The sequence below is a fragment of the Passer domesticus genome, chromosome 4 (genome assembly GCF_036417665.1).
Source record: "Passer domesticus isolate bPasDom1 chromosome 4, bPasDom1.hap1, whole genome shotgun sequence".
Classification (NCBI taxonomy): Eukaryota; Metazoa; Chordata; class Aves; order Passeriformes; family Passeridae; genus Passer; species Passer domesticus.
The window spans coordinates 29,008,944-29,153,122 of NC_087477.1; the positions used below are offsets into that span (position 1 = coordinate 29,008,944).

Consider the following 144,179-nt stretch of genomic DNA (forward strand, 5'->3'; position numbering starts at 1 on the left):
CATGAGCAGGAGCTTGCCTGAGTGTGGATGCACAAAACCCGGCTGCAGTGCCATCTACTTGCTAGAAGTTAAGAGAAAAGGGCAAGGGATGGTTGCCCTCTGAAACCAGAGCTAGCTGCAAGAATGAAAATGTGTCAGGAGACCAGGGAAATAAAGTTCAGAGGTGTCCTGCTCACCTGGAGTGGCATCTAAAGAAACTGAAACAGGAAAGGCTCAGTAAAAAAAAAAAAAAGTGTGAGTCTATAAAATCCCCCCTGACTTTTGCTGGAGGTAACAACAATCTGTCACCAATGTGAGTTATACATGACCTCTTTGGACTGGCAGCAAGGATTCAAAATCTCCTAAGGGTCTCAGAGTTCACGTGGGTACACTGAACGAGCTGAGGCAGGAGCAGTCTGAGCAGTCTGGGAGAAGGGGAAGATGTTTAGTGAAACACATTCCAAGGAATTATGGGTTTTATCCATTGTGGATTTATTTTTTTCCCTGTCTGAGCTGAACACAAGCCAGAAAGACTGGAAAGATCTGATTCCAAATAAAATATTTTAGAATGGTATAGAATGGAGTGGAATGAAATTTTGTAGAATTGAACAGGATGGAGTGGAGTGGAATTGAATGGAATGAAATGAAACCTCATAGAATGGCATTCAATGGCGTTGAATGGCATGACATAGAATGAAATGGAATGAAATGAAATCTCACAGAAGGGCATGGAATGGCATGTTACCTCATAGAGCAGCATGGAATGGCATGGAATTGAATTTCATAGAATAAAATGGAATGAAACCTCATACAATGGCATAGAATGCAATGGAATTAAACAAAATTAAGGACTGGAATGAAAAGGAAAGGAAAGGAAAAGAAAGGAAAGGAAAGGAAAGGAAAGGAAAGGAAAGGAAAGGAAAGGAAAGGAAAGGAAAGGAAAGGAAAGGAAAGGAAAGGAAAGGAAAGGAAAGGAAAGGAAAGGAAAGGAAAGGAAAGGAAAGGAAAGGAAAGGAAAGGAAAGGAAAGGAAAGGAAAGGAAAGGAAAGGAAAGGAAAGGAAAGGAAAGGAAAGGAGTTCTTGCTCATGATCTGCACTCTTTGCAGAAATCTCTTCACTGATGCCTCTTGAAGTAATACGAAACCCAAATACTTGTCTTCTCTGTTACTCCTGTCAGAACACTAGGCAGTATTAGCATATTTGTTCCATGTACTGCAACAAGATTTTGGAGAAGAAATGCTACAGTCCTGCTCCCAAGGATAAAATGGAAGAGCTTCCAGTGACTGTTCCTGAATAACTCTCACAAAAAATAAATATAAGTAATAAGTAAGTGTCTGTATTATGAAGTCGTGATTCTCACTCTGGCATTAAGAGCTGTAGGAAAGGAAGGGCAGCAGAGTAACACCTCCTGTGGGGAAAGACATTTGAGAATTTGGAACAAATTATGGTACTTAACAGAGTTTGTGTGCCATTTATTTTTACATCATGTGATTTACAAAGCCTCAGGATTCATTTTCCAAGTAGTAAATATTTTTGCCTTGAAACCTTTCCATTTAACCATTGACATGACTCTTCTGCCTTTATATCTTATTGAAACTGAATGAATATTTGTGGGTAGCAAGAATTTCCTTTCATTAAAAAAATAAGTAGTATTTGAGGAGGTATAGTGAAAAATCTTTTGCAAAAATTGCCTCTGATTTTGTAAAGGCCTTCACATTATGTCCTTGTTGGATATTAAAGCGGTGCAATGCTCTGATAGGCAGTAGACTTTAGCTTAAAAAACAGCCTTGAAGGTATAAAGCCTAGAGGATGTTTGTATTTCCATAAGAGAAAAATGTCTCAGGCTTTTAACAAATTAACAGTGTCTCACAGTCACTGGGCTGAAGCTGCTCAACAGAGAAATAAGTCTGTTTGGGCTAGTTGATGAGGGTGTCAAGACTAGGATTACAGCAATAAAAACTATTTGAAATACACATCCATTTTGCAGAAAAGTCAAAGAGTTCAGGAAGTGAATACTTTCATAAATAAAGAAATCTGCAAAGAGTGGAGGAAGGACTCAGGTTCTCAAGGATAACTTTCTAAAAAATTGTGGCACAATGTGATAGAAGAGAAAAATATCTCTAATTTTGTGGGTTGAGGTGAAGCAGGGATTGTACTTCATTTTGTTTTGCTTAGAGAGCCTGTTATGCAGATAAATTGGAGATTGTATCCACTGAAACACATTTACAGGGGCAACAGCTGAAGCAGCATGTTTGAGTTGTTTGGAAGGAGAACCAGGAACAGACCTTGAGGGAGATGGGTTTTACTCAGCTCCAGCTGCCTAGTAGTTAGTATCTTGTGTAAATCTCACTTTGTTTACAGAAAAAACGCCCAAAAGATCATTACTTCGCAGGCATAACTTCTTCCTACATTTTTTGTTAGAAATCTGAAGATCAGGTATTGTTTTGTGAAGTACCTATCCCCGCTCCAGTGACTAGTGGGATACTATATCACCAGTAAAAATTGGCTTGGGTTAGGTGAATCCATCTGCAGATAAATAGATAACAAAGACAGCAAATTTTCCTGCTGTCTAGTACAACCTGATAAAGAGATGCATTTTTTTTTTTTTTTAAAAAGGTTAGATTAATGTGAGACTGGAGATGCAGGCAGGAGAGAAGACTATATCAAGGAATTGTCTTCATGCAAGCTGGGGTGCTTTACAGCAAACACAACAGATGGCAAACAGTCCCTTGCAACTGGCAACATTTTCCAGTTTGCTTTATGTAGACCTGCAAATCAACACCTGAACCCATGAATATATAAATAATAGAAATGTGCCATGAAGGTTACAGCCCTCCCGTACTGGCTCACACTCTCAGGTAGCACCTTGTGCAAGCTGCCCCCTTTGACTGTCCTCCTTCCCGTGTCTTTGACACAAAGGCAGCAGGAAGGAAGGCAGCAGATCCTACAGCTGTCTTTGCTATTTGCAAAAGCCTAAACATGCACAAAATTCTTCTTCTAGTTTATTTCCAAAATGTAAGAAGACATGACTCCTTATAAACATTTCTGCTGGCAGTCTGTTTGCTCTCTTATTGGCACCATCACTGATGGAGGAATATCATGCCTTGAAATGTTTAAATCAAAAGTTAGGACTAGTTTAATCTGGCCTTGTTTGTAAGAATTTATGTGGATTTTTTTTTTTTTTACCAGCTCCAGTTCTTTCCAGAAACATTTGGCAGCAAGTAGTGTCTAAATATCACAGAATTCTCAGACACAATTCATAGGCAGTGTTTTTTTGCTCTGTTGGAGACACTTCAGACAAGATGCACGACAAACTCAATATTTTGCTGTGAGGATCCCCTCCAGACAGGCTGCAGATGACCAACCAGCATTTATAAGAAAATGACAGTGACTCAAATTTTTCTGGTAAAGGGAAGGGCAGATTTCTACTGACAAATGTGATGGGCCACTTGGAAGGGCAATCTCTAACTCAGGTCAAACCTCAGTTGGATCCAAATGGTGACCTAAATTTTGGGAAACTCTGTGGTAAGCGTTTTTCACAACAGACAATCATAAAGCAAGGGCCTTTATCTGAACCTGATTTCTGGATGTTTGGTAAGCATGACAAAAGTCTTTCCTTCCGTGGCAATGAGCCTGTATCAGTCCCCATGTCTCATGCCACGATCCTGTGATAAAGGTTTTACATGGTGGTAAACTTCCAAACCAGTGTGACTGATGCCAAATGCTGCTCTGACAGTTTCCTTTTAATACAGTAAATCACTTCCAGAATTGTGGTGGGCCTTGAAAGTCATTTATTCAAAATCTGGCAGCAGCCAAGTAGAATCAAGTGATTTTCATAATGAATTTTAAATGAAAGTCATAAAGAAAAATCACTTTTATTAAGTGCTTGAAGAGTGCTCCTTCCCAATGCCAATTCCTTTGAAAATGTATATGCTGACTGTATGACAATACCTTTTCCTGAGGAAGTGCTGTCATCTACTATGAGATAAATTTATTTTTTGTGGTTGTGGAGTAGAGTTGGTTACATTGCTTGTTTCAAGAAAATTATCCAATTCATCTTTTTTTATGACTACATTATTTCTGACTGGGATCTATCATTACTTGACTGCTTGTACAGAACTCAAGTATTTTCTGGTGAATCATTTTGTTTTTCCACATTCTCCCTCTCTATTTGTCCTTCATCAGTTGTCATAAAAAATTAGCTGGCATATTGTATGAGGCTATTTACTTCTGTTGTTTAAGTAACTTTCAGAAAATCATCAGTTCAAAGCAGAGCTTATCAGAAATTCCCTGAAATGCTTTTGCTTTCCAAATCAAATATATTCCCTCAGGAATTAATGTATGTTGATGAAATTTTCATCTGATACCTGTCATGGGGAGAAACTGCAAAAAATAGCCTGGTGCATGTGTATCTGCCATACCAGGTCAGGTCTCTGGGCTGTAAAGTCACAGATTTTACTTCAGAGGGTTTTTTTTTTTGTTTTTGTTTGTTTGTTTTGCTTTGGTTTGATTGGTTGGTTTATTGTTAGGAGAGAAAGTTTACATAATTGCAGGCTGCATTTGCTCTCCAACCTATGTTCCCCGAGTCAGAAATACCAAAAACTGCACAGATGCAGACAGGACTGCCACATAGCAGACACGTCAACCAAACAGCCTAGAGCAAACCTAGAAGCCAAGAAGAAACAGCTACCAGAGGGCCTTCCTGGATGGCTGCAGTTAGCACATGGATTCATTTGCTGAGGCAGTTCCCACCCTGAGCAATAAATCACCCAACTGAAAAAACAAATGGGTGTTTAATACCCAGCCTGTCTGCACAGCAATGTGTTAGACACCTGAGCTAGCTACAAGCATTTCTGTGCAGTGCAGGGACAAGCAGGAACACCAGCTCCAGCGCCAGGGAGTGGCATAACAGGCATGTGTGACCAGCAAGCCAGATCTCAGCAAGGTCTGTCACCCTGAGACTGCTTCTGCTTGCAGAGCTGGGGATTTTAGCACTTGTCCCACAATCACATCTCTGTGCATGACACCATTGCCTACCTACCATGGCTCTTGAAGCCTGAGAGAGTAAGGGCCATAGCTGCTCCTTCTCACGAGTCTTGATTGGTGTCCTACTTTTCAAAGTATTATCTCCTCCTCCATCTTCCCTGAATTGTTCTTGTTACATGGACAGCAAAGCACCCTGTGTTTGCCCCTCCAGGCAGCCATACTCTTCTGTCTACCAAGGCAGCAGTTCTCTGGCCAGGGGACATCTCACTTTCCCTCTCACTTTTATGGAAACCCAGAGCACTGGGAATATTTCTCTGTCTGCCTTGGGGTGTCTGACTTTGACCCTCATTCATGGAGAAAGCTTCCTAGATTTCAAGATAGACTAGAATCCACAAAAGTGTGAAATAGATTTTAGAGAGTAGTGTAGGTGTATCATTTGGTGAGAAATTTGGGTTTTGGGATTTTTAGTATGTTGTGGATGGAAGCAAGATGGAGGGCACAGGGTGTCATCCTGGGTTTCTTCTTCATGCTTCTTCTTCCTTCTTCTTCATGGGTTTGGGTGGCATTTTGTAATTGGGCAGAAAAGCCCACATTGGGGGTTCTTTGGGATCAGTTATTGGGTTAAAAGGGAAAATAATCTAGGTGTCAGTTCTTAATTGGATAGTTTAGTCTTAAAAGATCTTGTAACAAGAGATTGTTAGCCATTTTGTGCCTTCTAATGAAAAGCTGCTGAACTCACATCAGTGAGACTGTTTTGAAATAATAAACACCTGAGTCCAAACATGAACTACTGTCTCAAGTGCCTTCAATCCAGACTAACAACTGGAGAGAAACTAACAACTGGAACACCCACACACTTGGACATACGCCCAATTCCCCAAGCCTTTTGGTGTTTATGAGGCATTTGGATGATGCTTCAAATGACGTGCTTTATCTTTTGGTCAGCCCTGAGGTGATCAAGCATTTGGACTGGATGATCTCTTTAGGTTCCTTCCAAATGATAATGATGTAATCTAGTCTTGCTACACAGAGATGTTTAAGCCATTTGAGCTCAGAAATTTTCAGTGCAATTGAATAGCTGGATGCAAGTCAGTTGGACACTGAAGAAAACCATTAAAAGGACCAAATTTGGTTATACTGGATGATGTTTTAAGCAAATATATGCATTCTAATGAAAATTGGTGTCCCTTGAACAGTGCTGTTCTATGTTTGCCTAGAAACATTACCTTTAATTCTTCCTCTTAAAATTGGGCTAGTTCTATGGACCCAAACATAACACATTATTTCTGCTTTTTATTCACTTTCTTCATCCATGCATTGAGTTAATCCTATTTCTGGGCTTCTCCAGTAACTGTTTACATTTAACATCCCTTTTTTACTGAATAATTCCATTGACTACTGTGTTGAAGACTCTGCTTCTTGCCTGAGATAAACTACTGAATAATCACTGTCTGAAAGTGAATGGGGCATGAAAGGGCAGGGATACAGTCCTTTTAAAAAATGCCAAGGAATTGCTATTCCCCAGGCTTACCCTGCTGCTACTGTTTCTCTCATTTGTTTGCCAAGAGAGTACTTCACTCTTATTTACTCTTTCTTTGTGGAAAGTGGTCACATCAGCCTGGGTATTTTATAAGTCCACCCTCTCCTAAGTAAAGTACAACAGCTTTCAGTGCTCCTTATGTTCTGATTTTAATCTCTGATGTTCCCAAATGCAGGAATATAAATTCCTGTACAAAAGGATAGCTGTCAGGACAAAGTCCTTTAATCTAGTAGATAAAAGTCTAACAAGATCCACTGGCTGGAGGTTAAAGCTAAATTGTAGCTAATCTGAAATTAAAGGCCCAGCTTTTTGCCTTTTTCTTTATTTTAGCAATATAGTTAATAATTTGAACATCTCCTGGTGGTGGCACATAGTGAATTTGTCATCACTTCAAACCCTCAGCAAGGCAAAGCAAGGGGGAGTGATTCAGCCAGCTTTTTTTTAGCCATGTAATTCAATGCCTAAATTAAGAGATCAGTCTCTCTAGTCCTTCTAAAGTCTAGAGAGAAAGGGGAATACAAGACAAAGGGGATGCAGAGAATAAGCCTAACAGCTGATCTAAACATCTCTGTTCGGTGAATGCAGGTTATAAAGAACAGAATAGAACAGAGCAGTTGAAAGGGATCTCAAATGACCATCTAGTCCAACTGCTTGATCACTGCAGGGCTGACCAAGAGATAAATCATAATGCTAAGGGCATTGTCCAAATGCTTTTAAAAACATGGTTGAGGCATTCAGCACCTCTCAAGGCAGCCTTGCTGTGCTATGGATTAGCACTAGGCAGCTCTTCTACACATTGGTGGGACAGATGCAGGGACAGTGAGGCATTCCAGTTTGATCAGGCCTTGACAAAAATGTGCTCCCCCATCCCTCAGGCGTCGCACAAGGACTGTGGGAGAGCTGGGGATATGCCTGCCTGCCCCTGCCTGATCTGTAACATTACTCTGCACAGTCGAGGCTGCAGGGGCACAGATGGAGAAGGTGCTGCAGAAAGAAGGGACAGATGTGGGCCTGCTGCAAACCATGTTTTCCTTGAGTAGTACCCAGGCTGTCCAACACTGCTTTCCCAGCCCAGGCTGAGTCAATGTCAATGCTGACACCACAGAAACCTACTCACTACAGCCAACTTCTTAAATACCACGTCCTTATGTCTGCTTGCACACCAGTCTCCTTTCCAAATCTATGACAAATAATGAGGAGGTCTCCTTCTCCTCTTTTCTCTATGCCTCCACACAGGACCAAATCCCACTTCTGTTCCTTGTTAAACATCAAAGCTGAGAGCAAATAGGGAAAATCTGCTTGGTTGGACTCTGAGGACTGTAAAAGAAATTATATCTTCCTTTTTTTTTTTCTTCTTTTTTTTTTCTTTCCTGCCTCACGGAAATCAGCCTTCTATTTTGCATACAGCCCATATCCACTCTCTTAGCACTATGCCGTGGCTGATGCCAGCCAGAGCTTGTCCTCTGGTGAAGGACCTTCAGCTGAGCCTTCCACCACATGTAAAATACTTGTGGGTAAAAATGTAACTGGGCATTTCTTTTGGTTTTTTTTAGGCTCTAAAGGTTGAATTTTCAAGCTGAGAATTAAATAATATGTGAAAAATGTTTCCCTCAAGAGTGAGGAAAAAGTCAACACACGATCTAAACTTCTAATAGTTCCATGTGACAGCCTAAATGTGGGGGAGAGTCTTAAGGAGTGTGAAACAGCCTCGATGTCTTGCCTGGTACAGAGCAGCTGAAGACAGGCAATGATGATATACACATAACAGATCTGTATTTTGCCCTGAGCAAAGCTGTTCCTGGCTTACCAGAGAGTAGTAGGAATATAACTTCTGCCTTCTTTACATTTCAGAGATTGGAAAGGCAATGTATTAACAAAACAAAACCAAAAAGATACAGAAAAGGAGAGAGACAAGAGCACAGAGGAGGCCCGGAGGGAAAGAAAAATATTCAAATAATGGAGTGAGGGTGAGGCTGGCAAACTTTGTGGCAGTGAAACAACAGATGGACTGTAGTTTTAGTGATTCATCACACAGATGGTTCAACAGATGGATTCTGTTGGGTTCATACAGCTTAGGTGGAAATATCAGCTGCTGATTTTGACAGGCAGGGCAGCTTCAGCAGAGGCAGTATCCTTGCTTTGCCTTCCCTTGTACCTGTCCTGCTCTCCCACAGACTGGCAGTGCAGGGACAATGCTGAGTGCCACAGCTTTGGCCAGCCTTTGCACTCCTCATGTACCACATAGCTCAAGATTTTCTCTGTTGGTTTTAGGAAAGAAAAAGTTTGCTATGAGTGGATTCACTACCTCATTTCTGCCACCCAGTCAAATGACAAATGCTGTTTCTTGGGAAACAAAAATGTCTACAGATTGTTATGATTTCTATCTATAAAAATTCTGTCAGACTGGATGGCATTTCAGACAGAGTACAGCTTCTCCAAGGGATGAAACAACTTCCCAGTTTCACTGTGGGGGTCTAGATTCCCAAATAGCCTATGAGTATTAGTGCAATAAAGAGGAATTAAAGCACAATAAAATTGCTAAGATACAACAAAACACCTCCACTTGAATGCTTTATTTGTGGATGTTCATGGGACTTGTGGATATGTAGGCAGGAAATTTTGGACCATCTTTACCCTAAAATACAGCTCGCCAGTTAATGAGAAAGACAGGCATATAAACAAAATTAATTGGTTTACATACAGAGGTCATATTGCATGCACTCTTCTCAACAGTCTGTCTTGGCCTCAGATTTCAGTTTCTTGATAACAAAGCTCACAGGAGTAAGAAAATCTTTAAGCAGATGTGCAGTAGATTGTACGTAAAAACTCTTCATATCTGGTCTTAAAATACAGCTAGAGAAAATGTAAGCAGCTGAAGGAAGGCAATGAATAAAGTAATGTCAAAGCGGGGGTTGGGGAGAAATAACACAAGTGATTTGGGTCAAGATCACTTCTAGAGAAGGGCAGTGGAACAGATCCTGTTAGGGGTCCATAGGGCGTACTGTAGGTTTTGGATTTGGATAGAAGCTGTCAGTGCTATTATGACAGAAATATTATCATTGACATCAGAGAGAGTCCAGATTATGAGATACAAACTGAGGGAAAAATGCTATTAATGAGGTAAGACCCAGATATGCCTGGAGATAACAGCTGACCGACTTTGTCACTCTACTTTCTCCAAAGCAGCAGGAGATGAGATTTTTTTCTTGGTAAATAATAAGGCCTTTGTAAAATTAGTTGAATGTGGGTAAGATTTGGAATGTACTGTTTTCTTTTTAAGCCAGAAGAGAAAGAAGAAATTAAAGGAAATAACAACCTTCTAAAAAATATTCTCAGCATTTATTAAAAGAATTCTTTCTGTAGGAAAAAAGTGCACTTTTCAGCAAGGATATCTATGTCTAGAGTTGAGGGCACATAGTAAGAAAATAGGAATTGCTGAAAAAAACCCAAACTCATAAAACAGCTAAGCAAGCAAATAATAGCAAGAGCACATTTCAGCCTGCTGTTTCACTTTCCACATCACCTTTGTCCCCACGACTTTTCCTGGAACATCCACATATCACTGTGGAAAATTAGAGGAGGCTTCCAGAGGCACTGAATTACAGTGCTGCCCAAAGTTAAAGACACACTTTGGCAGAGTGTATAAGAACCACCTTTTCACTCTTTTTCTGCTCCATTCCATCTTTTTCCTTGATGACAGACCTCAGAAGATGTCCAAGGCTTCCAGATAAGGAATGTTGCCATTCTTCTTCATCCGCTGATGAACAGGATCACTGTGTTAGGAATGTCATCTGAATTCCTGACAATTTCATATTCCCAGCAACATAGTTTACAAATGCCTATTACCATTCCCTGCAAGGAGACATGTACTCAGTGTGTGGAGTTCAACTGGGAAAGAAAATAATGTGTCTGCTCTCAAATCCAGTGACAGTGAAGGCAGCCTAGAAAGTTCTTGCCTCCCAGTCCTGAGGCCAAGTTTTCCACCTTAATATTGCCTTGCATTTTGCCAAACTCAGTTTTCTTTTCCTCTCTTCTTTCTCCTGTCCTACTCTAAACAGCATTAAAATGGAACTTTTGAACATTGTTTCAAATAGCAGCAAATCAAGAAGAGGCACAACTGATTGCCAATAAAAATTTTTGTTTTGCTTCTGAGCTTTCAACCCTCTCTCCATTGAGCTGCTTTTTTCTGCTCTTCCTGCAAAAGAAAAATCTCTTGCCCTGTCCTCCAAACTCTCTCCAAATACATATATATTGCTATTTTACAGTTCATTATTGAAGAGTCTTAATTATGCAAACATTCTGAGAAAGAAAACTGGAGAACACATAAGTGGCTAAGAAAAGTTTTCCAGTTTTTGATATATCCTTACCCCTATTAGCTAGCAATCAAGCTTTTTAAAGTCCCATGTTTTTAGAGAATTGACTGGTTATAAGGTGAGATGAAGGGGAAAATAAATATTTAATTTAGAAATGTCAAATCTAGTCAGGCTCCATAGAAGCAAATGTGACATCAGTCCACAGAGGGAACTTTCCTTGGTATCTGAGTTGGCTAAGAAAGAGGGCTGCTCAAACTGACCCTAAATAAACACACCTTGTTCAACAAGCTAGAAAACACAAAATGTCTCTCTGCCCTTAACTGGATATTTACTTTAACAAAAGTGAGGGGATAGGACAAAGTACAAATCTTCCCACTAGAAGCCAAAGTTTTTGACAAAAGAAGTTTTCTCCATGATGATATTTTTGCATCTTGGGCATATAACATCTTTTGAACTTTTTAATGACACTGTACCATTCTCCTTCCTTCTTTTCAGATTATCTCACTGCACCATAGCAGTAGAGACTTCATGTTTCACAGGAAGAAAAGTACTCTCATATTTAGCATGTGAAGGAATGTTTCCTTTCATTCCCTCCAGTAGGAAATACGGAGAAGTGCTGTGCTCTTTTTTCAAATATTAACACTTTCATTTTCATTTGGGTAAGAAGTGGCCTCCACATCAAGTGCTCAAGTGGTGAATTTTCAAAGGCATGGTGACTTTGTTTCAGCAACCCAAGCAGTGAGAATGTTGTCACAGCATTTTAACCAGCCAGGGCTGTGAACTGCTGAGATGGGGACAGAAGCTGTTGCAGTTTTGAAGCAGAGCCTCAAGACTTATATTTAAAGTGCTTGCCAGCTGAAATATTTTTATTGAAACATAAAACTACTGAGAAACAGTGCAAGGCACAATGCACCACCAAGAAAAACTGTTCAACTAAATCTTACTGCTGTTACAAAACCCCTTAAATTTTGGGAAACTTTTGTTCTACGTGTGCCAAACAGAAGAAAATGAACCTGAAAACTAACAGAACCCTGAGAGTGTCCCTCCCAAACCTGCAAAATAACACAGAAATTTGGTGTATTTGTGTGCAGGGAGAGCATGCCTGGGAGTACAGGACTGGACAAATTCAGCCTTTCACGGATCTACACTTAGTGAAACAAGCAGGCAGAAATATTCTGCAAATGTCTGAGGCATAGATGAGAAAAGCAGCTCTCTCTGGTCTTTTATATCAGAAAGGAGATGAAAAAGACTCTGAAAGTGGCCTCCAGATGACAAGTCTTCTAGCACAAAAGCTCCTTAGAGATGCATAGCATATCCTTCAGCTGAGCCTTTTAGTGAGTTCAGTCTCCTGATGGCCTTTACAAGTGTCAGAAATTGTGACCATCTTTTTTTCCTCTAGGTCTTAGCAATGATAGTTCAGCAAGTTTCCTGGGGGAAGGTTCTTTCCTGACTATTTGTGATTAGCAGCTAGAGCACTTTCTTTTTTTTTTTTTCAATCCCATAATTTTCCCCAAAGATGTTAACTCCAAGGCTGAACCTGCTTCTTTTTTATATAAAGGGGCATTGAATATTTTGCCATAATGTATTGTAATTTTCCCTTGAAAGGATATTTCATTGTACAGCTCAGCACATAAAAGTTTGAGAATTCAAGAATTAACATTTATCTTTGATACCTTAGTTTGCCTTCCCATGGCTCAAACTTTAGGACATTATCTATTAATAGTTAGTATTTTGGCTCCTCCTGGATCTCTGTTTCACTCATTGAATGGCTAGTTCCTCATTTTTCTTTCCTTTTCATTTCTGCTGAGGCCTGATTTAATGCATACCAACTCTTATTTACTGCAATGCTTCCAAATCCTCCCCTCAGGACAGAAGTAGCAATTTTGCAATGTATCACTACTGAGTTGGACATGTGCACACAATGAATATTCATTAATCCTCTCTGACAGAACACTTTGTGAAAGATTGTGCTTTTTCTGCTTGAACTTTCATCCAAACTGCATGGATGGCAATGTTGGGGATTTGTTCATTGGAGGTACTGCCAGTCAGCACATAATAGGAACTTTGATTTTTCACAGTAATTACTAATTAGTAAAAACTAATTTTTTTATTGTGATGGAGATATGAGCAATCTGATCTTGTGAAAGGTGTCCCTGTCCACAGCAGGGGGCTTGGAACTAGATCATCTTGAAAGTCCCTTCCAAGCCAAGCCATTCTATGATTCTATGATTGCATGACCCTATGACTCTATGGTTGTATGATTCTAAGATTCTGTATTTCTATGATTCTATGATCTTATGATTGACATCCTGGTCTAATCCATGTGGCTTACAAACTTGGGTCCATTTGCAGATGGGATTTCAGCAGGGCTGGGTATGACCTACCTCTCCTACCAAAGCAAAAATGCAATCAGAATGGAAAAAAGTCACATTTAAGTGACAAAAAATGCAATCCTGCAAGAAGATTAAACATACTGCTCACATCTGTAGTGTCTTGGGATATAGAAGGAAAACATGATATTGGATCACAAACACAGCAGAAAAGAATGAGAGTGAGGTGAGCTGACCTGGGCACAGAACAGAGATGTTAAAGCCTTCAGGGGATCCTTCTGCTCTACATATTTATTCTGTGTGTGTGTGTTCTCTTTCTCTCCCCTTTTCCTGGAGGCAAAATGATATGAGCAATGTTTTCTTATGCTCTGTGTTAGCTAGGCTGCATGTTTCATTATTGATAATAGAGTCTATGAAGTATACATTATATCTAGGATGGCTTGGGGTTTATTGGGTTTTTGTTTAGTTCGTTGTTTTTTTTAAATTCCAGGTCTGGGCTCTCAACCATTTTTTAAAGTATCTCATATCATAACTATGTCTTTCTCCCAAGCTATCTGCAGTACTTCCTGCAGCTAAGAGATGGGTTAGAAAAATGAACTCACTGTGCAAGTTGCCAGATGCACATCTGATGATCTAATTGTTTCCAGTTGAGAACAGACTCATAAATCAGGCTACCAGCATTTCAGAAACTTGTCCAAACCAAGGGCAAATGACAAAGCAGTCACTTATCTCCCCACTATGTCCCTTATATTGGTAATGACAACGGATACATGACAGGAAAGGCATGACTCTCTTCCTGTTGATGATGGGCTCCTTAAACCCCAGAGATATTTTGCCACTTACCTGTTGTACCATTCCAAATTGTGGTTATTCTATACCTTGGTGTTGTGTGTTGCCTTTCCAACTGGAAGAACTTTGGGGTAAGACTGTGAATTTCTTTGTATATTTTAACTCCTGTAATTTGATGCTCTGAATTCATTACATTTGGATACCATCTGAGTGATGCCACAGCTTGTGACTGTGGATACAAGCACAACCAGGCCCCATAAGTACTATACCTGCATTGTACAGAAAAAAAACACCAAAACAAAACCATAAATTGAGGCTTTGTGTAATTCTGGGAGTCCAGGTGCCTGGGAGGAGGAAGGTTTGCAGCTAAATTGCTTTGGATTTGTTCAATTCTAGAATGCTGCCATCTTGGCCAATACTGTCAAGAACAACTTTATGGTAAATACTGCAGGTTCTGGTCAGGTATAGTCAAAGTAATGCCTATACCAGAGATTAAGGCACGTCTCCATAAAACCAGCAAATTTATGACTGTTTTGTATGGAGACTAAACTCCCCAGGATCTTTGAAGGAAACAAGTCAAGTATGTCAAGATCCCTGGATCTCAGGGACAGGAGTTGGACTTGTGGATCCTTCTGAGTCCCTTCCAATTTAAGATATTCTAGTCTAGTCCAGTCTAGTCTGTAAAAATGTCAGCAAGAAAAGAGAGACTTGACCATCAAGACAGCACAACATTATCTGTGTAAAATGCAGCTCCTGAATAAAGAATTTATTTGGGATGTGAACATATTAAACATCAATGTAAGTTATCACACTACTAAAAGCCTCTTGTATTTGCTGTATCTTTGCAATATAATGTATATGTTTAGCAAAGAGCTGTAGTGTGGTCTCCACAACCATATTTGATGCTGTAATTTATTAAATCAGTCATAACAGTGCAAAATCTGAAGGTCCATACTCCACCCAGTGATATTTAGAGTATTGAAGGGGAGCTCAGTCAGAGACCTTCATGTAGGTGCTGGAGAGGGATATAAAGATGTTAGATATTTACAACACATTTTTTAACTGACCTTTTCGTTTGGGAAACTGTGGCCAATCTCATCTCTGTCAACTCTGAAGGGCTCATATATAATATGAGAACTCCAAAGCCTCATTTCCTTCCAGAAATGGTCCTTTTCACCCAGCAATTGTGCCACCCAGAATGCAAATGCCACAGCTTGTTTATTTGCACAAATAGAAATACACACCTTCCCCAATTTTCCTTCAGTTTTTGCTGACACTTGCTTTGATTGCTCAATTAATTTTGCATTGTTTTTTCATGCTCTTTTGTTTAAAAAAAAAACACCCTCCCCTTTTAATATGATCAGTCCTATGAATTCTGAGTTTATTATAAGAGAAAAAAAATTAATAAAACCAGAACTTAAAAAAGACTGGGACTGTCACTGTAAAACTGCAAATCTCTCACAAAAAATACCTTTCCAGAGGTTATATTGCAATTTCTTTATTTTACCACCATGTTACAATTAATCAGCTTTTTATTTCCAGCCCACCTCAGAGTTTTACTACAGGAATTGATTTTGAGATGTGAATTATAAAGAAATAGCTCCCATGACTTTATTAAAATCCACGTAGATTGGATGCTCTCCCTGCAGTCATTTATCCTGGTACCTGCTCAGAAAAGCAACTGCATTCAGCTTTTTGTTTGTACAACTTTTGAAGATTACCTTCATTTTCCTTTCCTTTTCCTGATTTCCACTAAATACTTAACAGCCTGTGTTTAATGCCAGAACTCCCACATTATACCTGATCATCTCAGATCTGATGGCTTTAATTCCAAGTTATTGGAATTAATTGACACTGCATGTATTTCAGCTTTCATTTAGAACAGAGTCAGCTTGGAAGGCTGCTGCAAGTAACCATTAACCAGTGGATAAAATGGTTTAAACTGCCAACACAGCATACGAACTTGTATCCTGTCCAAAAACTAAAGTTTATTTCTGAGCTGTTTTGGTGTTTTTGAAATACTAATGATAGTCACTCAATTGTTGCCTGCAACTTCACACCAGGTGATATAAATCAGAAAACTGTGTTCTTCAGATGTAGCTGTAGCACAGTCATTTTCATACCTTCAAAATGCTGATCAAAAGGAGAAACAAATATATGCTACAGCTGGCACCCTGAATTATGCTATGTGAAGTAAATACTTGCATTTGAACACAGTTACTTTGAACCCAGTCAGCTGGAGTGAGAGAGGTTGAATGTGTTAGGGACAGAGAATTGTATTTTATTTGCAGCAAATAATTATTTAAGCCTGACAGAATTTATTTTCATCCCTATGCTTTTCATATTGCCCTCTGCCCTTAAAAATGTACTCGCAGACTACTGTCTCTGCTGAGATGAAAAATAACTTGTATCAGATGACTTTATTTACTTGTGGCACCATGAAGCTGTTCTTGAGTTATTCTCATTTTTAATGGCAATGAGTAGACACTGTTGACTTCAGGCATTGAACTAAATAATTTAACCATGATAGCAGCACTAAACTTAATATAATTATGTCATGTTAAAAATGCAAGGTTGTAGTCTGTTGTCATTGTATTGTAATTAAGGCTGTAAGGACTCCTCTGCCCTGCACAGAGTAAAAGCAAAATAAAAATTAAAAAATAGAACTACAAAATCTTCATAGCAACTAGGGCACATCACTAACAGCTCTGACTTTATATCTTTCCAAAATGAGAGTTTAAAATGAGAACCTGCAGCAGATCTAGAGACATTGCTACAGCAACAAGGCAGTAATGGAGAAGTGCATGGCTTCAGTGGCAACACAGTCTGTCTTGTACACTGTGTGTCAGGGGAGAAAAGGCTTTGTATCTTCCTCTGCCACCCCAAGGATAAATTCATTTTACCTGATTCATAAAAAGTGATCCAATCTTACCAGTCTTCCCTGCTTGGGAATCCAGCAAGAAACAAAACAGATGACTCAGGGGAGAGAATGGAGTTATTCATTATAAACACCTTCCTCTTTCTCCCCAGTATTTGCAGTCCAAATGTTTAAGAAAACAAGCATCTTAGTGCTGCTTGTGGGGTAACATTAGTGACACTACTTGGGGAGGGGCACAAGAGCTGCCTTCCTCTCTAACCAAAAGTTTGCCATTCCTCAGTACAGCATGACAGCATCTTACCACTTACACACTGTGAGGAAGAGTGTAATGGTTGACTACAAGTAGTATATGTATATGACTATACATTTTGCAAATGCAGTGGTTGACTATAAGTAATGTAATGAGTAAAGAAAGATATAGAAGCAAAATCCTGGTACATCTTCCTGCATATTTGCTCAAAATGTCACTACAGTGTTCCTATTAGGTTTAGCATCTGTGGCAAAGGGAACAAAAATGTTCTCTCCACTTCAAACACAAGATTGAAAGACATGGACAAGGTGTACAGGACTATAAAATCTTTTGGTGAAGCTGGGCTGCACTGACGGGTGTCGTGGGCCCAAAACAGGGGGAAATATTTATGGCAGGCTATGCCAATTCACACAGACCATACTCAGGTCCCAGAGCCCATTGCTGACTCTTTCCTTCTCTCTTCTATGAATAAACAGACTTGCTCTTCCTTACAGCATGTGGCCAAAACACTGGCACATGCTGGCATGATTTCCACTGGACAATGTTCACATCTCGAAGTACTCTAAAGGGTAATTCTTTTGGACAACTTCTGGACTCTATATGGTCAGGAGAAGGCATTCACAATGAAGCTGTGTGTGGCTTTTAGAACTTTATGAAAAGACTTTCAGCACCTGGTAGGTTCAGGCTGTTGGTGAGTGAAATTCTACTTCTGACATGTCACAAAACAATTGAAAGATTTATAGAGACATGGCTAAAGGGTTGTACTTGTGAAGAAAGGAGAATAATTTTTTTATTGCTTCAAGGAAACATTTTCACTGGAATGAATTACTGTCATGAGAATCAGAGTGATTTAGCTAAGAATTTGAGTACTCCACTAATGATCTTTTCTTACAGTATTAAGAATAAATGTTCCATGGCCTCTGGCTCCAGATGAGATGACTGTGACACAGGAGCTGCACAGGGCAATGCAGAGAAGGAACGTGAGCAGGTGCCACTATGAAGCTCTGTCCCTGGGTGGACACCAGCTTTTGTACCCCACTCTCTACACCCTCCTGTAGCTGAGACATGTTCTTCCTGCAGAACAGTAAATCTCAAAGTAAGCCATCAGTATGCACAAGAGAATTGTCTCCTGTGTGCTCTTGGACACCTATTATGGGAAGAAAAAAAAAAAGATTAAAAGGAAAAAAACAACAAACCAACATTCCCAACAATTTACTGCTCCACAGAGCTGGTTGGAAGATTTCCCCTTTGCACACAACCATTTCCTCATCCAGTGTGGTCTTGCCACACCTGAAGAGTCCACTAGAAATTATTGGATACAAATGATCTGAGGAGTTCTCTAGAGCACATCTGCTTCAGATGCATCCCAGAAAACAGGATGTTTGGCACATAACTGTCTAGTGTCCTGTATGGAAGTCCTGCCTTTTGTCCCTCATGTCTCTCATGGACCAGGCTGCTAACTCATTCATGGTGGCTGTTTGAAGAGCTCATGTTCCACAGTGTTTGAAAACAGCACAGGTCAAGGTTGGTAACATGATTTGATGGAGCTTGATAGGTTTGTTCTGCAAATCTTGTGCAGTGTGTCTTGTTGGGGCTTTTTAAGATGATGTCAAGCAGACAGCACATTAGGTTTTGAATGCCACGCTCACCAAAATGTATCCAGCTTCAAAACTGTATCTAACTCTTAGAAGTACTATCAACATGCAGACAGCATGTTTCCTGGTATGAAATGATATATTTCCTTGCCTCTTAAATGAAGCATAATCCAGAAGGTATAATTGCAATAGATGTGAAGTAAACTTGGAGCTGTGGGTCATAAATCAATAAATAACTCAGCCTGCAGCCTCATGGTTTATTGATTCACAAGCTGTTTATCCCCCACCACCCACAATATATTCTACATAAGATGCAATTATTGCTGAATTACCCTTTTTTTTGTATGTACATAGACTTTGACATCTCATCAGAACAAATACATATTGCAAAGATAAAAGGATCCTAGCAAGATGGCTTTGTTGTCTTTGTTAGTTTTAAAGGTGTATTAAATTCATTTGAGCCTTATACAATTCTCACCCTGCATATTCATTTGGTGATCACAATCACACCATTATTGTCATTACTTTGGTCATTAAGGACTCATCAATCTGGGTGAAATAGATTGTGCTTGGCTTTTTCTACCTGGGGAAGTGATGCAGCTCTGAGCAAACTGCAGGCTGAAGCAAAATTGTTGATGTTCCTGAAGTCAGTCTAAGTACAGTTTTCAGAAAGGGCTATCACTAAGGGAAATTCAGATTGTGCTACATGTGGGTGCAGAATCTTTTGAGTCATTTGGGAAAGAACAGTAGACTTGGTTCCATGTTTGCTTTGAATGTCTGGTCTCAAATATCAAGAAAATCTGCAGGACTGAGGAGCTGAGTATACCTAGGAAGGAATACAGTTCCCTAAAAGTGTCAGCCCAGCAGATTGCAAGAGCCACTGCAGCAGTCAGAGCAGCAGAGGCAAAAAGCAGCAGCAAGAGGACACATGAGGAAACTCATGGACAAGTAGAGACTTAAGAAAACAGGGAAATGACTCCCTGAAAAACAGAGACACATGGATGGGTAGAAACAGCAAGAGGCAGAGCCTTCACTGGCAGTGCAGGATATTTAAGCAGGTAAAACCCATCAGCCCAGGAGACTGCCACAGCAAACATTTCTGTTTTGCAGTGGGCAGGTGCCCAGCAGTGGAAAGTAGTTGGCAGCATTGTGACCACCCAGGAAAATGCAGTGTCCTTTGCTTTTCCTGAGCTTTTTAGCACCCAGTAGAAACAAAGCAGCTACACAGACAGAGCTGCTGCTCAAACGTGTGACCACCCGGGCTTCTTATTGTGGGATGTATGAAGGGATATTCTGAGGTGGAAGGTGATTCCAAGCAAGCCTGTGGGAAAGTGTGACCAGATGATGACCTGCTCTGCTTGGTGGCTGAGCCACAGGAGGAGGTGGCAAACCAAGCAGAATTCCAGAATCTGCCAGAGAGAGATTGGTCAGCGGAGCTGTACTCTGCCATCTCTGATGCATGGAAGCCAACTCAGCGTGGCCACTGTGGAAAAAGTGTCAGGATCTGCTTTGTGCCGGGAGAAAGGCAGCTCTACAAGAGAGGTGGAAGAAGGCTATAGCACAGGGCAGAAAGGGAAATCTCTCCTCACCCTCTAGGATACTGTTACAGAGTAGGTTTGGCACTCTGGGTACTTTAGACAAAGCACATGAGGTAGAGGAGGAACATATGCAAGAAATGTTGCCGAGGTCAGGGAGACCAACCCCTTGCAACAAAGCCTGCAACAAACCAGCTCCCCGAAGAAACAACAACGAGTTTTGGTCATTGGTGGTTTTCTCATGAGGAGCAGAAGCACAGTTTTGCAGACAGGGGCCTATTTTCAGGGACATTTGCTGCCTTCCTTGGGCACAGACTAGGTGTTTTATCACAAGACTGAAGAGCCTATCACAACCTTCAGACTATTACTCATGTCTACTCTTTCACATGAGCACTAACAATGGTGCTGAGGGAGGCACCCACCTGGTGGATGAAGGGAAGGTGGTGGATAAAGATTTTCTGTATTTTAGTGACTAGTTGATTTTGCAATTAGTTACAGTAGACTGATTTATGAAGAGTGTTAGGCAGAAAAAATCCTACTTTAGCTCCAAAATTTGCAGTGTCATTCCCTTTTCTTTTAATTAAATGGTAACGATATGTTTTATAACCAATATGGCACTATTTCATTGACAAATAGTACAATTTTTATTTTTTACCTCTAGGAAGAGATAAAGACCTCATTACTTATCAGGAGAAGGCCTTATAGTGCTAGCAATTACAGAAGTCTACATGGCAATGGGTCAGGAATGCTTAAATCATTATGTGTGTCTGATAGTAACATTCCTGAATTGTTACAGATGCTGAAAATTTTCAACTCCCAGAGTTAACTCAGCTCTCAGCATCAGACAATCTATGCTTTCCTAGTTCAAGGCAACAGGATAATGTTGAGGGAAGGCATAAAATTTGTCACATGTCCTGTTTTGTCTAATCTTAAAATGGGGGCATGGAAAATTGTATGCAGAACAGTGCATAAAAAAATTTCACATATCACTGATAAACTAAAGGAATAGAGATTTCTTGTCTGACTGGTATATAAACTTTCAGGTACTCATCCTATGTACTATGTACTCAGCCTACTGAATGAGAGTCTGATTCTTTCGTATATACATCCAAATGTGTAAAGATCACCAGGGAGAGTGTCTGTCATAGCAAAATACTTACTATTTCTCATAATGAGTTTTGAGATCATCAAGGAAAAATATAAGTTATGTATTTACATGAGATGTTTTGATTTATTCATTTAAAATAAGTTTATCTTATCTGAAAATTGAAAAAAATGGCTCCACTGCACCATCCCTTCTCCAGATATCCAATATATGAATTTCTGCATTCTTACAGTCTTATCTGTAGAAAAATTCTTTGGTGTCACAGAAAAGATGCTGAAACCTAAAATAAATGTAAGCCCAACGACTGACATCAGATCAAGCACTGAGAACACCCCCACTCCTGGCCATATTTCATTTTGTGTTTGAATTGCATCCAGTAATGATAACGAGGACTAACAGATTGACAGATGAGATTGTGTGATAGATAACTTGCAGTTTGTCATCTTGACAATGCACAGCAGTGAAACCAGCTGCTATTGCACTATAATGCATTGCTTGCTCTATCTTATATATTATAAGCCATGCACAAACCATGCACATTTTTTACAGATATAAACATTTCTACTTATGAAGCTTGTAGGACAGCCCAGAGCAGTGGGCCAAGCCCAAGAAGCACCAGGTGCTTTAGCTGTTGATGGATTTCTGAAATCCATCATGGAATGAAAGAGCAGTTGGCAGAAGAGTAATTCTCTGTGTTTGGTTGGGTAGCAGGAACAACCTGAGACTGAGGACAGAACCACTTGAGATAATGTGTAAACAGTTTGTAACAGTGACAGGGTAATCAATAGCCTTGGGGTGGATTCACACAGCTGGTTACCCTGCATCTGCTCAGAGCATGGAGTAAATGATGCAGGCTTCTCCCAACATTCTTATCCATTCACACATCTCCATTATGGCTGGACAGCATGTGCAAAAGTTATTTTATGGGAAGCTGAAAATAAAAAGAGGGGAAATAACTACAAACACCAGCTACAAAAGAAATCAAATTAGGTAGGTGTCACCTTGTGAAGTAAAGCTGTCACTCACACAGGTTGAATTCAGGAAAGCTGCCACTCATCGTGCTGTATCACAGGGATAAAAGACAGTCCAGACACCAAGTCATGCATATGCTAAGCATGGCAGAGTGAGTGGAAGAAAGGAGTGGAAAGTGTGAGACCCCACTACTGCATGACCCAGTAGAGCCATTGTTTCACATTACAAACTGCTATCAAAGCATAAAACCTACAACTGAATCATGCTAAATATGTATTGAGGTCAGTGTACTTTATTAAAAAATTGATTATGCTTGCTATTTTCTCAATTAGTTGCTATGCACTTTAAACCTTGCTTTTGTGTTTATTTTTTTCTTAGAGCGTAGTATTCCATGCAACCAAATTAAAACCTCTTGGGCAGACCTGTGATATTGGCTTATTTTATAAACCCCTTTGGAGCTCAAGTATTGATTGTTGTGCCTCGTTCAAAATATTGACTTTGTATATTCAATGTCATCTGTACCATAAAACGATCAAATATTTTAATAGGCACGTTACTGCTAAAACTGTGATGTGTTCCTCCAAGCTTAAAAGTGAATATTTGTCAGTGCTCAGAGCCTATTTCTACATAGAAACAGCCACAGCATTGGGGAAAGGCTTAGTGAGATTGATCTGTAACCAGCAGAAGTTTTACATCTTCACACTGTGGGAGTGGAAGCAAAGGGCATGTATGGAAATAAATATGAAATGGATGTGCAATTTTAATTCCACAGTTTCATTTGAAACTGAGATAGATTTTCACCCAAGTTGCAGTCATTAGAAATTTTATATCCAGTAAGATATATTTTTTTTAAATATATTCACACTGTCTAGAAAAATTGCTTCCAAATCCTCCCACTGGAAAAGATCACCACTACAAGCCTAAGGTCATTCCGTCGCAGTGAGATTTATGACACATTTTTCTCCCCAAGAACAATTCCACTGCACTGGAACAGATTATGAAGAGGAAGGATGATGATTTAAACCACTGAAACCTTCAGTTCAGGGCTGGGTTCCCTTTTGTGAAGGTGTTCCAGTAAGTCAGGGGACTGCATTCAACAGCAGTTTGATCGGGTCCTCAGGATCTAGCACAGTCCTCCTATGTCATCTCTTCTGCCAAGGGAAAATACCGCTCTCCATTTACACTTCATTCACTGGAAGTACAGAGCTCCCAATGCTTTTAAACCAAGCTCACACACACTGTTTGAAGCTTATTAGAGCCACACTGCAGCTGTGCTATGTTGATCCATGCAAAGGCACAATAACAGCAGACCAAAACAAATCAGTGCCCAGGCTTTTAATTTTCTCTCTATGATGAAATGAGATGGTTTCCCATGGAGAAACACTTACTAATCAAAGGTTTTCTTGTCTTGTAAGGTCAACAAGGCCTGCAGAGGTGACACCATTATTCTTTTCCTGGAGGAAAAACCCTCTTCTAAGGCTCCAGTTGGGACAGGTTCTCTGATAGAGCAGTATTCAAACTCTATTCAAATGTTAGTGCTAGCACAAAAGCTGGAACAGTGCCAGACTGATCAGCTAAGCTATAGAACAAGGCCTTCATGTTACAGAAATACTAGACTGTGACTCAAACTGTGTGACAGAGGAGTATCTCGTCTTCAGAAATCTGCCCACTGAGAAACTAGACATAGACACTAAGGGAATGTGACAAAAGTCCTTGCTTGAGGTGAAATGTTGGTGCACTGAATTCCAGCTATGTTGAATGCCACAACCATCCCTGTGTCAGCTGGTACTTTGTGGGGGTCTTTCCCATCTGAATTTACGGTCATTATTTATATGATCATGGAGAGGAGAGAAGTATGAACAAGATCCAGAGAGATTATACTCACAAAACTACCATGGTAGTGCAGGTTATCAAAAATTCAAGAGAAGTGGCAGATATGTTAGCCATGGAGATTGGCTTGGCTTTTTTTACTAACTGTGTCATTTTGAGTCATTGAAAGGATTTAAACAATAATTGCAAGTATGAATCACAATGCAAACTCAATTTCCTATGAAGAGAAGCAGTTTTATGCAGTGGAATATTGTATGGGTAAGATAATCACCTAAGAACCAGTAAAACAATAATCTGCAAACTGTACAGCTAGGGAGGCATAAAGATTGAATACCATTTTATGTGCTTTAGCAAATGATGACTCAATGTCTGGCATATATCATGTGATTAAAACAAACACAGAGAATGCTACGGAGAATTTGTGGGTGCTGCTTGAAAAGTGCTGGTTTGTGTTACAGGGAAAGTCAATATAAGTTATTTCACTGACATAGCCCTGGGAAATTTGCAGAATTCACACAGTTCTGCAACTCCAAGTCATGGCAAGTAAGCCTTCCAAAACATGTCTTCCACCTGTCACCATCACTTACTCTTTCCTTAATTGTTTATATGCAGGAAATGAAGTAAGAGGTCAAGAGAATACCCAAACCTGTGCTCTAAAACTATTGTTGTTATTAATAACAAACACACTGCATATAAATATTACATGGTGCTTTTATAAGACTATGCTGACATTATTTGAGCAAAGGAAAAAAAAAGGAGATCTTTAGCCTAGAGAAAAGAGGGCTGTGGGGGATAGCATCTTATAGCAACCTTCCAGCCTTCAAGGGGGCCTTACAGGAAACATGAGGAGGGAGGTTCTATTAGGGAATATAGTGATGAGGAGTAACAGATTTAAACTGAAAAAAGGGGTAAATTTACATTGGGAAGAAATTTTTTACTATGAACATGGTGAGACAGTGGGACAGGCTGCCCACAGAAATTGTGGATGCTCCATGCCTGGAAGTGCTCAAGGCCAAATTGGATAGGGCTTTGAGCAACCTGGTTTAGTGGAAGATGTCCCTGCCCATGCCAGGGGATTTGGAACTAGTTGATCTTTAAAGTCCCTTCCACTCAAAATGGTTGGAAGTGATTTCCAACCAAACATGGCGCAGTGGCTCTATGGCATGAGTTAATCTGTGAAGTACAGATTGCCAAAGAATGTCGCAGAAGCTAAAAATGTATGTGGATTCAGGAAGCAATCAGATATACCCAGGGAAGCAAAGCCCATAAAAGACATTAAATGCAAAGACATAATTTCCTACAGGATGCACCTCAGACACTGACAAGGATGCAGAAGAGAGTTTCGGGGACATGTGACATTTCACACCTTTGTCCTCTCCTTTCCCTGGTATCTGTCACTGGTCACAGTTAGCAACTTCCAATATGATAATCTATTCTTTTGCCTCTAAGTCCCGTTACTTCAGTCAAAACATATGAAGAAATTATTTATTCCCTGTTTCTCCCCTGAATTGCCATTAGTCTTGTGCTGGTGCTGGTCATGTCTTTGCCTGGTGCTGACTTGAGGCTGGAGTCAGCTGCAGCAGAGGTGGCTGGGGGCTGCAGAACATCACAGAGCACTTCTGCACTGTGCTGTGCTAAGGCAGCACAGTGGGAATCTTTTCTTGCTGGAGAGTCTGCCCTGAAGACCATTCTGTTTCATGGAGAGCATCATGTAATTTTTTTCTCCAGCCTGTAACCTGTATTTATGGTAGTGACTTAGATATCCCTGGAATTATTTGGAACTGCAGTTTTAGTTGTTGCTAGGAGAGAAATCATCTTGTAGTCCTTTTGAGAAGGAAGGACACCAAGCCATGCAGGTCTGGGGCAGCTGGGACTTGGAAGCAGGGTCAAGCCTCCTGTTAGAGAGGGGGACTCTCTGCAGATGCACCACACCTGCTGCACAGAATGGATTTTGGGAAGGGGATCATGGATCTCTGACACCCAGGGTTTGCAGGGCGAGGGTGAGGTTTGTTCACAGATTATTTGTACAAGACTAACTTTTAGTTATGGCAAGTCAAGGATCTAATGAAAAGTGTCCTCCAAAATCACCAGTACATCATATGGGCATGGCTTTCTGCAAATTGTCTCCAGTCAGATGCTGGTACAGTCAAAACAGAAGGGCTATGTGGTAATAGGGACAACACAAATATAACCCTCCAAAGCACACAGCCAAAGCACTGGGATAAGAGAGACAAAGGCCTTACAGCAACCTGGTTAATCTGTATCTTTCTTTCCAAGACAGTATATCAAACTTAAGAATAAAATGATCCAACTACCACTGATTGTTTCTACCACAGGCCTTTAGAATGAATAAGTTAAATACTCTGTTATCCCACACATTCGCAAGGATTGCCCTCAATTATATTTGTCCAAATAAAATATAAATGGTACTGATTGTACAATCAGGTGTCATGTTGAGGACATATACAGGAATGATTTGGCAGTTCTTGTTTAAAAGAAGGTCTAAAAGCAGAAATTAAAGGAAGGGACTCTCTAGAGAGACACAGCCTGTCCTCCAGGCAGCAGCACCAAGGTCATATCCAGGCTTGACAAATAAAGAAGTGGCCATTCCTGCAAAGTTGTTCCTCTTTTTCTGAAATTACTGCCTGAAGTTACTTCATCATTATGCAAAGAATAGGAGTGTGCTGTTGCTGCTGTCAATTCTCCCCACTTCTTGCAGCATGCATTAATACCAAAATCTTTCCTACAAACAAGTGCAGAGATACAAAATAATAGGAAATGTTCCCCAGAAACTTTATTCTAAATCAAACACGTGGGTCCCTACCAGCAGCAAATATGACAGTCCTCAATTCCTCAATAAAATGCCACAAGAAATCTGTTACAGACCAGGGATCTGAATCTACAGTCTTCTTTATGTGTAAAATGTGTCTTTTTTGCATATCTTCCTTTATCCCATAGAAGCAAGGATAAAAAGGATGGAAAATATGTCATTAAAATTTACACAGATCTTGAATTATTATTTAAAAAAATCCAAACAGAAGTACAACTGTCATCTGTTAGTGTTGAACATCTCAGTGTTGAGCAGATGGCTACAGCACAAGAAACTCATCACACTATTTATTAGTAAATTGAAAAGCATTTGGGTAGCAATCACCATAATCATCATTTTCATAAGCTCTAGAAATTATAATAAGCTTTTAGAGAGCAGTTGACTTTACAACATAATTGAGAATGGGTATCTTTAGCTTATCCACCCAAAAGCTAGAATGTCACAGCATCTTTAACAGGGAGTTTGACTACAGATAAACAGATAATTCAAAACAGACACTTGTTTAGAGAAAATTCCCCTTGCATTCCTTCCAAAAGTTAGTAATACTTCTGGAAGAATTTCACTCAACATTATGAGGAAAAATCACTTCTCTTTCTTTCCTTTCTTTTTATTTATTTGTTCTTATGTAAATTTTGTGTCCAGAATGCCTGCTTTCTCACCCCAAAGAACAGAATTTTTACCTGCTCTCATTTTTGTTTAAATTTAAATTGCATGCTGCGGAATTTTCCCTGGAAAACATCAGCTTGGCCTGCAACCAGCCTGAAACCAGCAGGTGGAGCCAAATCTGCTCCCTGTGCACTAAAATTAGCACTTGTTCTGAGTGATGAAGGTGTCTCCATCATGTAGGTATTTTTCAGCTGGACAAAAACCACCTGGCTTTTCCTGCAGAGCCTTCAATCATATCTCCCCATTATCACTGCCACTGTATTTAACTGCAGCAGGAGTGTATTTCTGCAGCAAACAGGCTGAGCATTTCACAGCAACAAATATGTCAAATGCCTCTGCAAGGACTCAGCTAAGAACTCAGTGCCAGGACTGTATACCAGGCTGCTGATATGCATAGGGCCCCAAATCACACAGGCAGCCTGGCAGGATTTAAAAGCCTTGGAGAGATGAGGTTTTATGCACCCTGCTGCTCTGCACCAGCACCCAGCTCTGTACCAATGCACACACAGAGGCAAGATCCATGGCATACATGCAGCAGTAGGTTTTGAGGTGGAGGGCAAAAATCCCTGTCACAGTAATATTTTCTGGAAAAATCCCTTTGCCCAGGATTCTTCTCCTGGGAAGCTGAGAAGCCTCAGAAAAAAAGGAAAACAATATTATCACTTTGCTTTTCCTGTGTTTTGCTGCTTTGGAATGTGGTTGGAGATTGTTTATCCAACAGGTGATTGTTTCATTGGTTTCTGCTGTGAGTTGTTTTGACTTATTGGCCAACTGGGGCCAAGCTGCCTCAGACTCTAGAGAGAGAGTCACGAGATTCATTAGTATCTTTTAGCCTTCTGTCTGTATCCTTCCTGTAGTCTTTAGTATAGTTTAGTATTCTTTAGTATTACATAGTAGCATAAAATAATAAATTAGCCTTCTAAGAACATGGAGTCAGATTCATCATTCCTTCCTTCATCTGGGAACCCTGCAAATACAATAAATCCCTTCCTATGTCTCATTTATTTTGGCCTTCCCTGCTCAGAACCTATCTCCCCAAAGGCCTTGTTATTGTTTGTCACCTCCAGCTGAAGCAGCTGCATTTACAAGTGCTCCCTTCACTGCCTTAAGCAGGAACAGACTCACAGTGATCTGCTCTTCTGAAAAGCAGCATGAGTCATGTTCAGATGCAGAGAAGCAGGGGGACTTGCCCATGCTGTCTCTTGACACACTGAGACCAGGGACAGGGCATTCTGAGCTTTACAATGGAAATTGAGGGTGGATTCTCAATGCCAGCAAAGCAGTGGGGATCAAGATTCAGAGCTGAGCCTAATAAAACCCAGAGCCCTTGAAGCTTTGCACAAGGAAACAATGAAAGAGGGACAGAGGGACAGAGGATCCTGAGGCTGAGGTGGTGACATCTCTGCTAGAAGTGGCATCTCCCCTCTGTTCCCATAAGAGTTTATGTTATGGGACAAAAATGGAGAGGTGATTGCTTCAGCTCTTCCAAAGGAATAGAAGATCTGATAGGGAGCACTTGGGGTTTTGGTCACCATTCCACAAATTCAGCCCTTGGGCAATATCCAGACACGAGCAGGCAGTGCAGAAAGATGTGGGTAATGGGTGATGGGCTGCCATTCCTCAGAGGAGTTGGAGTGAGACCACAAGCTTGTTCCTGGAATTAGTTCTTAAATTGTGATTGCTTCTGCTTTGGCCTCAAGTCTATCTGTGTGTCCCACTAACCCAGCTTTGACATCCCAGTCCAACTCCACTCATGTCCCTGGAACTCACAGAAATTTATCTAAATTCAGTTGTGGAGCAGAAGCATCTCACTGTACAATGAGACAAGCAAGTCTCTGAATTCCAGATTCTGAATTCCAGATTCAAAAAGAAGACAGAACTTTCAAAGCTACCTGAGTTAGAGCCTTTGATACCACACAGAGTTTGGGAAGGGGCAGCAAAATTTGGTTTAAGGCATAAACTATTCCCTCAGTGCAGCAATGATGTGAGCTCTCTAAGAATATAGACAGGGTTTATTTAAACAACCTTTGAAGTGGATGAAATTAGCTGTCAGGCAGTTGGACTAGAAATTCTATTATTCCATTCCATTCCATTCCATTCCATTCCATTCCATTCCATTCCATTCCATTCCATTCCATTCCATTGTGCTGGTTAGCCTGGATGAAATTCAAGACCCAGGTAAGGCATTATCCTAGCTAGACAACATGTCCAAATACAGCAATATGTTATTCTTAGGCACTTTAATTTAAAATTCCAATCTGAAATAAAGATAAGACGTGAACAATAAAAAAGTAGAGGGAAAATAGCAACCCAAATCTTTGGCTCTGGACCATCTATGTAATCAGGAAGGATAAAGAAAATTAATAGGAGCTGCTCTATCCATCGTAACAGGTTATTTGGAAAAATATGGTAAAATATCAGCCCCCCCCCCAACAATAGCTGCATTTTCAGCAGAGTTTGGAGTTATAATCTGTGCTGTATGTAAAGTATATGGGTAGACTTTGAGATCAGATGGCTTTGTAAGTAGTAGCTGCTGCTATTTTTGTAGCTTGGATAAACCATCATAACCTCACTTATTTAATTCCATTAACAACCAGGTTTTTTGAACAATCCCAGAAGTTTATCTTCAGTACCAGAAGTTGCCTACCATTGTATCTGGCTTTACTTGAATGTGCATAAGTCAGGGCATGGCTGAGCATATGAAAGTCACCTGAGGTTTCACCTGAGTGCCAGATACTCACAAACAGACTGCTCACAGACTAACAGGCATTCTGAATTGCTGGCAGTATCCCCCTGCTTTGCTAGCAGCTGATGTTTGTTTCCGTGCTGGAGAACTATACAACTTTCTTCTGCAAGTTCCAGCTTCCCTGGGAGGCCTGGGCTGATCAGTTCAGCTGCCTTCCCTTGGTTAAATGAACCAGAAAGGAAGCTGGAATGCTCCAGAGGGCCATGTGGCACAGCTAAACCCAGTCCACACTGCCTGAGCATTATCTATACCAGCGTTCCAGCAGTTTCAGTATTAGCTGAATCAGTGGGGATGAATCCAGTAATTTCCTTGGGCTCTGTGTGAACTGTAGAACTAAAAATAGGGACTGAAGTACCAATGGTATTGTAGACTTTCTGCATCTGTTGGGTGCAGGCTGAAAAAAATTCGTTTAACTGTGAAACTCTATTGCTATCTACCAGAGAATTTCTTTTGTGTAGTAGCAAATAAGGGGCATATCACTGTTGTCTTTAAGACCACCCACCAATTTCAGGAGAGGAGGATCAGGCCTAGTTAATATCTCTGTGGTTATGTTCTGAGTAGAGTTAAGTAGTCTTCATATCTCACTTGAGCTGAAGCAATCCCACTTAATTCCTAAGAAGATCCTCCAACATGTAAACAACAAAGAAAATGCTAGATGGATATGCTAATTCATTTGTCCACACGGATTAGACCACACATAGGAGTAAACTTTCTGGAGAGACCATAGAGAGGGAGTGTTTAGTCTTAAGATAATTATTTGAGTATTCTGCAATTATCAGGGATTTCAGGTTCCTGCTCCCATCATACCTGTGAATAATAATAAAGAACATATTTTCAATTATCTTCCCATGGCTTTGCTATACAAGAAGAATTGCAGATATTCTCACCATTCAACAGCAGAGCCAGAATTGGTGAAAAACTGAGAGGCAAGACTGAGGAAGAAGTTTATTGTCCACTTATGATCCATCTGTGCATTGTGCATCCTCTCCACTGTCAGCTGAACCTGAGGTACAACCCAAGCAGTGTTCTTCTCTGTTTCAGAGGGATCCTGCTTCACTTACAATGTCACTCCTGTGGATTTCAATCACGCCTAGAAGTAATATAACATTAATCAGGAAGGTCTTACAAAATTACTTTAGTACATTACTGCCTAAGCCATGTCCTACTCTATTTTGTCTCTAAGAGCTAGTTCCTAGTGCAAGCATAAAGTATGCAGCAGTGCTATTTTTTTCCATTTTCTTGCTCTCCCTGAACAGCATTCACCAACCCACTACACACTTTGTGTGATCAATACCATGTGTAAAGGAATATCATGAATAAATTTTTCCATAAGAGATAAGAGGTTATATGCTTAAGCATGCAGAATTCACGTGCACACAGTTATTTGACCTCATGTAAGACACAGAGCTGTAAAACCCAATTCCATATCATGGCTGATGTGATTTGACAATGTTCTGGTTCATTATAAAGATCAGCCTTTCAAATTCACTTCTCCAGCTCTGCTCAAACCGTGACATTCTCATTAAATAAATGCAGAGCCTTCTCTCCTAGTTCTCATTAAGGATAACAAAAATGAAGAGCATTCCCCTTAGAATTAACTCCAGAGACAGCACTGGGCATGACACTGAAACTAAGTGACCAAACTCTCATCAATATCTCCAGCACAGGTAATTAGGTGGGTTGGTGGGATAGAACAGCCATTCATAGGCATACTAATCCAACACAAGCTATTTCTGGATGAAAAGTCTGTATCACATTTAATATAAGGAGATCTCAGATAAAAACAACATATTAGGAATGGCAGAAGTTTATCTACCCATTAAACACCAACTCACACTACTACCCAGCCTTTTTCACTTGATGGTAATGCAGATTTTATAATTTAGAAAGATCAAAGCACAGTATTTCCTAAGGGGCTTACTTTTGCTTGTAAATTTTATCCTAGTTATACAAAAATTAGGAAATATATCTGGTAATATTTGACATTTGAAACGGATAACCATTTTTAGTAATCTTTAAATATAATATCATAAGAAACAGGAACTAGAAGAGACAAAAAAAGGTAGGCTAGAAAAATTAGATTAACCAAAAAATGAAAAATAGATTAACCAAAAAATATAAAATAGTATTTTCCCAGGGTTAAAAGCAAATGATGTAAGCCATAAATTTAATCACAGAGTTTATTATTGATACCTAACTGATGGAGGAAATGAATATTAAAGGCAGACATTTAATAAGGAAGAAGTTCTTTCAGCATGATAAATAGTCAGGTATTTGTAAATCTCCGGTCACAAGTTACACAATAAACAAAAATAACAAAAGAGAAAAGGATATTAGTTACCATCTGGGAGAAAAGGAGACACTGTAGCTCACCCTTGAAAGTGTATATGAAAAATGTAATAAGCATCTGCTTTTCTAGCTATCTGCATTTTAAACAAATCTAAAAAAATATAGGCATGGATGCATATTTTTGCATACATAAAATATTTGGATGTTAATGTGGTTGCTGAAAAAACAGTAATACTTTCTGTCTTTGTTTCTCTTTATTACTGGGTCCTTTGATTTTAGAGGGCTTTCTCTGAAAAATTTCAAATGTTCTTCATGATGCGAACTCAGGAAAGCTGGAATTTTAAAACACAGGTCAAGTGTGTGATGGCAAAATTGCAAGATTATTGATGGGTTTTTGTGCCTGTTTGCTGGCATGTGAAGTTCTAGCGTAAAAGCCAGTAAGTGTAATGATATTCAGCTCCTCATGCATTTCAAATACTGTAAGGAAGACTGATATTATTTTCAAATAGGGGTACTGAGACACAGAAAGAGAAAAACAATTCTCTAAGGTTTCCTGTCAGCTTGTACAGAGGGGGGAACAAAAGGATGGCAGGCTTCCTGAATCTCCAATTATCCTCAACCTACGCTCCTTCCCAAATTCCCAAATCTGTTTATTTGTTGAGCTGCAACTTTTCTCCAGTAGAAACCCAGCAGAGAGTAGCTGGGATTGGCTTTGATGGTATGCTCTGCACATGTGTAGAGTCTTTTAACCTGATGGCTTTTGTCCTGACAGGAGCAGCTATGCTCACTCCCATGATTTAACAGAGATCTCTATGACTTTTTAAAATTAAGGAGATCTGACCCGATATCTAATTTTAGCTTAGCACAGAATTAGGACCCAAAAGCAAGGGTAGTGCTGGCCAGAGGAAAGCCCAGGGTAGGATACCTGGCTTAAATGAAACATGATAAAGTCAGGCTGCACATCACAGAATCACAGCATGGTTTGGGTTGGAAGGGATCTGAAAGACCCAAAGCTGGTTTCATCCCTCACCACCACGGGCAGGGACACCTCCCCACCGGATCAATTTGCTCAAAGTGCCATCCAACCTGGCCTTGAACGCTCCTGGGAAAGAGACATCCACAACTTCTCTGGGCAGTTCCAGGGTGTCACCTCTGCCACAGTAAATAATTTCTTCCTAATATCTAATCTAAACCTAATTTCTTGTGGCCTCTCTGCTCTCCACCACTAAAACCACACCTGCCTCAGCAAAGCCTGGCTGGCTCCCACCTCATGCTTATCTAGCCTGGCCAGCCTAGAGATGTAAGTCCTATTGAAAATCTTCTGCTGTCAGACTGTGTAAACTTGTCCTTTGACTTTGAAACAATGGAAACAAATGATATTTTTCACAGAGAGAACCATCCATTAAGGTTTCATTGTTCCTTGATCTCCACAGCGCTCCAGACTTACTGGAGAGCTCGCATTTGACAGAAAAGCCTCTGAAGATATAGAAGCTATTGACCACTGTTCATCATGGACAAGCAAGCTGAACAACTTGGCAAGTTATTAGTTGTAATGATGGTGATTCCAATTAGGCAAAAGGTAATCACTGTTACAAATTCCCTGCCAATTTCTGTCATTTCTGTCACTGTGGCAAATAGGCCTCAAAGAAGACTTTTACCTCTTCAGTTGGATGCACAGAGCTAAATCCAGCAGAAGGCAGTTGCAATGCTCTGCTGCAAAACTCAGACAAGAGGGAAAGCAGAGGAATTGATCCTTCTCAGCAGAGAGGAGTGATTAATCTAATGAGGGATGCAGAGCTGTGGGTATCAGATACAAGTAATGGCCTCCCTCTGACATGGAAAGTGTGCCTCAGGAACTGCAATTCTTTCCATCTCCTGGTATAAAAAGGTCCTACAGGGAATGACACTGGGATAATTGAGCAGCAGACAATCTTCCAGTCCTATTTTCACCCACAACCCCCTCCCCGCCCCCCAACTATTTAACTCTGTTGCAGATTTGGCCCTTTTTGCTAGGAACTGTAGTGAAAGCAGTGTGAGACTTTATCACCCCAAAAACATGCAGCTTAAAAAAAGAGAAAAATATGAGAAAAGACAGGCACAATAGATAAAAGAGGGTATAAATGTGGACAGAGAAAGGGAAACTTTGGTAAAATGTGAAATGAGTCCAGTGGGTGTCATCTTGTAGATTGGTTGGAATAGTTCTTACTCTTCACAATAATTCTGCAGAATACTGAGTACAAGTGGTGATGTAGCTATCCAAGCTGTAAAGTTAATACCACTATTAATGAAATTAAATTATATTAATATCACTATTAATAAAATTTGTAAAGAATCTCTAAAAATAGAAGACTATATAGTAACCCCAGCGGGTTACATGGTAATTTTTATATTTTGGCTAGTGTACAGCCCAAGGATTCAGCCAGTTCCACAAGCCACTGACTTTTTCTGTAGCTTTTCAAAAACTATTTTCAGAGGCATACAGAGCATTTAGCTGGCAGCGTTTATGAGAATGTGGAGCTTTCTGCTGCAAATTTTCTATGAAGTGCTCCAGCAGTTGGCCAATATGGCCCTGTATGAATGTTTGAGGAGAAGTGATGAACAGAGAAAATACAATTTTTGCTCAGTACTGAGAGATATTTAATGAACTACATTGTGTCTTAGAAAGGCTAGTTCTGGCTGCTTTAAAGACAGGAGTCTTTATATCTTTATTTATAAAATTCATGAAGTACCTTGTCTATAAAGTGATGTTGCCTTCTGTCTCCAGATTACTTATAGATGATTTAAACTCTTTTAAGCATATTGAAGTCTACTTGTTATTTTTGTATTCTATCTGCAATCATTGTGGATATATTAAACTTTCCCAAAACATCAAATCCTAATGTTATTGGTTCAATAATTTCTTGTTCCTCTAGTTGCCTTTCTGAAGTTCAAATCGTTCAAGTAGCTCTAAATGAATGGGTCTTCAATTTATTTTTTCTGGTGGTTTAAAAAGGGCAAGTTTAAGTGTCTGGTCCCTTTTTCTAAGACAGTATTTTATAAATTTCTAATACATCTTTTCTGATTTATCTCGAACTGAAATATCTTGATTTCTATTTGCATTCCCAGTACTTTTTCACCTGTACATTTCCCAGTTTCCAAGTCAACTTGGTTCATCAGTTTCAAAAGGAAGTAACATCTGAAGTTTGCTTTTTATAGCCCTCAAAAATTACCTGTTACAGCAGATAATCAGGAAAGGACACAGCTGCCATGTGGGTATGGAATCACCAACATACACATACTTTCTCAAGTATAACCACCACCTCAGGTGTTCCACACAAAGTCAGGAAAGGCAAATGGCAGTGGCCATGAAGAGGGAAATTTGAGTCAACAGAAATAAATAGTGAGAGAAGGCTCAGAAGTAAACTTCTCACTATATTGCATTCATATATAAATGATCTACAGAGTTATTGAACAAAAGGATTGGGTTTTTCTTCTTTGTCTCCATAATATACAAAACTGAATTACAGTAGTATTTGTTCCTGTCAATCTGCTGTGGTACTTTAGGAATATACCTGTCATCACTCCCCAGTCTGATTCATGTGCCCATCTCCATGCAGCTTTGATTTAAATTAATTTTAACTGTACACAGTCATTGAGTTATATATTCTTAGGTAGACGAAAATTCTTTTGTAAAGTTGACAGTCACTCTGCATGTTTTCGATATGAACTTTCCCATGAAGCCATTAAAATTGAGCTGACTGCCACAGGATGTGGCACGGACTACATGACCTTCCATCTCTGAGAGGTGAAATCTCCATTTTGCTGAAATTGGTGTCAAATGAAAACAAGAGCTGGTCCATTGAGCTCAGCTCTTTCCTGACTCTCTTCAACAAGTATTTCATATAGGCTCTGTTTTCATTTTTTCTCAGTAAATATTAACCTTTCTCCTTCTTAAAGAAAGCTGAGGCTTTCAGAATACGGAAGACTGGATCTTCCCCTCTGATTTCAACAAACACTAACTTTGACCTGCTAAGTGTGGTTTACTTCTCCATGAGATCTGTGGCCATGTCAAATTCACCTGCAATACTTGAAAGTGTTATGTTTGTATACTGGAAGTAGCATTCTTCCGTTGAGCTCTTTTTTCCTAACTTCTGAGAATATCAGATATGGGAGATCTTTCCCTTAGTGGAAGAAAAGGACAAAGGAATGAGATAAACAGCAAGCCAAAGGGAGAGACAGTGTACTTAAATAAATGAAAGAAATATTCTGCAACAGACTGCAGCCCCCTGCTTCACAAACTCACTACTGAGTGAGATTAGTGGGATTCACTAATTTGACATAGCCTGGGGGAAGCAGAAGGGTCTCATTCAGCACAACATGCTAGAGGAAGGGCAGATTAAATTGCTGAAAAACTCGAGTGAATAGTTTCCATTCTCCCTGTGCTGGAATCCCTGAGTCAGGTTGTATTCTCCAGTAAAACCATTCATCTGTATGTCGTGCTCCGTCTGGACCAAGGCAGGAATGGGTCTCTAATACTGAATGGAGATCCAAGGCATGACTGCAAAAATTACCACTTGCTCCTGACATAAGGCCATGCATTGGGCTCTCTCTTTTGCAGAGTCCTGTAACTCAGCAGATCCTAGCAGCCTGACTCCTGAGCTAGCTGGGATCAAGGACAAAATCATGTCCATAATACTTTTCTTTTTGATTTTATCCTTTGTAATGAACTTCAGGGATTCTGTTCCAATAGTGCTTGAGACTGTCTTGGGGCACACAGAAAGGATGTTTGCAGTGAAAGGAATTTAAATCTAAAATTACTTTCCATTGAAAGCTGACAGAGTTGAAATCTGTTGGTTTGGGAGATATTCCAAAAGCCATTCTTTTGCAGGAACACTTGTAAGAGATTGGTATTTGAGGGAGATAAAGCTATTTTCTCATATGTGGCTCAGCTTTGTTAGCATGACAGTAAAGCCAGAAGACGCAAAATCCAAGAGAAAAATACAGTTATGTTAATAGTCTTAAAAAAAATCACATGCACAATCTTACAGTTTATTCCTTAGTATTCATGGGATAAATCACTACAGATTTATTTGATGGGAGCAGACAGGATGATAGTTACAGTTTGTATAGTCCTATATAAACTGTTATTAAAAGAAAACTGCAGGAGAAAGAAATCAAAATCTCATAAACTAATTGAATAGATTTATTCAAGGAGAAGGAAAGGGCCTTGATCTCAAAAATATTTAAGGATGCAGTTCCATTCTTAAGCCTGCTGAGCATTCAGCCACAGAAAGCTGCTCTAAATACTCCTCTATTGATTCTTAAACAATACATTCAAATTTTAATGACCTTGCCAGCAAAGGACTTTCTATCTCAGATGTCATTGACATAAGTACTGAACTAAGAGTGTTTGAAAAGGAGTGAGACCAAAATATGCTGGTTACCAAGGAAATGCCAGTACTCCTCATTTCCCACTGTTTGTCCAGGATGAACTGGAAAAAAGACTGACAACCACCTCACTACAATCTCCTTTCAGGTAGATGTAGAGAGCAATAAGGTTTCTCCTATAACTTTGCAGAAAAAAAATCCAAAACCAAAAAACACCACCAAAAAAAAAAAGTTTAAATGCTCTAAAAGGTGAGAAAGCAACATCTTGGATAGAAGAATTGAAAAAAAACCACAGAAAGTTAACCTTAAGATCAGGCAAATAATGCTTTCTGTCATTAAAGATGTATCCTTGTAAGCAGCTCAATTATCTCCTGCTTTAGTGCAGTTTTGCATGGCTGTAACTCAGATCTGTGGAAATCAATGGAATCACAGAAATAGAAAAGCTGAGAAGTACAATGACTGATGCTACTGGAGTTTTAGAAAACTCTTCTCAGCAGTCATCAAATGCTCTGACCTTGGAGATTCAGCATGGAAAGGAAAGATTCCAATTCCAGGATGTAAAAGGCAGCATCACCTTTCTAAAATTTATGGTCTCATATTGCTGTTGCATTGTTCTAAATATAAAAAAGGGAAAATTCAGATAAAGTTACAGAAGCAAACCTGCTGTATTGAACAGACTGGTAAATGCCTTGTATTTCACCACTGAAATCTATATTTCCAGCCCTGGAAAGAACTCCTATTGATTCCTTTGGCTGACACACTGTGTATGTTGTTGTGGGTGGTTAGTATGTGGAAAGCCAGGTACGCACAACACAGTGAAATGGGTATTTTGTCCATTTTGCAAAAAGTGCCCTCTCCTCAATGGTCTCTCTGGCTGTGTGAGTTGACACCGTCAGGCAGCTGGAACAACCCAGACTCATGGCTCAAATGCAAAGAGGAAATTTATTTTCATTACTTTGCTAATTGCGGGATCCCCAAAGAATGCCTGGGCAGAGGTACAAAATCAGAGATGCAGACACCATTAAACTCAGTCCATGCTAGAGGATTACTGGTCTGTATTCACACAGGCTTATCAAGAATTATTCCCAGGTGCAAGGTCACCTGAACAATGTACAATCCTCCTCACCAGCCCTCTGCTTTTTAATCCAGCTCCCCAGTACTGTCCATGTTATAATGGAAAGGACCACAGAAATCCCCACATCATAACTTGAACAGGTACTTTTCTTCCCTCCTTATCAGCAATTTCACCACTATTTGTCAGGGAATAATTAAAAAAAACCAACTGAGTCTGTGTATTTCATACCTGAATATATAAGCCTTAAATCTCATTCATGGGTTTATTGTAAATTTCAAAAGAAAACACAAGTAAGTTGCAATGAGGAACTTATTTTAGGAGGTGTTTAGGGATGCATGTCTCCTTTATAAGGTGCCCAGTACACCTACACTTCTGATTGTTAAGAATAAAGTACAGGCTCATTTGTCTCAATAATTCCCTAACTTAATCTGTTACTTTTGCTTTTTTGATTGCTTTTTATTGCCTAATTCCTTTGCTCCATAAGTGTAGGAGGTGCACGGTTAATGTGAATGGCAAGCACCAAGCCTAATATGAAAGAGCTGTAATGAAAAAAACTGTGATGAATCTATCCCTTGAAATCAGACTTTTCAATATATGTGACTTCAGACCTTGTGCTGCAGGGCTCCAAACCCCTGTGCCTGAATCCGCCCCTCTTGTTTCTCCGGTTGTGTTGAGTAAACTCAGCTCCTGGCTTCCCTTTCCAGCCTTCTGTGAAGCAGCTCTGCTGCTGTCATGAATTATTTCTTACTGCCCTGAGTGCCTGGGAAAAAAGGACTGATTCACCGCAGTGCATTAGAGGAGTAATTAGACACAACCCAATACTTGGCTCTGGGGAGCATCTGCACTGGCAAAATATCCCCCAGCAACTCTGCTTAAAGGACAGAGTGAAACAACAGAGACAGTGAGTGAACAAGAGGAAAGGGAAGATGTAGACTTTAAGAGAGTGCTGGGAAGAGGGTCAAGTATCACTCTAATCAATAGCTACATAGAGCAGGAGACTAATGGAACAGCAGGAGGAAACCAAGGCAGTTGAGTCAGCATGAGGATTAAATGTGCTGGGCTGAACATCTCTGGTGCCTGTGCCATGGCTTGTCCCAAGGCAGAAAGGTAACAGCCAGCCTAGAGCTGACCACGCAGAAGGAAGGGCCTGACTTCCCAGTGTGACAGCGTGGGGTCAGGGCCACCTGCCTGGCACTTCCTGGCAATTTGGAAAAATAATTCAACTGAGTCAGAGAAAGGAATGCCAAGCTGAGAAAGTATTTTCTGCTCCCCCTTCCTTTCTGGTGTGTCCACTGCTTTGAAGAAAATATAGCACAGAGCTGAGGGAAAACCAAAGGTTTTGTTAGCAGAGGTTGCTACAGTTTGTGGATTTCTAATTACTCTATTCCCCCTCCCCCCCTTTTTAAAATGTAACTCTCAGAAGTGCATACAACGTTAAAAACAGAGCCTTCAATGAAGTTCATCATCTTTTCTCTGAAAACTGAAATGTACCCTTTTCAGCAAACAAGAAAGACTTGAATATTTTAATACAATAATACAAACCCCAATGTGTTTCACAAATACAGACCAAACAGCATGGTGAGCCAGCTAAAATTTTACACAACTGCCTAAAACTGTGTTACTTCACAGTCATGTCTGCTAGTCCTGCCTACTCCTTAGTTAACCTCATCCTTCCTTAGTTAACCTCATCCTGGGACCCTTATTCACATCTCTGACACACTAAAGGATCTGACAAAGAATGAGGGAAAATATCAAGCTCTGATTAACCCTTGGATCAGCCTCTGTAACATGTTCTTGCTCAGTGCCCTCTTATGTCTCAGTCTGTGGAAGTCATAAATTGAGATATCAGTGACATTTGATAAGGGGTTAAATTCCAAAACACTGTACAGCTTTATCTTTGCCTACTTATTCAAAGTAAGTACATGGAATGTCCACAAAGCAATCAAACAAAGATTTTTTTTGCATAGTCTTCTTGAATATTCAAGATGCAAGAAAATATATCTTATTTTTGCCTTTCCTTCAATAGACTTCACATCTTACTGAGCATTTAAATCTTACTTTCTCCTGGCAGGGCAGAGATTTTTCACTTGGAGTGGATCACACAGATCTTTACTTCCATTGTTTCCTTTCCATGCTTCAATGGACAGGTAAGCAGTTAATGGTGACATTTGGAAGCCATCAGTGGTGTCTAAGTTAAAGCTGAAAGGAGCTGTTCTTGTTTTTAGTGTTTCAAGCTCTTAAGCTTGGCATACTTGAGCATATATAACTGCATTGAATACCTTCAGATCATATTTTCAAGGATTTGTTTACAATTACAGCAGCTACAGAGAGTTCATGTCAAACAAAAACAGAACACAACTAAATATTTGAAAAACCAAGGAACTGACTTTTTAAACATACATGTTCCCTTTACAAGCCATATAAAAGGCAGTTTCCACCAAAATTCAAGTACAAGAACCACCCAACCATGTACAGCTATTTCATTATGTATACGTTTCTTTTTTTCTTTTTTCTTTTATTATGTTTTCTTTTTCTAAATGAGATACAAAGCTTTTAATTGTGTGGGATAGTTCTCTCCTCATCTCTTTTGGAAAGGTCTCAGTCTGGAAAATTTTTATTCAAACCATATGAGAACTCTTTGACACAGAGTCAAGGCACAACAATGATAAGTCATATTAAAGCATCACTACTCATTTCAGAAGAGTACTGAAACTTTAATCTGATACTTTAACAGATACTTTAATCTGAAAGTATTCCATGATCTTGTAAGTGACTAAATTCTACACAGAGAGCTTCTTTTAGTTAACTTTACTTGTTTAGAAGGAATAATCAAGGTGGCTAAAATAAAAATATAAGTCCTAAGGCAAGTTTTATGTTGTGTCCATCAGATTGCTTTAAACCAACAGATTACAAAATTCCTTCTCTGTGTGAGGTCTTACTTTAAAGAAAATCAATTATAAAAAATAAATTGACTTGATTTGAAGCATTAAAAGATATTGATTTTTCCTTTTTTACATTCATCAAGTTTAGAAATCATACCATATAAAAATGTGGCAAATAGGTCTAGACTAAAAGTCTTGTTTTCCAATGAGAGGCTCCTTTTCATGCTTATAATCACAGAATGCATCCCCCTTAGAATAGGCTTCACAGAGAATCCCAAATGACATCACAGATCCTCACTATTTCTTGACCTATCCAGAGGGGTCACAGCCCTGGAAGGAGCACTGTGGGAAGCACACTACTGTGTCTCTGAAGCATCCTAGTTATGAGGTGGAATTAAACTTGAATTTTCAGCAGGGCTGCACACATGGAAGAACATGCTTCAGGGACTTGAGCAAGTTTTCTTGCCTTCATTTCACAGCCTGTGTAATGTTTTAACTGAATCACATTTTGACCCTGTATTCCAAGGCCATCCTAAGTAGGACGTTTCCCCTTTTGGTTAAAATTTGAGTAAGAGGTTGATACATTGCATTTCACTGCTTCAAAATTTTGGCTCTGGAGATCTTAAGCCTTCTGCCCTCACCATTTGACTCTAGGAATTCTGCTTTTATGCAGGGCCTGTTTTATAAAATTTTCAATTATCTAATTTGAGCACCACCCAGCATCTCTGGTACAAAGCAGAACACAACATCAGTGTACTGGACAGAATTTAAAAAAGTCATTTTATCATCTCCCTTTTTATGAAAAATATCAAACAGAAGTGATACTGAATGCAGAGATCTCTTTTTCATTTGCAGCAGCTCTTAGGCATCCATTTGAAAAGCCCTTTACAAGCTTTTATAGGAGAGAGTTTCAAAAAGGACCTGGCAGACCAGGACAGAACTGCAGACAGGAAAAACTGCAGAAATGCTTGAATTTCTGAGTCTTCTAAATGGAAGTTTGAGAGTTCAATTGCATTACAGAAGTGAATGGAGGCTGTACTGTCACTCGAAAGCTTTGGAGTTGGGATGGCGTTTTCCTTGCTATCCATGTGTCCTGGGACTGCTGGGAAAGTCCTCTTCCCCAGGCTGGTGTGCACCACCATGATGGGCTGAATGAGGACCAGCGCTGCAAGTCCTTTCTAGGTTCTACTTGTGCAATTTTTCAAACCATTTCAAACAAGGGAAAATTTATTCTCCCTCTTTTCAGCCACGTGGAAAATGAAGCATCTCATCTAAGCTGCTACTCTGACTTCTCCACACAGTCCATGATAAGAGACAATCACCTCTGCTGAGCTTCCCCACCTGTTTTGGCATCTTGGAGCACATTTTTCCTGGCTTCAGCCTGCTCTTCCTGCTGCCAGCCAGAACCAACAGCAATGAAGTATCATAACATGGGTGTCAATCCCTCCTCAATGTCTCTGTGCAACCTGAAAGGTTGATCAACAATGGTAGCAGACTTCCCTGTATTAGTCTTTGCTTGTTTGCTGGCTTGCTCATTTTCCTGTAAACTCATTAAACCTGACATTCTACAGAAAAAAAAAAAGGTTATGAGATCACATTGCATGTGGAACTGTGTCATCCATTTTTGAGCTTAATAACCCTTAAACCATAAAATAATCATGTGCACTCCTGCATTCTGTCACTGCCTTTGCTGCTGGATACATAAAACTTATCATGGTTTTCAGATGCTTTCAGTTTTATGACACAGAAGTGCAAATTAGCAGTAAAAGCCTATGAGACATAAACTTTTTTCCTTTTATTTTTCCCTTACATATCTGAGGTATTCTCCCACTCAAGAATTTCAGTGGAAGAAATAGATGAGACATGAATCTGGCAACAAGACCCAATACTAATTCTCACAGAGAGGGTGCTTCATTTTTTTTCTTTCTGCTGTGCTCAAGAGGCAACAAAATAACAATGTACTCTTTAGTAAAAAACATTACTTTCCCATCTAAACTTCCACTATTTTTTCCAGAAAAAAAGAGGAATTACAGAACTCTGCCAAGCCCTCAGCCAGAAACCAAACTTGTGCTTGCAGATTCTCAGAGCATGACCTGCACTTAGAGCTGTATTTGCTGCACATCCCCAGTTGGAGATGCAATAGTCAGATATTTATGAAAAGCAAATGTGGCAATAAATATTTCAGGTAGAGAAAAGTGCAAGGGCATTCCCTTGTCTCATTCTTGGCTTATAACTGCCCACAGTATCACAGACTACAATGCTGAGCTTGCCCCTAATGCTTGCATATTAGCACCATAAAAATATCTGGATAAAGTGTTTGTAGGTTTATTTGAAACATTAATGCTGATGCCTGACAGCATTATCTCTACTGTTTATATGACTATAAAATAGCTTTATAGTGATACAATTAGTAAGGCTGAAGTGAGGTAGCATAAATGGTAGTACTGATCGTACCACTATAAACTTATCTTTATAGTGACATAAATGAGCAATATTGGTGTCATCATGTTTTATGACATCAGGTAATCTCAGGCCTAAGAGTATAACACAAGGTCTTGCACACTTTAGTTTCACATCTAAAGTACAATACAAAAGAACATTCTCATTCACTCTTAGAACATAAGCCCTACACTAATTTTCATTTACTTTAAGCTGCAGGCACAAGTTTTCTTCTCCATCTATAAAACAATTGCAAGCACCCCATTTCCAAAACTGTGGTCCTACAGCATTGCTGGACTATGAGTAGTCCCAGTAGATGAAGGCTGATGGATGTCACAAGCTAGGCCAGACTCTATGCTTAGACTATTTTAATTGTCTCCCTCCTTTGCTATTTCGCTCCATGCCTTTTATCCCAAAGAGAGACATGATAAATGAAAGACTGATCAGCTGCAAAACAAGTTTTAATTAATTTCACAGTTTTGCCTCATTCAATTCATAGCTGACATAAAAATGACTTGGAAAGACTGCTTGCCTGCCATTCCCAAAGTAGCCCTTGCTAGCAGAAGGCAGGAAAAAAGATCTCTGATGTTGCATTGTTTTCTTTGAAAAATGATCTGTGACCACCCATTACTAGAGTGGATATCTGTCATGAGTGAAGGTTTTATGCACACTGGTTAACTATGCAGTGGAAACATCCTCTTTTGGGCTTTTTATATAAATTCCATTACTATTTGTAAGATATAATTGATAATCCACAGAATTCATGACACTAGCTCCCTCTCTGCTCCTTCCCTTTTGGCTATAGTTAGCTTCACAGGAAGACACCTCAGGAATTTCACCTCCTCCCCTGCTTATCCATGATATCACTGCTCCTAGACTCTGCTTTTTTCCCATGTACCTAATGCCACTCAAGTCACCCAGTTCCTCAGTTAACAATGAATTGGGCATCATAAACACAGATCTTCATGTAAGAACACTTCATTATGTAGGCAGTGCCCTACAGCAGCCCGAATATCAGTGTAGTCTAAAAGCTGAACAATCCTGGGACTAAACCTAGGAGCAACAAATACATTTTCTTTTGTTCTTCCTTTTAACTGCAGTGCAACTCCATCACACATCCAAAGAATGGTACAACTGTAGTTGCTGATGGCAAAATACCCAAAACCAACCTCTAAGAAGCCCTGATGGAATTTAGTCATCCATTTATAAGACGAGCTGTAATTTATTTAAACCAATCTGTTGTTCTCCATATCCAGCAAAGTGCACAATATTTCAGAGTGTGCAGTGGGTTCACCCAGTCTCTCCTCTTTCAGCATTAAAGACAAGGACATATGGTTACAGTTAGGAAGATGGGATCAAATATGGCATCACATATAAAAGAAATAAAGATTTCCTCTACTCAAAAATGAGCAATGCCACAGTGGTACCACAGGGGCATTCTGAATTCAATGAAGAAAGACTTGCTTTCACTTATCTTCTGAAATATCCTGGATCCTTTGGGTTTGCCCAGAGCCATTTCGTTATAGTTTCCTGCCAGTTCTTTGGCTATTTTGTACAGCAGCCTGAACCACCAGTGGAAATGCCTCTGTTTTGGAAGCAGCTAACATTTTTTGACAACATGTAGACAAGAAGTAAGAGATGACTTCTAGCATCATGCGCTGATTCAATGGGCTTGCCAAAACCTGAAAAGAAGTTTATAAATTTGTGAGGACTTTCTAAAATTTTGTTCTCATCCAGCTCATTCATGGTGCACCTTTATGTAAGTTTAGCATCCTGAGAACACCTTTTCCCTCTTCCCTAGGTCCCCATCTTCTCCAGTACATTGCATGAAAAAGGATCAAAAAGGGGACGTATCCATGTTAATTACAAGAAAAAGAGAGAGATGGCAGAGCAGCTATGCTCAGACATTATACAGCATCTTCACTGGTCCACCTTCCAAAAATTCCCTTCTGCTGGTCATTAAAGAGGACTTAATTGTGTGGTTCTAGATGTCCATCTCCAAACAGAAGTCCTACCAATCCAGCACGTTTGAGGAAGGACTCTCCTGGTTGGTCAGTCCATGAGGATCTGAAATAGTTAACATTCTCAAACAGATTAATTTGAGCAACCAGTCCTACCTGCTTTTTCCCTACACAGAAACATCTCACACACCTCTTTGATTTTTCCCTTTTATGCTTCTTACAGAAAACAAAGAACCAGGAAGGTCACATAAGGTTGCCTGACATTACCACATATCTGTTCTGCACACAGCTCTCAAAACCTGAAGCAAGTTCTTTCTGCATCTCATTACTAGGAAAATACATGAAGTCTGAAGAAAAGGTAATTTTTTTGAGATTTACTATCTTCAAGGTGCTTTAAGCTATCTTAGGGAGAAACAGCATGGCCATGATGAAAGACGGAACAAATCCCAGGTTAAGTAGAACAAAACAAAATCAAATATCCTATCTAAATTAGACATTGGAGACACTCATCATGTGTGTAAACAAAATGTAAATAACTTTTTAGACAATGCCTTTTAATATTTGTGAGGTGTCTTGGCAATTTTTGTGAAAAGCAACTTCACCTTGCAACATCCAAGCACAATCAGTGGCACTTTTCATGCAATACGCTATTCATTATATGAAAAGGAAAATTAGTTCAGTTGTTAATATTCCCTGCCAATATATAATTCTGGAAACTCCACTTTTAGGAGTATGCTGGTCACATATTCAATGTTTTCATGGTTTTATTCTAAATTTATTTTTTCTTTATATGAGAGCTATTAAAAGCTTTTAAATATTTTCTGGCTGCTGGAGCGTAATTAATTATCTGTGCTTCCAAACTAATCAAGGATATTAGTCTTTCTAGAACACTTAGGCAAGCCATGCAGGGGTAACTGGGGAAATCCAGATGGTTACTGCCACACTTACATGCACTTTACTGATAATGGCTACCCAGGTTTCCAGAGCTTCTCAGTATATTCTCATTACACTCATATGGTTCCATTACACAAATAATACTGAGAATTAATTGCTTCTAATTGAAGTTGGTGCTATTAAATCAAATTAGTGTCCACAGCATAATACAAACAATGTCAACAACACTGGCTCTGTTACAGCAACTAAATAGAAACTAAGTACAAATGTTCAAAATTGCATCCTTTAGTCATCTTCAGTGAGTTAAATTCTGGCCATTACAGAAGAATGAGGCTTTACAAGAATATCCCTTAGAATTTTTACCATCTCCCCTACCTAACATGAGCTGAACCAAATCAACCCAAATTTCGAAGATTCAAGTAAGGTGAAAGAAACAGTATGCAAAATTCATGCTGCTGAAAGGTGTGTGGTAACATCCATGACCGCAAAAAAGCTTGTCCCTTTTCCCTCCTCAGGGTAAAACTTTCAAAATATGTTAAATACCTGAGAAAGAAGTTCAATGACATCTGTAAAATAGCAAGGTCTTGATGTCTCTGTTCTTTTCAAGCCCTATTTCCACTGCTGCTAACCAGCAGAAATTCAAATGGGGTAAGCCTCTATGGCTACACTGCCCAGCGAAGCTCCACTGATCTCAGTGGATAGTTTGGCAATTCTTTTTATTTCTGCAGTCCTAAGATGGAATTAATGACTGTCACACATGACAGTAAACACAATTATTTTTTTTCTTACTTAGAGTGACACTGACATAGCTGAATTGATATAAAAAAATATTTTAACCTGGCTGAATTTTCCTGCTGAGATACAAGCTTACTCTTACTTTCTGCAGTATTTTCAAGCAGGCTTGTGCATCACTTTCCATAGCTTTTCCATTTCTCCCGAGTTGCCAAGTACAAGCCTCCACCCTGTGATGGCACAGCTGTGGTTAATTATTTATAGAGCCTGCCAGTGGCACATCCCATAATAACCCACTTGGATGTGATAAAAGTGACATAGACACTTGTCTTTCAGTTGATAAAATAGAGAAAGCAGGCTCAAAACTGAATAGATAAATTTAAAAGAGGAATTTTTTTTTTTTGGAAGATGAGTATAATTTATTTCTTCTGAACTTCTATTCTGAGCTGAAGCAATTATCTGGAGAACTGCTGGTAAACATCTTGTTGAGATTAGTTCCATTACCTAGGAGGAGAAGTCAAATATCCACCTGTATCCCAGGGAAATTCCTCTAAATCTGCTGAATGTTAGTTCTGCCCTGAGGAAATTCTCCAGGCATTCCATTGAACTAAATATTGATAACCTGACCTGCTACTTGCAGAAATTTCTTTGTTGATACTGATCAAATGGAAACTGTGCAATATTAAGCTCTGACCAAGCTCAGGACACTTCCAGCTGTGGAAGGCAGCCCCCACAGAGCATTAATAGTGCAGACAAGTGAAAAGAACAGACCTTTGGTTTAATTCTGAATTTCCACGTAATGAAAACCACATTAAAAAAAAAAAAAGTATGGATGAGCTGTCCAGGTGTTACCTAAACCATTCTTTGGCCAAGGCTCTCTCAATCGTTTGTATTCATGTCACAAAGAAAATGATATGAAGAAATCCATGAAGCACACAGAACCAGATTGTCAAATAGATGGCACAACCATCCCTTTGCTCCTGGCTAACAGGGCGGGATGAAGAGCAGCTTAGGACACAAAGAAGATTTGGGACTGGTATTTGGAGTCCCAGGTTGCTGCAAACTCTTTGCCCCAGCAAAGTCAGCCATTACTCTGGAAAAAAAAAATGAATAAACGGTCAAATAAACAAAATGGCTGGACCTCATTGTTTGAAAGATTTTTTTTTTCCTATTTCATTTTATTTAGTTTCAAGATATCAGGTTTGTTAATTTTGCTACAGAATTACAGCTGCTGACTTTCTAAAGTGATTTTGTTAGAAGTCAAGGCTACATTAGAACCTGAAATGCTATCAAACACAGCTGTGAGTTTTTCTATGCTTTACGTATCTCCTAAAATTCCAATAGTTTGGCAGTGTGGTGAGCATGGAAATACATTTACACCTGATTTCCCTATAGTGAATTAAGGTGCTTTTCTATGTGTGCAAAATATCAACATGTTATAATATTTATGTGTTAAGTAGACAAAGATGTTTCATATTGAGCTGCTGGAAATGTCCTGAAGAATATCTTTAAATATTGATGTTTCCCAATGTAGCCCTTAGACACTCTGTTTGCAGTGACATTTCAGCTTGCTATAATTTTTGCTGTAATTAGACCCCTTCATTTTTTCCCCCCTAGATAATTTGTGCCTATAGACAACTGCATTTTTTCTGGTACAACTAATTTGATATTTCACCAGCTTCATTTATGAGCAGGAAGAATTCAAAGCTACTTAGCACATTTTAAGCAATTTTTTCTTCTGTTTGTAATTATACATTGCACCTGCTTAAAATCCAGGGGAACAAATGACTAGACAAAAAAGAACATAAGAGTAATACTTCAAACTGATGTTTCCAGATCATGCACTATGCAGAATACACTATTTATGGAGGAAGAAATTGTTCACTTTACATACTAGTCACCTGTTGTGTTCAAGGACCAAATTGCCAATTTAAGCAGAAGTTATTTTTCCAAAACTGAGATTGGAATTTAGGTATTACTGTGTCTCACAAAAGTAGTTTGAGTTCAGATTCTGGAACTTCAGGAACTCCAAAAAATTACACCATCCTAACTTTGAAAGCTGAATTAAAAGTACTGTAATTAAGGGTGAGTTTGAAACCTTTGTTAAAAACCCACTACAGGGATATTAGTTGTTTTAAGATATTCAAGACTCATTATTCTAGTTCTCTCGAAGAACATGCTATGTAAGATATATTGAGAATAGCATTTTAGTCTGTAGTGTAATGGATGCAGTATATAGCCAAAATCAGTTTGTCAGAACATACATTTTTCCTGACAGGCCAGTCAAATCAGTACTCATGCAAACACTGTTAGGGTGTGGGTCTGACTGCACAGAGATTTTTCCTTTCTGATACTTGACTGTGTTGCCCTTCTCTGCAAACAGCACACAGAGTATATAAATCAAGCCCTTCTCATCTTCTCTCATTTTCCTTTGAACTGTAAACTATTGCAAGGCTGGGTTAAGTCACTGCTCACTCACCCCTTGGTCCAAGAGAAAGAAATAATTTCCATTCATGTAAGTCTACATCAGTGGAACAGCTAACACATCTTCTTCCTGTCCCAAAATGCCATGAAAGATGACTCCTCCAGCACTGACATCGACCTCCTCATCGGGCATTACAGACAGCTGCTGCACCTCAGGTGCAGTTATCTCAGACATAACAGGAGATACGCTACATGAAAGAGGTGGGCTGTCAGGATCTCCTGCTGAGTTGAAAATAAATAACTACTTTAAAAGTTTTGCATGCTAAAATGCACTCATACATTTTATCCCTCAGAGGACATGGCTTTGTACTCCACCAATTTTTTAGCCATTTTAAAATTCTAGGTGTGACAAGATTTAACCCTAAAAACCATTGTGCTAGCAATGCTACCATGAGTCCTGACTGGTTTCATTTTCTTAGTTGATTTAGGCACATTTCACAGGCATTATCAATGGCTTTTGATAATCATGAGATGGAAATATGTGCTATCTGTACATCCCGGATAGCAGTTAATGGCCACAATATTTCAGAATAATGAAGTGTCCCTATAATTTTGGCAACAAAATTCTTGTATTTCCTTAAAAACCCTCAAATTTTTAAAATCCCCACCTAGCCATCAAAAAAACCACACACTCCAGAAATATATAGAAAACATCAGACCTGAAGTGAAAACCAACAAGTCCTACGAAGAAAGGGTGAGAGAGTTGGGGCTGTTCAGTCTGCAGAAGAGAAGGCTCTGGGGACTCCTTATTGTGTCCATTCAATAGTAAAAGGGAGCTTATAAGAAATACAGATATTTGCCAGGGCCTGTAGTGATGGGTTTAAACTGAAAAGAGGGCAGGTTTACATTTGCTATAACATGGAAATTCTTTACAAGACACTGGAGAGACACTGGAAGAGGTTGCCCAGGGAAGCTGTGGCTGTTGTATCATTGAAAAATGAATTTTGGCAACTTTGGTCATGCATGCATTATACCACATGTATTTTTCTTCATTTGCATCCCAAGGGGTGTGCAAATTAATATGTTAATGGGGCTTAGTGAGAGTCTCTACTGCTTTGGATCAGAATTTACAGCTGACAGAAGATGTGGAATAAACACTTTGGTCCTTCTCCACGTACTGAGGCAACAGTAAAGGCTGATGAGAAATCTCATCACTCGTGAGTTGTTTCAAGGTTTTATCTTCAAAGTTTGCAAGGAAAAAAAAATCTTCTTTGGATTTAAAGTATGTTTAAATATTTTCACATAAGAAGTTTAATAATTATATATTTAGCAGTTTTATGTAATTTGTTATTACCAAGGCTAAAGGACAGATTTGCAAAGAGGCACTTCAGCAAGTATTACAGATGAAAAAGACAAGGCAAACAGAAAAAAAAGAACTTGCAAAAACATCAATAAGAAGTTGTGCCACCCTGCTCAGTGGTTTACTTATTTATTCCTGGTGATGCATTAAAATAATCAGCACAATTTAATCTCACTCAGGCACAACATTTTTACACATGGATCGATGTCCTTTTATTCATTACTGTACATTTCCTTTATAATTTCTGATATCATTTGCAGGGTGTAAACAGCTTCTAATACTTCCTTTCTGCTCTGCACTTGAACAATAGCTTAAGTAATCAAGTAGAAAATTAATGAGAAGCAAACGCTTATTTATAATCACACTCAGACCAAATTGCTATTTAAAGTATGAACAGTGCATGAACTGTTATTCTACAAATCTCCTCTAATTCCTCACAGATGCTAATTAGAGTTTGTCATACCCATACCCCAGAATTGCTTGTTTTCCTGAACTAACCCTAAAATTAGCCTTTCCTTTGTAACCTACTTATCAGCTAGAAAACTTTCTCTGCCATTTTTGATCCCTTTAAGATCAATAGTTTAATTCACATGCTAAAAAATATGCATGTGCTTAAGGAATTTAAACTCCACCAGTACTTGCTGATTTTGGCAGGACTTCAATGGAGTCCAATGTCCACTGTTAAGGATGTCAATTGAGATATGTGTTAAAACTTCAGCAAATGTGGTCATTATATAAGTATCAGCAAGCAGGTAAGAGTGAGCTGCAAGTAGCTCAGGCTTATATATTAGTGGGAAGACTGTCTAATGGGCAAAGGATTCTTTTCATAAGTCAAATTGCTTTTGAAAACATATTTAGGACTGCTCAGAGGGAGAAAAAATGTAGTAGAATTCACTTTTTCACACTGTTTCTTCTCTTACTTAGCCTTCTATATGTTCCTGCCATTTTCTCCCCACTCTTAAGAGGGCTCACAGAAGATAAATTCCAGATGCCAGCTTTGTTCCTGGATGATCTGAGGGCTGATTTATCCAAACAAAAGACTGTGCAATATAGTGCTGATGTGTTACAGAATGTATCCTGTAACATGCACTGTGTTTCCAGGTAAGAAACAAAGCCTGTGCTTTGAAATGCATGTAAATGATCATTTAGAGTCTGGGTAATGGCATTCCAAATAGGATGCTATGAAAAGAAGAGTGAGAGTCAAAAATGCAAAACTGGAAGAGCCAGACCAGACATCAATAATCAATAATTGTCAAGAGTGCTGAGCCCTCTCTGTAGAGAGAATATCAATAGTACTTCAGGCTTACACCAGTCCTCTCATGCAGAGCACTGCAAGCATTTTCTGAACACTAATTTGCACACATCTGCTATGAGGTAACAAAGTTTTATTTTGGGTAGAGCTCCTCAGGCAAGTCTTGACAGTATTAACCAATGCTAGGTTCAAACTGTCTAGGGGTCGTTTTAGGGAAAATCACACAAAGAACAGCTCAAAGCCATAGTCAGAAACTATTTTGATATCACCTCTGAGAAATATAAAATCACTTTCTTTGAACTTTCTAACAGGTATTTCTTCCCCAACTGCAAAGCTGCCTGAATCCAAAATGTGGCAAGCACATGTCAAAGTAAAAAACTCAAATTATGAGACCACTGCTAATGCTGTTACTCACACAATCCCAGTGGTGACCGCCCTGCTGGTCATTACTGTCCTTTCTGAAATGCTGCTCACATTTGGGTTAGATGACAAGCTGAAGTATCCAGCTGCAAAGCAATCCTTTACTTGTCTGAAGCTTTCCTCCAAGTTATCACCTTATTCTCCTCCTGACGGATCACCTTCTGGAGCTTGACTGCATTGGTATGACTGTACCAAAGAACTCCGAAACACTATGTAAAAATCTACACTCAAAATTATGTCCTTTCTTAAAATAAAAATAATGTTTATTCTTCTTTCACCTTCATTTGTTTCTACTCTGCTTCATCCAATACAAAGCGATTGTTCCCCTGCCCTTTATGCAAGTTGTTTTTCCTTTCAATTTTCATTTACATGACTGATTTCCAGAAATATGTCTCCTAAACATCTTTAATAATTCTATCTCTTTTTTTACTTTGTTAATTGTACCTTGAATCTGATTGCATATCACTGTGCATACATGCTTTAAGAATTCTGTCTCTTTTGATAAGAAGAAAGATTTCTCAGATTTTAATATGCATACAAGGACAGTTAAACACAGCCAGTGGGATCTTGTGGTCTTCATTACCACATGTAAAGGAGCACATTTTTCAAACATACTGCATACAGCTGGCCTCAAATGATCAAGTCTCTCTGTGAGAAAAATGAGAGATTTAAAAGCAGCAATAAAATAGTAATTTTCACCCTGGATGTCATGCAATTGATGTGTCTGATAATGTGAAGCCAAAAGAACCTGAAAACTCATAATTCTGCTCATAATCTTTTAGTATTCTAGAAGGATCATCCAGGTAATATGTCATCTTTGGAAAAGCCATAAAACTGTGCAGAGTATTACTTTTTTTCTTCTGGAGAATATTGTACTGTACTTTCCTCCCCCTCTCATTAAAGCATCTGGCCTCCTAGGAATGGTGACAATAATTAAATCTGCCTCAAAAGATTGTGTCACCCTCTTATGGGGATAGCCTTATGTGTTCAGGAATGCCTTCAATTATTGGAAATTTCAATCTTTGTCACATTGAGTTAAAGTCCTAAACTCCAAGAGGAAAAAATGCAAACCAAAGGCTGAAAGCAGCAGTGGAGCCCACTTCTGTCAGAGCTGTGCTGACAGGGAGTGGCTCCATGTCCCAGAGAAGTCCAGCTCCAAGTGGAAACTAGTTGGGTTTGCCTGTTTATTTTGGAAGAAATGAGGTGAGTAGAACTTTTCCCAGGTCCCCATCAGGGTGATTACCCATTGGGATCTGGGATAGAATCACAGAATCATAGCATAGCCTGGGTTAGAAAGGACTTGAAGATCATTCAGTCTCACCCCCACTGCCATGGGCACGGACAGCTCCCACTAGACCTGCTTGATCAGGATTCTACCCAGCCTGGACTTAAACACTTCCAGGGATGGGGCACCAACAGATTTTCTGGACAACCTGTTCCAGTGCTTCACCATCCTCACAGCAAATAATTTTTCCCTAATATCTAACCTAAACTTACTCTCTTTCAGTCTGAAGCCATTTCCCCTTGTCTTATCACTGCATGCCCTTGTAACCAACAATTCCTTTCTCCTTCTTCCTTGCAGGCTCCCTGATCTACTGGAAGGTCACAATTAGGTCACCCCAAAGCCTTCTCTTCTCCAGAATCAACATACTCAATTCTCTCAGCCTTTCCTTGTGGGAGAAGTGTTCCATTCCTCAAATCACATTGGTGGCTGTCCTATGGACTTGCTCCAACTGGTCTATGTGTCTTTCTATGCTCAGGACCCCAGAGCTGGATGCAGCCCTGCAGGTGGGGTCTCACCAGAGTGGAGCAGAGGGGCAGAAAGAACATTATCAATACTATGAGGACTTCTAGAGTGGATTCCACTGAAGGTGATATATATGGCATTTGACATGAAAGTTGAAGTAAATATCAAGTTTTTGGCCTGGAACTTTTCTGTCAGCCAGTGTGACAGACAAAAAGCCAGAAGAGAAGTCTGGCAGATTCTTAGCAAATATCCACAGCTTGAAGCCATCATGTACAGACCAACATCAGCTCCCTCATTAGTGGCACAGAGCACAGGAATTCCTCACCTCTCAGGTCACTGCAGTGCTACTGCCAAACATCCTGCTGACTCCCAAAGACAAGGGAAGAAAAGTGAGCACACTCTAAGAGAAAGAGAGGAGTATTGATACAAATTCCATTGAGCACAACAAATGTTCCAGTCAGAAGCGTTCAACAGAAGTTTCTGTTTTATTGCTGAAGAAATGGTGTCCAATACAGTCTCTTCTCCTCAGGCCTTTGGATAATTTCTTGGTCTTCTTGCCATACTTATTCATCCCATCTTGGACTTTCTCTGAAGCCCAAGAATGCAGCCAGCTGAAGTTTGCAAAAGCAGCCCAGCTGCAAAAGTTGGTCTTGAATTCACATCAAGGCAATTGTGCCACATCTGTATCACTCTGTGCCATGCAGAAGACACTTAATAAATGTAAGGGCCTGCTTACAGTACTACTATCATTTATACTCCCTGGTTAAGGAAGTAATTCAAATTTTGGCCTGCCACTGATAAGAATTCAACATGTATCTCTCTGGATTATTAATGACAAAGAGACCTAAATGCAATTTTACTATTTCACAAAAGCTGTCATCACATTCAAATTTACTTAGGAAAAAAAAAATTACTGTAGGCCATCTCTTACATCCTGCCACTAAAATTTGCTCATTTTAATTGCCATCACTTCATAAATAAAAACTAAAAATGTTTATCATATAACTTATAGTCAAAGTTACTGCCTAAGTGTCTAAGTTTAATTTTTTAAAATTATTCAGCTTGCTTACTAATGTAAATGCCATTTTAAGTATTAATACACTTTAATAATTAATAAACTGATATAACCATGTATTATGCAAAAAACCCTTTACTTCTCCACCCATGTATAAAAATAACCAGTTTTGGACCTGGAGAACTGGGACATAACACAACCTTGTGTGGATGAGTAAAGGGGGAAAAGCTTAATAAGAGACTCTTTTTAACAGTCTGTGCTATTAAGAATGTAATTGGACTTAATGATGCTTAAAGATCCTTTGGAGGTCTCATTTCTCTACCCAGAAGAGAGAAGGTGTGTGCCATCATGACATGCTTATAGCTCAGCAGGATAATTACACCTTTTCAGGACTGACCATTTTAAACACCCAACTCTGGTCAGCACCTGTTGATTAAATGTCTGGCAGGGCAATGTTAGTAAACCCTGTTCAAGACACTCTGCAATAATAGGAGGTAATTTGAATTATCTACATGACATCCCTCCAGTGGGTGTGTATTAGCCCAGAGAAAACCTCAGTGATACTTCACAACAGCATCTGTCAAAACATTGAGAGTGAATTAGCCACGCTATTGTGCTTAGCATGGAATCCATTCTCTTTCTAATTCATTAAGCTTAGCATCTATTTTCAGGGTAAATTATTTAGAAACAAATCAGGACTTGCCTGGAGTTGTGCAGTGGTCTGATTTCTCTGATAAACACTGGCTTGTGAACAACCTGCAGACTGGCCTCTTTGACAAGGCGTTTGCTCACCAGCTGCAGAGCCACTCGTAAGATGTGAAATCTTGCTGTGCTGCTCCTGTCTCCTGACTGGATGACTCAAGTGTTCTCCTTAAGGACTCCAAGCAGCAGTGTGAACTTGGATGACTTTTGGAGGAGAGAGATGTATTCGATGAAGGAAAAGGATCTGAGGCATGTACAGCACAACCAGAATATTTTGGGAATGACTCAACAAGTGTGTAATACGGTTTTGATAATTTTAAAGTATCCAGATGTCCTCAGAAGTCTGCAGATGGATTTCAAGAAGACCTGCAGACTCTGAAGAGGCAGGTTCTGCCTGCCTTTCAAGAACACCTGCAGACTCTGTTTGCAGTCCTCCAGAGTGGGAATGGCAAAATTAATAATCATCTGTTTGTGTTTAGCAGAACTATGTGACATATATTTCACACTAATATTTATTAAAATTGACTTAGACAATGTCAGGTTGTCTAAATAATGCAACCTTTTAAAACATTTTTTTCCATATTTTCATGCAGCTATATACAGAACATTTCTCAAGGCACCATTTTTAATGACATATTGCATTGTATTCAATGAAAGTGATCTTCTAAGTGAAAAGACAAATACACTTGTGCACCTTCCTCAAGTGTGACACTGCTTCACTCACTTTATCTCCTCTCACACTTAAAAATCTTTCCTGTCCCTTCAAAAGCACTATTTGATCAAATACCTATGAATAAACATATTTATTAAGAAAATCTAGATAGGATGGCCTAGAGTGACAGCCCAAGGGAGAGAGCATTAGATTGTCATCATTAGTTCTCAGAATAAACTACAAAAGAGAAATCAAGGCAATTTACAAATTCATGGATTGCACAGCAAAGCTGTAACTACCAGAAAAGCATTGAAGTCCTCCTTAATAGGGGGAAAAACAATAAAAGCTGACTCTAGCAGAAAAGAAAATTGCTTCCACTTGGATTCTAGGGCAGCAGTCTCACCCCTTACCTCAACTTCTTTTATTCTTCTAATCTTTCATCCAGTATGTGCCCCAGCTCCTTGGCTATCATGTCTGCACATTATTCTTTTCTTTCCAAAGAATTTATACTTATTCAGTCCTTAAACACTGAACTGGTGAAGATCACACGGATACCAAGTCAGTCTGCAATCCTTTTGTCATGATACAGAGAAATCCCAGGGGAAAAAGCAGGTTCTTGAAAAATTAATTCAGAAAAATACAGTCACATTTTATTTTTGTTTCATGAAATCAGTAGCAGCAAACTATTTCCACATGTAACTGCAGATAAGCATACAACCAAATAAACACAGCAAAGCATGAATACAGTTTTGCCACATTGGCTCATACTGAGTTGTATCCTAATTTGCAAAGATCCCCAGTCGTCAGATCAGGGCTATTAGTAGAATCAAACACTACTTGTCATGACTAAGGATGGCAGAACTGGTCCAGAAGATTGTCAAAGTTGTTTAAAAATTACCTCTTCAAATATCTTTGCAATCCCTCAGAGGATGTTATCATGCCATTTTATGGTCTTTTGGTTTATCCTAGACTTAATGGTCAATTATTGAGTCTTCAAAGCTTTGTTAGCAATCAAGCATGTTTCTGTGCCTGTCTCAGCAAATTATACAAAAGCCCACTGCAGTCAGAAGGATCAATTCCTGTGTTATGGGTATTATAAATACATGTGGATATATGTAATACTCAGATACCCATTAGGAGGCATTAAGCACTGAAGAGTTGCTGGTATCTCAAGGAAGAAAAACATTTTATTTAGAGACACTTTATATAAATTATGATTTTCTTCTCCATTCATTATTGCTAGAAACATTTGCATGAAAACAGGATCCATATTCTTTGGAGTGTAATTTGCTACTTCTGCAGCTGCCTTCTCTTCACCTGATTTGTACTTCTCATTTGTTGCTGTATATTTAAAATGGAATTTAGTATTAAAAGATTTCCTATTCCTGATGGGAGTAGATTGACTATGGGGGAAAGAGGAGTGCTACAATTGTCCTAATGATGTCTGAGAAAAGTCAGAGAAGAAAGGTAGAAAATAACATCTCTGTGCTGCATTCTCCCAGAATACTGGTTTTCAGTTTCACATAAACCTGCTGCTAACTTCAAATGTGTTTTAATGACAATACTCCATCTCCTGGCAATCTGATAGGGAGAAATGGAATGACATTGCACTTCATGTTTCACTGTATCCAGAGGTCAGGGTTGCAAGGTTTGGCTTTGCATCATTGTGTAACACCTCATTTTCTCTCACTCCATATTAAATGCTTATTTGTGAAAAGAATTGCCAGAGGTTATGTGATTCAGTAAGCTTATGCTTCACCTGTACACAATGTGTTTTGGTTACACAAGAAGAAATAATTCTCAGTTGTAATCCTGACTCTAGTAAATAATGAACATATATATTCATGTAGCAAAATACACAAATATAAGAATTTGTCCTTTTAGTGCAGAGGCCAAACCTTACGTTTTATTCATCCACAAATACAAACTGCTACGCAGGTGTGAGTGGTATATTATATCATGTATTCTCAGGCTTTAGCAGGACGTAGTATCAAGCAATCTAAATTTGACCATGGAAAAATTTATAAGGAAATATTCAGGATTGTGTCTGACTTTCACGATATCAAAAGGAAGGTATTCTTGTATGTGTTCACACAAGGTCAAATGTCACAAAGCCATCAGCTGATGGCTGGAGAAAACAATCTGAAGGGAAAAGATTATTGAGTGAAAGATTACTGAGACAGGTTTGTGAACTCAGCCACAATGATACCACCAGTTTACAGAAAAGGGTGGAGGAGATCACTTTGTCTTCAGATGCACAGATGCATTTATCATAAGCATTGAAGACTTTCAAAGACGAGCAAAATCTCTAGTAGTTTTTCTCATCACACACCCACACAAGCTCTTCACAAACCTTTATTCTCTTGGTATTGGACAAATAGAAAGCAGACAGTGGGTGCTGTTTTCTAGGATGACTAAGGAATTTTTAAAATCCGCATCTATATTTTCGTTAACTTGAGAGCAATTTATTTTTCTTTGGTGCTACACTCAATCTATTTTATCAAATAGCAGATTGGTGAAGCACAATATTATATAGTACCTATACATTTTTTCTGACACGGAGAAATGTGTGATCAAAAGCTGTAAAATGCCAAATGGATGATAAGTCCTATAATTTACTTGATAAAAGCTGACTCCACAGGAGGTATTTTAATGAATGTAATGACAGCATGTTCCAAGGGAAAAGCTTTAAAACGCTCAGATTACATTCAGTCTGTAAATCCTGTTCAGATATTAAAAGCAAATTGATTACTATAAGATGATCATCACACTTAATCTCCACATTCAGGAAGCTTTATAATTGCCAGGAAAAAGTTGGAAAAAGATATTGAAAAGCAGCTATCTGTAATTGTGCAAACATATTGATCTTTTGTGATTTAGCAGTGCAGATCTCATTGCAATTTAGGAGAATGTGTTCTGGTCCCTCAGCCCTGTTTCCCCAGAAGTTGTCCATCATATAATCTTACTCACAGATATTTCTAGTTGCCACATCATGCATATTAATTCATCTCTCTCCTCAGGCATGGATTTTTTGTAGATTTTTTTGTAGGTTGATCTTTCAAAACTATACACTATACATACAACTGTGTGTCATGTCTACATTCACATTCAAACCATGCCAGGACAAGGGAGTTCCCTGCTGTCTGGATCTTTTTGACATAGATTTTGATATGAATATTAATTAATTAAAACAACAATTTTTCTTCAGGAGAAAGCGGCTTAAAACTTTTCTTGTGTAGACAGGAGAATTCATCACAAAGAATTCTTCCTTTCTAGTAAGGGATAACATCTACATTCAAGACTGGGACATCAGTTATAGATTAGCTATAAGTCTGTTATACGGACCAATCACAAGATCATGACAAACACCATGCTGAATTAGCATGGATTAAACTCCTTGTTTAAAATCTCATTAGGATTCACCAGAGATCAACTATGAAAAAGGCTTCAGCTACAACACAGCCTTTATCAAAAACACCCAAATGCATTTCTCGGGTGATAAGGTAAACATGTTTCAAGTGAAGAGCATGACATAAATCCACTTTGCTCCAGATTTCAAGCAATCATGGTTGGAGTAAATCTGTGCCTTTTAGAGAACACTTCAGGAGTCTGTTAGTGAATGCATGGGATAAAACATTAGTGATAAAGCACTTGTTCAGTGGGTAAATATGTGGATTGCTAGAAGAGGAACTCTTGAACACTGTAATTTTGAACATTAGATATCTTAATTAAAGCTGCCTCCCACTATTGTAAATGGTGCAACAAAGCATTCAGAGATGAAGCAACTTGACAGAAGAGAAGGGGGCATAATTTTGTATATATTTCTGGGTTCAGTTCCAGTTCTTCAGAGAACTATGGCTGATTGAACATGTTCCTTTCCATGAAAGCTTTGAATGCTCTCCTTCTTCCTACCACCAAGGACCTCAGCAATCTTTTGTCCCTCCCATTTCAGGATCAGTGCAACTACTGATTGCAAACTGAGAGAAAGCTAGGACATTTGCTGGTGAGTCATTTAGATTTTTATATTTCCTTTGATGTAGGCACTACAGGTTAAGAGTATGTGCTTTTTTGTGCATCAGAGCTAGGGATTGTCAAAGATGCTTTGGATATATTTTCTGTAGCACAGAAAATAAGGGTTCTCAAATAAAAGTTAAGTGTTGGGATAAATCTGTATGTGTTTAAATTTTCCATACATAAAATAACTCTGTTTGCAATGGAACAAGGTTATAATGATTGAATAAAATTGAGAAGTTATGAGCAAGAAAGCCAGGAAAACAAACTACTGCTATTTCTTGAAATCAATACAAAGGCAAAGAGAGGAAAGCACAGTTTGATTTTCTGCCATATTATTTTCATACATCACTTGAGCAACTCATTTTCTTTGATTTTTTTTTTTTTTTACTTATTATGCCAACTTTTATTTGGAGTAAACTGCTTCTAAGGTATAGGCATCCAAAGCAAGACATTTGGAAGAGCCTTGGGAAGTCCTCTTTTAGTAAAATCACTGTTGATGCTGGAATGAAGCTAATCAGCAATGGCAAAGCTGAGAGGTGCTCATCACATTTGAGAATGCTGTAGTTAACTTCCTCAGACAAACACACTGGTAATAGGTTGGAACCAGGAAAACACCATGTACCTATCAGCCTTTTCATCTAGCACCAGTTCACTAACATAAATGTCAGTTTCCAGAGGTTTCCATTCCATCTGGACAACTCCTTGTTAAGATGACTGGTTAATTCTTTCAACAAGCCACAAACTGGTGAATTCACTGAAGGCTGTAAAACCAGCCTAAAATAGTTCCCAGGTCAAAAAATTTAAAAGGATTCCAGAAAGAAATTATGGGGTTTTGGCTTTGGAGATCAGATAGAAGTTGAAAAATTGTCTCTCCCGGCATTAAATCAACTGAAGTAAAGACAAACCAGCACATGTTTTAACAGACTTGGAAAACAGCACTTCTGTTGGAAAATTCCAGGGGCAAATCTTACCTTTTTAGTGGGTACATGGAAATTCCCCATTAATTTAACCGAAGTTGTGATTTTGTTATAGGAGTCAGTAGATAAAGTCTGACACACAGCTGAGTGGCAAGGTGAGCGGACTAAACTGGTTTTGGGGACTGATTTTGGTTGGTTTGTTTTCATTCAAGGTTAATGGCCTGTGCAAAACAGCCAGCACACTGAATAGTAATTTCCAGCAACACCAATTAAACTTTCAACACTACTGGAATTTGATGCTGTTTGTGCTTCCTCTTGCATGGGTCTAAGCAACAATCCAGGAGTTAAAGCAACAAAGCATGAAAGCGTGGCCAGCCATCAATAGAGAAAACTGCTAAGACAAAGTATTAATTTCCTGTTAATGGCAGATAAAAGCCATTTCCTGCTCGTCTCCCCACATTAATATGGAGTTTTCAACTTTGGAACTTTGGAAACACCTTCATAGTATCATCATGTACTGTGATATTCTTATACTTTGATGCATATTTAAGGCTTTGTAAGGTTATGGCTGAAAGCAAAGGTCAGTCTCACTCCCTCATAAACATCCAGCTCCATCCCAATACTCTCCAATCATGACAAGGATGAGAGGTCATGCAAGAGGAATGAACACCTTTCCTCTAAGGAAAGGCAGAGAGAGAGTTGGGGTTCAGCCTGGAGAACAGAAGGCCCCAGGAATACCTTACTGCAGCTTAAAGGACCATAGAAGAAATAGAGGGGCATTTTTTTTAACAGTCTGTGTAGATACAGGACAGGGAAGAATGGTTTTAAACTAGAACAAAATAGATTCAGCCTATATATAAGGAAGAATTATTTTACAATAAGGGTGTTGCAAGACTCAAACAGGTTGCTCAGAAAAATTATAGGTGACTCATCCCTGGAAATATTCAGTGTTATGTTGGACAGGGCTCTGACCAAACAGATCCAGTTGATGATATCCCTCCTGCTCATTACAGGAAGTTGCACTAGATGACCTTTAAATGTTCCTTCCAACCCAAAATATTGTATGACTTTTACATATTGTATGTATGTATAAGTGATAGTTCCCTGCTCAAAGGAGCAGGGAGAAGAGGAAAGCAGAAGCACAGGAACAGGAGGATGAAAGCCAGCCATGGAGATAAAAAAGAAGTTATTGCTTCTCAAGATTGTTGTTTTCTTCATTTTGCATAACTTTATAAACATGTAATGTCTTTCATGAATCATGTCTTCATGTCTTCTACATGTCTCTATGTATCATCATGACAGCAAAATCCTTGAAATTAGAGGAATCTGTGAACCACAGCTTCTGCACTGGCTCCAGAGCAGTGAACCCCTATCTTAATACTTGGGCCATGCTAATATTGATTATGGTAAGGAAATTATAAGTACATCACTGTCCCATATTTCCAACATGAGGATTCATGTGATGAATACTTAGAGTTTCTTAATCTAAATGACTGAGCTGTAAATGTGATGTAGTACTGAAAGATCTGTGAGGTCTTTTATCTTTGCCTTAAAGCTGATCATCTTTCAATAGCATGACAAAGTGCAGTTAATACTCTACAAATCAATTTATAAACAGCACTTTTGCTATTTTTATAAAAGTATTATTTCAAGCACCCTTAGGATTAGACTAACATTTTCAGAGAGCATACTTCTAAGTATCTTCAGAAACTGCTTTACAGCCATTATGCATTTATTTTATTAAATAATTTGTCTGCCCTTTACACACTTTCTATGCAACCTGCTTGTAAAATGTATCACTTGTTCTCTTCATATTGCTGTGATGTCTCTGCAGAGTGGTGTTGCCCATGAATTTGTGTAAGAGAGGACTTATTGCTGCCTGTGGCATATCTACTGCTCATGAAAAAGGTGAGGAAATAAAGAAGGATGATTATGATCCTGAGGTGCATCTGAGGTCTTGCTCTATCTTCCCCAAGAAAGTAAGTTGCCGAGAAAAGAGAAAATCTTCATATCAGCAAAACAGCAGCAGATGATAACAAGCAAATGGGCCAGGCTTGCTGATCCTGAAAGGTACTCTTGTGTAGGGATTAGGTAAAATATCCTTATGTTATCTATATTTTGTTCTGGGTACATTTTCCATTACTTATTTGTATTAGAACATACACCAAATACCTGTTCAGGTAAATTACAGAACTCCATATGACATTAAGTTTTGGGTAAAAAAAGTGATTTGGAGGTATCTTTGGCAAAGATGGGAAATTTGACACTTTGGGGTAGAGTCTGAAGAACAAGCAGTTTTATTCATTTATTTTTCTGAATTTTTATTGTACTGTACCTCTGAAGAATATCTTTGATTTAAAAGGACATGATTGTAGGCATGAAAATAATCTGGGTTTGAATCCTTTTTATGGCCCAATTCAGTGATGGCACTGAGATCAGGATGGTGATGTTCAGAGCAAGAGAATTATTACAAGGTCAAGATGACACTGTGTTCTTGAAATCAACAGATATCTTAATGAAGTAGATTTTCATCAGAAATAAGAACTCAGAAAACATAAGGCCCATATTGATTGTCTTAGAATCGAAAACTTGAAAACAGCAAATACCTGCAGCAAGGTGTGCCTCCAGCAAGAAGTAAGTTCCCTGCTAGGCCTGCATTCTCTGAAGGATCAGGACATTCGTCCCCATGATGGTTCCACCAACCATGAGGAGGCAGCAGCTGGGTCCCCACTCCATGGGGGGACTTCTACTCATTATTTCCACTCAATATGGGGACATTATTCTTTCCAGACTCTGTGAAGGACAGTGAAAATGGTTTTTCTTCACAGTGTTCATTCATGCAGTGTTTGACATGAGCCTAGCTCTTTGTATTTTATTACTGTTCAGCTGTTTTATTTATAACAGCAATAATTAGCTGAGATCATGTTTAAGCAGCTGCTTAAAACTACTTAGTGCTTCTGCACCATGACTTCCCACACGGTGGAGGCATCCCATCTCCTGATATAAATCTTTTACTGCATTGATAAGTGCGGCTCTTTCCCTTCTCGCCAGCTTGCCATCTGTGAACAGGGGGCAAAGGGAGCTGACAGTAGCACAAAGCCTGTCAGTTCCCTCAGAGAGCCACTCAGAAGCCATTTCAGATTGTCACAGTACATAGTTTGTCATCTCAGTTGTTGTCCTGCTCCTACCTCTGCCTGTCATGATCTCCCCAGATGACTCATTCTTGCTACACAGCAAGATGCTTGCAGCAGTGAAATGAGAATTCCCCATAAAAAGGTGGTTTTGGTTTACTTTTAAGTTACTCTCCCGAGTGCTGAGAAAGGGAGCTGGTAGCATCTCCTGTGCTTCAGTAGCAGATCACAGCTGATCTGCAGGCCACTCCTGCAAATGCCAGGGCAGCTGCTGCCCTCACTGCCCGCACAGGGTCACCCACTCAACAGTGAGCCCTGCTTGACCTTGCTGACCCTCTGGTAAGCCAAACAAGCAGGGACACCTCTGGAAAGGGGACGACCACCTGTGGCTGCAAAACACACAGAATAACAGAATCATAGCATGTTTTGGGTTGGAAGGCACTTTCAAAGGTCATCCAGCCCTGCAATGAGCAGGGACATTGTTAACGAGATCCAGTTGCTCAGAGCCCTGTCCAACATAACATCAAATATTTCCAGGGGTGAGTCATCTACAGCCCCTCTGAGCAATCTGTTCCAGTTTTGCAATGCACTCATTGTGAAAAAAAAAATAAAAATCTTCCTTGTATATGGTCTGAACCTACTCTCTTCTAGTTTAAAATTCTTCCTTGCCTTATCCCTACATGCCCTTTTAAAGAATCTGTCTTTACTCAGGGGTTTCCTTGGCTCAGGAGACATCCCTGTATGCCACAATTCTGTGCTGTGCTGTGGGATGCACCTTAGTACTGTAAGGATGACCCATCTTCCCTTTTTCCCAGCAGCAGCTCAGGCTTACCTGTCCTCAAGGACACCTATTCCCTCCCAATAGCTTTAGGGAAATATTTTTTTTGGCTTTTCATATGTTTGTTCAATAAAGGCATCTACGTGATCATGTAACTGTTATAAATCAGTTTCCAATTTGACAAAACTGCAGGGATGGTCAGTAGCACCATCCAATGTAATTGATTGTCAATAATATGCCAAATACATATAATAAATTAGAAGTATTTAAAACCATAGGAAAGATTCATTATTATGAGGATAATTTGTGATCATCACGACAAAATAATTGCTTTTCAGTACGAACAGAACAAGAGTAATCCTTTCTTCATGTCACTGGCAGTGTAAAACTGCTTGATTTCATTTCCCCTTGGTACTCTATTGCTTCATTTGGTCCTCAGCCTTGCATACCTGCTGCAATATCCAAAAGCAGAACTGGGGCTGTGTATTGTGTGACAGTCAGCACTCTTGTATAACCTGAGATTCCTGTGAGAGGCAAACCAATAACTCAGAGTACAGCATTCCCACTAGGATGTAATAAAATCTACTTAACTAAAACATCAGAGCACATTAGCTTTACTTAGTTATTAGAAGTGAAGAGTTTCCTAATCAAAAATGACCAGAATAAAGAGGAGGCTGAGTGAAGTCTGTGATCCATAGCTATTTTCCCATCTCCATAAGAAAGTATCTCAAAATGGAATTATTTGTTTTAATTTTTCAGAGCAAGGTGTTTAGTAGTTATATGGTTAAGGAGAAAAAGGAAAATTTATATTTTCTTATAAAATAACTTTTGCTACCAGGTACTTTCAAGACATTTTCTTTCTCTTATTTGAAAAGAAAGCAAATATAATAGATTTGGATGAAAGTGAATATGAAAGTTGAAAGAAACATGGTGAAAAGATTGATTTTCCCAAATATGAAACATTAGTCAGGCTATGATATTTTTTTGGTCCTTGGGATAAACTGCAGGAACTATAATTTTTTTCATAAACTCTTTGTTAGGTTACAACTTAATAATTTAAAATATTTCATTTTAAACCATAGCATTTTGGTTTGACCTTTTTATTCTTTGAAACAAAAATGACTAAGCATCACAGGAGGAAAGCAAGCACAAATATGAAAAAAAATTATTTCTGTTTTCATTCTGAAAATGTCAAAGAGGATTTTAGTCAACTTCTAAATGCTTTCCAATCATTAAAAAAATGAAGACTTTCTCAAAGAACCTGACCCATTCCCATACAACACATCATAATTTCTCAATAAAGAAAAAAAAACTTATTACGAAAAGAAATTCCCAGTCAGCAACTGAAAATGAAGCAGTCTATAAAAACGAATAAATCAGAGACTATGAGATCATAATTTAACTATTTGTATAAAGAAAAGCAATGGATCAGTTGAGATCAGCTGTTTATCTGTAAATGTTTGGTTTATGAGTGAATTCCTTTTATTCTTGTTGTTCATGTTTTACAAATATTATGCATGCAATAACTGAAGGAGCCAAAGGTGAACTTCTGGCCCCCAAGTAAAGAATTCTTAATCAAGGTGATATAGGTTGATAATAGGAATCCAAAACTCATGCAATCACTTCCAACTGGACCCTGTGGCACTGACTGCCAGCCTCTGGGATCTGCTGGTCAGTCAGTTCTCAGTCCACTCTCCCCACCCACACTTGCTGCGCTTGCCTGTGGGGATGCTGTGACAGGCAGTGCTGGAAGCCTTGCTGAACTCCAGGCAGACAATATCCACTGCTCTGCCCTCATCCATGCAGGTCGTTTTGTCATCATGGAAGGCAACTGGGTTGGTCAGGCATGATTTACTTTTATTGAATTCATGCTGACTGCCGTGATCACATTCTTGTTATCCATGTGGATAGAGATGGCCTTCAAAACAAGGTGCTTCTTCAGCTTTGCAGGGATTGAGGTAAGGCTGACTGCCTAGTACTTCCCTTCTTGCCCTTTTCAGAAGACACAAGTGACATTTCCCTTCTTCCAGTCCTCAGGCACTTCTCCTGATTGCCACAGCCTTTCAAGATGGTCATGAGCTGCCTTGCTGTGGTGTCCATCAGCTCTCAGCACTTGTGGATGCATCCCATCAGGGCCCAGGGACTCGTGGATGCTGAGTTTGCCTACGCATTCTCTAACCCAGTCTTCCCTGACCAAGCAAAAGTTCCTACAGTCTAGATGCACACAAACACTATGGGAAATTCAGCCAGCAGAACAGAGGTTAAAAACAAATCTCAAGACCTCAAGGCGAACACAGAGTTACATGGTCCAAAAGTTTGCATGTTCTGTACTTCATTATTGTGAGAAAATTTAAAATAACTGAACAGTTCATGCAGTAGCTGTGCAGTTAATGCATTAGTTCACACAGAATGCATGCCCAGCCATGAGCAATTTATTGTCAAAATCAGTTCAGTGGTGCACAAGAAAATGGGCTTGAAGGAGCTTGCCAGACAGCTGGGTTTTCTAAAAATGATTAAAACACATAGAGAGGAATGGAAAAGCCAGCAGGATAATGGGAGAAGAAACAAATTAATATGCAAGTGGGAGAAAGAAGAACAAAATGGAAAGTATTATTACAGAAGCAAAATACACTGGAAAAGTCACTTTCTAGTGAAAAATTGGAGCTTTCCATTAAAATTGAGAAACCATGAATTTTAAGATCATTGCTAACTCCAGACAATATTTAGGAAAAGCTTTTTTGTTACAATTCATATGATTCTGGGATCTAGTAGAAACAACTGATATTACAATTAATGAAATTAACAAAGAGGTTAAAACCAAGAGTTTGAATTGCATTTAGTCCCTTGATAATTGTTGTTCTGCTAATTGAAATCACCCAAGAGGCAACAAAATTCCATGAGAGTTCGTTTTCCACAACCTCAGCACTATGATCTGAGATGGTCCCAGCCACAGTGAGTAACAACTCCTAGAACACACATATGTCCTGCAGAGTGGTATTAAGCCACAAATCAAAGGTCTTCCTTTTTTCTATGCATTATGTGCCCATGGTGAATGCTAAAAGAAGAAAAAAAAATGAGAGAATGAGAAAAAAATACCTAATTAATGAGTCTATATACTGGTAGGCAGGGCAATTATTTCCAGAAAGGAGATCCTGGATTCTTGTGTTCCCTCAGATAATTTTTGTGCAGCGTGTAAGGATCTTTACTCAGTGATACATTGAAGCAAAGAGCAAGAGAACATGGCCCTTTTATTGTGCAAGTGTCTGTGGCGTTCTGACACTGTGTTATGTATTTTTTGCAGCAAACTTGCCCAGTGATTCATTACAGTGCAAGCAGAAACCATTTAAGGATAGAACTAAGGTGCTTCAATTTGCACAGAACTATTAAAATTAAAAGTATTAAAAGTACTCCCCAGATATTTCACAAGAAGTTCTGAGACTGAGCTCCTGAATTTCCAAAGAAGTAAGGTATTGATGTTTTTCACAACTGCTCTGGAATTTACATAATTTAAAAGTAAATAAATACACAATTAAGAAATTAAGAAATAAAATTCATAGCAGTTATAAAGCACTTCATATTCCTCAAAGCACTCTAGATTCATTAAATACATTACCTAATTAATTCTTCCACAAGCCAGTCTAAGAGACTTCACTTCATGCTGTGCACTGAGAAACTGTTGCTTGATTTAAGGGTTATGTTTACTGCTCTTCATTTTCATCACTTTGTCACCAAACAAAACCAATCCTCTGATGATTTTAACTTTACATTTTTTTGGTTACATAATAATTACTTAAATCCTACTGACATTAGCCACATTAAAGTCAGTAAAACTGCTAATATACAGTTATATTTTTTGCAGATATTGTTATCTGCAATATTATATTGCAGATATTTTTCACAGTATGTTGCCTTCTTTTGCATTTAAAAAAAGGTGTTTACAGGGGTCAGCCCTCCAGGATATCCTTTTACCTCACCAGTACAATCCAAGCAATAAAAGGACACTATTTTTCTATCTTTTTCTTTTCTATCTTTTAAAATGCTTAGCACACATCTATGATAGTCCATCTATTAAACTGACCCAATACCTCTGCAGCTGGGTCTTGCAGCAATGCACAAACTGGAGGGTTGTTTTTAAAATTTGTTGTTTTTTAAAGGCAAATTTGGAGTTTTTCAGGGTGAAATGGTACAGCGTGCTAGATAACCTCAAGGAGACTCCCTTTCCCACAGAACCAGATGATCTTTCAAGTTCTATTTTTGGCTGGATTGTTTTACAGTTCTGTGAAACCCAATTGACATTAAAAGAGATTTAAAAGGAACAAGGATTTTCCTGCCAGAAAGTCAGGATGAGATTAAGGACTTCTGCAGAGTCTTTAGCATTTTGAATATGAAAATTAAGATGTATACAAAGACCACTACTGATTCTACCATTAATAAATTTTCTTCTACAATGTTTTGAGATTCTGAATAGATCTATAAATACATCTCCTTCAAGATATTTTTTCCCTCAGGAATACTGTCTCTCATGGAAGTACTGAGCATCATTTGATGCATCATTCAGATGGGACACTAAGGATATTAAATATATAAGTTTCATCTGCAATTTGCAGATGCTGAGTATTTTTAGGGATAAATATTCTAATTTCCTTTGAAATTCAACACTTCTTTTGAAAAATAATATGAACAATGAAACAAAGTTGTGACCAAAAATGCAAAGATGTATGAATTGAGAGGTGACAGCATATAATTCAACCACTATGTGGTCCAGCCACCATGTTAAGCTGACTTTTGAAAGACTAAAGGACACAGAGGGCAGATTTAGGAAAGGCAAGCAGATGATATCCACTCCCATGTGTGGCACTATCACAGACAATGAAGCACTTACACGTGATCTGTCAGCTCTGAGTTACTGAGCAAGCAGGAATTTCACACAGATCAAGATTCTCATTTTTGGCACTTCATTAGTAAGTGCCTCATGTTTTCTGAATCACAAATTCTGGAGTTTTATTCCATTGTTTGTTAAAGATATGGGAAACTCTTTGAAACCCATGCATTAGAATAAAAGTTGCATTTTATTACCAAGATATAAAACACAGAAAACTCTAAAAAAAAAAAAAATCAATATCTCTTACTATATAAATTACAGTTACGTTTTTACAAAGGCAACAAGATAGCAGCAGAAAAGCAAATCTGATCAGAAATTATGACTTTGGGGCTGAAAATACTTTTTTCCAAGGCATTCCAATTCTGACATGGAGCAGTAAAACTGGTATAAAAATTTAATTAGAATTGAGTAACAAGGGATAAAATCAGAATAAAATTGATTTCAAGAGATGCACATCTAAATTATTTCTAGTGGAAATTATGGGGTGGAGTGACATTGAAAAAAAAAGACATTTCAAACTGGAAATTACATATTTTCTAATTGGTATTCTTAAATCTTGAGCATATGATAAAAATATATAATTAAGGTCTTAGTTTAAAAAAAAATAAAAAATAAGTTATTTTCTAGTACAGAATTTTTTATTTTTCATTTTATAAAACAATCTGACCTGTGGTTTTCAATCTTTGACTCTTTTAAGAAAGTTGCTTGGTACAAAAGCTAATATCTTTCAAGATCATGAATATTTATTTTCATTTCTCCCATGCAAGCACCAGCAATTAGCAAAGAGACTTACTGCTAACAAAACACCTTTTTTGCAGTCCTACAATGCATTAATTTGGGATACCAACTCCCACAAGGTAAGTCACATATTTCCAAGCTTGACTCTGTCTCTTACACGGTGTTTTCCGTCCAAGGCTATTGGAACAAAGGCTGCTGTTCCATCCTGTTGCTCCAAAATTCATGCAAAATTTATCAGCTCAGCTATGGTTTAAACCCACAGATGGGTCTGTTTCTGCAGCATATCCCAAGTCAACTCCAGTTCAACTCAGAGGTAACAGGTAATGGATCCCAGTCACTTCTGATGTGTGGAATGTGGTGCTGCAGGAGCTGTTCTGCATGTGCATTCGTCAGCCCTGCCTCAGGGGACCTGATCTTGATGGCAAAGGCAGAGCAGGCAGCGGGGAGCAAAAGGATGTTCAACTCAGAGACCTTAATTTGCATTAGCCTGCATAATTAGCATGCTAAACAGCTGAATGGCTCACGTAGAACCAGGCTGCTCTTTTACTCCCTCTCCTAACTCAGTTCAGCACAAGTGATGCAAGATAACAAAAAAAATTAGCTCCTTTAAAGCTGGATTTTTTGACAGAAAGGGGATGGGCAATGGCTACACCGGCATTTGTGCTCTGTTATCCCAGGGTAAGGGGCACCATAAACACTGGAGAAAGGCTGGCAGTAAACATCTGGGGCAGGTTGTCAGGGCTGGTAGTTATCCTAACTTAATGACAGCCAGAACACAGTCACTGCTGTGACTACAATCAGTGATCACAGCTAAATTATATTTCTTTGGGCAGTGAGAAGCAATGGAAAAATTTAACTAGAATGGGTCAAGTCAAACATCTTTCTTTTTCTGTAATAAATTTCTGAGAACAGCTTGTAGGGAAGACTACAAGAACTAAGCAAGTATACAGCAATATTTTCCCAGAAAACCCTCCCAGTCTTCAATGATTTGTAATTAAATGACTTCTGGACATAAACATGCTGACTTTGCACCTAAGAATCACTGGTGTATTTTTTCTCTGTAAAAATCATAAGCTGCTTTTGCAACCATAAAAAATTTTAGCATCCTTAATACGGCGGCAACTTCACAAAACTTAACTAATTGTTTGGTGAAGAAACATCTCTTTCTGTTTGCTCTCATCATCCCTTTCTCCCCAAACTGAATTTGTTGCAACTGTGTTCTTATGACAGAAGCTACAGTGCACACTCACTTTGTATTCACCTGGCACACCTGAATTTAGAGACTCCAGTCATGTCACCCAGAGTCATGTTTTTTCAAAGCTGAGGACTCAAAGCTTATTCATCTGGAAAACTACTGTGATGCTTCCAGATTTCTGATCACCTTTCACTGTGATCAATTGTGGGGGGGAAAAAAAGCAGGGGAAGGAACCACACACTGTATTGACAATATAAGTTGGTAATTTATAACAGCATAAAGATGTTTTCCATTTTCCTTCTCTATTTCTTTCCTAGTAATTCCCAATTGCTTTTTATTAATTATTATTACAATGATAATGATAATGATAATGATAATGATAATAACAACAACAACAATAATAATAATATAAGGCATGTGATATATGTAGCTAGCTGTTCAAATCAGCCAAATGGCCTTTAAACAATTTTTTAAGTCATGGTGGTAAAGTTTATCTGAGTCCAATGGCAAGGAGGTTAACCACAGAAAACCACAAGTAATACATGTTATTTCTGATCAGAGCAGAAAATTTTTTTTATCCCTGCTGATGGTAAGCCATAGACAAAATAAAGAGCACTTTGAGCAGCTACTTTCTAGAAGGAACAGGTTATATCATACATGGGAAAGTTTGTAGAAAGCCTTGTGTATCTGCAAGGTCCTGCAGAGGAATAAAGATATTCCCAGCTCTCCTGTGTGGGCCATGAGCCCTGTGGGTGACAGAAGCCTGGAGAGTTGGCTCTCATGGCTGTTGTTTTCTTTGGAAGGGCACAGAGTCAGAAAAGGGATGATAACAGCCATGCTTCACACTGACAGCTGCCTCGGTAAAGGACAGACACAGACAAGGGACTGGGCAGAGAGTCAGCTCTCAGACAACAGAAGAAAACCTATGCAAGGATTTTCACATAAATATTCCTTTGCAAAAGTCTCCTCCCATGACTTCTAACTTAACACAGAGTGATAGATCTGAGAGTCCTTTGCCATCCTTGAGATGCACTAAATGTGTCTTTGCATTTGTATCTTGGTCAGAAAAAAAAATAGGCCTGACCCTGAGAAACAGCAGGAAGGAATAGAAAATAAAGATGGAATCCATATTACCTAGTATCTGAGTGTTAGAGATTGTCATTTATGCTAGACCAACACTTTTACCCTGGTCTCGGACTCTTTTCTTAGTAGTGGAAAGATGACCCAAAGCAGAAAAGTTTCCTCCATGGACAGTGCAAGAAGTCTCAATAACTAGCCCAGGCTACAATGCTAATTGTGAGAGGGTTACATTTAGATGAGATGACTTCTGGAAGGGTCTTGATTTTTCAGTGGGAAGGTTTCTATAGCTATGACATAATATGTTTTTCAGCATTTGCTTTGTTTACTCTGAAGATCTTCCCTAAAACACATATTGCCCAGAAATTCAGCAGAAGATGGGTATTTGATTTCAATGGCACTTTCAGGAGACTATGACCCCTGTCCTTAACATAAGCCAGGTCTGGAAAGATGAAAAGCAATGACTGTAGTGTAACAAAGTAATGAAAATACAATTTAATTGATAGAATTTGCATTTAAATGGAAGTTTTAAAATACAAACCTGTAAGAACCTTACAGATGCCATATTTGTTACACCTTATGATGGCAATTTCTTAATGTTTCATTATTTTCCTTGACCCACAGGCATTTGCAAATGCCTGCAAAAATTTAGGCTCATTTTAAGACTGAAAACTCTCCTAAACTTTATGCTATAAAGAGTGTTTTAGCTCTTTGCAATTGGTATAAAAAATATTTGACTACTGACTCGGGCAGCAAAAATCCCATTAGTGGGACCCACATACTCCATTGTTAATAAAGACTTGGGATTGTGGAATTGAGAGGAAATGAGTTAAAATGGATAAATAGATGGGTCTCCTACCAACAGTAAAGAATGAAGAAAAACACATGCATATTCACAGTTATGAAGACAGGTAATTAATAAGTAGCAGCTGGTAAGTAAACATGTGGATACCACATTAAAAAAAATTAAGTTCCTCAAAAAAATAAGCTAAAATCTAAATCAAAGCAGAAGACATTAAAAAGCAATCATAAAGAATGCAGTTGAGTTTTAAGTATAGCACACAATTCTAGCCTGCAAAGGATCCCAACACTTACTGTTTGGATTAGGCCTGAAATAGAATATATGAAGGAACAGCACCAGGAACACAGGGATGGAAAACCTAAGAGAGGCATAAGTTGACATATTCTATCAAGTAAAAGCTGGAAGAAAAGCCTCCCAAGGGGACAAGGTCTTCATTTTTTAATAATGCATGCTAGTGTGAATTAGGAACAGGAACTAAAGTGCTATGAAATCAATGTAATTAAAATATCTTGCCCAGGGGTTGAGAAGAGAATCATGGAGGAGAAAGTTGTATTCCTTTTAGACAGGAATGCATGCATGTGTTTATGTGCCATCAATATCACTCCTACTTATACCATACAAATAGTTTTCATCATCATTAGCCCAGCATTCTGCCTCTCTGGTGTATAGCTGCAGCAGTGGGAAGAAGTAGGAGAAACAGGAAAATGTATGAGGTTAAACTCCCAAGAAAAACTGAATTAGTACTATTTTTTAAGCCCTAAATACTAGATAAAGCATATGGAAAATTCTTCAGGGTGTACCCAGCTCTACATCAAACAGACAAAACAGGCATGAAACGTGTTAAAGAACAGAGCCAAAAAAATACCCAGAAAGGCACATGAAACCATATGAACCCTTCGGCCTGTGTATAGGGCTGGGAGATTATTGGATAATCTAGAGATGTGACTCATGCAGTTACACTTGCCCTCTTTTAGTCAGTCCTTCATCTCATCAAATAATCCATCAGAATTCAGGCTGCCTGCCCAATGGCTACAGCAACAGAGATCAGTCAATCAGCCCCCTCAGTGGTGAATTCTGTCAAATTGCATTATTTTGCTGGGCACCAGACCAGGTTATGTGATGCTGTCCTCCTTTGGCAGATGATGCTGAGGATGACAGCAACAGAGACCAAGCTACTTTTAACTTGGCAGTGTTGAGGTGTTGACAGCTGGTAAGTCACAGGTAAGTGAATGATGTTGCATATATGAAAGTGCTCTGGATTTGGCTGAGGTAGAGTAAGTTTTCTTCACAGAGGCTGTTATGGGGCTGTGCCTTGGATTTGTGCTGAACACAGTGATGACGGCATAGAGATGTTTTTGTTATTGCTCATCAGGACTTGGACAGAAAGAGCCAAGGCCTTTTCTGCACCTTGTGCTGTCACACTGGCAAAGACTTTGAAGATGTAGGGGACACTAGGAAGGCACACAGCCTGGACAGCTGTCCTTAAGTGACCCAAGGGATATTCCAGACCATCTGTCATCATGGAGGAAGGAGGAAGGGGACAACATTGGGAATTATGGTGTTTGTCTCCCCAAGTAACCATTACATGTGATAAGTCCTGGAAGTAGCTGAACACCTGCCTGTGAATGAATTCCTTGTTTTGCTCTACTTCAATTTGTGACTTTTTCTTTACCTATTAAAGGGTAAAGAAAGGGTTTTAGCTTCTACCCTTCTGATTGTCTCACTGATCCTGCTGCTAGGAGAGTAAACAAGCCACTGTGTGGTACTTGGTTGTGGCTGGGGTTAAATCATGACAGAAAGAGGGACGGACTGGTTTAGAATTGCCACCACCTTCTGAGTGATGGTTAATTTAATTTTATCTATTTTACTATATGCTACATAAACCAGGACATAAATGAGATAAAGGGCCGAGGAATGTTTTAGGTTAGAGGAGAGCAATGTTCCCCAAATGGCATCAGGCAGGCCATCACAGAGATAAGAGATTTCATATTCTTCAATAGAAAGTCATGTCCTACCAAGAAGCAGGAGTTGCATTCATGCATTGCAAGGGCTAGAAGGAATATTCTGTCACTTGCTGTGTTCCAGAAAATCCAAACAAGTTTTGTTGAAACTGAAAACATTGCTAAGAAAAACAAAAGAACAATTTGCAGACATAGCTACTGTATGAGCTATGTTATAATTGGTCACTTTGCCCAGTCATCCCAGGTATTTTGTGTCAATCAACCCAGATATTTATAAATCTTGTCAGAATTTTAGCTTTTCTTTTACAAACGTAAACATAATTTCAGTGTCTGTTAATAGAAAATATAAATGTGTACAGAAGGAGAGTTGCAGAAGATGAAAAAAAGATTATTTCAGATCATGTGCTTTTCCATATCATTGTACTCATATGATCAAGAATAGGAGACAGATGATACTACCTAATATGAAATGAGGCTAATTAGAACAAAATTATTATTGTTTTAATACCATACAGTAATGCTTAAACTCTCTAGCACTATGTGTACTAAGAAGTTTAAACAGGATCCATTTATCTTTTAGATATAGTTTAGAACAGCAATTACATAGAAGTGCCAGTTAGCCTTCTGTAACACAATTTTGGGAGTAGTTAAAATTTAGGATGCTACTAACAGAAAGCTCTCTCCCCCTTGCCCTGTATGACACTGCACTACCTGATTTTCATTGTTTTTAAACTATTACACCTGAAGAGGTTCTATCTTTTTTTGTTTTACTTAATATGTGAGCTCCTCTAGCAGCCCTAATCCCACTGAAGTAATAGATATCAAATCTTTTACAGTGATGAGCTATAAATGAGAAATTACTATTTTCTGGTATCTCTCTTTTACAGGTTTAGTGTGTGCATTATGGATAGATCATGCCACAGTTTTCATTATTTTGTACGACTTCCCTGGTTGTCTGGGCTATCTGGTGTACTATAATAAAATTAAACCTAGTGAGAAAGGAGATAATGCACAGTTTTCTTTAAAAATCCAAATAAACTCAACGACAAGTTGTGTAGATTAAAGCAGACCATCATCATTGTCTGTGAAGGTACTGAGAAGTCCTTCAAGTCCTTCATTTCAGAAGGGTTTTGGCAGAAAAGCACTTATAAGCAAACATTTGCTTTGTATGGGCTCCAATTGGACTAAATTTGATAGAGGACAATTGCTCCACTTTAACAATTAAATCAAGAAGCAGCATGAAGATGATCTCCAGAGATCCCTTTGAACTCCATTATTCTGTGATTCTCTAATATTGTCCAAGAAAGCTGAGGGAACACGGCCCTTTTATTCTGTGTGGACCTTTAAAAATTATTTCTGTTCTTATTGTTTTTTCTTTGAAAACCAGGCTAAAGCATCCAATATCACCCAAGAATTAATCCACACGTTAATTTACAGAAACTTTGCTATTCACAGACAGGGATCAATCAGCCCACAGTGAAATGGAAAGAGCATTAGAGTACACCACCTGCCTGGCATTCACCACGTGCATGCAACCAGCTTTGGCTTGGAAACAGTGAGCAACTGAAGACTACCTGTAGCCTTAGGCTTTTTCCAGAGGAAGTCAGGAGGATGAACCATAGATGCTGCAAATTCACTGAATTCCTTTCATGGCAGCTTCCTGGACATAACTCCCCTAAATTAAGACAAATCTGTCTCAGGATTTCTCAAGGGAATCCTCAAAATTATGACCAGGAAGCTTTTGCTTTAATTTCAATTAAATAGAAGGTAAAATATTGATTCCTCCTTCCTCAGGAATTAATATTTGTGATGTTCAAGGTACTGAATCTCTTACGTGAGTTTAAAATGCCAAGCAAAGCAGAGAAACCATTAATAACATGAATATAAAAGCAATCTAATGGATTCATTATAATCTACATACACACATAAAAATTGATTATAATCTACTACTTCTCATCCTGAAGCACATATTTTGGTTTATAGCACCTCATTAATTTTAATTGTAAACCTAGGAAATAATATCTTTTTCTCCCTGCTAGTGTACAGAATGGGAAAATGTGACTGATACATTTGTCATTTTGTTTCAAGTCGTTAACTTTCCCCTCAAATACAAGCCTGTATGGAGTTTATGCAGTGTTGAGCAAATTTTTAAAGCCCAGTAGAAAATGAGGGATTCTTAAAAAAAACCCCAGAGATAAAGGGCTATCAAAGGAGGATCGTAAGCTATTCATCCCTACAACTCAGGTTGAAATAGGTCTGTCATTCTCTTATATCTGGTAATACATCCATGAATTCACAACCAAATTGCATTTTTAAATTACAGTTGCAATTACTCTAATGGCTTGCATTTTCTGTGTCTTCTAAATATTTCAAGACTTACAAACAACAATAAAGGAAAACAGAGAAGAAAAAGCACAACAATTATCATCTGTATCTTCTCTTCCGTCCTTATTATGTTAATGTACTGAAGGAATTGGACCACAGCAGACTGAGAGTTTATAACACTGACAACTGCACAATGTGTTTTTAATAAGAGCAGATACTGCAAGATGAACTTTCCTTCATTATTTGACAGAATTCCTGTGCTTGGAGAAACAGAAATTGGAATAATTTAATTTTAAGCTGTGAGCTACAGTGCACAGTTCTGGCTTTGTAGTGAAGAATAGTACTGTATCCCTATTATATATCCTACTGTAGTGTACTCTTTATTTCATGCCTTAATCACCCAATTGCAAACAGCATTTCATTTTAGTTAATTTGGTTCTGTGCTCATTATAAGTTTCAGAATTATGACCACCTGCTCTATGCTGCATGAGCACCCCAGCTAGGACTGTGATGTCTTTCAGGAGTCTATCTATAAAACTATTCCGTCTATCAAAAAAACATTGGGAGGAAAGACTTCTTTTGTATTCTTTCATCAGCCTGGACTTATTAGACAGAAATATGTTAAATTTCAGTGGATTATTTAACCTGTAGCCCTGTATAACTCTGTCTAAAGAACTTAACCCACACTATCCTTCATTTATTTTCCATTTTTTTCCAGCGGAACCAAGGCAGTTCATTAACAGTGAACCCTGAACCATTAAGTCTGACTGTGTGGAGTCTTTGGCCAGCAACTGCTGAATTCAATACTGTTTAACAAGCACTATCATCTAAGAAATATATTATACAGAGTACTACCCTCTAAACCTTATAATATGGAAAAGCATTCAGGAACAGATAAAGCCCTGGAGGTCATAAAGACTTGCATTTTGCAGGAATTAAGGGTGTATAAACATTATGTTCTAGGAAAAAAGTAATACATCACACACAAAATACAGCCCAAAGTAAAGAAAATAAAACCCAGCTGTAGGGTCTGACCAAAATGTCTTTTTATCTACCTCATCATTAGTATTACATATTTGAATGTATGAGTCACAAAAATGTACTACATAAATAAATCTTCTTTTGATTCAACCTTATTACTAGTTCTAAGTGTCTGCTTCTACATGATTACTTGCAATTTGGGGAAAAATGGCATAGAAAGCCCACTGAGAACAGCAGAGAAAACAGGTTTTTTTCCCCATTTCTAGTGTCTGTTAGAAAGCATCTCCTCCTCAAAATAAGCACTTTTTTCATATATACTGAATTTATTAAACTGGTAAGTCACCTGTTAAATTTGTCTCTTTTAGACTCCTGCTGCTAGGTACTTAATCCCACATTCCTGTATTTCTTTTCAGAATGACCATTCATCTAAACCAGTGGTCACTTGGGACCACAGCATGGCAAGAAAAAAGGATGGAATTATAAAATATTTGGAAGCACCAGTGTGTCAAATTCTTAATACCTTTCAGTGCACACTTTGTGTGTTGGCAAATTTAATTCAAAGTACATTTTTTTTAGAGGTGTTTAGAAGACTACGGAGACAAGAGAGTTTGCATGATTTATATCTGAAAAATAGCTTTGTTTCTTTTGACTCCAGAATAGCTTCTGAATATGCAGGAGGCAATTGCTGCTCCTATGCATGCATATCCCTATTTAATGTACTTTATCTGAGATTGTGCAGAATGCAATCCAGATTGCAACTCCTTTGGAAAAATGACCCCTAATTTTTTGCACTTGACATTCAGAGTTTGGAGATAATTTTGTCATAAATCCAGTACAGCCAATGGAAGCACTCACATGTAACCAGAGGAGTTCACAATATGGAGAAATACACTTTTTTACAAACTGGGTTGTGGACAAAATCTGTGCAGAGAAACTCCCATTAAAAAACACATAATGATTCTCTGCTATAAATTAAATCAGACTTATTTTGCAGAATTCATTTCAGCATCCATTAAGCAATGAAAAGACCCAACCAGTTGTATTTTATCTACTGGCCAGCCTCGGTTTGACAAAAGAACAAGTAGAGTTGGGTTCAGAGCATCCAGGAGTGCCCAGACATCAGCTACTGTTGTGTGAATCCCTGCCAGTGTCACCCAGCAGCTGGTGGATCTTTTAATGCCTGCAAACTCTGTGAGATTATTCAGCTCTCATTCCTGTCATCAGACTGCACTTCATAGCAGTGGTATTCACCTTTGTAGAAATAAAACCAAAAGGGCTATGCAGAAATACTGTCTAGCCAAAACAGAAATTTACAAATATAGAGGGGTGGGTTTTTTGTTTCATAGTGGGAAAGAATGCAAATGAAAAATATTGACAAATGTTTGAGGGGAAAAAAAAAAGCAAAAATAAATATTGTCAATATAAAAAAAAATTTAGGCAACAGTCAGCCTCCTAGGAATTTTATTGCCTGCATGGTGTAGAAGAATACTGAGAGACAGCCCAGTGTGCTTGTGTTCCTGTACTGCAGGCTGCTCAAGAAGGCATGGCATCAGCCAGGAGCTTACAGCTATTGATACAAAGTCAGACAGGTATATTGACTCCTTGGATTGTCTATAAAAATGGAAATTTATCAGAAGGCATTTTTTGAAACACACCACACTCCATGAATTATTTAGCAGCTGCCTAACCCTGCTCAGTACTGCAACTCTGGCAACAGTCAGTGCCAGCAGAAAACTTTGCTTGGCACTAGACAGAAGCATTGTAATCTCATAAATTAATTAGGTGCAATCTAGTGGCCTGGCATTTGCCTGCTGCACTCCATAGTGGATTTATATCTAGGACAAGCTCACAAGAAACATTAAATTGTGCCCCCAGAGTTGTGTTGAGAAATGGTCCAGTCCCTCTTTTGTAGGATTTCGTCTGGTTTTTTACTGCATTTTGGTGCTCTTTCTATATCCCTTAATTAGCAGGAGCAGGTAAATACGTACAGCATTTTCAAGCAAGAAGAGACCAAGGCAATGTCAAAAGCAACACGACTCATTTCTCCAAGGTACTTGGCCCTCAGTGCCATGGTCATACAGCCGAACTGAAAGCAGCCAGAGCATTGCTGGAAGTGCTCAGCAGCTGGTAGGATGAAAACGTGCAATCTGTTGCAAAAGAAAATGCACAATATTTTTTTTTAAGAAAAGAGTATTATAAGATAAAAGTTAAGGAACATTTATACATACAGAACAAGACACTTGTCAAAATCCCATAGGTCAGCTGCCTGCCTGGATACAGCTACGATATTAACTGGATGTTGAATCCCTCTTTTATCACATCTGCTACTTGATAAACAAGAAGGAGCAAAGGAGCCTACCCTTTGCTCTTATGCCACAATATATCCTACTTTCTTTCAGAACCAGCACAAGAGGTATATCTCAGTTTTAGCACATCATGCTGTCAGCTTCTCAAAAGGTATCTTTGCATCCATGTAAATGGCACCACCCAAAGTTATTTTCCAAAATGGATGTTAAGCCCTCCTAAAGCCAAATCCAGGCTGTTTGCTGCAAGCACACTGACAAACTCAGTCTCCCACATCCTGTGCTGAGCAGCTCTGTGCCCACACAAGCAGAGATTTCCCACTCACCTCCAAGTACAAGCAGCTCACGTTTTGTGCTGTAACAGTGCAGCCCCCAGTCCACATTGGGAAACAACAGCTGTCAGTTTAAATGGTTTGGTTTGATTAAATCAATGCAAAAGAGAAGCCATCACTAATGGATCCTTCACCTTCCCCACGCTTTCAGTGATTAGCTATTAAGCTCTCAAGGTATTATTAGAACCCACATTTCCTCCAAATCTTTAGACAGTTAATTTGGGGGTTGTGATTTTTGCAAAGAGACTGATTCCAGTGTTTTCAAAATCAGAGACAAAGAATTTTCCCCATGTTCTTGAAACACCAGTAAGATGGGGCAATGTTAAAAACACAACAGTTTCTTTTTTACAAACCTGTATGTCTAAAAATATTCAGAAAACATATTGAATATTAATGGAGTGAGAAAATATCCTTTTGTTTATATTAAAGAGTCTCCTATCACATAAAATGCTGTGGTAGCAAGCATTGCTATGGGAAAAGGAAGAGCTCAGAGTGTTCTGAGTTCAGTTCATTCACTTTCACAGACTCTGCCTTCCCAGGAGATACACAGGAGAAAACAGATAGAGTAGGAAAAGAGGAAGGACTGAAAAAGTTATTCACTTGTGCTTGCTACCCATTTAATGAAAGGCATGACTGGAAAATCAGCCTCTGCTTCCTCCTCTTCCACAAGGAAATAAACCTCATTCCTGACACTCCCATGTGATTATGAAGTGGAAATGGATCCTAACTTTGTCGAGTGTTGAACACATCAGACAATAAACAAAGAGACAAGTTAGAAATTGAGGGACAGAAGTACATCACCACATGTCCATGACGCCCTCCAGTAATTTGGTCTGCAATGACCTGGCATGACCTGGCACTGATCACACTCTGAAATATTTTGTCTTGTGAGGATCCAACCAGAAAGGAAATATTTCACTATGATTCAGTGACTGAGAGAGACTGTTCAAAGATGTTTCTGCATTAAAGTGCTGTAATTCAATGCCTTCTTTGGGTTAATTATCTGTGAGGATCTTCTACATTTTCCCCTGACCACTAGGAAAAGGCGCAGGGCTACAAATTTAAGTAGAGCAGAGGTCCTTGAAAATCATATGGGAATTTTCAGCTAACTGAAATTTATGTCTAAATAATAGGTCAAGTTTTAAGGCAGTTGTCTAAAAGTTCCTAAATCAATCTCTAAGTTCTCCATTCAAATTTGCTTGATTTGGAACATTTAAGATTTTAGTTGACTTAATGTGAAAAAGGAGACAATTCAGGACTTTCATACATCCAGATGTCTGGCTTCAAATCCAAGGTATTACTGCAGAAGGAATTCCATGCTCTTCATATGAACATTGAGAGCATGGGAAAGCTCTTTGGGCTCACTGGTTTGTGAATGCTTTGGAGACATCTGCGAATTTTTTATCTTTTAGATTTCCTACTTTATCAAAACAGGAGCTGATATTCTTACTTAAGAGCTGGAAATTAATCCTTTAGCACAGTGAATATATTTTTTCCAAGACTATAAGAGATTCAATTTTCATGGCTGTTTTAGCTGTCATGCCCAAAGGCACATCATCATTCACATGTGTCGATATCTTACATACTCCCTATGAAGATCCTTTATAGCTGAAAATCTTGGAAATGCTTCCTCTCTATTTTACAACAAATATAAATCTTCCTTCTATTCAAACATATTCTGAATAAAATGGAAATAAGCTCTTAAATAAGATCTCTAAATGTGACCTGTGTTTGCTTTTTGCCTTTACAGCCTTCCGCTCACTATGTAGTTTCTGATGCATTGTATATTTCAGGCTTCTTCTTTTTAATGTTCCTTATTAATAGAAAAGTTATCCTAGCTCCCAACTCTTCTCCAGTTACTGTTACCTTCTCTTTTATCTTTGAAGTTTCATCAATGCTCTCAAGCAACAAAGCCAACAGTGTATTTAATATTCAGATAAAGTATAATTAAATGTTTCAAATTTTCAAATTATTTCTGTAGCAGTGTTTAAGATACAGGGATTTTGAAAAAAAACAGAAGGGAGCATAAATTCTTGAATCTGAAAATCTGTTCTACTAAGCCAATGCATGTTTTTGCATTATAGTCTTCAAACAGAGACACACAAATCTGAAGTGTTTCTAGTGCATTATCACTCCACACCAGATTCCTTAGCAGGAAACATCAGTTTAACTTCAATGACCTATATCAGTTTACATCTTAAGATGATCCTGCCTAGTGAAATCACATAGTATTTCTCATTGGCTTTCCATAAGCTCTAGAAAGGCATAAAATGCAGAGTGATTTCATCTCCCCAATTTTTCATTCATTAAATGGGATAAGGAGGAGAGAGCTCATTTCTTTGTTCCCTTGATAGAACCACAACTCTTTCCAGAAGTTCATCACCCTTTCCTGATACATATGAGTGACTGCAAGAAACATCATTTTACCCTCCTTTCTCTCAGCTTCTCTGTGTAGCACTTTGAAGTGATGATATACATTCATAAAATGACCCTCAACTGAAACTTCCTGCAGTATTACCAACCACGTCCTACTATCAGCTTCTCTCATTGTTCACTTACAAGAGTTTGCAATTTGATCCCTGAAAAATGCAATTCCTGAACTGCCTCGCTGCTCTTCCTGTGCCTTACAACAAAACCCAAGCTCAAATGAAGAGATTGCACAAAGACTCAGCCCTGTGGAAGGACACAGTACACACCAGTCCTTTTGTAAAAATACAGGTGAGAAGGTGCAAAAGAGCTAAGTGTTTAAGACTAGGATTAAGAAGGGTTGGAAGATAGTGAGAGGGGGAACATTCAGGGAGTGGTAGGTTAAAAGTTCAGCTCATAAACAGAAATTGCAGTTTGTAAATAGATAGCAAAGTTTTTGTGGTATAGATGTTCTCAGCACTTACCTAAATCTTTGAGACCCATGGGATCTTTTGAGGTTCAGTGTCAGTGTCGACACAGGCTGTAATCCTTGAGTGAAGGATCTACAAATAACTAACCTTCTCAAACTGTCAGGACTTGTAGCAGAATTTGCTGAGGCAGGACTGTAAGATAAATACCGCTTTGACAGTCAGCACTGCAATGTGCTTAGAGAAATCATTGTGCTTTCCCAGATACAGTACAGAGACCACATGAAAATGGTTAGTAATTTCCTTAAAATTTCCTTCAAACATTCCAATTCCAATTGCAACATTCCAAATCAAACATACCAATTGCAAGTGTACTCTAATATTCAAAATGGGAACAAATGATGACATTGTTCATCTCATCAAAGTCTCTATTTCTGCACTCAAACTACAAATAGATAGTTACAATGACCTAAAGTAATATGTCATTCTCTTTCTTACACACATTTAAAAAAATTAAGAATGAATAATTTAAATATAACCACTTTCCCCTTTACAGGCTGTAATTGCTTTCCACTTTCTTTACCTGCTTATTCCACTGTAAAACTACACATCTACCTTCAGCATTTGACAATATCTATTGGCATCAGGAACTTTCACAAACTCTTCCTCCAAGACAACTGGGGTTGGCTCTCAGCTGTGACCTGCAGTGGTGCACACACTGCATCAAGCATAATGGTTGGTGGTCTTCATGGACCTGCCTGCTCCTTAATCCTGCAGGTTGGTACAGAAGATGTCACCTCCCAGCCTCAAGATGAAGCAGCTGGGAGCCCCATGGGATTACACAGGTGTACATTTCTGTAACATTGCTACCTCTGATGTTGGCCCATGAGATATTCATTCAAGCCGAGGCATCCATCAAAAGATGTGGTAGAAGAACAAATAAATCCCTGAATTCAAATGATATTTGTAAAAAGTGTTTTCCTTCCCAGATTCATGAAGATAGAGCCAGATCCTCAATTAAATATAAATGATATGAAGGTAGACCACAGATACAGAGACTTCCATGTAAATTTGGCTATTTTGTCTTAAATAGTAAAGTCTTATCAGGAGCAAATTAAAGTGCACAGACCACAGAATATTGCTTAATCACAAAATCACAGAATTGCTAAAGTTGGGAAAGACCTATAAGACCATCAAGTTCAACCATTAATGTAGCACTCCCATCATGTTCACCACTAAACCATATCTCCAAGTGATCTATCTACAAAATTTTTTAACATTTCCAGGGATGATGATCCAAACACTTCCCTGGACAGGTGGTTCCAGTGCCTGTTCACCGTTTCAGTGAAGAAGTTTTTCCAGTAATCCAATCTAAACCTCCACTGGTGTCCTACCACTTGTTATGTAGGAAAGGAGGGCAACCCTCGCCTCACTGCAGCCTCCTGTCAGGTAGTTGTAGAGAACAATTCAGTCAGTCCTCACTGTCCAGGGTAAACAACTCCAGCTCCCTGAGCTGCTCCTCATAAGACTTGTGCTTGTGACCCTTCACCAGCTCTGCTGGCCTTCTCTAGACGTGCTCCAGGACCTCAATGTCCTTCTTGCAGTGAGAAGGCTCAAAGCTGAGAAGAGTATTTGCAGTGAAGCCTCATTGGTGCTGATGACCCCCACGCCAAGGTCCCTTTCCAGCAGCCAGCTTTCCAGCCACTCCTCCCCAAGCCTGCAGCACTGCACGAGGTTGTTGTGACACAAGTGCAGGACCCAGAATGTGACCCAGCTGCATCTCATACAATTGTCTCAGAGCACCAATCCAGCCTGTCCAGGTCTCTCAGTAGTGCCTACATACTGTTGATCTACCCTCAAGCAGATCAACACCTAGAAGGAAAGGGAATTTTTGCTATTGTTGGAGATCAACATACAATGGGTGATATTTTCATATTTCATATTTAGGAAAGAGATAAAGTTATGGTTTTCCATCTATGTCTATACGCCCTTACTTATCTATCAATCTCTAACCATGCTCTTCTAAAGCAGGGCAAATATATAAAGATGAAGGATGATTTGTATCAAACAGCCCTGAGCATTATAAAATATGTGTTTTATTATCACTGCATCACAGAAACCACCTTATCTTCCTATCTGTGATTTCTGACTCTATCTCTTGCTGTTTACAACTTTTCTTATAGCTACTATTTCTCTTTATAGAGTTTACCTAGAATGTGTTAAATTCCTTCATCTTCCCAAACAATTTAGAATTGATTATTAATCTGTTAATTGTCATTTATCCTCTTTGCCTCTGACCTTCCCAGTATGTGTTAGCATTAAATACATAATAAAAACATACTGGGAATGTATCCTAGCATTATTAAATGGAATTCAGAAACATGTCAAAAACAGTATTGGAAACGCCACCCCACAGCTTTATGAAAACCATTCTGTCACTACAGAAGGAATTCAGGTTGAACAACTTATAAGCAACATGAACATTTTATAATGTAACATTGCTTGGAAAATAATTAATTTTCTCCAACAAAAAAGAGCACTCCCTACAACCCAACTCCTAAATGCAAGTCTGCCAGAAATAATCTCTCATTAGTATGGCATATATGGTTTTGGAACTCTGTGGCCATAAGGTCTTGGTGTCATCTGCACACTTATTGAGGGTCCACTTGATCCCCTCATACAGATCATTGATAAGGACTTTATGAATTCTTATTTATTTATGATATTTATTATTGATAAGGATATTAAACAGACTTGTCTCCATATTGAGCCCTGGTGACCCCCACTAGTGACCAGCTGTCAGCTGGATTTAATCCACTCACCACCATCCTCTGGGCCCAGTTTCCAGACAGTTCTTTAACTCAGCAAAGAGCCCACACAAGCCATGAGGAGCCAGTTTATCCAGGAGAATGCAGTGGGAGACAGTGTCAGGGGCAGTATCTGAAGTCCAGGTAGACAATATCCACAGCCTCATCCCTTCTGTGGGTCACCTTGCCATAGGAGGACATCAGGTTGTTCAAGCAGGACCTGCCTTCCACAAACCCACACTGTCTGGGCCTGATCCCATGGCTGTCCTGTACATCCTGTGACAGCACTCAAAATCCCAGCTCTCAGATCAGGATGACAGGCCTGTAGTTCCTTGATCCTCTTCTGGCCCTTCCCATAGCAAGGTGTCCTATTTACTACCCTCCAGTCACCTGGGACCTCCCCAGTTAGCCAGGACTGCTGATAAATTAGTAGCTGAACCTTCCTAAGTATTACAAATAATTTGAAGGAAAGTCATGCTGAATGCTTAGGGCTAAGTGTAGCAAATGTGTTTTATTTTTACATGTCTCAAGATGAATGGCTGGTTTACTGTACAGCTTTGTTTGTTGAATAGTTGCCTTCAAAAAAATTTTCCATCCTTCAGGCACATATGTAAATTCCACTAAAAATTATCTTCACATTAAAGCTATTATTATATTGTGCCATATTTTACAGTTTCATAGAAAGTATAATCTAGTTTCCTATCCCAGAGCACATCACAGATTGCACAGGAATCAAAACCCCAGTGTCTGTGTAGTGTCAAAATATGCCTCACCATGAAAGAGACAGGCTGTATTCTGACACAAGATAACTCAGTATAAACAGTGTGACAGATGCATGGTATATTTGAACTGGTGCAAATAACATAATTTCCTTTATAAGTTAGAAATCCATTTCCATTTGGGAAATTTTCGGTGGGGAAAAAACACAAGCTGAGCTCTTAGCTCAGTATCAGCACTGGGAAATATTTAACCCAATGGAATTGTTTGGATAGGAAAGGAAGTATGGCAGCCAAAAATGGAGCACAGAATTCTTTTTCCAACACTTGTAAAAATGTTCAGATTTAAGGAATGCTATCAACCCACCTTACTCTCTAGTGGAGCAACTCTACTGACTTGTACAGGGACAGGAGAGAAAAACAAATCAAGCAACTTTCAACTCGAGAACTTCTGGGAAACGCAAGCTGACTCTGTTCTGCCTATCAGAATAACTTGCCATTATAGCACATATCTAGGTGAGAACACAGCCACATCCTGCTTTGGAAGACACTGCTGGACTGTTTTAAGCTAAGCACTAAATACAAATATATTCATTCCACACAGCACAAAGAGGTTGCCAGAAAGGATTAAGGAGGGGGTGGAGTGTGTGAAGGGAAGCCTTCTGGAGAGTGTGAGGGCTCAGGTGCCTCAGCAACGGCACCGGGGGGGAAAAAGAACCTTCCTAGATAAACAAGGAGAACAGAACAAGCTGACCTGTGAGCTGGAGGAGCCAATCTCAGGATAAAGGTTCAGCAGAAACTGATGTATGCATTACTCATAATTCCTGACACTGAACTGTGGACAGCTGTCTGAAGGTACTTTTTGGATAAATACAAACACCTCAGAAACAGGAAAAACCTCAGAAACAGCAGGGATTTATAGGAGGATAAAAACCACTGAAAGATCATCAGGCCAGATAGGTTGCTGTTTCAATATTCCCAGTGCTATTATTTTAAGATAAACATCTGTGTGAATAACTGAGTCATATATTTGCATTGAGAGACCAAAGGAATATTTTTGGAATGCAATCTCTCTTTTAGGTTAACTGAAAACACATTTTATTATTTTAAACTCTTAAAGAATTCTTTGGAAAAATACATCAGCTTTCTGTAGATCTTATTTGATCATGTTTTATTTTTTTGTTTTTGTTGTTTTGGTTTTCTTTTTAATTAAATCCCCTTGACCTAGAAAGATAAGAAGGAACTCTTAAAATGGAAGGTAAATAATGAATGCAACAAACTCTGCACAGGGTCAAACTGAGACAAGATCACAAGGAAAGAACAATGCTCTCTTTCCTCATACAGACACAACCAAACCCACCTGCTTTGCAATCAAAGTGAAGGAGAGGTGGTTATATTACACTGCTGAGTAGAAAACAGGATATTTTTCAGGTGTACCTTAACAAGAAACTGCATAATATCATTATTTATTCTGGCTGTATTTCAGTCCTTGAACATACTTTCATTGTGCTGCCAATCAGTAGGTATGTCAAGCATGGAGAAAGAAAACCTGTACCAATCATTAAGAGTAATTAACAAATCTAACAGTCCCTGGATTGTAGGCCATCTGGGCTGCCAAAACTTGCCATGCAGACAGCACAGAACGGGGTCACAAAACAGTGTGGATTTCATGTATTTCATCTTGTCAAAGTGGTTTTGACTTAATATAACAGGACATTGTACTGATGGCTTTTAAATAATAATGATAGCAGTGATGTAAACATTTTTTTCACAATACTATTTGTATCCATGGAGGAAAAACCTTTTGTCCTTGTTTCATAAGAAGGCTGGGACCTGTGTTTACATAGTTATATCTGTCTCCACAATGAGCCAAGGTAAGTGGCAAATGACAGAGTGAAGGCACCTCTGTGTTTTGGTTAGTGTAAAATGATGCACTGGGTATTTCTTACTCCTACTGACTTCTCACAGTAACCACCTCAGAAGTGTCTTTCAGACACAAAAATATAAAAAAACCCCAAAAAACAAAAACTTTATTTCTGAAGACTTTGTGGATTTAGGGAGGTATTTAGAAGATCTTTGCTTAGAAATTGCCACAGAGGTGGCAGAAGTTGGCCACAGCACATAGCACAAGGCAGCTTCCCACATTCCTTCTTTAAGCTCAGTTCAGGAGCTAGACGATCATGAGGTTGTTCCTGCTTCTTCTACCAAATTTAAAATAAAATGAATGTATTTTAAGGAAAGCTTGGCATTGTCTTGCTATTCTTGCATGAACATGTGCTTTTAAACTTACATTTTTTTATTCTGACATTTAAACTGGCGTAACTAGGGTACTTATTGTTCACTTATTCTGATAAAGCTCATCAAAGTTATTTGCTGCTGCAATTTTCTTTGACTGAATACTTCATTGTTGCTCTACAGAATTATACTCATGAAAATTACAGGTCTATATAACTATCATTGTTAAGAAATGCATAATGTACTCATTGTACTAAACCCTAACGTAAAAGACAAGATTTTTTTTAAAAGCAAGACAGAAAACAAATACACAATTTGTGCAAAGGAACAGAATTATTTTGTACCAGTTTAATTGAATTGTAGAGTTGAAATACTTATGTATTTTTTAAGATCTAAAATTTTTTATAGGTACTTTTTTTTCACTGGAACACATTCTTGCCTATTTAATTGACAAATCTTACATTTTTATAAATGGTGAGCTGATAAAATATCCCTCATATATAAGACATCCAGAATTCTATTTAATCAGAGCAGGAGGATATCCTTATATTGTTAGCTTGAACAGATGGATTATATTACTCAAAACCAAAAAAGAGATAAGAATGAAGCAGAATATTTTTAAGCCTTGTTCATTTCATAGAGAGTTTATTGGTGGAGGGTAAACCTTTCCATTCATCCTGAGGTTAATTTTTTTCTTTTAACTGGTATATTTAATGGAAGTCTTGTCATCCCTTGTTTCTTCACTCCCCCTCCCCACAACATACACTTGGATATTTTTTAACAAGGAATTGCTGTGGAGATTACAATTTTCCTCTTTGGCAAGGGGTGGTGCATGCTGCAGAAGGAACTCAGAACATTATTAATTGCATTTGGCCTTTCATTCCCTTCAGTATCTTAACATAAATATTTCTAATCATGGTTTGAAGGCATACTCTTAAAAATATGGTACTAGAAATTGTATGCAAATATGTACAGGATTCAGTTGCTAATTTCTTTTAGGAAATCTATTCTTTATGCTTCACATGTCTTGCAAACTGCCAAGCCTGAAGTACCTAATTTGTGTTTTTTAATGGCATTTACACCAATATTTGTATCAGAGACAGACTGAACAAATGTCTTTACTTCTTGAATATTTGTTATAAACAATAGACAGCAAATAAACAAAGTAGTTGATTATTTTTTATTATTGTCTGTTGCATTTGCAATTGAGTTCATAATTCTATTTATTACATTAGTTAGTTTTTCTCTTTGTTTCATGGCAGGCAATGGTACTGAAATAAAGGAGTAAATGAGACAAAAAAGTGCACTTCCCTGTGTTCAATGAAACATGAGAAATACATGCTCAATGTTTTTTAAATCAAATGAACCAATGCCTCAAGGCTCATGAAAACAGCAGCTTCCATGTCAAAGGGAAAAGTGAACTCTGACACTGGCTGTATCAGACAGAGTTAAACCATGAAAGCCATTAATGCCTTTTGGAGGATACTTATTTGATACTTTATCTTTGTGGGCCTTCTATTTTCAGGACAATCACATGCAATACTTTTTTGTTGAGAATATAAATCGTCTTTAAGCTATGAGTATTACAGTTCATTAGTGCTGGATTTCAGTGCTAATTAAATCCCCCAATACAATTTCCAAGTACTGCTGTAAAAGATGCAGAGGTCAAGGAACATTTGGCTACCATTCCTACTGTCTACAGTCCTTTGACTTCATGTTTAAGTAGGACTTTAAATTGCAGTTGATGGAAGAACAGCTTCTGTCTATTCCCTCTCCAAATCTTTCTCAGCTCTCTCAATTAGCTCAATTTACCTCCTGGCAGCTTTGCAAATGTAAAAAAGTCCTGACAAATGATATCAAACAGGAAGGCTAGAGTTTGAGAGCAATTCATTGATGTGATATTTGAGAATTTGTTAGAATTTTGTAGAATGTCTCAAGTTAGAAAGCACTCACAAGGATCATCAAGCCCAACTCCCTCCTGCTCATAGGATTGCCTGAAACCATATGACTGCTGGAGTAATCCAGATCCAATTTTGAACAATGAGTTGCTGACTTTCCCTAATTCAATTTCCTGAAGCCCATATAAAACAGTATATTGCAGTTCTAGGGAGAATATTCTTCAGGAACTTACATCTTTCCCCCCTATTCATCACTAAAAAAAGAGCAGACATTATTAAAGGCACATTCTTCTGATGGTCTTCCCATCAACATACTTTATCAAAAGGAACTGCATCCCATCAGAACTCCTTGACTTATGGATATCAGGTTTGCCTAGATATTCTCTAACCCAATCCTTCTTGACCAAGGAAAAATCTTCTTTCCTCCAGACCTTCTCCCTGGTCTGCTGGGTCAGGGATTCCTGAGGGCTGGCCTTGGTGGTTGTGACTGAAGCAAAGAAGGCCTTAAGTATGACAGCCTTACCTGCAACACTTCTGCAGGGTGCCCATTCCATTCAGTAGCAAGTATACATTTTCCCTTTTGTTACTGATGTATTTGAAGAAATCCTTATTGTATTCCTTGACATCCTTGGGCCAGGTTTAATTCCAAGCTGGCCTTGGCTTCCTCATGGCCTATCTGGACACTCTGACCACATTCTTACACTCATCCCTGCTTCCACCTCACATGTATATCCTGCTTATGTCTGAATTTCGACAGAAGTTCCTTGTTCATTAATGCAGGTCTCTCGCTCCTTTTGCCCAATTTCTCACTTATTGGGATGCACCATTTCTAGGCCTGGAGGAAGAAATCCCTGAGTATTAATCAACTCTCTAAGATCCTTCTTCCGTGTGGGGCCTGTTCCCATGTGATTCTTCCAGGAAGATCCATGAAGAAACCAAAGTTAGGTCTCCTGAATTTACTGGTTTCTATCTTCTTGCTCTGCCTTGTCACAATATTGACCTCAACAATCTTGTGGTCACTGTGGGCAGCTCTCTTTGCCTGCTCTGATCCCTGTGTTCATGGTCACCAGTGCCCCCCAGGCTGCTTTTTGCAGGGAGATACTAAACCTTTGAAAGACAAAAACCATTCACCTAATAATCTGTAATGTGCACAGATATGCCATTTAATGATCAGACATTTAATGGTCACTCCCTGTTTGACAGAAGATCCTTTGGCTTTAGTGACTTTTTCAAGTGCTGTACTCCTGAGCACTACAAGGGTAATTACTTCTGGAAGGTCTCTTTTTCTTGATTCTTGTAGCCACCTATGTTAGTATGAATTGCAATGAAGAGAAGAGAAGAGAAGAGAAGAGAAGAGAAGAGAAGAGAAGAGAAGAGAAGAGAAGAGAAGAGAAGAGAAGAGAAGAGAAGAGAAGAGAAGAGAAGAGAAGAGGAAAAAAGAAAAGAAAAGAAAGAAAAGAAAAGAAAAGAAAAGAAAAGAAAAGAAAAGAAAAGAAAAGAAAAGAAAAGAAAGAAAAGAAAAGAAAAGAAAAGAAAAGAAAAGAAAAGAAAAGAAAAGAAAAGAAAAGAAAAGAAAAGAAAAGAAAAGAAAAGAAAAGAAAAGAAAAGAAAAGAAAAGAGAGAAAAATACATAAATATCTCTTTGTGGCTTGGTTGCAAATAATGTATGCATTATCCTAACATTATGCAAATGTTACTGATAGTGCAGAATGATGTACTGCAGCTATGGAGCTAGATAGTCAAACAAAAGAATGTGGAAACACCACCCTAAAATGTTAATTTCCTTCTAGAGAAATATGTTTCACTTCCAGGAGCTTGGTTGTTTTTTTGGTTGGGTATTTTTGCTTAAGTTTATCTTGAAAGGATACTCCTAAATCTGGAAAATTTTTCATTCAAAGATTTGCAGATGGGAGACAAAAAAACTTTTTATATTTTCTCAAAACATTTTTAATATTTTAGACATTTCTACATTTCTAGATCCAAGTATTGGACTCTGTTTTAAAAATGCAAAATTATTCTTGGCAGAATGATTTCTTGGAAAATTTTGCAGCATTGAGTATGCATGCAATACTTGGTTTTGAACTATTGATCTGGGAGGACACCTTCTTGAATTTTTTTTCCTTGATGTCTGTGAGGTTCCCAGTGGCACCATTCTATCCCAGATAAAAAATGCAAATCCTCTGAAATGGTAATTGAAGAGAAACACACTCCACTCAGTACTCCTTATAGTGTTGCAAAATGACTGGCATGAACTATGCCAAGATGACAAATATTTGGATTTTTTTTCCCTAAAGGAACTTAAATGGGAGATAAACAGAGAAAAATTAGAAATATGCTATTTCAGGAATTTATCTGAGCATAACTTAAAACAGCTTGGGTGTCCATTTTCATATGTACAACATAACTTCCAAGCTGACAACATAGCTTCCAGGATCAACAGTTAAAAAATATTAGTGGAGAGACTTCTTAATGGAGAATTCCACATCTTGGGTGACTTTCATACCTACACAATCTGGTCTAGCCAACACCCAAATACCAATATAAGCTACCATATTTTATATACTCTTTATTTCCTTGCATGGTCTCTAAACATTCTTCATTCCTCTTCTAAGCAGGCAAATGACACCAGCTTAGATTCCTTTTCATGCAGGCCAGTTGAGTCAAACTCAGAGGCAGATATGTATGTACAGTTAGTCAGACAATAAAAGATTGTGAATTTCCATTAGAGTTTAATGCGGGATGAGGGACAAGTTTAAATGAGATTACGTTATTGCTATTATATTCCCATATAATAAACTCTGTACTTTGTATCCTCATTTATCTTAATATCTATTCTTGATGAAAAACCTTGTGCCAGCTCTTGTGGCACTCCTCCACTTCTTTTGGGAACTCTCCTCTCTCCAAGTATTCCAACCCTTTCTAACTTCATATATTAAAGCTTATACATGAGGTCTCATATTTCACATAATTTCTTTGTGGCGAATATAACTTTTTCTTATGGTTTTAAACCAGTTTTAAGGTTGTTTTTCAAATGATATTTTGTTGTATTATGGTGAAAGTTTCCTTAAAATCAATTATTCTGGCTACAAACATCTTGAATGTATATTCTACTTATAACTGTTCAATTGCTCTGGTGAGAAAAACCCCAGCAGATTAGATGACATACAGACTTTGCAAACAGAAAGCAAGAAGCTAATTAAGAAGTAAAACTCTGCTGCTTTTCTTTGCTTGCATTTAAAAGTGAAATATTCATCAAGTATTAATCATGTCATGGGGGAACTGAATAGTCCTTGCTGCAGAAAGAAATAAGCTCTTGCATTAGTGATATCAAATCTTTTAAGATCTCATCATTCCTCCAACAAACAACTTTCTCACTCACAGCTACCAGGTTCTGATTTACAAAGGGCCTGCTATTAGATATTTTATTCTAGTGCCTATCCTGGCTCCTATCTCTAGTGCAGGAAAGATGTCATCCTCTGTACATTTTCATTGCTAGCATTTTTTCTTTTTAACATCAATGCTTGCAGTTTATCTACCTTTTCTGGGAGACAGCTGTAAAATACATGTTATCTTCCAGTTTGCCATGACTGCTTGCACTGCTTTTCTTGCTTACTAAGGGAAAAATCTCTTAGTGGTTGACATTTGCTGTGTATCTGTCTTCCTGTAGGACGTGCAGCACCAACACAGGTTGTGCCAACATGTGTCTCTTGTGATTTGCTGTCCCTCTACCCGGTAGATCTCTTTACTGTCATCTACCTGTATCTGACAATTGTTTTGAACTGTTTGAATTGCTTGATTTGGTAGAAAATGGCAAGATTTTAATAATCATATTGCTCACTATTAATCTCAGAACTTTACGAGGGTTTGATTTCTTAAACTAGAAAGACACACTCTGATAATGATCCCTTCAATTCTCCAACAAACCTGAAGCTATGGATCCACCACAGTGGGTAACAGAAGGCTGGTGGAGAAGCTGTAAATCACTCATTGCCTTTGAGTAAGGGAAAAGAACTCTGATACTCTGGGAAAGGATGTATGATAGGATGCAGTAATCTGCCAAAACAATTTTCAGGATGGCCAGATTCTGGGTCTTTTTGCAAGTAAGTAGGGGTATATAAAGTCTTCCCTGAAAAAACAGGTGTAGGTTTGTGGGTTCTTCCATCTGAGGCCACAGAGGAGGGTGGTTTTGCCTATGGGATTTTGTGCTTATTTTTGATAAAAAAGGGGAAGGCCAGGAAGGATATATAAACTAAAACAAATTATAAGAAAATTAAAGATAGATTTATTATCCTTAGAGAAAGCAGGAACTCCAAGACATTAATCTTGATGACAAGTTGGTTATGACATAAATCCTGAAGTGAAACTGTTGCTTTTCCCCCTTGTCATTTTTAATCTCTAATTTTCAATACAGTTTTAGAAAACCCTGACTCTGTAAGATAGAAGATAAGAAAAAGCAGACACATTATGCTAAGTATACACTACGGAGGCATTAACAAAAGACTAAACTCACTGACTTAAAGCTGAGCATGGCTGTCTACATCAGGCTTTTCAGGAGGGTGGAACCTATATCCCAAGGCTCTCAGAAAACATTCAGTGCAATGATCTTACTGTAACATACAACTAAGTTTTAAGTCCTGAATGATTACTGGCATCCTCCTTGGTTTGAACTTCTAGAAGAATTATTTTTGTTCAAGAGATTAAACACAAGTCCAAGAACTTTACCAACACATTCATGCCTGTGTCCAAAACTTCAGTTGAAGTTTAAAGACAATTAATGAGCTCAACACACCAGATTTCAAATGTCCACTGTACCATTTTGACTAATTCATTATTCCTGAGAGCTGACTAAGAAAAAAAAAATTCTGTGTGCAAATTCTCATCAACACCTCTACATTTCTTTTAGGACAAGAATTTGAAACCCCTTTTATTTTCTGTGATTTTTCTATGTGTTCACTGAAAGGATGTGAAAAGCTCTCTGAAACCATTGATAAAGCTAAATACACATATACTTGTTAGCAGGAGAAAAAAAGCCTTAATTATCAGCTGTATCTGGTGCTTTTTAATTTTCTTCTGCATTGTGCTGCTGTCTTGCTTTCATTATGTTTTCTATCACATCTTTGTGTCATATCTTCTTGTTGTGAGAGCATCACTTCATCTTAATTGAATTTGTCATTTGTAGCCATTTTACAGTAATCAATGCTTGTTTTGAAAAGATTTCTCTTTATTGAGGTGTATTTTCACCATTTGATATTCCACTCCTTTTTCTTTCACATCTCTTTTATTTATCATTGTATTGTTTCCCCTGCTATTTGCAGTATGTCATGATTTAAGCCTGTTCAGATGGCAGATTTAAATTTAATAATAGATCTGTCTTCCTAACAAATGTGGTGGAGCAGTCTCAGCAAACTGGCAGCAAAATTTGGTGATTCACTGAGAACGTTTTAGGTCACTGTCAGTCCAATGAAGTTAAGGTCTGTATTAAGCACATAGCAAGCACAAGACAAAAGCACAAAGTGAGACCTTATTTTTATTATTTTGAAATTTCTGTGGTATTGGTTATAAATGCTAATGGACTTCAAACCCAGAATAACCTTCACTGGTAGAACATGCACAGCAATCATACATTTATAAATGGGATTAGAGCTTTTTTTTTTTTTTAACACAGTAAGTTGTATTTTTTCTGTTGCATATCTAGAAAAAATAATTCACGTCTTCCTTTAAGCTGTTGGGGTTGTCACTAGGTGAACTTCAGTTCAGTTTCAACCAAAAGCAATCTATGATTTCTGCAACATATGTAATGTAATGTTAGTTTAGATCTAGCTTGCGTATTGCCAGTAACAGTATGTGCACATACATATCCCATTGCAGAATACACACTCCCATCACTCTGCCTTTAAACAGGAGCTGCTCACTGTAAGCTACACAGAAAATCTGACCACTCTGTCTGATACCTCAGTGTGAACAGAGTTCCTATGAAAAATGCTCATCACTGTGTGCATTGAAGCTGGAAAAGGTGTGAAGAAAGAAACATCAGAAGAAAAAGACTGGGCTTTGGACAAATATAAATTCAGCTGTATTTTTTCTCTTTCTTCGACAGAGAGAAAAAAACCTCATGCTATTTTTTTTTTTTTTACCTTTTCACAGACTTTGCTATCAAATACTTGGTACCCGTTACTGTTAAAGATGACTGATGCAGGCTTTTGTGGCCCATCTGAAATGCAGTTCAGGTGCACTCTTAAATACAGGTGATCCTTTTTGGTTGGTTCACTAGGTAGAAATGAAGAGGGAGACCCAAAGTTTGGAAAATGCAGAAAGTTGTGTTGAGGAAAGGTAGTCTTTGCATGGGATAGTTAAATTGACCGATTTTAAATGAAGTAATGAGGTAGACTAAGAGAAATTTTTCAGTATTTGCAATGTAGAAATGTTTTTCCTATAAAACACTTTATGGAAGGCGTAAAGATACACGACTTATCTGCAATGTCCTCTCTTTTACATGACTGTGCTAATTACCTAGAAAAATTTGGTTGCTTCAAACTGAAAAACACCTTATTAGTATCTAAACCAATACTCATAAGGTCTGGCACACAGGCATACAAAGAGGAGCAAAGAGCAATACCTTTCTCTCTGTTTAAAAAATGCAGCTGAAAAGTGCTACCTGAAGAGGAGACATGTGGCCAATTATCATCTCTCAAGTTACAAGTCACCTGGTGCAACCAGCAGCAACCAGCCATGTTCATACCCTTTATTTTCAGCTAATGTGCAGTGGTGCAGCTGTGCTTCTCCTTCTTTCACTGCAAAATGAATTCAACATTTAGTTAAATTAATTTGTATTTGCTGTGGGCATGCACGTAGACAGTTTCTTCGACAATTCCTCCTGCTCAAGGACCAATTTGCTAAGCCATGAAAATCTCCTTGTGTGTCTGAGCTGGCAACAAGCTGAATAAGGAAACCTTACTTCAGCATGCCACCTCTAATTAAGAGTTCATAATTAGCAGGCCATTTGGATAGCCTATTGCCAGGGACAGCATGATTACCACCACTTACAAAAGGAAGGCCCCAAAAGATGATGCTGTTAATGCATTTCTTATCTAAAACATGCAAGAGTAATGTATAATTATGGTGGCATCAACAAAAATCTGCTTAGAGAGAAACCAGAGCTTGTTTAATTGACAAGACTACAAAAGCTGATGCCTTCCAGTCTTTTCACACAGCAGTCGAAAGGATTCCTCATGGTTTAACAGCACTGCTGCACTGTAGGATCTTTTATATCCACACAGTTCCACCCAAGCATACCGGCATCCTTTTTAAGATGCTTCCCACCTATCTTTTCCAATATCGAGCAGTAATAATGCCTCTTTCAGCCTCTTCTAGTTGTTTTAGGAAGAAAATTATTTTTAAAACTGCCATAATTAAACTGAAGAAGAGAGTCACTGAACAAACGACTAAATTGCATTGAAATATGCTGTCTTCAAAAGCAAAATCTAATTAAGGTTTAAACTGCAATGTTAATGGCACAGCACTGAGATTCACCATGCATTATGGGGTTTTTATCAGTTTTCCGATGAGTGATTTCAGAGAGGCAGATGCAACTTCTGGTAACCATGTTAAGTCTGTGGAAAAGGACTTAATTACTAGCAGGAAAATATTGGCTTTATAGTTAGTTTAGGGCAGAATATCTGAAGACATCTTAGTAAGAGCCTGGGAACATAGAACACCAAATAAACCACAACATAGCAGTTCTATTATCTTCAGAACTATTTATTTTGCATTTCAAATGCAATCATCTCTGCATAGTTTGGAGAGGACTGAACCTGCTGTTAACATTGCTGCAAATAACCAGATTCTAAGAAATAACATTAACAAAGCAAAATAATTACACCAAATAATTATTCATGGAATTTATGGAAACAAAAAGACCTTGTTCTGTGTTATCACCACTCAATCCTCAGTAAAGGGCAGGATTTCAGAGCAGATTTTTTGCTTGATTACTTTTCCTACATGAAAACTTTTAAAGAGAAGAAACCTTCCTTCCTTTGTGTGCTTTTGTGTTATTTTTTACTTTCAGCTAATTCATAATAATCTGGAAATCTCCAATGGAAGCCTAATACTTAGGAATCTGATTATCTTTTTCTTTTATAGAGACTTAGGTTAAGTAAGGCTCAGCTCCTTAGTGGCATTATGTCCTTACTTACTTCTGAAGTCAGAACCAAAATATCTTTGCAGATTTAAGTCTTAAGCATCTGTTACATCTAGTAATGAGATTCAGGTGCCCAGATAAAATTGGCACTTTCAATTTTCCTTCCCATTGCTTTGAACCTTCACTCCTGTACACAAGAGTTTTTCATAAAGACTTAGATGAGTGCAGGTGACATAACTGGACTATTTGTGATAGTATTTCAGAATTTCTCATTTAATGTCCTTTGCATACCACTAATGACATCCTGTTAGACATGGGTGAAAAATGGATGTCGTGCATTCCATCAAAATTAACCATGCACATGAAAATTGGACTACACTTTAGTTTTAGGGTTGCTGGTGAGTACTGCCACCTCTTTTTGACAATTTTCAGGGAAGGAATTTTGTTTACACTGTAGATAGGGGAAATGTTATTCTTCAGGTTGACCTGTAGACCTTTATGCACAGACAAGTACTACTGTTGTTGCAGAAATATATATGTGATTTTCAAACTTCTGTTTCCCACTGAAGGAAAAGAAACAAGTTTGCTGTTGGTAGCTGAATAAACCTCATGGAAAACAAGGAATGCTGGAGGAAACTACATACAAATGGAAAATTTCTTACAGCCAGAAGGAAACCTGCAAATTGCTCAATAGAATAACCCATACAGTAACATTCTTCATTCACAAAAAGAATCAGGTTACTTCATGAATGATTTTTGAAAAGAAAATAGAACTAAAATCACAGCTAATACTTTCAATAAATTATTCAACCAGATTGACTTTTCTTGTTACCAAAACAACATAGTTATAAATAGCTCTCCTCCATAACAGTAAAGTTTTTCGGCAGGAAAAAGTACGTTTGAGGAGTGCAACATCTCTTGTCACTGTGAATGACCCATTTAAAAATGTACTATTAATGCAGTAATTTTTATAGGCTGTTTCTTGCATCCTGATTAAAGCAGAATCAATCAATACCAGTGGATTAACAGCTCAATATATAAGGATGTAAGTGTCACAGCCACTAATTATACATACACTTGAAAATTTCTATCAGGAGGATACCAGCTGCTCATCATGTGCTACTCCAGCTCCACAGTTTTCATAGAGTCATAGAATGGTTTGGGTTGGAATGTACTAGTTCCATGGGCAGAACCATCCTCTGGAACAGGTTGCTCAGGGCCCCATCCAGCCTGGCCTGTTTTGGCTCACCTCCAGGATATTTTGTAAGAAATGCAGAAAAACTGCACTCCTCAGCATGAAGTAGCAGGCTGGGAAAGCCTGGCATCCATCACTACTTAAGAACAGAAGATGGGGCAAAGTAGGCGCCTTCTTAACTTCCTTCTTAACCTACGACATTAGGGAAGGGAGATTATAGTGATGAATTAATGATAACTGTCCCTCACAAAGGTTCACAGATTTTAAATTATGCTTAGGAAAGGCTGGAGCAGCTGACTCTGAAACACATTGCCCATAATATCAGACTAACTGTAGCAACAGTCATATCAAATTGAACATCTGATCCTCCTTGAGCTTAGTCCTGCCTATGCAAAAGTCTTTTTATATTTATTTTTTTTATTGCTCACCTGTCTCGTGTTCTGCAGCTTTCACGTCACACTAGATGTAAGGACTATGCACAAGTTTTTGCAATGTTCTGTAAAACATTATGAGCCCCATTCAATTAATTAATTCATTAATATTAAGTCATCACACAGCCAGCACATACTATCGCTGTTAGAATTGAAGGTAACTGCAACTATACTCAGAAGACAGCAGCTGCCAGAGGGAACTAGCTAACAAGCTATTTACAATATACTAATTTTAACTTGAACTACAAAACCAAAATTCATAGTTCATGCAAAAGCAGGAAACACTTCCTCACACACAAACAAAACTTTCTATATTGGTGTAGTGGGACCAAATGTCCCTCAGACCTTACTAAAAGAAAATGTTTTAAATAGAGACATCAACTCAAACACTTCTATTCAAAGCTAATTTAGTCCAAAAACTTGCAAAACTAGTGAAAGAGGTGATGCAAACAGCTACTTATGCTTTTGAACAAACTGCTATTATCAATTCTCCAGGGGGCTGACCTTTCTGAGGAAGATTTCAAATAGTGCATAAATGAATCTCTAGTTAATTCTTTCTCTAGATAGAATATGACTGGAGTGGGAGATATTTGGAAGTTTTTGCATTTCATAACATATACAGGAGAGCAAGAAAATAAGAACACTATCATTATGTCAGGATATTCCTGTAAACAAATGCTTATTTTTTTCTGAGTATATTTGCTGCTAAAAATCCTCAGAGTAAAGCTATTAAAAATAATCGAATACCAGTGGATGTTTCTGTAAGTAATTCTTTGTTGCCATAGGAGGAATTATCATTTTTATACCAGGATCTCAAGATAATAAAACCTTACTTGTCTTCCCATCTGTGCTGGCCTTTACATGCCCAGATAAAGATGAAGTAAAAAAAAAAGATGCAGGTCTTGTATTCACTGTATCGCACAGAGTGTTCCTCTTTGTTCCACTTTTTGCTTTTTGTAGTCCCAGCATGTGACAAATCACAAAATTTATTCCTAGATACCTGTTGGGCTTTCTTCAATAATAATTAATCATCCTCCTGTTGCCTTTAGGCATATCCTCTATTCTTAGGTAATTATTATCCAAATGCTCAGGAAGATGCTACGTGTTCCCTCTGTTCCTTGTGCATCCATACTAGAAACAAAACCTTTTTTACCACGCTATTAGTTTCCAGAGAGGTTATTTTTGCCTTACAGAGCTGGTAATCAATACATTATAAAATGGATAAAATAATTTTTTTTTCCCCACTTCATTAGATTTTTTTATTATTATTTAGGTTCTTTGTCTATTATTAGTTTCTTTTTTTTATGAGAGAGATATATGGGATGCATTTTTGGAGTATGAGGTATAAGGGTTTTTGTTTTTGAAAGAACATTGATGTATCAGTATTTCATTTGAACTTCAGTGCAGAAGCTTCATTACCCAAGGACCATAAGAGATCACTATTTTTCTGAAATGCCTGCACACACATTTAATGGGGAATTTTACCCAAGAAAACCAACCTCAACACATCCCTCTCTTTAGCTATATTTAGATTTATATTGGATGCTGCCAATTCTTTGAAATTTCCATGAATTTTTCTCTGAATGTTTAATTTTGAAACAATATGCTCAGAAATACCACATTTTCATTCCTAAAATAAGTAAAACTTTTCAGCTGTAAGCATTTTGTTTAAAAATTTAAATGAATGCATAATAAGATTATAAAAAGTTACCATAATTGCTAGGGCTAATTTTTTATTTCAGCTGTTTTGTTTTCTCCCCCTCAACTGTTCAAGTTGCAGAAGCTTACAAGATTTCATCCTTTTATCCTGATTTGCAATGTGATTTTATTTTTAAACTCAAATCTTTACAAGAAGTTGGAAAAACTTCCCTTGCAGGTTATAACAGGCCCACCTAAGTCAAGAAGGGAGAGGTGATGAGCTGTCAAGGGACTAACAGAACTACAGAGGGAAAGATGAAGGGAGACAAGCAAACTCTCATCTTTGGGATGGCTCCTGAGGAACAGAGGGTCACCAAACTCCTAACTAAATTTTTCCACAGACTGCATGGTGGGGAGGAGCTGCTAATTTTTTGTGTGAGAACACCAGTGCTCCCAGCCACAGATAAAGGGACAGTGGAAAAGCACTGAAAGTAGAACTGGGCAGAGGAAAACGAGGCAATGACCTCATTACTAAATGCTCCACAAAAGCCTAATTAAAGTCCCACAGGCTTTCACAGTTTTTCTCTGCTTTTTGTCCCATCATACCAGGAAAATTTTGTAAATCCTGCCTTGTCAGCTTAACACATGGGGACAAAAATGCATCAAATGCTTGAGTAAACTGGGTTTTATGGTGTTAGCAAGATTATGGCAGGATTTGTTGCTTGAGAAAAGTGGATCATTCCCTTTCCTTTGTGGGTGATTTGCATTACAAATATCTCCCCTTATATTACAAAAGCCAAACCGGAATCCCAATACAAGCAACTGACTTCCAGCTCTCTGAAAGAACAAGAACTCTTTCCTGAGGTAAGATTTCTAAGATTTGCAGTGATGCAAATGTACCTCACACTGAAATAAAATAGTTTTTTCTATATTATTGTCTCAGGTTTAGAGTTAACCGATGCCTTTGAGAAGCTCCTGTTATTACATGCCCTGTAGTGACACTTCACTGAGTGACAATTGGCACTAAGGACCAGCCCAAGGTGCCTGTGAGGGGAGCTTATCCTGGGAACCACTGCTTGCTTCCCTGCTCCAAGGATAAGGGTCAGAGCACAGCTCCTGCAACAGTCCTCTGGAGATGGAGAGCAAGTCTGTAATAAAAGTGGAAGTTGCACCTATTGTCCATCCTGAAATGGCAAGTGGTATCATATACCAAGTTTTGCCATAGGAAACCCAGCCATATATTTCCTAGCAAGGTTAGAGCTTCTATTTGGCAAATATGTCTTTGCATAAGTTACTTTAGCAGTTGCTTCTACAAAATCATTTCAGGCCTGGAGAATTTCCAGAGCTACACCATTACCCAGCTATTACAGAAGCCACCTTCCCTCCATTTATTATTTTTGCCTTGTCATACCACCATAAAGAGAGTTTTATATCCTTTTTCAGCTGCAGCTGTCATTTACTGCTCAGCACCTTCTTCTTTATCTTGTCTTTGCCAGCCTCTCCTCACCTCTTGGTAATTTTGGTGGACTCAAAGTGGGAGACTCTAAGTAAGGACTTGTCAACAGTGTTTCTATTAAATCTAAACTGTTGGGGGAAAAACATCACTTTAATGTCATTTGTAGGAGGGCTTTTTTTGAGAAAAATATACAAAAGTGTTATAATAGCCTTGACTTCAATTTTCCAACATGCAGGAATACCCATTTTATCTCCTTTGTCCTCCACTCACACTTTCTGGTAGGAGAGAAAAATGAACAGATAAAAGGGAGAAACAATGTTTAATGAAAGACAAATAAATGTGAGCAAAACTATTCAAGATTTTTGTCAGCTGTAATTTTAGAACCTTTCTCAAAACACAGCATAAAAATGATTTGGTTACTGACAAATTCTGTGTTCCTAAGCAACTCTGGAGCTCCTGGGTGGGAATTCAGCTGTACATTGAATGAATTCTACTACCTGGGAGCCTTCTACATGTAAGCACATTATACACCCTCTTTGACTGACCATTATGTGACCTTTAGGCTTTTAGATTCTTTTTTGTTTCATCCTTAGAACTCTGCACGTATTTTTTTTTCCTAAAGGCATATAGCAGACTATGGCCTCAAGTCTTCCTAGTTTGGAAAAAACAAGACATTAAACCAGCTGTTCAAAATTGACCACAAAAAAAAAAAGGAAATGTGAGGAACTCTCTGAAGGATTTGGTCTTAGTCGAGGCAAAGACAACGCACATCTTCCTTGTGAGGAAAGGAGGAGGGCACTGATCTCTTTTCTTTGGTGACCAGAGACAGGACCAGAGGGAACAGCCTGAAGTTGTGTCAGGGGAGGATTAGGTTGGATATTAGGACAAAGCTCTTCACCCAGAGTGTGGTTGGGCACTGGAACAGGGAAGTGGTCACAGGAGCAGCCTGACAGAGTTCAAAAAGCATTTGGAAAATGCCTTCAAATATAGGGTGTTATTTTTGGGATGATCATGAGCAGTCAGGAGTTGGACTCAATGATACTAGTGGGTCCCTTCCAACTCAGGATATTTTATGATTCTAAATTAGTTAAATTAAATCTTTATTGCAGATTTCTTTTTCTATATTCTACACATCACTTTGTGATCACTGTGTTGGTTGTATTGGATCTTTCTGAAAAGATATATTATTCTCCTATGTCTGCACAATATAGCAAAGCCAAAGTTTGTCTCTGCTCAGTGAATGTTTTCCATTTTATTTGCTGTATTCCACACCCAGAACAAGCCAATCCAGGGGAACTCAAACTGTAGCAGTCTCATTAAGAATGGTATTTCCATATGCTGGCCAACCACATATTGACTTCAGAACCAAATCAAGACCAAATCACTTTTTAAATACTGATAACATGTTGTTTTCAATAGAGTAATTTGTGAACATTTCATTAATCCTCCTTGAAATTGCATCTGTGTGTTACTTTGGTGACCTGTTAGTTTTAGCTACCCCTCAGTTACTTTCAAATCTCACACTACACATGCAGCAACATTTTGTTTCTGCTTCAGTCTTCTTGTCTTTTTATATCTAGTGTAATTAATCTTTGTTTCCCTAACTCTTACACAGAAGAAAATATACAGAACTAAGTTGTCATCTAATGCATGGAACAACTCCTCTCTGAGGAAAATTAAAATAGATACAACAGTGCAGCTTGGAAAGCAACTGAACAGGTGTATGACAGAGGTACATAAAATTATAAGCATATGAGTTATGTGAATTGGGAATCAATACTCATTGTTTTTAGCAACACAAAAGCTATGGGAAGCAAATGAAATTTTAGGAAATACTGTTTCACACAGCATATAGTTACAGCAGGAGACTCCCTCTGACAGAAAGTTGTTGAGACTTAATAGAATTCCATAAAAATTAATGAAAAATAAAGTATTACTGGGGGCTAATAAAAATAACAAGGTGGGGGAAAAAAAACCAAAGGTACACGAGCATCCTAAGCCACAGACTGTGGGAAGATGGAGGACGTAAAGGGAAAAGCCTAACCCTATTCTGTGTATTCCTAAATGTATGGCCGCTGCCAGAGACAGGTATTAAGAGAGTCACTATAGCCATTCTTTTTATGGATGTTTTAAAATATGAAGTACTTAAATCTCTGATTCTTTTTCACTAAATAACTACAAATGATACTTCTCTCTGTGAGATATGGTAAACACATTTCTGGAGTGCCAAAAAAGCATTCATTAGCATGCAGCTGTGTGTCAGATAATGCGTACTATGTTTGCCACATATTATACTGGAAGGCAGGGAGGTAAATGACAAATATGGTTGAAGATGTGAGTAAATTAATGAATAAATTGGAATCAAAAGTTCTCATTTTGAGTGCAAGAGACTTGGTTCTTCACAAGTATGACAATGTAATTGCAAAAGAGTGGGATTGTGAATAAAGAAACCAAAGAGGAAGAGTCTTGTGATTCAAATAAAATTAAGATTCTCAAGGTGTTTTATCTGCTCTCAAGATATAGTTTTTAATAGCAAATGTGTTTGAAGCCTTACAAATGTAAGGGTTCACTTGTGATTCTATTTTCTTGTCTGTTCCACCAGCACATCTGTCTGAGGTATGGGATGGTTAAAAAACAGTGGCAAAATATTAGGTTGTCTGATTCTATCCCTAAAGTGGTTCTGTGAGAAAAACCCACCTTATTTGGTTTGTTCTGAATCTGGTTTTCACCAGAGCTAGTGCCTATTTGAGGGCAGTAGAGAACAGGTCGGACATTGCAGAGCATAAGATTGAATGAGGTTAAGAATTGACTTCAACAAGAAGCAGAAACATAAGTGAAAATTCAGGTTGTAGCACATGTAAAGAAACCTAAACACAAAAATATGAAATTAATTAATTTTATATTAATTTCTTAGATATTTCCATTCACCAATGCAACTTTTAAGTGAAAAATAGGAAAGTACCAAATCTCTTTTCTCTAGATGGCCTCATCAACAGAGATAGTCTGGAGCTCTAAATTCAGTTTCTGAATTTGCCACAGTCTGATTATGATCTTCTTGAGTCTATTAGTCTTTCTGGCCATCAGCTCTTCAGCATCAGTACAAGTACTTCCATGTTCCATCCTTCCTTTCCTTCTTTGATCTGTCCTTCTCTTCCTACCCATAAATCACTTAAAGAACCTACTGCCCTCTATGACAGTAAATGTAACTCAGGGATGTTCAGGATTTGGTTTCTGAACTTGGTTAGCTTAGATTTAACTCATATTCAAATATTAAATACAATCCATGAAATATAATGTGCTGCGAAAATAAATGTTAGCATTACAGTCCAAATTAAATAATTTGGAATGACAATAATGATCACCTTATCAAAATGACTTATGCTTCTCTTGGAGAGCCAACTGCTTGATTTAAGTAAAATGAATATCTGAGCAATTTGTTTGAAATTTTTTGTCTTCAAAACTTCATTTCTGTGAAGTATCTTGTTTTTGATGAAACGGCAATTTTTGATGGAGAATAATTCCATTAATTGCCATCTAGAGGATCCAGACATTGCATTTCATCCTCCTTCTCTAATCTAGACAAGAGAAAAAGAAATCCTGCAATCTTGCCTATTTTTTCTGCTGACTGAGACAGTTTTAAATGGACTTAATGATACCCTAGGACTCCCAAAGTCTACGACAATTTCCATATGTCTCTGCAAGACAACTACACAGTGTCCAATGGAACTGCACAAGGGCACCATTTGAAAGCCTTTACTTTTCAAAAGTAATGTAAAACATGCATGGAGAATGTTTTTCTCTTTACTCCCCTGCTCCTTGTGAACCTTGATGATAATGGGGAAAAGATAGAACTTTCTTTTTGCCCTTAATAAATGGCTGTAGGTTTACCTGATTGAGCTCACTGTGAGAGGTCTGTGCTGACAGGAATCAGCCAAAATCACATTTCCTACCCACACTCCAAGCCAGCCTCCTGCTGATCTCTGCTCATTCTGATATCTGGAGGATCCCAAAGAAGGATTATGAAGATAATGCAAAACACAAACACAACACCAGAGAATGGAAAAAAAGACAATTACTTATTAACTTCTCTGTTATGCTGACAAGCAAAAAGGCCCCAAATAAATCTAATAATATTTCAAAAATTAAACATAAAAATGCTGGAGAAGTCTGATTCAAAAAAATAACAAAAGATCTAATAACAATTTATGCAGTCCAGTTAGTCTCAAAGGAGGTGGGTGTGATTTTTTACTTCTATCTTTACAAACTACAAACTTTGGAAGACAGAGGCCACCAGTGAGCCAGGAAGAGATCTGGGAACAAAAATCTCATCTAGTGCTTCTTTGACTTGGAGACATTGCTCCTGAATAACATCACTAATGTTGGGAATGTAGTGAATAATAGACCTTTCCATTAACAATTAAAGATATCTCTAGGAAAAACTTGAGCAACCTTGGCTTTGCTGAAGGCTAAAGAGCAAACTCAAGAGGTTTATGAGGTCTTTCAAATGCAGTATTTACCTGACCTAGTGCAGACCTGTACAATACACACACCTGGCACTGCACTATCTTAGTCAATGGAGAGAAATGTTTCAAAATCCCTCCATTCCCAGAAAAACATCCAAAATAGGCCAACTGGACTGCTTTTTTTAAAAAGGGCTTGTTTCAGGGAATATTAAGCATGACTTAAAAACTGTCTCAGAGACAGACATCTGCTATGTAGCAATTTGAGATTATTTGACAAATCTTACTGAAAGTAATGTCAAATAGAGGTTTATAAAGGTCTGTTTGTGGGCATTGCTGTGGTCAATTAAGAAAATAAGAACCAAGTTAGGCTTTTCAGAAGAACAAATAACTTCCATAAACCACCTTGAAATATAATGTACTTCAATATTTCTTTGCTAAGATAAAATAACTTTGGGACATGCTTTTAAAAATATTCTGCTGACAAGTAGTTTCAGGGTGTAGTCCTTTAATATTCAAGTAATATTATTTTAATATAATTTCTCTGAGTGGGGGCATGAGATTTACATTTCCAGGATTGTAGGACAGATTGTACTTTCCCTGTATGGAACAGAGTGATTAATTTCAGGAGGCCTAAACCACTTTGATGCGTGGAGTGATGTTGGCTTGAACTCCGGCCTGTTCCAACAGGTCTGCATTTTCCTTGTGATCAGGTCTCCAGACCCGGCTGCAGTTTCATGAGACTGAAGTAGCAGGGAAGAATCACCTCCCTTTACCTGCTGGCCTTTTCTTTTGATGCAGCCCAGGATAAAACTGGCAGCTACACTCCCCAGGATACAACTGGTTTTCTGGGCTACAGGAAATTTTCCGAATTTCCACCCATGAGAATTCCCTTGTCCTTCTCTCTCCTTGGCTGCAAAGCTGCTCTCAATGAGTTCTTTTCCCAGTCTGTACTCATGTCTGGGATTTGGAAACACACACAAGTGTTTGGTGCTATGGAGTCTTTCACAGTTGAGAAGCGCCTTGGTAAGAGCAATGTATTTTTGTTGTGATGGTTATGGAAGTAGTTTTCAATGCTGGTCTTCTAACAGCTAGAGGCCATTTTGGTATCTGCAGAATTCTAATGACAGCTTGTGTTTTTTCTCCTCCCACCCATGTTTTTAAAGCAGACATACTCACAAAAATTTCTGCAGACAGAAGGGCTTTCAATTAGAAATTTCACTATACTGTCCAGAAAACAGGTCTGTTTGCAGACCAACAAAAAGGGTTCATGATAATTTGGCAGATGTCTAATTCAGAAGAGAGGAAAAATTCTTTAAAAATTTATGGCAGAAACTTGCAAAGCAATACATCTTAAGAACAGAGCTGACTTACATTTATTCATTACTTGCACCTTATGGTGGGTTATTACAGTAATTCAGTCCCAGATGCAGAAAAGTGCTCAATATTTATGATGCTGATGAGACATGCAAAAGTGAAACAGTTTATGAGGAAGTTAGGCTACTCCTTAGACCTGAATGCTCAAAAGTATAAATTTCATCATCTCCCTTTGCAGACAATTGTCTCCTGCCAGCTCTTGGGAAGAAGATACCTTGTTTATTCAAGTCTTGGAGTAATAAAGGGGAAAAAAAAAGGTAAAAATTACCAAAACAAACAGCAAAAGATTTAGATTATTTTTTCAATCAGGCTACCTAACTGAATGTGACAAAGAAATGACAGTATAGTCAGATAATTCATTTGGCCCTCAATCTACAGAATCAATTAATCACCGCTTGCATCTGCCCTGTTCTTTGCTGTACAAGGGCTTTGTGGTTTAAAGGAGGCGCACAATTAACAAGTCTTCCATGCTGAGGTTACTGATGGGAAATAGGCCCCAGAATCCAAACTGTGTATATGCCAAACATATACAAAATATACAAATCTATTAAAAATTACACGAAATATACAAATATAAATACACAAATATATATAAAATTCCAAAAAGCTTCCTCTCCCAGAGTTAGAGGATACTCTTTGGCAGAGGGTACCATGTGTGCTTGCATGCTTGTGGGGGAGAAACTGGCATAGCCACGAGGTTGTTCTAACAGGTGCCAAAATCCCTACAGGCTTTGCCATCCTGTGTAATGCCTGACTGCAGTTTTCCCCTTTGACAATCAATAGACACCTGATTACAGACAGTGCTGACAGTTGCATTGTGTTGCAGGTCTCAGGACAAACGTGGTAGGTACATTTCAAACTGCCTTGCTCCTCAGACAGCCCTGCTCAGGAATCTCAGAAAAAGATCAGTATCCTGATTCAGATTTGGGACATATTTACACAGGTGAAATTTATTCAGTTTATGTCTACTAACAGGGCATCACACAAAATGCATTTAACACATTTACTGGAGCAATATGAACATCTCTTAAGTGTGTTATTAGAGCTCTCTTAGGTGGCTGCAGACTCAAAACCACTCCCCACTTTGGGAAGGAATCAGATATACTAAGGAAAATGCATTGCCAGAAAGTAGGGCTTCAAGCACAGGGAACAACTGACAGTTCTGTGCAACATTAACATCCTTTTCTTTAATTTTTTTGTTGCTTCAGGAACACTTATTATCATGCTCTAGTTATAAAAGCAGTACTTTGACTACTTACAAGTTAATCGGGTTTAAAGCAAAAATTAAACATAATTAGAACATCCATGGTCTTAGACCATGGAAATTCAGGCTATTACTTTTGTGCAAAGCTTCATCCTAAATGAGTCTTTATTTCAATAAAATATCTTCTGTTAATTAGTATCATGAACTCCATCTGCCAAATTGAGAGTGAGCTCTCTCTGTGCATTTCCCGTACTCTGAACAAAAGACTTCAAGTAACTATTAAGATGATGCATTTTTAGTAGCATAAAACCCTGAAATGCTAATCCATGAAAGAAGGAATTAGCATTTCATACACAATAACTTAAAAAGCAAGAAAAATGTTAGCTTATGATTTACTGAATACAAGGTCATGATTCCCATCCATTAAAGTTTTCATCAGACTAGTTACAATTTTTAAAAGCATTAGTGTCATAGTTTAAGTTGCTTGTTTTTGTTTTTGGTTTTTTGTTTTGTTTTGGTTTTTTTTTTCCTTTCCCTGAACAGATATGGACTTTGACTAACTAAAATGAAAGAACTTATACAAGATTCTGACTCTTGCTCTTAAAGAAGTGTCCATTGTGTTCAAGTGTCCATTGTCCAAAGTGTTCTTGAACTCTGGAAGTCTTGGTGCTGTGTCCCCTTCCCTGGGGAGCCTGTTCCAGTGCCCATCCACACACTGAGTAAATGTGCTTTTTCCAATATCCAACCTAAATTCCCCCAATGAAGCTTCAAGCTGTTCCCTCAGGTCCTGTCAATGGTCATCAGACAGAAATGAGACAGAATAATAAGTGTGTCTGTACGCCTTAGAAAGGAACCTGGCCTGACACATAGGTGAAAAGCTGAGGAAGGGGTGAATTCAAGCACCCTCCCAAGCTGGGTTGGTGAAGATAAAACCTTCCCCTGCCCTACTTCCTTGTGCAGGTGGGAAATAATGTTTTTCAGCTGAGTAATCTTATGGTTTTATCCTATAAGAATTTACTCAGAAATGCATCCATTAATAAAGTCTATTTTCATGTTTCAACTTAAGCACATTGTGGAAATATTTAAATGCACATATTTGTTATGATTCTTAGATTACTATGTTCCCTATTGCCATATGTATTTCTACCCATAAAATTGCTTAATTTTAGCTATAGTTCAACTGAAAATGATAAAATGTGCAGAAGCAAATAAAACCATTTTCTTCCCACTCCATTTCTACGTGCTATGGTATCCACATAATAAGTGCTGTTTGGAGATGGCAGTCATAAGTCAACATCAAACTCTCTGGAAAATGCTGCCCTTCTCAATTTTCAATCCTTCCTGCAAAAATTCAGCATAATTGTGAGAATTCAGAAAAAGAAGTTCCATTTCTACACGTGGAATTGCCATCCAATACAGTGTTATTTCATATAATGCTATCACGGGAAAACATACTTGGAGTTAAACAGTGCAAAAACTTGGCCAGATCCCATTACTCGTACATCTTAATAACAGCTCTCAAAATACCAGTTTATATGTACAAAAACTTAATGAACCATACAGTGATCACTTACAGAGGCTGGAACTGCAGTTGGCAGAATGGAGAAAGGGGAAAACACGGTTGCTGCTCAGCCATAACCGATGAGGAGTTAACACAGAGGGACTGTGGAGACAAAGCAGTGCTTCCCCTGGCGGGGTTGCTGTTTGTTCAGAATAAAGGTTACTGCCACTCATTTGAATAAAATGGGCACTGTATGTAACTTAACTGTCAGGCAAGATACAGCTGAATGGTGCTTTTGTTGAAAATGATAAAAGACAAGAAATTCAGGCACAATGAGGTCTGTTTCATACATACCAGGTAACCTGACAGATCTTATTTTCCCAGGATAATATCAACTTGCTGTTAAAATAACCCTGGTATTTCGGCCTCAGAAATCCTGGAGACAATCACAAATATTTGCTTCTTTTCAATTGAAAAAGTACTTACCTGGGCTGCAATGTGTTTTCTCAAGACACTTTACTACCCTGACTGAAAAAAATATATTCTAACATATCTGTGGGGGCATTGTTGGTGGAGTACTTCATGAAGACTGAGTTATTGAACACGTCTTATCTGGGGCTTGGGTTTGATCCTCAAACTGTGAAATCATGTTATGGTACATGAAAACAGAACAATCTGGTCTTAAATATGCAATTCCTCTGGTTGAAAAAAAAAGACAGCCACTGCCTTCCTATTCCTTCCTATTAACTTTACATAAAAAGAAAGAACAATTTTAGAAGATGAAAATTCAACTGAGTTTAATGATGCAATGACTCTGGGGTCAGATCAAAGCAAATTAGCTGCCTACAGAGTTAGTATTTCACTTGCAGGCTTTCTGCTCTGTATTTTGAACAAAAAGCCCAGGACAGACCACTTTTTTCACCTTTGCACAAAAGTGATTTTTTGTAAGACCTCATTTTTTTAAAAAGAAGTGCACATTTTTGAAAGTCCTCATTTTTTTGAAATTACTGTGGCTGAGTAACTTCACGGGTAGGAAAAGGCAAAATAGAGAAGTCCAGGTAATTTTGCTTCAAGTCTCTTATGCATCTCTAATTATGTGGTGGCTAACAGAGGCTTGAAGGCCTCACAGTTATAAGAACTCCCAACTATAATTTTATAACTGAAACCTAACTGATTAAATAACTAATTATATAATTACCTTGGTTGTATAACTTGGCTAGTCTGGGCCATTGAGGAGCAGGCCTGGGCCTCTAGGGCACAGGCAGCTATTGGCTGGCTGGCTGGATAGCTATTGGCTAGTTGGCCAGGGGGCAACTGCTTCAGCCAATCAGAATGAACCATGTGGCCCGTCAATGCCATATAAGGAGATGAGCGCTCAATAGAGGTTGGCTGTTGTTGCGTGACCGTCCTTGTGTTTTGTCACGTTCCTGTCTCCAACATCAGTGATATAATGGCGTAATTTTTATTGTGTGTTTTCTTATAGCATGAGAGCTATGTGAAGAAACATCATGGGAATAATTCTGTGAAAATATAATATTTGCAAACTGGCTTTTTGTTAAGTACGTTTTCACACTGACAAGTCTGCAAACTTGCTTATATGCTTGTATGCTTATATGCTGTTTAACATGAGCAATATAATGTATCTTGTATCAACAGTATTCCCAGTAATCAAAGCATCTAAGCTTCAGGCAGATACCCAGGAAGGGAAATTTCAGACCACAGAGTTAAAGCCTTTTCCAGGATTAAATGAGTGAAAGCTGGGCCCCAAAAATAAAAATGTCAGGGAGCTTAGCAATAGGTGTTGCTGTAAATAATGGCTAACAGGAAGCTTTCTAGCTCTATTTATTTGCAAACTAATTAGAAGGAATTTGAATTGACACCTTGCCAAATATGTCAGTTATGTCGTACCAAAGGCAAAGATTACCAAACAGAATTTCTTGGTAAACTGGAAAATCTCAAGGTAAGAATTATATACTTACCATTCTGAGAATTCCTTGTTATCATTTAGTGCTAAATAAAAGCAAAAGAAAAGAAAACAAACAAACAAAACAACCCCAAACCAATGGGAAAGGATTAATTAAAAGCTCAGGTTTTATGTTACACTGCAGACTGGGTCTTGAATCTCAAAAGGCCTCTTTTATTCTGCACATTAGAAACAATAATGAGGAGTGTTGGTCCTGCTGCTCCCTCTGAAAAGGATGGCGAACAGAGTTTGTTGGTAAATGAGCAGAGCCTATTTAAATATTTGGATTAGCAGTAAAGAGGAGTGCTTTCACTTGCCTGCTTGTCCCTCAGTCTGTGCAGGGAAAATTAGAAAAACTTTACACCACGTGTTTCAAAAGTGAGGCAACATAATTTTGCTGTCCTTAACCTTGTCTACTCCATAGCTCACCCAATCTGTTTTATGCCACCTGTCAGGACCTGCTTGCATTTAACTTGACAAAATTCATGCTCTTCTCCATTTTATTTAAAATGAAGTTTTGTGCAGAAATTATCTTGCTTCCATCTTTTTTACCCTAGTTTGCTTTTTAACGTACATTTTCTATGTTTAAAAACTTGCTTTGTTAGTTCAGTTTCGCCGCTTAGGAGAACAGTGTTACAATACACTGCTTTTTCTTCTCTGCTTTAATTTCCTTTGATTATTCATTTACACAAGATTTCTTACCTACATTCAGGAAAAGAGCAAATGTTATTCTTCAGGATTTCAGTGATTAGAGATTTTACAATATCAGTTACTGCCTTTTATTTATCTTTTGCAGCAATGGAGAAATAAAGACAACAGCAGTGTTACATGAAAAAGCCAATACTGAAAGATTTGAAAAAAGCTAACTCTGGTTAGCAGGGGAGGGATAGCTAGGCAAAATCATGTACATCCAGGATTTTGAGAGAGATTCAAAGATATAATTAATAAATCACACTGAAGGCCATAAATAACTGAATGATGGATTTAACACCATGCCTGGAAATCTTGCCATCTCTCCTCAGTCTTTGTCACAGCTACTGCGCTACTACTGAGCCATGCACACTTCACCCATATGTCAGAAGAACCTTTATATCATTGTGGTGGGTTTTTTAGTGATAACTGGAGCCATCCCTTAAAACATAAAACTGTCAAAGACCATTGAGATATCATAGTGCAATGTTTAAACAGAGAATGAACTCAAGAAGTAACCAGAACCTTGGGTATTTGCTTAACATTACCAGCATCAGAACAAAAGTAAATCTCTCCGTAGGAGTTTTGATGTGACATTAAACATGACCTTTTAAGTAACTGATTGAAATGGTATTCTGTAGAAAAAGAAAGACATATACCAAATGTTGAGGTAAGTACTGCATTCACTGCTGTTAGTCTCATTGAGTTTAAAAAACTTTTTAAAAAATAAATGCACTAGCAGTAGTCATATCATTCTAACTCATCATTATCACATCGCCTACTTGGCAGCCAATATTCAAACAACTAATTTTAAAGGCATGTCAATGCAAAATCAACTACTAGACCAAACGTTTCAGATGGAGATGGAATCCAATGAAATCATGACCAGCCAGAGCTTTCCCAGGCAGAAAGAGGGAGGAACTGTCCCCATGATCTGAAGAAAAGTCAGGTCTCCTATTTTTCCACCTAGCACCTGGCATCCCTCTTTCCTCAGCACCTAGAATTCTTGTTTACCAGCAGCATGCCTGTCAGGCCAGCATTTTCTACAGCACTGCTGAGCAGTGTTTGTTAAAGTACCTCCCTCAGAAAGAGGTCTTTACAAAACTACAGGTTTGAAGGGAGCCCTAACCCTCTAGATAATTTTCAAAGAGCACCTCGGAGATTTAGGGAACTGAATTTTGTCACTTGTAAACTGCACTCCAGAGTCTGAAATTTCAAAGCTGTGCAGCAAAAACACATGTTAAAATTACACTGAAGGTCTCAGTTCTCCTTTAAAATACCTCACTCCCTGTGCAGTCCATTATAATCCACTGAATTTGCCAGTAAGGTGGGTTTCTTCCCCATTTCCCAATTACGGCCATGATTTTGTGGCATTTCCACAAAGGCAAAATTAAGGATGTAAGTGCCTGACATGAACAGTACCCAAAGTCTGATCTTAAAAGCAAATTACTGGGCTTCCAAAAAAAAAAAAAAATAGTATATAATAGGTTTGGGTTCGATATTTATTTATGCCATGCTAAACACAATGAAATCATAATCTTGACTATGATTTTTTATGCTATGAAATACTCTTTTCTGGGTTTGATCGAGCTTTTTGATCAAAGTCAGAAAGCTGGGAACCCGTATGCATGACCTAAAAATATGTAAAAAGTAATATGTAAAAAAAATTGTTTAATTCTCAGTATGAATTGCTGTAAAAATGGCAAGCTTATTTAGTAGAATAAAAGAGGGATAAAAAGGAAAATAAAAAGCTTCCTATATTTTCATACCCTGAATTTTTATCTTAGTTCAGGAAAATATTTTACCTTATTTAATTCGGACTCTTACCCATCCCTAAAACTTTCATTTTAAAACGGGAATTACTCTTTTTCTGAAGTCATATGGCTTTATTCCAAATGCATGAATGAAAGATGACATTGTATGACCAGAGGATTATTTTGTTTAGTTGCAAAACCAGGAACAGAGGACAAGAACGCTTTGCTTAGAATAAGACTTGAAGGGAGGGGATTATTCTGAGACTGGTTTATGGTTGCAGCTTGTACTCCAGTGTGTATTGTCATGCATTAAGTTGCAGGATTTTGTGGACAACTGTGAGAAAGCCAGTTAGTACAAATGGCCTTTATATCTGGAGATTTAATCTAACCTGTTCCAGAATAGAAATATGTCTAAATATTTATTAAATTACAGAACATGAAGTACTATGATATGTTTTTTAGCTGTTCTCAAATAGGGATTTGAGATGGCAATGGAAAAAGTCTTTTCAAAATGCTTTTGCAGTGTAAAAGGTGGTAGCCTATTGATTGACTAAGCCGGATCCTTATTGAAAATAAGTCATCTTGTGATCTGTGCAATCACTATTTCACCTTTGTAAATCAAAGAACAAAGAACAAACTGTAGTGGAAGGCTCCAAAGCATATTCACACTCTAAAATACCATTCAGCTATTACTGCTGCAGTCTCATGTCAGTGCTGCAGCAACTCCATGCAATTAAATCAAACCCAGAAAACCCCTTGACCAAAAAAAAGGCAGAGTAAGACAGAGACCATGATGCTATTTCCATTACAGAATGTAAATATTCCTCTCTAATTTCTTCAAACATGGAGCCAACCAGGTAATGTGAATCTTCACACAGGTATAATGAATGTTTTGGGTGCCTTAAAATACAATGTGATTCCAAAAGTAAGAGACATGTAAACAGACCAGTTTCTATTGTATTTCCAAGAAAATCTCTTTCCACAATATATAATGGACAGTATAATGGAGCAGTTTGGATGTGACAGATGAGAGAATTCAGCATGCTGAAATTTTCACAAATGGTAGAAAAGTTAAGCTTTTCTAAGTACAGCTGCTAGAAAGCTTTTGTTAGAAAGCAAAAGAAAATCTGCTCCATGATCTGTCAGGAAGGAAGAGCCTGGGAGAAACAGCTGTTTTCATTAAGTATGGTCCAAGTACACCAAGTTATCTCTAGAGTCTGTGTGATGTCTTCCTCTACCCCAGGTGCTGAAGCACAAGCAAAACATGTGAATCACAGATGTAAAACTGCTCCAAACCTCAAGCACAGGCTTAGCTAAAGCAAACATACCTAACGCATATATTGCTTATAAAATTATCCAAAGTTTGAAGTTCCCTGTGTGTGCAACAGGTAACAGTCCTTATTCCCATTCACAGTGAAGAAAAGGCATTACAGATTTCTTTCCTTTGTCATTTCTTTCCTAATGTCATATAAAAACTATATTCTTAGTTTACTTCTATTCATATTTTGAGTTGATGCATAGTGATGGGGCATTTTTTGAGTTTTTTTCCTGGGGGTTGGGGAAGAAGTCCCAGAAATCTGAAAAAAAGATTAGGAGTAGAAAATTGAAGTTTCTCTGCTTTGGAAAAGGGTGGTGAGACATGGAAAGAGAGAAGAAAGGAGGATGTGAGTTGAGAGCAAACTGTTCCTAGTGCCACTGGCTATTCTCAAGCAATATACAAATGTAAATCTATATATCCAGTTATATCCAGAATGAGAAATGCAAGAAAAGGGACTGAAAAAACCCAAACCAAACCAAAACACAGCACATTTGCTTTGTTTTAAACATATCCAGAATCTAAGTCACGTGTTCTGATTAAACTCTCTCCTGAATGAAATAATTTGTTAATAAAGATACCCAGGAGCTGTTTGGATTTCCTCTTCCACTGTAAATGCTTGAAAAATTCCCTTTATGTAGAAGGTATGTTTTCAAGAAATGCAAGTCAAATCTCCATGGGCAGAAACCTAAAAGAAGCTGCTACGTCACAAAAAGCTGCATCCAGGGGCAAGGCTGCAAGCACAAATAAATGCCAACACTTCCTTGAATAGAATCAGCTTTCCAGTGTTATCAGCTGTGTGTTTGCCAGGCTTTTGACACATCTTCCAGCAAAACTGGAGTTCCAAATGCAAAGTGAACAGCTCAGGAAGGTTACATGTGCTTCTCCCCAGTGGGGGCTAAAGGTCCCAAAGCGATGAACAGATTGAAATGAAGCACAAAGAGCAAGATTTCAACGTGCAACGAAGACAATTTGTTAAGTACTGTTCTATGCTTCATATCATTAATTTCCTTCAGATCAGTGTTTTGATAATTCATAAGACAAGAAGCTCTACTCAGCATTAATATGTAGAGAATTCCACAGGGCAATTAATTTAAAAGGCAAAGCTGCAAAGGAGTCATAAATTAAGGATTTATTCTGTTAAAATATAACATCAGAGGGTATCACAAACTAGAGAGGAGACTTCTCATCTGGAAGCACACTCTGTGTGGCCAGTGTGTTATGACAATGCAATTGACTCTGTCAGGTGAGACGTTTCTGGAGATATGGACAAACTGACTTTCCCGGACAGATCTTCCCTTTTGGCTTCACTCACAGCTCAAAGGTCAGCAGTAGGAACAAGAAGAGGTTTGTCCCCACAAGACACTGGACATGGAACAGGGAGATTAATTCTCTGTAGCCCACCTGAACCATGAGTTCTGGTAAGATTTTCACTGAGGCTCAGCTTTACCAGGAGCTATCAGTTCTGGCTAGGTTGACAAGGTTGGAAGGCCAAAGAGTCATGGACAAACTCCTCAGGTGTGCTTTTCCAGAGCTTAGTTTAGTTATATCAATCTCAGTCCCAGTTCTGCATGCAACACTCAGAATTGTCTCTTTCCTTGCATCTAACCAAACCTGAACCTTGACTCTGAATAGAAGTGCTCTTTTTTGAAAATCAAGAGGTAAAACTTCTCTGTTCTTTTCTTGTCTCACTTTCATACCACTTAAATTACTCAAACCTTATTTATTCATTTAAATTGCACACCAGTTAAAGCAAATAAATAATTTTAAATCCAGAAATAAAGAAATCATCTTGAGACAATGAAATATCAAAAATGGATGAGGTCATTGATTAAAGTGTTCCTTTCAGCAAACAGTAAATAAATGACAGCATGAATTCCCATTTGGCTCAGGAAACAAAGCCAGCACAACTCACTTCAACAGCTGCCAAAGAATCATTGATTATGAGGGATCAAAATCTTTGCTAGCTCACTAATATCAAAGCAGAGAGATTAATCATGGACTACAATTCAGAGAAGACTGTTGCAGGACCCATCACGGCTTTTGATCTATGAAGGTTAGGTGTACCTTCGGCAGATCCCAGTGATGAGACTCAGAGAACAGCCTGGACACATCCATGACCACTGCAGTTTTACTAAAACTCCTCCAAGAATCCTACTAATTCCATAAAACCTTTAAATGCTTTTGGGAATACAAAGTGCTTTTCAATCTTTGTTTATCCTGATTCAGTTGTTGTGAGAGGTAGTCAATCACTGAAGTAGCTCTTAGCTGAAGAGCCTTGCAATATATTCTGTGCACCAAGATGCATTTTTCATCTGACATACACAACACTTCTCTCACATCAGCAACTTGCATGGTTAGTCTTTGTCACTGATAATTTTCTACTGGAATAGGAAATATTGTAAAAATATTCACTCCCTTTGGCAAGAAATAAAAGAAAAAGCACAGGTAGTGCTTAATAGGGTTTTACTTGTAAAAGAATTTGCCGTAGGTAACAACATAGTTAACTAAGTGGTAGTAGAGCAAGACCAAAACCTTAATCATTAAGTCAGTATTAAAATTCTGTTCTTAACTGGAACAGTGTTTTTTTAGATAAGTAATTTACAGTAGATATTGTCATACAAACACTGAGCATACAAGAATTTTATGGCATTTTTTTAATGCTCTTTTTAAGAGAAACTCAACCAGCCTCTGTAATGAAACTAAAAATGAAGATTTACCAAGGTCATACTCTTAGGCTTTTGATGAAGTCATCCAGAACTTTGCAGAACTCCATCCAAATTTCCTTACACCTCTCAGTGATAAGCCTTCAGCACACTCTGGGGAAATTATTCCATTTGGTGCTTCTGTCCAAAGTAGAGGGTACAACTCCTCAACAGCAGATTGGCTCTGATTGCACATCTAGTATCAGACAGCCCTAACTCTCAATAGGATTTTCAGAGAGAGACTATTGACTTACTGTCCTTGTGTGTCAAACCAACAACCTGTAAATCATATGACAAAGTATATGGGGAGTTAATTTCTGAGGCCAGACAGGGGGATAAAGGATAAAGATGCACCTAAAAAAGATTGAAACTCAAATCATTGACTTCCTGAAGCAAAATTAATAAAGTTTTTTTTCTCATACTTTTAAACCTCAGACTTCTCTCCTGCAGAAAAAGCTTTCTGTTGGCTAGCATAATACCAAGTAATCCAAAGGTCAGTTTCTTCTGTTAAACCCATTAAACCCAGATTTAACTTTTCATGGCAGTGCATTTTGGGGTTTTTGCTATTTGTCCATAGTGAAAACACCCCAAAAAATTTCTGAAACTAATGTAAGGATATAAAGTGCATTTACTGAAGAAAAAGCAGAATAAAGAACATTCAATGTATTTAGCATGCCAAAATTTGAATGTATTTTATTGGTAGAAGTTGTTTTGTGAAACGAGTAAATTTATGCTTAGCAGAAATTCTACTTAAAAGGTTAAAAGTTCTCAATACTTTATTCCAGAAGAAATTAAAGAACTTCCAAACCAGAGTATCATAAGCCTTATTACAGCATTGGCTGCCTATATTTTACGATCAAGCTATAAATTTTCTTCTTGCCAGATTGATAACTTTGATCTTGCTGCTTACAAGCTCCAAATGTGAACCAAACCAGTGGGGAGGGGGTGGGTGTGTGTGTGTGTGGTATGCATAAAGAAATCTCTGTGGTATTTCATTCTAATATCACCCAGTTTTCTTCTTTTATGTCGTAAAAATGTCTGTTCTCAGTGCTACTGCATGGAAACATGGAAGAAATACCAAGAAGATGGAATGAAGGTGAGCAATGAGAATTATCTGCTCAGAAATGCTCAGTGATGGTCTCATTCTTGCACTTAAGAGCATTGTGCTTTCTGGTTTTGACTCAAAAGAAAAGCAGATTTAACCAGTGGCAGGTCAACTAAACTAAACTAAAAAGAAATAAACTAAAAAGAACTAAACTAAACTAAACTAAACTAAACTAAACTACAATAAAATAAAATAAAATAAAATAAAATAAAAAGAAATAAACTAAAAAGAAATAAAATAAAAAGAAATAAACAAAAAAGAAATAAAATAAAATAAAATAAAATAAAATAAAATAAAATAAAATAAAATAAAATAAAATAAAATAAAATAAAATAAAATAAAATAAAACAAAATAAAATAAATAATTAAAATAAAATAAAATAAATGAAAATACAATAAAGCCAAATTAAATAAAAATAAAAATAAAGTACATCAAAATAAAATAAGTAAAAATAAAAATAAAATAAAATAAATTTAAACAAAATAAAGAAAAACTAAAATAAAACATAAATAAAATATAATTTTAATATTATTTATTTGTATGTAATTTTAATTTAATTGTATTTTATTGCATTTTGGTTTTTAAAATTTTTATTTTTATTTTTTTGTTTTAATTTAATTTCTTCTATCTGACAAGTAGCCTTACTTTTCCTTTTAGAATACTTTCAAATTAATTTGCTGTCTTTATTTTGCATTTATCTTCAATATATTCTTCTCAGCTAAAAATGACATGAATTTAACGTCTCCTTGCACCATATCTACTTATGTCCATTTGCTCCAGTAATTATTCAAAGTGAGAGAAGGAAAGATTTGAAATTTTATTCCACTTGTTTGGTGTCATGAGGATAATTTCTAAGGTCATGAGACACCGAGGAGGATCTGTTTCCAAAGGCCTGCTCTGCTTGTTGAGATTCTAGACAAAGGCAATTATGATTCTGAGGGCCATCTGACAAGAGCTGTTGGCTACAAACAAATCTCATTATTGCATTGACTGCAACATGGAAGATGCTCCACTACTGAGGGAGAGGCAGCAGGACAAATGCTAAAACTGACAGCAAAAACATGACGTGTCTTTTCTTCAGCTGAGTATTTTGTATCCAGCCCCTCTGTTGTACAAAGCTGGGCTATTTTAAAAACTGAACAGCAAGAGCGGTGTGTTAACAGCGTGGTACACCTGAAATCTCTATTTCACATGGACTAATTGATGGCTCTGCAGACAGTGAGTGTTGATCAATCCCAACTTGCTGTTATCAGTTAATAAAAGACCTCTTGTGACCCTACTTTAATGAAAATTAATAAAGAAATCTTTGCCTAAAGAAGTTACTCGCATTTTCTTCTTTTAATGTTGTTGTGGCACTATGAGCCTTCTCAGGATATAGAAATCTGGTCAGGGGCAAAACCTGTTGTTGAAAGTTACAAGAGCTTTTAATACTGATTATGGATATTCTGACTTGAATTAACACTGTTTGTAGCAAGTATTATATCTTTTTCTACATGAGGAAAATTACTTACAATACATGGAATACTTTAGTAATACAGTTTTGGGGTTTTTTTGAGGAACTAAACAATTTCTTCTCTTGAGTGACATTAGCATCAGATGGAAAAAGGAGACATGGAGTTGCATTGTTGTTGTTGAGCTGTGCTGCACCACACACACCTGACACTTGCAAACTTCCCCAAATCCCTCTATAAACACAAAAATTCTGACAAGTCCCAGTGAGAAGCATGAAGTTCAGGTTCTGTTGAAAGAACTTGATCTTGGGAGATCTTGCTAGGATCTGCTCTATCATGATCTGACCATCCTCTGGTCTTCTGATTTAAGCAAGAAGAGTTACAGACATTTTGGTAATTAATTTTATTTGCTGGGGAGAAATGCACAGGGAGAAAAGCAATAATTGCACAGAAAAAAATGTATCAAAAATTTGTTTCAATCATAGTGCTCATTTACCTCTTTTTTCTATCTTTTGAATGTAGATTAATACTTGATCTCAAGTTCAGTCTCATCTTATATATTTATTTATTTATTTGTCCATTGGGCAGATATTGTCCCAAAATATAAATACTAGCATAACTCTGTCATTTGATCCAGTGCCCAGTGTTCTATGAATTAAATTAATTACTTTTCCTTTTTAATTTTTTTAATGTAAGTAGGATGGTAAGACAAGAATTATTGTTTTTAAGAGATTGTTTTGAACATAGAATGGTCATGTCCTCAGAAGTTGCGTTACTTTACAGATTCTCCAAGGGGCAGTGTGGGAATATTTTAAGTGAATTTCTAATGTCTTCATTGTTTTCAGCTTCTTTTGCTTATTTAAGTCAGATCAGGTCAGTATTTCATGCTTCCCCCTGGCCACAAGTGTATTTTAAGGTCAATAATGTACCCAGCTACATCAAAAAGTCCTACTTCCAGTGCTCTGACTCTACCACCTCCCTGGGAAGCCTATTCCAATATATAGTCACCTCTTTGAAAAAAGTCTTCCTAATATTAAAGGCCAGTAACACCAACAGATCTTTTGGAGAAAAATACTAAACATAACAAATAAACACAAGCTATTTTTTCCCTGATTTGTGAGAAAATCACCAGTAGAAGAATCCTGTTACTTTCTGCTGGAGGTGTCTTCCACATCCTAGCTGCAAGTACCTAGAAATTACAGGAAAGAGAGAGAAACCGAGATTTTATTTTTTTTTGTTTAAATAAAACAGACACTTCTCATAGTAAAGAAATAAAAATTTAGAAGAGGCTTAAATGAGGTCCAAAACTGAAGCAAGTCAGCACTGTTCCTAATAGTAATGGAAGTGCTTAGTGTTACGTTACTTTTCCAGGAACATAGTCTCATTTTTGAGGAAAAAACCCACATCTTTTTTGGCCTTAAATTTTTCTGCTCAGGTTTGTACTTGTACCAGGACTTTCAGGCCAAACACTTCAGGACTCTGTGCTCAGCACACTAATCATCTCTTGAATTAAAAACCTCAAGCTCAAGAACTCCTTCAGCCCCAACTTTATTTATCGAGTCCTTTGCTACTATTAGGCCCTTTATGTAAGAGATGAATCATGCAAAATATATGAGAAGAGTCAAATTTGCTTGTCTTACTGCAGTATCTGAGGTGGAAATGCCCAGGTATGAGCCAGTTGGGCTTATTAAATAGTCACATCAGCAGAGGATTTTTGCATTAGGTGCCCATCCAGCTCTGGAATAATCAGGAAGCAGCTCTGCTCAGTCACATCATGATGGGGACCTGCAGTACAGGGGTGTGTGGAAAGTATCACTGAAAAGCCACTGCATTTATTACCTAGAAAAAAAAAAATCAATTATCTGCTCTGAGGTAACAACAGTCTCCTGGAAAGATGAGAGGGAAATAGCAGCAAAAGAGGATTAATGGAGCAGTTAGTGTGGTATTGATTAGGCCTCTGGCTTGAGGGGCTCGTTCTGGATTTGGCTAAAAGTCAACTTTACCCAAATAATGACTGAATAGATTTTTTGCTGTGATAAGAGGACCAAATCCTGCATGCAAAAGTAGTAGAGAAGAGAGTGGGGTGGCTGTAATGCTTTATGTAGCTGACAGTCTCCCAGAATAATAGTTTTATGCAGAATAATAAGGCATGCAACTGCATAAAATTTTCATGCCATTTTCCCCACCTCTTTCCACCATTAACACAAACCACACTGGAGGTAAAAGCCTTGTTTATTAGACAAATGCTAAGAGTGGAAACTACCAGAAAAAAAAAATCATCTGAATGAAAGTATATGACATTTTCGCAGACAGAGAGAACACCTGATTATCTGGTATTCTGCTTTAAAAAAAAGGCTTCAGGTTGTGGTTTTGCAGAGCAGAAAGAAAATCCACTTCTAGAACTAGATTTGACATTGGTTTACAAACTCTGGGAATTGAGATGATTTCCAATAGAGTGGGTATTCATGAAGGTACAAACTAAGCTGTGGCAATGGGCTTTTCTCAAGAGAGCAGGGCTTTTCTATGGTTTGCAGTAGGAATATTACCATGTTAATAATGTTAATAATCTCTGGTTATTATATAGTCATTACTTAATATAGTCATTTAAGGCCTGGAAATGGCATAAGAAATAAGCAGGAGGAACATTAATGCAAAACTAAGGAAACTAGCTAAAAAGTAATTAAAACAAGGAAAAATGTTGAACATGCCACCTGACATGAGAGGTGAAAGCAAGAGTTAATAATTAAAAAATACATTTGATGCCCAAAATATGAAGCTTTTCAAAATTTTTTTTCACTCTTCATTTTCTCATCATTAGAAGAAAAATCATTAAAAGTGATATAACAGCAGCAACAGAGGAAGTGGCAAATTTCAAAATCAGGCACTTGATTTCTGTCCTGATCAAATAGTTACCATGGATTGAAAAACCGGAAAAAAATCTGTAGCAGGAGGTGAAAATACTATAAAAGAGGGATATATTCATAAATCAGTAAGCTACAGTAGCATATTCTAGCTCTAGTGTAGAATAGACTGTTTGCATGAAAAATATGTAGATTTAAAATGCAATAAAAATGACCAACAAAAGAAATCAATAATGATACATTTTATTTCGAGCAGTCATAACAGCAGTGCCACATCCATCAGTCATATTTTCCTGGGCCCGGTATATAATAATCCCCCTGATCCCTATATAATTGCCAGCTTCACCTTTTGAATTATCAACAGCTCTCACAGCTTATTGCTCCGTACTTTCTTAATAAGCGCCCGCAATCAATAATCTTCCTACTGAGTAAGCAGCAACCAGCCAGCCAAACACGGGGTGTAAATGTTTCAGAAGTGATCATTACAGGGATTTGAATGACAAGGTGACTGTGCTAATGCAATAGGCACGAAGTAAAGACATCATTTGGAAAATCCGCTTACTGGAACGTGTAGGTGTCTTGCCATGGCAAAATACTCACTCTGCAGAGGAGAATATTTACCCTGGAAAATGAAACCTCAAATCCTCCTGGAGGGCATTTTTTTATTCCTGAGATGGCAGTCACCATTACCAGACTTTCATACCTCACCATCAAAAACCATCCAGCATGTCTGCAGCCAGCCTCTTTTATTTGGAAATGCTCAGTGTTTCACACAAACTCTGCAATGATTGATAACAGGGATTTGCATGCAAATTTGTGAATAGTGTCACTTTGATGACAATGGTTTAAATAATAATGTGTATAACAAGGGCCCTCACAATTTTTTTTGTGCCACAACTCCCTCACTAAACACCAACACAGAAAGCATCCACATATGCTTGAGAATTATGTCTTAAATTTGACAAGCAGAGCAAAGAAACATTGATCAAGACTCACATAAATTATATAGAACTTTGAACAGAGACAGTTTTTCCAGAGTGCTCAGTAGTCACATGTTCAATGTGACTCATTTCCAAAGGAGCTCAACTCCAACTTACTAAAGTTGACTTTTAGTCAACAAAATAAAGGATAAAAGTTTTAAAAATGTTCTGATGAAAAAAGTGGTAATTTTATTTCATTCTTCATATGGCTGCAGGCACTGGGTTCTTAAAAACCCATCTATTTTGGCACATGGATGAGTTCCATAGGAAATAGTCAGAACTTCTGAAAACCTAACTGTTTATTTAAATGCCTAAATGAATGTTTGTTTTGTTAACCAGTCTGAAGACTCCTTGGGACAGTGGGTAAATTGTGGTGCATTACACTAGCAAAGTATTTTCTTTCAGAAGTAACTTCAAGATCTCATTAAACGTAGTCATTCTCACCATATACTTACATCCCCTGTTCTTCTGAGATAGTGCATAGGGAGATGAAAATCCTGACAATTTATTAAAATTTGCAAGACATAGGAAGAAAAAATATATGTATCCCTATTTTTGATATTATTTTTGAACTCACAAAAGGCTTGTGGTAAATTCAGAGTTTGATCAACAGCATGACAGAAACTGATATGGAAAGTACTATCAAAAGAGAAAGAGAGTTTTACCTTTATCATATTAACAATGAGTGAGCATTTGTCTTTGTTGACAGGTGGTTTATTTAAACATTTTTTCTTGATCAATTTTTTTTTATGTGTTATTGATTTTTCAATCTGGCTTGTAAGATATCTGAAATAAAAACATAAGGCATATTCATTTCGCAATGAAAGCTAAACTAAACTGTAGGCAAGAAGAAAATGAAAAAAAATTTAAATCCATAGTGGTCTGTTCTTCAATAAAGCCTCAGTGCCAAGACTCCGAACAATTGCTTAATTCCTGACAACCCCATTTGCAGATAAATGAGGGTTCAGTGCCTGTTTACTTTATTTTGTTACTTTTTATTTTCTCTGAGGTTTTATTCTGCAAAGGCCTCATAGTATTTACTGATTTTTGTTTTTCTTTAAGCAGTGAACAACTAGTGAGCTTTCCCTATAAAGGACCTGCAGAAACTGAATATCTAAAAGTCCTGCAATGTTCTAAATTAGCTACAAAAATTCATTGCTGGCATTCTGACATGCAGATTACCACAAAACCCAGTATAAAGACCTTTAGGCAAGACTGCTGGTGAGCCATTAGATGAGATGATGATGATGATGATGATAGGAAGCTGATCATTAAACAGCATACTCTTAATGGATCACTTCTGCCACATTAATTTGCCTGTGTTTCTGATTTGGAGCTTTATCTATTGCCCAGCACAGCAGCACCATCTTAGCACTATGTTCTGTCTGTAAATCCAGCAAGGTCTGCAGTGTATTGCCTGTCCTATCTATTTTTTAAGGGAGAAAAATGCATTAGAGACATTTTGTACATTGTTTCCCACTGGTTTCTGTCTGCTGGTAGGACAAAGATATACAGGAGAGTTAGATGCTTCTAATTTCATGTACTTCAGTGAATTTTTTGAGGATTGAAGTGTCACACAATATATGAATATGAGCACGAGGGTATGACCTGCAAGAGAAGGTTTGTGCCTTTAAGAATGTTTCTTTTAAAGGAAGGAGGGAGCTGTCTCTTTGTAGCTAGAGCAGCGATCTCCACTGTTTTTCAGATGTCTTCAGGTTCATCTCTCCTTTCTTACATAAACTGTACTAAAAAGCCTTACATTTTGTGAAAAAATATCATGAACACTATCTGTTGACCTAAAGAACTATATGCTTTCCAGTCCTCCCCCTCACTTTTCACCATAAAGCAGCTATTGACAGAGAAACTTCTATATTACCCTTGCTTTTTCATTCCCTCCTCCTAAGTGATGTTAACAAACCTCCTCATGTTCTTCACTCCCTCATTGATTTCTCTGCTTCAGAAAGATGGGAACATCCTGCAGTTTCTCAGGACTTCAAAACCACCATTGTGCTCCTGGCAGAGACTACCAGGAGTCCTGTCAAGAAAGGTCAAAGACATGGATCAGTTCTAGAGACTCTCAGGCTCTGATCCAAAGCTCTCAATTATTACACAGAGTCTTTTAACATCCTTTGAGAAAGTTTAGATATTTCTCATACCATTCATGAGTGGGAAAGCTACTGGTGACAACAAGCCCCAACAGAACCACAAGACATGGACTGGATGAAAATTAATCTCAGTACCTTTAAACCAAAAGCTCTGCCTTACTGTCTTTGTAAGCAGGACACCTGGACCCACAACTGGATCTTCTAAGGCTTCTACTACAGCAATTCAGCCTCATAATCCATCAGAAGTGGATGGATCAAGAGCACAAGTGCCTTGGATCAGCAGCAATATCCAGTGTGACTGTCAGTACAGCTTTGTCACTGCTCAGGTATGCTCACATGGCCATTTAACAGCTGGCCTTTTGGGGTAAGCATGCAAACAGGTACCACAGGCTTCCCAGAGCTTGCAATAGAGAGTTTTAATAAGTTTGAACAGAAAGGTTGGAAAGGAATAATAAAAAAGCTATTTGGTTAGCGATCCATAGTCGCCAGCTCATCAATTAATAAAACCAAAATTAATTGCTAACTTTGAAATTACCTCATCTATTTTCAAAAGAAGCTGACAGCTTGATGTATTAAAATAAGAATGATCACTTATTGTAAACAAATTTCAGTTTACCTCCCCCCACAGCTCTTTAATTTCAAGAAGGATGGTGCACCTCCTTTTTGTGTCTGCTGGACAACCTTCAGCTCTGCATTAGCTAATTAATTCAAAGAAGGAAGAATGTCTTTTCCACAGAATCATCAGTATAGCTAATATTATTTATATCTAACCATAAATAATACAGGGGAAAATATCTTTGAGTTCCTGGGGATGCTGCTCTCACTTTAACCCTATATCAATCCTTGGGGGATTAAGAAAGCAGTGATAATATGTGCTTTCATTGGTAACAAGACCACCTCTGAAGCATTGAGGTGAAGGTAATAAAGCATGGTTTCAGAAACAGGAGCATGCATATAAAATAAAGGAAAGACATGCTGCGCAAACTTATATAAGGACAGGGGACAAAGGTGCATTGTTCTAATTTAAAATAAGGGGGCTGAGAAGGTGTTTTGTCAAGGAATGGAAGTATTGATGAAGGTTTGAAAAAGAAAATAGGTGGAAGTGGTATAGATAAATAAAACCACTGAAAGGGGAACACTTGTTGATATATGAAAGGAAAGGCTTTCTTCAGTCTATGGCGACGGTTTCATGGAGAACTTTTCATAAACTTGAAAAGATGACTTCAACAGGTCTGTTCTGAAAGGATGCCACAGGGCTTCACAGAAAAGCACAGAAAGCCAAGGCAGAAATGTTGAACAGCAGGAAGAGTAAGGAGAAAGCAGCCCAGAGCTGAAAGCTCCCCTCTGTTTGCACAGGGTGTTAACTCTGAATAGTGAGAATATTTTAAGTAGCAGACAATGTGATCCCTGAGGAAGTCAGGATGCTGCACTGGAAAGCACAGTGCACTGATTCATGAAAAAGCAGGACTGATGTTAAACTTAAGCTAAAGTTTCAACCACGTAAAGGCTTTAAGTGCCTATCTTTAATCTTCTAAATGCGCACATACACAAGTTACTGAACCATATGTCTGGAACACTGTCATGTGAAGCACACTATTTCCCAACAGATGGACATGACTGAGTTTTATTTAGATAAAATGGCAGTGTATACAGGGCTGGCAAACATTTTTCTTCTTTCAAAAGTTCTAGCTGTATGTGCAGGTTAGTTTGTTGGGGTTTTTATTTTCTTTGTTGTTTTAATTATTTCTTTCATTCCCTTATCATTTTCCTTTTATTTTTTTTTTCATTTCCCTTAAGCAGTTTTGAAAGCACAGCTGAAATTCTGAATCATATGCACTGTTTGTGTATTTAATTTTAAGTGCTAAATTTAATTTCTCTTCCATTATTCCAGGAAATCCCCTGTATCTTCATATCTCCAGGAGCTTAATGTTTTCTGTGTTTCTGATACCGTCTTATTTAAGTACTTGAATACTTATTTAAGGATTTGAATACTTAAATGCATTGTGAGTAAATTGGAATGTGCCATGGTAAAGTCTTAGTCTACTAACTAATGTGTGGATTTCTACCGTAGAGTAAATAAAATTTTTTTTTTGTATGAAAATCATGCTTGAAAACAAGCACACAAAAAAAAAATCTACCTGCAAAATCTCCTAATATGATAAAAACTTCAAAATAAGTGTCATCAAGCTGCAATACTATGGACAGGTTCTCTTGTCCCTTCAGCATGGCACTACAGCAATTATTAACTCAGTCTTAAAAAAAATACCAAAGAAGTAAACAAAAAAAAATCTCCAAACAGGGAAACAAGCCAGCAACCAAAACCCCCTCTAAATATAAGCTGTTCCAGTCCTGAGTCAGTTCACATATTCATGGAACACTGAAAACAACAATTTAAATCAGGTTTTTAATATAAAATGGAGTTTCTTTTTACCTCATTCCTTTATTTATCTCATGTGTTATTCCAAACTCACCAGCTCTGGCTTATGCCACTGAAGTCAGCCCAGACAGGCAAGAATAGTGTCCATGACAGGTCACAGTTGGATCCTTTATTCCCAGTCTACTTTTTTCAGTCCTGCCGAAAAGTAGTGCTGTGGTTAATCCATTCCACACTATTACAGCCCCAACTCTCATGTCTCACAATTGCTTGAGCAGAAATTCTGGCAGCAGTTTCTGTTACTTTTTTCTCAAATCTCCAGTTCCTAAAGTCTTGCAAAAGAAAATGGTACAAATTGTAGCATGAAGCTTTAGGACAGGACCAGCTCTGAGAAAGACATGGATTTACTGAACAGAATATACAAAAAAAAATTATTAGATTATCTCTCCTATGAAAAAAGGCTGAAATAGGACTGTGGGGAAGGAAACTTTTGGGGGATTATTATTAATGATTGATCTAATTAATCTTATAAAATCTCATTAAATCTTACTAACCTTATTAACTGATTAATCTGATTAAATCTAGATAATACCTGAAGGCAAGGTATAAAGATAACATAGCCAGGCTCTTTTCAGTAATTCTCAGTGACAGGATCAGAAGTGGTGGACACACACAGAAAGACAGGAGGTTACTCCTGAACATCAAGAAACATTTTTTCACTCTGGGGGTGGTGACCAAGCAAACAGCAGCTTACAGTGTACCACAAGCTCTTGTCTATACTCTTTCTGTGGAAATAGCAGCTCTCTGAAGTCCTGAGATATTTGAATCATAAATCAAGCCAGAGGTTGCCGAGAAATCCCTCCCCCCAGCCCTGTCCCCAAATCTCAGTTCCCGAGTAAATATGCATTAAGCTCTGGCTTGTGATATTTGACAGATTGATGTGAATCCTGACAGTTATATTAAAGGTAGAAGAAAGGAAGGCAATTAGTTATCAAGCATTGAAAACTGACACAAATGTAGCATGAACCAGCAAAAGTTAGTCCTGAAGAGAGGAAAACAGCATCCCTGGTATTCTGTTCCTCTCTTTGCCATTCACAGGTTTATTGTTGGCCAAGAAAAGAGGAAGGAGGGAAGCACAAAGACAGGCCATTGGAAGTCAGGAAATAAAGAGACAAGAGATAAAACTGAAGTGCAGAAATCACAAACCTCACTTTCAGAATCTCAAGTCCAAAGTCACTTTCCACTTTATCACAACACTTCACAGATTTAACTTTTTCCATTGACCCTTACATTGGCTTGCTTAACAAAAGTGCAAAAGCCTTGTATTCTGGTCCTAACTTGAACTGCAGTCAGCTTGCGGCAACCTGTTTACCTGTGATTAAAATGGCAAAGTTCTGACCCTTGTCCTTACTGTCCTTCAGATTTAAAATGTCCTGTGTCACTGGTATGCTCTAAGATAAGCATATGAAAGGTCATTAAATACTCCGATTCTACCATAATAAAGATAAAACTAGATTTGCAGGCATCATATTCTGTCTTCTGTTGCACCTTTTTTTGACAGGGATAGAGTTAATTTTCTTCATAGTACCTTTTAAGGGGACATGTGTTGGATTTTTTTGCTTTGCTTGTGTGTACAGTTTTTGCTTTATCTATTAAACTGCACCTCAAACCATTTTTTACACTTTTACCATTCTGATCCTCTCCTGTGGCGGAAAGGCTGAACTACTGTCTATATGAGGCCAAACTGCCTGCTGGGGTTAAATCACAATCAAAAGCAATTATGTAATCTTTTTCAATTAGCTATTGATGTACTGCCAATAAATAAAAAACTGCTCTTGACCATGGACTGTAATTTTTTCTGATTTCATATGGCTTGCTTAATTAAATTAGCATCGCAATTTGCATTTGTTGGATACAGTTGGTTCCAAAGTCCTGCCAGAAGGAAAAATAGTAGCAAGTTGTACCTCTCACAGTAGGGACAGCAAAGATTTCTTATTTTTGTTTCACCTTGACCCAGTGTGAGCAGCATTCCCCAGCAAGCCTACCATTACAGCAAGGTTTAGAGGTGAGAAAACATTAGCAGTTGCAAATTCTATCCAAAAGGCACTTAGCACTTTCTGCACAAATCTGGCTATGTTCTTCCTTCACTTGCATCCTGCAATAAAATTCCCTGAAATCAATGGAAAGGCTTCTTCCTCTATCCTGAAATGTATCCTTCCAGTCAGCTGAAATCTATTCATAGAAGATCTGTTACATTTTGTGAGCTTCCCTCAAAGTCCCTGCAACCGTGGAAACCTCTTTGCCCCAGAACTTTAAAATTGTCTGTTGCATTGTGAGAAAACCAAACCCGTGAATGCTTCTATATCATTGCAGTATCTCAATATCCATTCATCATCTGGCATTCTCTCCTGGAAAAAAAGACTTCAAGGAACCCACACTGTGTCCTCCAGCTAGGCCAGCACGGCCAAGGAGGCCCTCCAACCCCACAAAGCATAGGATAATTTATGCCTTGTAGCCTGTTTGCAGCTTCAAGGCACTGATAGGGAATAGTGTGTGTTAGCAGGGGAGCCCAGCTGGGGGTACCCTTCCTGCTGCTGCAGAATTGTAATGGCTTTGATGGCAGGAAAGTCAGTAATATCACTGGCAGCCAATACAGAGCCAGTTCAGAACCAGCACACCCTGATTTTGCACTACATTTGCCTTACTGTTAATTGTAGTCTCAATCTGAGTGCAGGGTGAGAAGTGATTTTCAAAGCCTCTACCCAGCACGTTCCTGTCTCTGCTTCAGACTTGCCTATTTGTTGTGCAAATTGTTCTCTTTCCCAATATTTTTAGAGTTCTCTCAGCCAATGCATCTGAGCACTCTGTAACCTGTAATGTGTTTACCCTCACAGCACCCCTGAGGGCAGTAGAGTGCAATTATCCCCGTTTTACTGATGGAAAACTGCAGTATAAAACAGATTAAGCCATTCACACGAGGATCAAGAGCTCTTTGCTCTACTTATTGTGAGCAGGTCATCTTGCTGCTAGTTTTCCATTTGGCCTGAATCCCAGTCAGCAGTTGAGCATCACATCCAGCCGACAAAACTTTGCTCCAGGAAATCACCATGAAACCCCAAACCTTAATAAAACAATGAAGGTATAAGTGAAAGCTTTCTCTTGGGAATACTTCGAGCCCATGAATGCCACAGAAGGCAGTACCAGTTGCAACTCAGTCTCTCAACCATAGTAAAGACACTGTGGATGAACTGTCCTAGGACATGAAGTTGCTGTCCTCACCTCCTTTCCCAGCTCACTCTGCTGGCCCCTGGTTCCAAGAGGGCACAGTTCTGGCACTGGTTATGGGATTGACCTGCTCCAAGCAGAAAACACTCATTACTGAGACCAAACAGCAGTGACCTGGTCCTTACACACAGACCTGGATGAAGCAGGAAACACCACAGAGCCGCTCCCTGGTCTGTCTGTCAGAGCTATGAACTTTATATATTGGGGATATAAATTAAATCTTATGCTGGAAGGGTAAAGCTCATCACACATGAAAAACCAGGACTCACTGTCATAGGGGGTACAGATTCTGCTCTAGTATTTCCCTCTAAAGCACTTGTTATGGGCCTTTGGAAAAGTTTGTTTTTCTAGAAAGCTTAGTGCTGAGCTATTTTAGCAGTTTTGGAATTTGTTCTCTTGCTATGAACGTTTTGATTTGAACTCCCTGTAAGACCACCAAGAAGAACCTCCTGGATCAGGAACCAGGAAAAAAGGAAAAGCAGATTTTCTGCTGAGAATTGACTAAACAGTAAATTGTCCAGAAGCAGAACACATATTTATTGGTTTTATTTATCAGCACCATGGACAGAAGAATAAAACCTCCATGTAAAGCAAAGACAATCCTATACTTCACTGGGTTTTGGTATTTTTTTTCTCCTATTTTCTCTTTTAAGTTAGTGCTGCTTAGCACAAGGACATGAAGCTGTGAATGATTTTTGTTGCTGGTCTGAATCAACAAAGAAAAGACAGTTTAGATGTGTTAGTAAAATCTTCATCTCAGTCTGCTTCAGTGCATAATTATAATAGGAGCTGTGACACTGTTTATATCATAGAGAATAAATTTTTCCTTCACATCCCAGACATTTCACGTTGTAAATCTTTTCACACTGTAAATCCCTTCACAGTTTGCTTCATGTCCTGGTCTCAGTCACTCAAGATCTGCCATTCTGGGTCAGACCATGGTATCACTGTGTGACAAATGTTGGGGAGGGGGTTTGTTGTTAGCACTCCCCGTACAGATAAAAAAGGGGGAAAAAAAAGGAAGCAAATTTTTACCCTTCCAAACCATATATCACAATCTTGCATAAAGGACAGGAATTATTTTTATGAAAGCATCTGTGGCCCACGACCTTACTCTCATTCCCTTTCCTCCCTCCATTCACTTTAATCACTTCCCCTCTTTCTTGACAACAATTTAACATCTAGAAATAGTAAAGTGTTAAAAATCCTGTTAGAGATGTGAGGTTTGCCTGGTCTTCCTGAGGTAAGATTGCCTTAGAAGTCATAAAACATTTCCCACCCTTTCCAGAAAAGAAAATTTTTATTCAAGTTTAAAGACTAAGTTTGTGCTTAAGTGCTTTCCTCAATAAGGTAGATTTATGAAGTACCCAATTACTTCCCTGCTTCAAGATATTAAATGACAGTAACACCTGCATATCCACTCTAAAAAATACTCAGAAAAGAGTTTTCTTGTGAAATTCACCTCATTCTTTTGGTTAGCATCAAATTCCATACCTGATAAAGAGCTGATTCCTTTTCCTTTGGGAATTGCACAGATCAATATTTGCTGTATGAGTTTCTTGCCATCAAGTCAGCAGCAAGTGTTCTAGTTAACTGTACCCAAGCACAATTAGATTTCAAACACACTCTAATGCTATTCTTTTTTCAGGTCAGTGATCAAAAGTGGTAAAATTAGTTGAAAAGCAGCACATCCAAGTCTTATTGTCTAACTCAAGATTGGCATCTATTCCCTTGCCCTGCTGGAAACTTATGTAAAGCAATGGGGGTTTTTTGGTGGCCATTAATACCGTTACAATTGCTACTTCAATAACCATAGGAATGACCTTTTCCTCATTCTCCCATTCAAATAAAAATCTGCTTTTCTGCAAAGGGTCTCCTTCACTTCTTTATGTGGAACAGTGACAGATCCTGAGCTTTCTGTTCCATGAGGAATGGTAGCAATGCCTGTATTCCTCTGCTAGCATGACAAACACCTGATTTGCTTTGTAGGAGGTATTTCTGTGATTATTTAGGAGACCTTTCCCCTTGTGTTTTGCATCACTGAGAGAAAGGGGAAATATGTGTGTGAGTTCATACAGGTATCTAAGCGGAGAGCTGTCCCCCTCCTTTTTAACCTCCAGTACCACAGAACCATTTAATGTGAAACTAATTTCTGACCTTTGGTGCATCTCTACTTAAACACATGAACACCTACTGCCAACAGCTGCTCATCTTATCTTAACTGTTTATGCATTGCAAGGTTAGAACTGCATTTGCAATCATTAGACTTGATGCTAATTTAAATCTCAGTTTCTGCAACAGTCCACGGAGCTGCAGAAGGAGCAGATTAATGAGCAGTGTCACAAACAAATATGCAAAACCCCAAAATCTGAAATAAAACACAGCACTGAAAATGAACGTGCACACTATCAGGGGCTAAGCCATAAACTGAACAAGGAAGTAGCACTGGAAACCACAGGGTGGTTTGTCACCACCAGTGGTGACATTTTTTCCTACCTTCAGATAGGCACTGAAATTCCTGCACATTTCAGACTTATAAAACAGAGCAGGTTTGTACAGTAGCTCTTCAGCTGTGTTTCAGTAATTTATAAACACAAAATTGAATAAAAAATTGTTCAAAAAAGTTTTAGCAAAACTCATTCATTAGCAGTAGTTCATTCTACAAAAGGGGCTGTACACAAAGGGAATAATTTCAATATTCTGCAAGAAATATTCAAGATAGACACTTTGGAATGGAAAATACATTTTAATCCCAGTAAATATACAAACTGAAAATTCTCTTAAGAGGCCTTCTCATATTTCTGGAAGTCCAGTGAGTCTAGTCACTTTTGAGCTTATGTTGAATTCTAGAGTTTGTCCTATAATGATTTTGATTCTGCTTAGAAAGATGCAAATAAAAAGGGCAAACAGAGACAAGCTCACCAAACTAAAATTTTTCTTTTAATTTTATTTTTTAAAATTTTATTTTTAATTGCATTTAATTTTTAATTTATTCAATTTTATTTAATTTTATTTCAATTTCAATTTAGTTATATTTTAATTTTATTTAGTTTTGTTCAGTTTTATTTAATTGCTTTTAAAGTTATTTAACCTAAATTATTCTTATTTTATTTTATTTTAATTTTATTTTTTTATAAAATCTCATAAAATTAAAATAATTTTAAATTAATGAAAATAAACTAGAGAAAGAAAAGGAAAGAAAAGAAAATAAAAGAAAAGAAAGGAAAAGAAAAAAGAAGAAAAGAAAAGAAAAATAAAAAGAAAAAAGAAAGAGAAAAGAAAATAAATTAAAAGAAAAAAGAAAAGAAAAGAAAAGAAAAGAAAAGAAAAGAAAAGAAAAGAAAAGAAAAGAAAAGAAAAGAAAAGAAAAGAAAAGAAAAGAAAAGATTGAAATTAAAAGAAAAAACCCAACAAAATTAACATAATTTAATAGAAAAAAAATTAAGGAAAAGAAAATAAAATAACAAATAAAAAATGGCTCTGGGATGCAATTGCTATCATCCTTCTCAGTCTTTTCCTTAGCTGCAAAATACATTTCTCATATCAATTTTTCAAGTCTGTTATTCTTCCCTCAGTGAACATCAGATATTGTTTTCTCTCATCCATTTTCAGTCAGCCTTCTCTTTCAACATCCCACTACTCAAAATTCACATCTGTGTTAGAGCCATTTGCTCAGTTTCACACCAATGTTAGCAAGTCTTTATAAGACATGGAAATCAAAAATATTTCATTTCCTCTTTTTTCTTCACACTGCAGTAAGTGGGACTGAAAGCCTTGGTTACTCAATCCCTAATTTCCAAGGCCCAAATCCCACTGATCTGACCAAAGTCAAACCACTGTGCTGCACACTTATTAGCAATATTAGCATAATGAGTGAAAGGATGCTGATTTATCTAGGAGGTCAGAACATGGCATTCCAGGACACTGGAATGTAGTTTACATCTTGGCAGATAATAAAAATGTAGATGAAATGCAGGCATCAAATTTACAAATCACCTCAGCCTGACAAGATTTTAAAGGCTGATCAGCAAAAAAAACCCACTCCATTAGCTCTAATAATATGTCCAGAGTGAGAAGATGCCTAAATGGCCTCCTGAAGGAGTTCAGAAGAACCTGAAATGTATTTAAAAACAAGTGGATTAGCTCTATTACTTTCAGTGCAGGCTACAAAACTCATGGCAGAAGAGAAAAACCAGTTCCCATTACTTGGGTTATCTGAAGACATTTCTGGAAGAGCACAATAGTTGTAATCTCACTTGAAATAAAAAGCAACTTGGTTTGAGCTATGGCTCCTTTACAATCAAGTAATACTGAAATGCATTTAACTTAGAAAAATACTTCAAAAACTTAGAGGCTTCACTGCACAGAGAGTGAGGGAGGACAGGAATGAAAGGAATTCCAGCAGAAATGGGACTCAGTTCCAGCAGCTTGGAACTGCCAAAGCAGCGCTCAGCTGTGGAATGCTGAAGTGCTCACAGACATGGATCCATGATAACTGGGAACTGCATGTACAGAACCAAGGAAACAGAGGAGCTGTGGCAAACATGTGAAGTTAAAGATTGTTTTCTAGAAGAACGGGGGTGTGAGAGAGAGGGTATGGTGTGTGTGTGTGTAGGGCCCAGAGGAGGAAGTTCAGTCTCATCCTCTGCACGCACCCTCTGTCAGGTGTCATCATTTAAGTCAGATAAAAATTATTAACTTTGTGCTTTTTCTGGTTTGGGTTTGTTTGTTTTGTTGATTTTTTTTTTCGGAAAGAATAAATCATGCATTCCTGGCAGTGGCCTTAGTTTTGACACAACCTTTTTATCCCAGTGCAACAAAATTAAAAATACATGTCCAGGGCTTCCCGATGCTTCAGTGATGATAAAGACTGAAAAATTCATCACGTCTCTCATTCACTATGATTGTCAGCTTCTGTAAGTGAATAAATTAATTATTTCATTCAATTCATAATTTAGTCTAGCCCTTTATGTCTTTTTTTTTGATCCCTCTTGAGCTAGGATTTTGTTTTGCTGTGGTACACTTCAGTTGGTTTGAAGATGACGCTGAAGCCACAAGCAACATTAAAAGCTCCAACTATAGTAGGCTTGCTCTTTTCATGTTTGCTGCAACATGTTTTATATTAAAATTCCATTTGGGCATTACTGTCTCAAATCAAATGAAAATGCTTCAGAATCACCAAGGGTTCTGCAAGGTAATATTATATTCCACATGTAAATCCCTTTCTTTTTCTTCTCCCCTGAATTTTTCTATAAATCTCAAAGAAAACATTTGCCTTGCCTCAAAGTAGTTAAAACCTATAAAGATTCCCTTTAAATTATTTATCTACCACACTCCCATTTTAAAAACTTCCTGAAGGGTTCTGCGAAATCTTAAGGGATCATATATAAATTACCCAAAAGCAAGAATTTCAAAAACTGGTTTAAAAGCTGAGGAAAGCATGGTTTCTGTTCTATCCAGTTTCTATGTGATAAAATAGAAGAATAAGATATAAAGCAGTTGGAAATCCATCAAAGGGATTCCAGAGCTATAAGTGATGAGTCTAGATTGGAATTCTAGAGCTGATTCCCATCAATAGAAGTACTCCCATCTGCAACCTTTGCATATCCACTGACTCTAATTGTCATAAAAAGACTGTGTAAGAAGCAAATATGTACAGATGATAGTGGAGCCTTGGGAAGTTGTCACCGTGAATTAAATTGCAGATTTATCAGTTAAAACAAATTCCAAGTGATGCTTGCAGATTTTTGACCTGGTCAGTCAGACATTTTACTCTTATGCCTGTACAGCAACAAACACAGAGTGGCACCTACCCACAACAGAGGTTTCCCATCATCTGTGGCATTGTTCATGATTAAGAGCACAAGTTCCAGGAATTGTTCAGAGAAATCTCTCTTTCTCATGAGCATGCATTGTATATGCACTCATGTAGCACAGAAAAAAAAAAGAAGTTATCATATTTGAGAGGAGGACAGGGATAATTTCACTCTACATTTGAGTGACATTTTCACAGTGACATGGGTCAAAACAAAAAAGCAGAAAAAGAAATGAAGATTTTTAGAATGACAGTGTGTTTTATGTACTTCAAAACTGTCATTATGTTTACGTTTGTTATTGCCAGGTCAGAGCAGTTTCAAATGCAAAGGAAACTGGTTTGGGCAAAGTGACTGCTAAAACACTATTTCATGCTTCCTATGCTGCTCCTTCTTCCATAGATTCCTGCCCCTGTGATGACTCGCAGCAGCTATTCCCTTCCTCCACCTTGCCCTTTTGGGATGAGGAATAGCTGTGGATGTCAGGCACTTAAAAACTTCAGTCCAAGACCACAGCACTGCAGCATGACAAACAAAGCGTGCCGTAACAACAGCAAAGCAGATCAACAATACCTTGCACCTAAATCCTAAGCTTAGATCCTCTGCAACCAATCAAAACCTTTACCAATGCTTCAGAATCACAGCCCCACACGTTTACCTGTACAGCATGACATAACTGTATACGTGAGATTACCCTATAGAATTTACTCATCTCCCTTGATCGTGACGCTGCATTATTTATAAGGATAAGAAATGCTATGGAGATTTTCCTGAATGATTAAGTAGAACTGGAACTAAATGTAATCATACATTTATAGGAATGAATTTCTTGTTTTGTTCACACTGAGAGTTTTCATCTGAATATTCACACCTGTTTTTAAGCATGCACTGTATATT

General features: G+C 38.1%; 3 long non-coding RNA genes across 8 annotated transcripts in view; 1 reads left to right on the plus strand and 2 right to left on the minus strand.

Moving 5' to 3' along the window:
- The window catches only part of LOC135299959 (uncharacterized), a 2,124-nt gene extending 1,273 nt beyond the window's left edge, over positions 1–851 (minus strand). Inside the window, exon 1 of the long non-coding RNA XR_010361801.1 lies at positions 1–851. This exon is cut by the window's left edge and continues 197 nt beyond it. This is a non-coding gene — a long non-coding RNA (uncharacterized LOC135299959).
- A 16,661-nt stretch (positions 852–17,512) lies between these two features.
- On the minus strand, positions 17,513–116,215 carry LOC135298825 (uncharacterized). 6 transcript variants are annotated; one of them, XR_010360849.1, is made up of 6 exons: positions 116,079–116,215; positions 103,242–103,309; positions 100,098–100,272; positions 94,005–94,785; positions 31,232–31,434; positions 17,513–18,212 (listed from the first exon to the last, which is right to left on the minus strand). It is a non-coding gene; the product is annotated as an uncharacterized LOC135298825 (long non-coding RNA). The 6 variants fall into 6 exon arrangements; XR_010360850.1 differs by lacking the exons at positions 17,513–18,212; positions 31,232–31,434 and adding an exon at positions 68,188–69,450; XR_010360851.1 differs by lacking the exons at positions 17,513–18,212; positions 31,232–31,434 and adding an exon at positions 99,616–99,748 and having other exon boundaries at positions 94,617–94,785; positions 100,137–100,272.
- On the plus strand, positions 29,320–52,798 carry LOC135298827 (uncharacterized). The gene is made up of 6 exons (XR_010360853.1): positions 29,320–29,776; positions 31,211–31,352; positions 34,067–34,212; positions 41,147–41,222; positions 46,581–46,715; positions 52,692–52,798. It is a non-coding gene; the product is annotated as an uncharacterized LOC135298827 (long non-coding RNA).
- Positions 116,216–144,179: the final 27,964 nt, after the last annotated feature.